Source organism: Amblyomma mixtum, chromosome 7 (assembly GCF_055824585.1).
Source record: "Amblyomma mixtum isolate Tamu chromosome 7, ASM5582458v1, whole genome shotgun sequence".
Lineage (NCBI taxonomy): Eukaryota > Metazoa > Arthropoda > Arachnida > Ixodida > Ixodidae > Amblyomma > Amblyomma mixtum.
Genome location: NC_143018.1, coordinates 85,790,171 through 85,934,349, shown reverse-complemented (window position 1 = coordinate 85,934,349; position 144,179 = coordinate 85,790,171). Strand labels below are relative to the sequence as shown.

The following is a 144,179-nucleotide window of genomic DNA, read 5'->3' as shown; positions in this document are numbered from 1 at the left end:
CTAATCTTATTGCCTTCCTGTGTTTTCAATTTGTCATGTATTCCTGGTTTATTTTTGTTTTCTCTTGTTGTTGCTGTTTAGACTGAAAATTTTATGTATTCCCACTCCCCTCTGTAATGCCTTCGGGCCCTGAGGGTACAATAAATAAATAAATAAAGAAAGAAATCAGAAAGGACAGTTCTCAACGTGCTCTCTAACTTGGGAGCGAAAGATTTGTTGTGCGGTAACGTTGTAAATATGGGTAGTTTAGCTTTGTGCAGCAGCGAATTAAAAATATGCAGATGATGACGATGAAAACTTTTTTAATTGAACCTAAAATTGGTGGTCCGGCACCTTATTCCAAAAGTCCATTGAATCTAGGTGTGACTGTTGCCCTTTCGGCCAGCTCCTGCCGAACTTACGGCTGGCTCTAAGCAGGACGGCATTTCCTCCCACCGCACAATCGGCGTCGCTTCTATCCTTTCTGTTTCCGTGTTGTCTTCGCAGACCTATACCATGCGGTACAAGTCCGGCACTAAGCCACAGCACACGCATTGCGGCTCATAGTCTTCTGGGTAGACTGCGTGATGTCTTTTCGGGCTTGAATACGTATTTTTCTTCAACCTTCTCAGTGTTACTTCTTGTTCCTCTTCTAGTTCTTCGTCCGGTAGCGCGAATAATATGTAGAAATGGTGAAGATTGTGAAGTGCTTGTTATCCGGCCTGGGTGTGACACAAAGGCAAATGCAGCACCAACAGCTGCTTATTGGCTGGAAACCGTAGAAGAGGAAGGTAAGACAGCTATGCGATGAAAGTTCAGTGCCCTCTACGCTTACAGGGAGCAGGCCGGACCGGCCGAGGTGATAACCGGAACGAGATGTCGAGAGAAATACGACTCTCGGACAGGACGGAATGTAGTACATAGAAGCGGCGCTCGGAGCGGCAGTGCTACGATACGCAACAAACAACTGCCTACCACCGTGCGCTACTAGAATCTTCGTAAAACATGTTCGTTTTTGTTGCCTTTTGCGTTTCGCCTCCATCGGACGCGGCCACCGCGATGGAGGCGAAATACAAAAGGCACCCGTGTGCTGTGCGATGTCCGTGCACATTAAAGATACATCCCCAGGCGGTAGAAATTATTCCAGAGACCTCCACTACGGCACCTTTCTTCTTTCAGTCCCTCCTTTATTCCTTCCCTTAGGGCGCATTTCGGGTCAGTTTCTGCGTCATTTCTTTCCCTAGAAAACCAATTTCTTGGCATTATTTAGCTGAAACATCCTGTGCAGGCAAAGCAGGGCGAAGCGGACATGCAGCCATTCAGTAGCTATAATAGTATACTTATAGAGGCGGGTCCGTGTTACAACCCGGCCAGATCAGTTAGTTACTCTGCTCAAGAACTCTCAAGTATGAGTAGGAGAGTAAAAAAAAAAACGAAGTTTATACAGGCGCAGAAATTTAGTTTCGTCAGGTTCGGGCTATGAGTTTCTGAAGACACGAGGGACCTCCTGGAGCTCGCGACATGGCCTAGGGGACGCAATGTTTAATACTGAAGCAGCTTGAGAGGCGCAGCTAAACAGCGAGCTCTTTTTGAGAAACAAAAAGAAACCTGCGGAGCTTTATCTTTGATTTTAGGATCACCAAGGCTTTAGGATATTCGCTGCAGACAAGCTCTAACAGTGATTAAAAAAAATGGCAGGTGCAATAAGAGTTTGATATGGCGTTTTTGCCCCAGCAGTAGGCTTTTAATATTCGTGTTTTCGAATACGCTTTTATTATTCCGCATTTCATTCCTAAATGCTCCGATGGCGACGGCTACGGCACGAGTACTGATTCCTTTCGCACCCGCTGGAGGTGCTAACGCAGCGCGCCTTCTAAAGGTACTTTAGTGCATCCTGTGCATCCTCCCTCTCTGCTCTCCGTCTCGCGATCCTTCGCTCCGCCCACACAGCCCTTCTATCACAATGCCCACGTCCAAATGCCCACGTCCAAAGTTCAGGCAGTGACGAGCCTCTCGCACTCCATCGCTCGCTTTGACGTTGGCGGCTTTGGCCCGAGCGCTAGTTTCTGTCCCTCCCGCTAGAAGCGATATTGTACTGCACATGCCCCTCTTCTTTACTTATCTCCCTCTTGCCTTCCCTCTCCCACTTCTTCGCTCCACCCACACAACCCTCTAGCCGGAAAGTCCACGCAGAATGTTCAGAAAACGCGGCCCAAGTTGCGTCCGTCGTCCTTGTCTCTCTCTCTCTCCGGCCAGCGCGGACGTGTCGACGTGGAAGTATCCCTCCCCTACCAGCGTGCTAAGGAGCACCTGTTACGTGGTTGCCATGGGAACCAACCGGAGGGTAGTTAACCTAGAAGGAGAAGAAGGGTTACCCTAGAAGAAGGAGGGTATGGCGAGATTTGGTTTTGGTTTTATGGGGTTTAACGTCCCGAAGCTACTCAGGCTTAGGAAGAAGTTTTGGCGAGAATGTAGAAAGGCGTACCACGGTAACTATCCGGAACATGACTGCCGTGGAAGGAGAACGAAGGGCGTCAATCTGCGGCCGCTGCTGCGAAACGCGCCGCCCGAGGGCAGGACCATCGGCTGCGCTGTGCTTCTAGACCGGCGGACTGTAGAGCAGATCGAGATGAAAGAAATAAGCGCCCTACACATGTGAGATCACTGTGATATTGCCTACCACAACTTATTGTAAAGTACAAATACCTTTAAAGCTGTCTCTGAATCTGAACGTTACAAAATACGGCTCCATCATTCGATCCGTGAACCTGGGCTCGGTAGCCGAACGCTGTAACCACTGAGGCCCCGCGGCAAGTCACTACAGCAAAGTTGTAGGCTAACAAGATAATAGTATCCAAAATTGGTAAATTGGTTTTCAAGCAAAGGAAATGGCGCAGTATCTCTCACACGTATTTCGACGGACACCTGAACCGCGCCGTAAGTGAAGGAACGAAGGTGGGAGTGAAAGAATAAAGAGAGAAAGAGGTGCCGTAGTGGAGGCCACCGGGATAATTTCGACCACCTGGGGGCCTTTAACGTGTACTGACATCGCACAGCACACGGGCGCATTTTGCGTTTCGCCTCCATCGAAACGCTGCCCCCGCGGTCGGGTTCAAACCCGGGTACTCCGGCTCGGTAGACGAGCGCCTTGGCGGGTATCTCCTCAGCCGATATTTTACTTGATGTCTTAGACTTCGGGTGTAATATGCAAATACTTTGGAGAACTAAAATAAACTCCTTGAGTTATTACAATTCTGGTAAAGAGAGAAGAGTTCCCGAGCTGTTTACTAAATAGTGGGTAAAAACTTCTTTATACAATTCAGTCTTATTGAAATGACGAGGCATATGTTACGAACACTTGTGATTCAAGCTAATTATGTTTACAGAAAAAGAACGTTTTCTATCGAGCTCACTTTTCAATTAAAGCACGCCGTCATATCTGCCAGGTGTCGCAGCATGGGGCGCAGTGTGTGCTCGGGAGAGGCCCCGCGGTCTTGAAACCACGAGCTGAAATCCGATTGCGATGCAAGCACCGAGAAACTCAAGAGAGACCAATACGACTTCGTCTTCGTCGGTGCGAAGCTTTGTTTCAAGGATGGGGAAATATGTATTCTATAGTGATAAGGCAGGCAACCATCTTTGCAATCACTTTTCCTCTTCTCTTGAGTTTGATTTGACATGTTTTAACCAAGAAAATGTAGAACACAGTACACATACGAGCCTGTAAAAGCAAAACAAGCATCTTGGTAGCAGCACAACCCGAAATATACACCAGATCATGATCATTAAACTATGGTTAGGAGTTCCAATTAAAAGAAAAGGGGACACAAACTTGAACGAAAATACAGCACATGAAACAGTCAGTTTAAGAAAATATATCATGCAAGCTATTGAGTCTTATCGGCACATAAAATATTACTCTTAAGGTCTTTTACTACCTCTTGTGCAGTACTTTAATAGGGGGTTTAACTGGCAGTAGGCGGATTTCGAAGATTCAACAGGACACGACACTGAATGTATTACTGACTTCCTCCATCAAGTAAGAAACTCAAACACTTCTAACTGCCGCTCAAAGTTCAACACGCCCATGGCCTACTTGCTGAACTGGCAGCGGATTCTTTGCTACACCTGTTCTCCGAATCCGTCCATCGCGTTCTGCGGAAGGAGTTGCAGAATATTGTGAAGGCGCCATCCTGGGCGAGAAAGCTAAAATTCTACTCTCTTTCTTCCAGAGAAACGACATCGGCGGTCCGTGCCGGAACGGCAACGACTGCCGACCAGAGCTGTGTTGCCTGCTGAGTCGGCACCACAGACGAACCTGCCAGCCACGGGCCGAGATGGGTGAACAGTGCACCGAATTCCAGGTCAAGGGCGGAGCCTATCCGGACCACTGTCCTTGCCTCGAAGGTATACGCAGCACTCTCTATCCACTTTTCATACGCTTTCGATCATTATAGCTGTGATCTAGGAGAGTGTGGTGAGGGGCTAGTTAATACGACATGATGAAAACAAAAAATAAGCGCGCAAAAAGGACGAGACAAGAGAAGAACTGCGCTTGTCCCGTAGGGTTCTTCTTCTCTCTTTTCCCATCCTTCTTGCAGAGTTATTCTTTTTAAGGCTAAGGCCTTTAATGCCTGATCGTTGTTGACAGAAGGTTGTCAGCAGAAGGTTGCCAGCAGAGGTGTCACGCTTTTCTAGTCAGACCAGGAAAAAAATCTTTGTACACGATGGGATTCTAACCACCATCCTTCCGTTCCGCAGCCGATCGTGCTAATGGCTACGCTACTTCCTGCCAACGCACATGTAGTTCTCATTGTCGAGGACGCTGGAGAGTATTTGGAGAAAGGCATCGAATCAGACGGATGCCTCCCAAACGCCCTCCAGCGTGTCTCCAGCATTCACAAACAATTGTGTGCTTAATTAACATCTTAACCCTACATCGGTGACACAAGCAGCAACATCGCGCTAAAGGCTTTCGCCTCACCGCACTTTAGGTCAACGAAGTGCCCCCCCCCCCCCTGAATTTTTTCTTATAGCCGAGGTATGTCTTGCGTGGCACACAAGTTTTTTACCGTAGCGATGACTTATTAGCCTATAGCTCGTCGTCTTTACATTTCATCCGTTGTTTCCGCGCTTCCAGCACTTCCACTTCCGCAATGGCAGTCGTTGAGCCGTTTTGAGTCATGAGATTGAAGTAGGGGTGTGCGAATAGTACTTTTGCAAACAGAATCGAATAAGAACAGTGTATCTAAAAAATGAATTGAATACGAATCGAATATAAGGGAGTAATTACTCTGGCATCCACCCAAGCGCAGCCATACGGCTACAAAGGAAAGCTATACAGCTTTCTCAGAAACCATAAGCTTGCCGTCCCGGTTAGCTCAGTTGGTAGAGCGACTGCTCCGGTGAAGCGGTGGTCCCGGCTTCGAACCCCGGACCAGGACGAATTTTTCTTTAACTGCGAAGTTTCTGAGAAAGCTGTATAGCTTTCCTTTGTAGCCGTATGGCTGCGCTTGGGTGGATGCCAGAGTAATTACTCCCTTATTACAAATTTACTCCACCTTGGGGGATTCCCCTAAACATTTGACCAACGAATCGATAATTGCTGCGGAACCAACACTACGCGAATCGCCGAGCCATTTCGCGGAGCTGACGCAAAGCCATACCGCGCATGCGCAGTAGCGGCGCATAGCTAGCGTGCCGGGGCCGCTGCCGCGCGCTCTCCATCTCCTCTCTCTCTCTCCCCTCGTTGCTTTCGCAGTCCTGCAGGTTTGACCAGATCGAAACCACTGCCAATATTTAGTACGATTCACCGTTACGGGTGCTAATCTTTGTACGGAACGCAATTCATTGCTAGCAACGAATATCTAGAGGCTGCAGCGCTGTCGAAGTTACAGCTGCAGCTAAGGTAAGGCGCAACAGTGATGTCCGGTATGAGGCACGCAGTGCGAAGTCATTATAATAACTGTGTGATCGTCATTTAATGGACCGCGCAAAATTACTTTTGGCTGCTGACGACAACAGTGGCGAACCAAAGCCACATCTCAGTTTATGAGAGGGACGATAGTTGTGCCTTCATTATCAGGCACGGAGGTCGGGTTTGCTAAACCTATCTGAATCCTGACTTGTTGCCCAGTCTTCCGGACCATACAGGGTCTGTTCTGAAAGTAGTAGGACTGGTTTTTCCCTGGGTGAACGGGCGGACGAGAGGCGGTCTGCGCGTGCAGGATCGTTGAAGAGGGATATAGGGATACACTCTTTTCTATTCCCGAGAATAAAATCGACGCTCAAGGGGACACATCACGGATCGGTAGCCGTGATTGAGAGAGCTAAACAGCATTCCGGTCCAGGCGTTCCTGGAGGCGTACGAAGACTGGAAAACTCATTGGCAGCAGCGTGCAGGTGCGGAAGGGTGCTACCTTGAAAAATTGTAATCGTTTGTACTATTCTCATGAAAAAAATTTTTAAAAAATGAGTCCTACTACTTTCAGAACAGACCCTGCATTTTCTAGCGTTATGAACGCTGCCACACGACTGGACCACTTCGGGTCGCTCAACGCCCAGTCTAATAGCTTCAGTATGCTAAGTGACATCCGAGTGAGTTCTGTTTTTCACACAGCGGTGGTAGAAAAGCACGGCGTGCCTAAGTATGATTTTGGGTCAGTTATTCGAAAAGTATTCTAGAACTTCTTATTCCCTTCATTCCAAATTTTTTAAAATATTCACAAATTCACTTTTTTAAGTTAATCGAATAGGAACATATTCGATTCAGTATTCGTAAATTCCGAATATTCGCACACCCATAGAGCTCAACTATGTGTCCAATGGCAACTTTTGTAGTTGCACACAAAGTTGAGAAAGCGGCAGAAAAGGCCGAAGACGTCGCTAAGGCATAGGAAGAGCCGACGACCGCTGTTGAGCGTCAAGCAGCAAAAGCAGCGTTTAGCACTAAGCGGGCAGGCCATCGTAAAAAGGAGAAGCGACTGAACGCGTCGGCACATAAAGCACAAAGAGCGTTGAAGGAATCCGAGTACGCTATTCAGCTAAAAAAAGAAAAGGCGAAGGCAGCCGGAGAAGCCGTGCGCGTTGCCTAGCTCGAATTACAGAAGCGGCCGAAGAATGGGCCAGGTTGAAAATCCAAATACCCTGACGTGTACCGGTGTGCGGCTACCATCGTCTATTAGCCGTTTTATAGATGCGCTACACATTTGGTACAGTTCCTTTCTTGCTGGCGCCTGCTTCTGATAACGAGGTTATCTACAAATCTTTTGGTGATATTTAACTGGATAGCTTGGCTGTTTGTGTCTCCGCTGGCATTTGCAAGTCAAAGGCGTATTCATCTCCCCACAAATATCGAGCTAAACTTTTAATATTTTTCTTCTCCACACGGTTCACAATCGTGACGTTGATGACGGCGTCGAGTGCTTTAGGGGCTTCATGACTGCCGTCTTGGAGTGGCCGGCGGCAGTCGTCTGGCGTAAGAGACCTGTGGCCGTAAACTTCCTTGACGTCAAGGCTGCTAGTTTTTTTTTTTTTTACGGCACGACCCGGAAATACCTGTCATCCATTTTCTGACAATTTCTACCATATATTATATGCTTTTCCATGAAAAGTGTATTGTTTTGCCATTAAAGTGCGGCCGTCGGTACATATTACAGGTTTGTCCTCCTCAGTTTGTCCTGAGAGTCCCATTCAGGCGTCCGTCAGAAAGACGACGATGCGGCCTTCTCATCGTAATATGTTAATATGTGGCAATTAGAACACGTAGCGCGGTACTGTGGCGGTGGTGGACATGGTCTGAGGCCTCCCGAAACGAATGTCTTCTGTTTGCGTCGGCACTGGTTCAAATGCCGCTAAGGGAGACTTTCTTTGTTGAAAAATAGGGAAGGTATTTTTAATCGCCCGAACAGCGCAGAGGCGAAAGCCCAAAGGAAGACCGCACAGTAAAAGCGCTTCCTAACTAAGTGAATCACTACCAACTCAGCCAAATCCGAGCCTCAATGTTTGTTTGTTTGTTTTTTTGCAACTATTTGTAGAGAAAAATTGTAGATACGTCAGAACTTTTCGGCGTCAGGTTGGAGTTTAGCTTTGGCATCAGCTTCGCCGAGGGTTCTAGGGGATATTCGCCTGATTTTGCCGAGGATGGTAGGTAGAAGTATTGCATGCTCAAAAGTTGTGTCACACCTGTACCATGTTCAAACAAGTTCTGCTCACATTCCAGAGTGCTGTTGCATTAAATAGCACTCGGACCTTTTCTGTGTTTGGTCTTCGTGCGCGGTTTGTGGTAATTTTCAAGAAAGTATTCTGGGCTTCCCAAGAAACGACGCTGAGAAGTGACCATTACTCCCTTCTTCAAGGCACGTAATTCTCGTAAAGACTTAGTTTTACTTCATGCAGGGAACCGGGCATCATTGAATTAGGCCTTCCACCTTCTTCTTAAGAAACTTCGCGACACGGAACTGGCGTAGACGTAGTGGCGGTACTTTTCTAAGCGTACACATGAGTGGTGAAAGAAGTCTGGTAGGACACGAACGTGCCGACTGGTCGAGTTTAGTTGGTTTTCTGTCTCAAGTATTACGGCGGAGTGATTGCCGGCAGAATAACGAAGTACAATCCCTCCAGTAGCTAACAAATAGCTTTGCAAAAATTATAGCATTGCACTCAAGTCTGCTAAGAGCGGAAATGCGAAAGCCTTTCTCTTTCCTCTCTTTCTCCTCTTCCTTTTACACTCCCTTAACTTCACGGGACTCGAACCCACGACCTTTTTGCTACAACAATTATCATCATTACTATCTTCACCACTAACACCATCATCATTGCGATCACCAATATCACTATCTCTAACTATCACCATCACTATCGTCCTCATCGCTATCACCAACTATCACTATCGCTAACAGAATTGGTGAACGAAGACCCCAGTGACATCACAGAGGACCAACTTCCGGCATCAACATAGCCATGTAATCATCGTCATCATCATCAGCCTGACTATGCCTACTCCAGGGCAAAGGCCTCTTCCATGTCTCTCCAATTAACCCTGTCCTTCGCCAGTTGCGACCACCGTACTCCCGCAAATTTCTTTATCTCATCCACACGCCTAACTTTCTGCCGCCCTCTGCTACGCTTGCCTTCTCTTGGAATCCACTCCGTTACCCTTAACAGCCAGCGGTTATCTTGCCTTCACATTACATGCCCTGCCCAAGCCCACTTCTTCCTCTTGATTTCAACTAGGACGTCATTAACCCGCGTTTGTTCCCTCACCCACTCCGCCCGCTTCAGATCTCCTAACGTTACACCTATCATTTTTCTGTCCATAGCTCGCTGCGTTGTCCTTAACTTAAGCTGAACCCTTTTCGTTAGCCTCCACGTTTCTGCCCCATAGGTGAGTACCGGTAAGATACAGCTGTGGTATACTTTTCTCTTGGGGGATATTGGTAAACTGCCATTCATGATCTCCGAGAACCTGCCATATGCACCCCACCCCATTCTTATTCTTCTAGTTATTTCCCTCTCATGATCCGTATCAGCGGTCACTACTTGCCCTAAGTAGACATATTCTCTTACTACTTCCAGCACCTAACTCTCATTGACACAAACCGTTCCTCGCAGGCATCTGTTCCCCGACCCTGGATGGGCGCTACAACATAGGTGACAATGCAACATGCGTGCCATCCCAGGAGGAGAACCAGGAGCCGCACCGGCAGCGGGATGGACACCAGTTCTCTAGGCCTGTGCAGCGAAGGCGGCTTCGGTCCTTCTAACGGCGAAGAAAGAGCCCAGTGGAGATGGCTGCCACCACTCCGCATTCCATTACACCTTCCAGCGCCTACTATACGCACCGAGGCATCTCCTTTATTACTATAACCTCATAAAAGCCACAACGACACAAGGGAGGCTCCAGCTGCTGTACTCCAGCCAGGAAACCTGGAGTCGAGAGTTGGACTCAAAGGACGTGCTTCCTGCAGTCCGTCTGGAAGCAAGTAACCATACGACGCCTCCAAATAAAAGTCTAAAAGAAAATGTCTGGTTTCAACCTGACTGCTTTTCAGTTTTTCGTCTACTAATTGACTGAGGAACAGGCACGCCGAGTTACGTGCTTTGTGCGGGAAAAAAAATTAAAGCTAATTTTTCAGCTTCCGGCGAAAAAAGGTAGCAGCGCTGTTTTTTTCGTTAGCATGCCCATGAAAGTACAGGTTTTGTACCTATCAGCGGAACCGGTTGCTTCTTTTCGCGTAAAGAATAAACAGGAGATGGCGACACAATTCACCACAAAACACATCTACAACATACAATATACGATACAGCGAAAATGCTTCACACGTAGGTGATGCTAATATGAAATGAAAAACAAAATGCCTGCACAGACACGCATACGCGATGAATCGATGCTTCGGAAGTTCGTCTTTTTGTGAAAAGCATTCAACACACAAGAGGCAGAACGGAGAACTCTGGTATGTAAGTTGCATTTAAACAATTTTTATAACAAGGCGTCTTCATTAAAACGTGTAGGTTTCTTCTATTTTCGTTCGGCCTTACAAACAAGCCGTCGCCATAGCGAAATATTTTCCGGAGCATTCAGAGCAATTTTGTTTAAGAATAACACGAACACTTAATAACCCAAGACAAGTATCTAGCGTAATGACAAAAAGTATACACCGTTTCAGTCAAGCGTGCTGACACTCATAGCCATCTCCTTCTTCGGTGCAGTAGTTACGCTCCCCCTTATGTATACCATAGACGGAATAAATATTATTACGCATCTCATCTCTTACCTCACACTGGCAGATGAAAAAACCTCTGAGTACGACGTCATAAATATTTCCTAAAATATTTCGGCACATATGCACATATCGCGTTGTCTTTCTCTCACCGGCATTATTTCGAGCTCAACAGATTAATTCACGAAACGAATATTATTGCCATCGCTTTGTGTACTGGCACTGCGCCGACGCGGAAGAGCCACGTATATTGTACAAGATTAATGTCGCCGATCACAACGTAACGATGACTTCCAACCCACACACCATCTTATTAACAGGCCATTTTGCCAATAGTTAGGCCACAACAGATCTTCAATCCGCTGCGCCTTCTATAGACGCGTCTGTCAGCTAAACCACATTGGAGCGAATACGCTGCGGAACCGATCTGACCCGCTTAGGCCCTTCCTATAACGTATACGACGAGTATTGCGCAAATGGTAATTTTCATTTCGGCCGGAAAAGTAACGCCATATTCTCGCAGTGCAAGCCAAAGCACTTTTTCCCGACATATTTCAGGATGCAAAGTCCTACTATCAGCCCCCCTGCCTCGCTAAAGATATATTAGTGTAAAGTGTAAAATTCCGTTCGTTCTTCATATTTCAACGAGCGTATTGGGGCGTAAGAAGATGAAAAATAATTTGAAATTTTCCTCGCGATGTAGTTGATATGCCTAATTAAGTGCGCAAGCTTAACGTCCTTAGACATTCCAAATGTGTTTAAAAATATGCACTGTGAAGAGAAGTTTATTTGGACCTTGGAGCATACAAGGGACAGCCGTCCCTCTATAAAAAAAAAAAAGAAACACATTGAGGCGGCCGATGTCGCCTGATGCAATACGCATTACGAGAAGTTCATTTGGACTCTCGATCAGAAAGGGACATCCGTCCCTCTACAAAAACAAAGATCATCATCATCATCATCAGCCTGACTACACCCATTGCAGGGCAAAGGACTCTCCCATGTCTCTCCAATTAGCCTTGTCCTTCGCTAGTTGCCGCCACTGTATCCCCGCAAACTTCTTAATCTTATCCGCCCACCTAACTTTCTGCCGTCCCCTGCTACGTTTTCTTTCTCTTGGGATCCACTCCGTTACCCTTAAGGACCAGCAGTTATCTTGCCTTCGCATTACATTCCCTGCCCAAGCCCACTTCTTCCTCTTGATTTCAACTAGGATGTCATTAACCCGCGTTTGTTCCCTCACCCACTCTGCCCTCTTCCGATCTCTTAACGTTACACCTATCGTTTTCCTTTCCATAGCTCGCTGCGTTGTTCTTAACTTAAGCTGAACCCTCTTTGTTAGCCTCCACGTTTCTGCCCCAAAGATACATTGCGGCAACTGATGTCGCCCTATGCACACACACTCACAGGGAACGTAAGTGTCCAAAAATAAAAAGTGTCCAAGAAAGGTCTAGTGGGTCCATACGCGGGGGAAGCACGCCGGGTTGAAACCCGCGCACAAAAACCCGCGCACGAACAACGCGCACGAACAACGCGCACGAAAGATCGCGCACGACCAACGCGCGCGAACAACGCGCCACACACGCTCGCCACACTTAATATGGCAGGGGCGGCACCGTAACATGGCCCCTGCCTACGACGATGAAGCGGGTAGACCAGCGCCGAAGGAACTGGTGCTCCTCCAGCGACACGAGGTCCACGGGCGAACATGCGCGCACGCACCCGCCGCAACATGGGGTACATGGCCCTCTGCGGCCGTCCTTGTAGAGCCGCTGCACCTCTCTGGCGCCACAGTACGCACAAAAGGGTCGCGGAACCTTGAATTGGGACCAAGGGTAGCCCCGAACATTCGCGACATAAGGACCCAAAATGTCATAGCTACCGAACACTCAAAGATCGCGTGTAGCAAGGTCTCTACAAGTCCGCACTGTGAAGATCGGGAGGAGGGGGCCACGCCCCAAGCCGCCAGGCGATCTCCCGTAGGCAGGGCCCGCCAGCCCCGCAGCCAGCCGAAGTCTCGCACGTCTGCGGCAAGAGATGAAGACGTCAGGTCCCGCCATCGCACCCCTCTGCTTATCGCCAATTTCTCCCATGGGGCTTCTTTGATGGCCAGGAGTTCGCATATCCGAGAGGCGGGGGTTGAAAATAACTCTACCTCTGGCGGTGCTGCGGTGAGGGACCTGAGCGTCTGGTAGGCTCTCTGGTAAAACCGAGGCTGCTGCAAGGCTGTCGGGCCAACACTCTGCTCAGAGAAAAAAAAAAAGAAGCGCGACGTGCCGAGTAGGTAAGCCAGTAGCCCCCTACCCGGGTAGCCGGCCTGGTTAGCCAGTGGCCCGCAGAGCGAGCACATTGCATATCGTGGGCAAGGCTGAATCCCCCGTGAATGCGCATAACAAAGCCAAGAACCTTTGTACTGTGTTTCAAACACAAAGCCGCGGGCACGCGGCTTTATCATTTGCTTGTGGCGTGGGATCGACCAGACTTAACTCGAATGATCGCAGCCATACTCAACTGCTTCCACTTTGCTCCGGATTGTTGTAGTGGCTTTGGCGTCTTATTTCGATGGTTCCTTGGAGCTTTAAATTGAGCGCGGCAAAAAGGGGCAGGCATTCTGTTGGCAGTTCTTTGTGGGCGTGAGTCAGCCCCCCAAAAAATTCTTTTGGAAGCCTTTACCGCTGTCTGACTGCCAGACTGCCGTTATCACTACGTGACATTATTAAGGTCATCATTGTCGAGAGAAGGCTGTCAGCAGAGGTGTCATGCTTTTGACGGGTGTCCACCGAGATATGTGAGACATTTACTGCGTAATTTCCTCTCCTCAAATACAATTTCATTTTCTCCATTACGGCCCCTCCGCTCTTTCTTCTTACACTCCCACTTCCTCCCTTCCTCTCCAAACGGATGACGGAGGGGGGGGGGGGGGGGGTCCACCCAGACATCTGAGACAGGTACTGCGTAATTTCCTTTCCTCAAATAAAGTTTCCATTTTCGTCATTACGGCCCCTCTTTCTTCTTGCACTCCCACTTCCCTTCCTGTAAGTGCGGTTCGGGTGTCCACCGAGATGTACACCGAGGGTGTCCACCGAGATGAATTACTGCGCCATTTCCTTTCCTCAAAAAAGCATTGCGTTCAAAGGGCAGGGCATCGCGCCAAACGGGTGGTGGTGTTCCGTGGACTCCCTGGTGGTGCTGGTGGTGAAAAGCATTTATTTAGTAACTTACAGAGAGGTGCTCGGGGTGAGGCCCCTAATGGGTCTCACCCCTTACAATACTAGGCGGAGTCCCTCATTCCGGGATGCCGTTGGTCGAGACCGCTACACAAGTCCGCCGAACCAGGGCCTGTTGGGCCGATAGTTCCCGGCAGCTGAGCAGGGCCGCCTCCCAGTCCTCTCGGGTAGGGGAAGGGGTGATTGGGGGGAGAGAAGGATTTTTTCTGCATGGAAAAACCATGTGGCAGGTGTCGGCCACCTCCTCACAGAATGAGCAGCGGCCGTCAAAAGAAGGATTAAAGTGCTTGAGAACCGCCGGGCAGAGCAGGGTGTTTGTAAAGAGCCTGAGGAGAATTCGTTCGCCAGCTTTACCCAGTCCTTTCATAGGAACTGGGTATCGCCGGTGTTCGGCACAATAGTGCTCAGTAATTTCTTTAAAAGAAAGGAGAGGGTTGTGATCTGGGTTAAGCTCCTCCCAAGGGACACCCGGTGCCCGGTGAGTGAGTGCGCGGGCTGCCTCATGGGAGGCTTCGTTACCTGGCATGCCTTGGTGGCCGGGGACCCATATGATTGAGCGATGAGTTGGATCGCCGTCGCGAGTACTGCGGTGTAAAATTTGGTGAGCGAGTGGAGTGATCCAACCGAACTCAAAGTTACGACAGGCTCCGCGAGAGTCTGTGAGGATGAATTTAGAGTCGGGATGGGAGGCTGCGAGGGCGATCGCCACCACCTGCCCGACTTGGCATACCAGTCCCTCCTGGAATACGTCAATGCGATTTGGCGCGGGGACACCCCCCTGCCAATCGAATGGAAAACGGCTTTGGTCACTTTTATTCCTAAAGCTGGCAAACCAATTGACATAGATAACCTCCGCCCCATCTCTCTCACCTCATGTGTGGGCAAACTAATGGAGACGATGGTGCGGGATCGGTTATCTACATATCTTGAATACAAACACGTCTTTGCGAGCACCATGTTCGGATTCCGCCCACACAGATCCGCACAGGATGTCCTCCTGCAACTCAATCGGGAAGTCCTTGACCCCCTCGAATGCCCCCATAATGACCGGGTCGTACTCGCCTTGGATCTTAAAGGGGCATTTGACAATGTAACACATGAGATCATACTCACTAACCTAAGTCACACCGACTGTGGCCTCAACACATTTCGATACATAAGCCAATTTTTAATGGATCGTCAATCCTACATTCGAATTCAAGATAGAGACCATGGTCCTTACCTACTCGGCACGCGGGGAACCCCTCAAGGCGCGGTACTTTCCCCGCTGCTCTTCAATCTGGCCATGATGCACCTGCCGGCCCAGCTGAGTGGTGTCGCCGGCGTGCAGCACGCCCTGTACGCCGATGACATCACTCTGTGGGCCACGCAGGGCAGCACAGGGGATATCGAAACCAGCCTGCAAACAGCGGCGACGATAGTAGACCGCTACGCCCGCCGCTGCGGTCTTCAATGTTCCCCTCAAAAATCGGAATTTGTGCACCTCCGCCCCTCACAGAAGTGCACAACTAAAATATCTCTTTCTCTCGAGAGTGGTCCCATACGCGAAAGTGATGAGATACGGGTACTCGGACTCTACATCCACAAACACAGGCGGCCAGACACTACATTGGCCAAACTCCGTAAGGTGGGGGACCAGGTGGGCCGCATGGTCCGCCGGGTTTCCAACAAACGCGGAGGGTTACGAAGTAAGGATGCCTTGCGGCTGGCAAACGCCTTCGTAACTAGTCGAATTCTCTATTCGACTCCTTATCTCCACCTACGGAAACAAGAGGAGGATGCCCTTGAGGTCATCCTTCGCAAAATTGTTAAACGTGCCCTTGACCTCCCCATCACTACTTCGAACAGCCGGCTTATGGCCCTTGGGGCGGTGAATACTTTCCGGGAGCTCCGGGAGGCGCACCTTACAAACCAGTACACGCGTTTGTCGCTAACGGAGTCGGGTCGCCGCCTTCTTGCTCGACTCCATATACAACACACCCCTCCAATGGAAGACAGGTTTCGCATCCCGGAACTGTGGAGACGTGCCCTCCACGTGCGGCCTCTTCCAGCAAACATGTCACATGAAGACCATAATGGTCGGCGCCTGGCACGAGCGGAAGCGCTAGCCCGATATTATGGCAACAAAACAGGTGTATACTACGTGGACGCCTCCGGCCCTCACCACGGGGGATGGTACACGGCCGCGGTAGTTCACAACAGCAACACAGTTAACGGCCTCACTTTCAGAGCCCGCAGTGCAACACAAGCAGAAGAGGTCGCGATTGCTCTCGCGGCCTCACATTCCAATTCAAAATACATAATTACCGACTCGCGAGGGGCCTGTCGGAACGTCGAACAAGGCAGCACTCCCTTCCTAGCCTATCGAATATACCAAAATTGCATACGGGATACGGACCCCGCACACCGTCACCTCATATGGGCCCCTGCTCATCAGGGGTTGGCAGGAAACGAGGCAGCAGACGCAGCCGCCCGCGCGCTCTCTCACCGGGCTGTTTTCTCCTCCCCACCTGATCAGGAACCCGATTTTAATCCGGTTTATACGTTCAAAAATATCGCAACCTACTTTCAAGATAGCCATCGCCTTTACCCTAGCCCATGTAAAGGCCTCAAGAAGGCGGATGAGCGGCTTCTCCTCCGCCTCTTCACCAATACATTGCTGTGCCCGGCAGCACTAAAACATTTTGACCCCTCCTTTAGCGGCAACTGCCCGCACTGTGGTGCGGTGTCTTCGGACACCTATCACATGGTGTGGGCCTGCCCCTCCAACCCGGCCATTCCCCCTATCCCCAACCCAACCCGGGAGGACTGAGAGGCGACCCTGCTCGGCTGCCACGACTTACAGGCCCAACAAGCCTTAGTCGGGCGCGCCCGGGCGGCGGCTACCGCCACTGGGGTCCCAAACTAGGGACCTCCACCTAGTGTTTGTAAGGATCGGTCCCTTACGGGCCGATCCAAACACCTCCTGTTCTGAATAAATGTTTTCACCACCACCACCACCTCCTCCGCATGCGTTGAGTTGGGCGCTCTGAACGAGAGGCCGTCCACCTGTTTTCCCTCGTGTATGACTGCAGCCGTGTACCATTCCCCCCTGGAGCGGCAGGGGCCGGCAATGTCGACGTAGAAGACGTGTTTCTTTGAGCCATAGTGGCGGTGCACGGCATTCGCCCGCGCCTGGCGCCGGCCATTATGGTCCTCCTTGTTCTTCTTAGTCGGAAGGGGTCGAACGTGGAGGGCGCTTCTCCACAGTTCTGGCACTCGAACCCGTTCCATGGTATGATGATCATGTCTGATATGTAACCGGTCCAAGCAGCGCTACAACACTGTCGCGTTCCACTCCTAAAGACGAAGCTTAAGCGTCATTAATTAGCAGTTAATCTGTATTTAATCATTAATCAGTGATTAGTCATTAATTAGTAATTTGTCATGAGTTAGTAATTAGCACTTAATTATATGTGACATCATCCAGTAGTGACGTCACCAGTGCCATAGAGGTAGTCGAAGTGGTGCAGAAAACGCTTTCGCCTCTACGCAACTCAGACAGTCAAAGTGCCCCTGAGTTTTTTTTATTGCGAAAAAAATACTGCGCTAGGTTTTGAGCCTTCAGCGTCATCCCGGCGGACCCACTACGGGAAACATAGGAGAGATGGAGGAATGCCTGCAAGAAGCGGCGAGCATAGTTGACCTCTATGCCACGTACTGCGGCCTCCAGTGCTCCCCGTCCAAGTCTGAATTTGTGCATATTCGATCTTCCGAAATGCAAAATCTCCGTTCAGCTTTCTCTCGCAAGCGGCCCCATCCGTGAAGCGAAGGAGCTACGAATACTCGGTCTCTTCATTAATCAACATCGTAAGGCAGACACAACTCTTCCCAAACTCCGCAAAGTCGGCGACCAGGTGGGCCGAATGGTTCGCCGCGTTTCCAACAAGCGAGGAGGGTTGCGAAGTAAGGATGCGATGCGGCTCGCGCATGCCTTCGTAACTAGTCGAGTACTGTACTCGACTCCTTACCTCCGTTTACGGAAACATGACGAAGATCACTTGGAGATTTCGCGCTGCACGCACCGCCCTCCCAGACACTCCCATCGCAGACATCGATGCATGGGTGCAATCACTCAAGCATGACGTTCACCACAACACGCGACACATTGAAACTACAACCGAAACACCGACCCTTGACACACGCCTAGCCCACCTCTGGGAGGCTTATCACAGCATCCTGGAACGCTGGAAAGGCAACAAACACAACAGAACGCTTAAAAAGCGGCTGGCCGCGCTGCAGACACAAATCCAACAGCACTCTGAGGAGCTCTGTCGATCCAACTGGGGACAGATATGTGACGGCATCGCCGGAAACCTGTCCAGCAAACGTGCATGGCAACTCCTCCGACACCTCATTGACCCCACACGCCCGAAATCAGCAGCATAGCACCACGTGACACGCCTCACACATGAACACATTGACGATCCCGACACCCTTCTAGACACACTTCAAACCATGTACACATCTCCAGGCGGCCCCATACCTCTACCGCACTACACAGGACAAGCAAATCCAACACTCGACACCGACATCACGGAGACGGAAGTCAGAGCGGCCCTCCTGACTCTCCGCGCCAACTCCGCACCTGGTGCAGACCAAATCACAAACTCCATGCTCCGTAATCTGGATGACCAATCGATCACCCACATTACGAAATACTTCAACCAGTGCTGGAGGGAGGGTAACCTCCCGCAGTCCTGGCGCCACGCGAAGGTAATATTTATACCAAAACCCAACAAACCACTCACCATTCAAAACCTTCGCCCGATTTCGCTAACCTCATGCCTCGGGAAGCTCCTCGAGCATGTTGTGTTAGCGACACTCACAAGTCACATGGCGGACAACAATCTCTACCCGCATAGCATGGTGGGATTCCGCCCTCATCTATCCGCACAGGATGCCATGCTGCAACTCACACACGACCTTTTTGACCCGCTTCTTCCAGGTCACACCAAGGCAGTTTTAGCTTTGGATCTCTCCAAAGCTTTTGACCGCATTGAACATCAGGCGATCATGACTGCTCTATCCCCATTGAATGTGGGTGTGCGCACGTATGCCTACATTCAAGCATTCCTCACTGACCGCACGGCTGAGATACACTTCGGCCCTCTGTCTTCCACCTCCTACACACTTCAGAGTATCGGCACCCCTCAAGGGTCCGTCCTTTCCCCCTTTCTCTTTAACATAACCCTCATACCCCTCGCCCGGAAATTGGCAACTATTCCCCACCTCAAGCACACTCTTTATGCCGACGATATCACCCTGTGGACCACCCACGGCAGTGACGGCGACATAGAGATAACCTTACAGGAAGCAGCCACCCTCACCCAAAATTACGCACGGACCATCGGACTGTCTTGCTCCCCAGAGAAGTCCGAACTGCTCCTCATCCGGCCTAAGAACCACCGCTGTCCCCGCTCCCCCATTGCCATTGAATTGAATGGTTACCCGGTACCTGAGGTTGGCACCCTCCGTGTATTGGGCTTGCACATCCAGAACGATGGCAAAAACACCACTACCCTCAAGAAACTCAAGCAGGTTGCAGGCGCGATATCGCACCTCATCCGCAGGGTTTCGGGACATCATAGAGGCATGAAGGAGCGCGACCTATGTCGCCTCATTCATGCCTTTGTCCTCAGCCGTGTACTGTACACTACCCCATACTTACAACTATCCAAACATGACATAAACGCTTTGGATGCTTTGATTCGCAAGGCATTCAAGGTAGCACTTCATCTTCCCCTCAACACACCCACAGACAGATTACTAGGCCTGGGCCTCCACAACACGATCGGGGAACTGGTGGAGGCCCACCGACAGGCCCAATACATCAGGCTCACAAAAACTTCCACAGGTCGGTATATCCTGGACTCCCTGGGAATAAAAATACCGGCCAACGACCCAACCCTTCTCGCCATCCCACGATCCCTTCACCGAGAGCTTCTCATCAGGCCGCTCCCGAGGAATATGCACCCGTCCCACCATGAGCAGCGCCGCAGAGCCCGTGCGAAGGCACTCCATCGAGCGTACAGCCCCCAGCCGGACGCCGTATGGGTGGACGCTGCCTGCACGGGTGATGAAGCGACAGCAGCTGCGGTGGACTCCTCTTCATCCACCCTCCTCACACTACCTCTCCCTCCAGATACGTCCCCAGAGGCTGCAGAGGAAGCCGCCATTGCACTTGCTATAACCCGCACGGAAGCCCGGTATATTTTAACTGACTCTAAAACTGCGATTCTAAATTTTGCTCGAGGCCGAGTTCATGTCCCTGCTTTTGGCATACTGGACTCGCCCGATGCACCCCCGCCCCGCCAAGTGGAGCTGATATGGGTGCCTGCGCACTCCGGGAATCCCGGAAACGAGGCCGCCAACCTTTTAGCCCGAGGTTCTTTAAACCGGGCTCAGGTGGCCTCGGATCGGGGATTCACGAAGGATCGCATGCACTCATTCAGTGAGCTGACCCAGGCATACAGAGCCTCTCGCCAGCTCTACCCCCGGCCCCACCCCTCCCTAGATAACAGACACGCAACACTCTGGCGCAGATTACAAACACATACTCTCCCCTCGCCCCTTACCCTAACCCACTATCATCCCTCCTTCCCCACTCCTGCTTGCGCCCTATGCCCAGAACCCTTCGCTTCTTCCCTCCACATCCTTTCCCTCTGCCCGGCGGACCCTCCCCCGCGGGACCTAGAGAACCTCAAGACCTGGGAGGACTGGGAGACCCTGCTGCACTCGGAGGACCCGGCCGTGCAGACCATCGCCACCGGCCGTGCTGCCAGTGTTATGGACCTCAGGAACATAAACACTTGAGTGCAGTGGGGTCGTGCGGGGACCCTGGGGCGTGCCCCGAATTCCTTTGTAAATAAAGTTTTCTCTCTCTCTCTCTCTACTCCGCAAAATTTTCAAGAGAGCCCTCGACCTCCCGATATCCACTTCCAACGCGCGACTCCTCGCGTTGGGGGTGGTGAACACCTATCGAGAACTCCGCGAGGCACATCTCGTTAACCAATACACGCGTCTCGCCCAGACCATGTGCGGTCGCCGCCTCTTGGACCGGTTACATATCAAACATGATCACCATACCATGGAACGGGTTCGAGCACCAGAACTGTGGAGAAGCGCCCTCTACGTTCGACCCCTTCCGACTAAGAAGAACAAGGAGGACCATAATGGCCGGCGCCAGGCGCGGGCGAATGCCCTGCACCGCCACTATGGCTCAAAGAAACACGTCTTCTACGTCGACATTGCCGGCCCCTACCGCTCCAGGGGGGAATGGTACACGGCTGCAGTCATACACGAGGGAAAACAGGTGGACGGCCTCTCGTTCAGAGCGCCCAACTCAACGCATGCGGAGGAGGTGGCGATCGCCCTCGCAGCCTCCCATACCGACTCTAAATTCATCCTCACAGACTCTCGCGGAGCCTGTCGTAACTTTGAGTTCGGTTGGATCACTCCACTCGCTCACCAAATTTTACACCGCAGTACTCGCGACGGCGATCCAACTCATCGCTCAATCATATGGGTCCCCGGCCACCAAGGCATGCCAGGTAACGAAGCCTCCCATGAGGCAGCCCGCGCACTCACTCACCGGGCACCAGACGTCCCTTGGGAGGAGCTTAACCCAGATCACAACCCTCTCCTTTCTTTTAAAGAAATTACTGAGCACTATCGTGCCGAACACCGGCGATACCCAGTTCCTATGAAAGGACTGGGTAAAGCTGGCGAACCAATTCTCCTCAGGCTCTGGACTGAGGGCAACCGACCACTGATTAGAGGCGGACGACTTCGACAGAGAAGGCTCCTGGGGGTAGAACCAAGACGTCTCTGAAGATGCCCCCAAACCGCAGGAAAAACCATTAGTGTAAATAAAGTTTTCCCTTCCTTCCTTCCTCAGGCACTTTACAAACACCCTGCTCTGCCCGGCGGTTCTCAAGCACTTTAATCCTTCTTTTGACGGCCACTGCTCATTCTGTGGGGAGGTGGCCGACACCTTCCACATGGTTTGGGCATGCAGAAAAAATCCTTCTCTCCCCCCAATCACCCCTTCCCCTACCTGAGAGGACTGGGAGGCGGCCCTGCTCAGCTGCCAAGAACTAACGGCCCAACAGGCCCTTGTTCGGCGGACTTGTGTAGCGGTCTCGACCAACGGCATCCCGGAATGAGGGACTCCGCCAAGTATTGTAAGGGGTGAGACCCATAAGGGGCCTCTCCCCGAGCACCTCTCTGTAAATTACTAAATAAATGATTTTCACCACCACCACGGGCGGATCCATGTTTGACCTTTAGCTTGACCTCTGTTGTGGCGTTCATTGATGCGCTCTGACATAGACAGCGTTGTAGACCGCGTTGATTTCGAGGAAAGGAAAGGCGCCTTATCAAGTCTGTGGTTTAGTGGACACCTCAATAAGACTTTAAGCTGATTCCGGATGATGATGATGATGAAAACTTTATTTGTAACAAGGGATGGATGGATGGAAAACTTTATTAAGCAAGTGAGTTTGGACCGTACAAGATCTCAGGGAGTCGTTCGGTGCAGCGCTAAGGTGCAGCGCTAAGGTGCGGTGCAGCGCTTTCACTACTGTAGTTGCTAAACTTGCTCGTAATTTGCTTTCGCAACCTTCCGGGCTTACCCAAGCTAAGCCTCTGCCAATTTTTTGTGTTTAGAAAAAATTTTATTTACATACGTACACATACCAAGGTTACTAGATACATTCACATTTACAAGAACACGACACATGTAAGGCGAGCCAATTAAAGAGGTACCATAAACATTGCTAAGTAACTAACACGAATGGGCGATGTAAAATAGGATACTTTAGCGCCAGTTTGGCCTAAAAACCAAGACAATACGACCGTTATTTACAGCAATAAATGGGCATGACCACTGTCGGAGAAACTCTTCCTCACCCAAGAAAAAGAGTTCCTCGGACAAAAAACTGATCAGCTCCCGTCGGAGACGGCCGAGAATTGGCCACACAGCGCGGCGTCGAAAGCCACTAGCGACCGCGGCGCATCGACTGCGCCATAAACTAAGAAGACCTGCAACTATTAACAGGCGAGCAAAACGGCCGCTGGGGAAGCGGCCGCGGGAGACGAAGCACGAAATGCCCTGCCCACGAAATCCCGCATGAACCGCGCGCCAGAAGACACGCGCTACAACACAGGTGACTGTAGCGTGGCGATTAGATTCCGGGAGCGGGCAATTCGGACAGGTACTGGAGCGTAACACACCCCACCGTTCTAACCGATCACAAGTAGGGAGCACTGCCCAGCCAAGTTTCCAGACAAAGTCACGTAGATGATCTGGGAGAGGTGTCGACGCTAAACGCGCCCACTGAACCCGGCGCATAGGTGAGCGGCGAGACGCCGGCACAACAGGTAACAATAGCGTGCCCATAATGTCCACCACACGGTCTGCAACGATGTTGACAGCAGGTGCTACTGCTCTAACATGCCTGTAAAAGGCCATTGATGAAGCGTAGAAAGCTGTAGGTTGCTCTGACTGGGGTCCATGATTAACGGGGGCCGCCGGATCCAAAAAGCGTAAAGAAGGGCCCAAAAAGTACCGAGCCAGGATTCGCGCAGGAGACGCGTTTCCTAGCAGGATACGCAAAATACTCTTCAACGACTGTGTACCACATACCATGTTCGGCTTCAGAGCGAAGCTCTCGACGCAGGACGTTCTCCTCCAAATACAAGAAGATGTCCTGCGAAACGTACCTCGGACGGGAGAAAATGTCATAATGGCCCTGGACATCAAGGGGGCATTCGATAACGTCAGCCACGAAGCGATCCTTACGGGCCTAGACAACCTGGATTGCGGACGCAGAATCCACGGCTTCGTCAAAGCCTTCCTGTCCGATAGAACTGCCACCATCGGCATAGGAGACCTTCGATCGGAAAAAATTCGCACTCCAAACAAAGGAACACCCCAAGGGTCAGTTATCTCACCCCTACTCTTCAACATAGCTATGATAGGCCTAGCTCGAAGACTACAGAACATCGAAGGCATCAGGCATGCAATGTATGCTGACGATATAACAGTCTGGACAAACACGGCCTGTCTCGGAGAGAAGGAAGAAAGGCTACAGCAAGCGGCCTCTTGTGTAGAGCAATACCTCGCAGAAAGAGGACTCGCATGTTCGACCGAGAAATCGGAACTGCTGAGAGTCTGGAGAGGCAAGAAAAACCGGACCGTCCCAACCAACGAGGACCTAAAACTCAACGTCTACCTAGATGGGACGCCCATACCCGAAAAGACAACAATAAGAATTTTGGGCATGTGGGTTCAATCCAACCAGCGCAGTACTCACACTTTTACCCTACTGAAAGCAACAACGCTACAAGTCGCACGCATGATCACCCGCATCACCAACAGGCGACATGGCATGCGTGAAGAAGACACACTAAAACTAGTCAGAAGCCTAGTAGTTAGTCGAATCACGTACAGCCTACCCTACCAGTGCCTCAACAAAAATGAAATACAACAAACGGATGCCCTGCTACGCAAAGCGTATAAGACAGCGCTCCGACTACCACGCAACACGTCTACAGAAAAACTCATGGCCCTGGGATTACACAACACCTTTGAGGAGCTACGAGAGGCGCAGCTTGAGTCGCAAAAACTCAGGCTGTTGCAAACAACGACAGGAAGAGCGCTCCTGCAGAGGCTCGGATACCGCGAGCAGATGCGAGAAATGTCGAGGACGGCAACGATCCCCGACGAGCTTCGCAAGACCCTCAAGGTAGCGCCAATACCAAAAAACATGGATCCCAACCTCCATCGAGGCAGAAGAGAAGCAAGGGCCGAATTCATCGAGAAAACATACGCTCCTCAAGCCACGACCGTGTATACAGACGCGTCTTGGAGAGGAGGAGATACCAAAATCGCTGTAGCGGCGGTGGTCGATTCGTCTTTACGCGAAATGACCAGCGCGTCTCTCCGAGGCTGCACAGCTGCAGAGTCCGAGGAAGTAGCCGTTGCTCTAGCGGTGGCAGAGGGCTATAGAACCGGGCGGTCACTAACAATACTTACGGACTCTCAAACAGCCTGCCGAAATTACATGAATGGCAGGATAGGTCGTCATGCGCTCCGTATACTCCTCGCAGCGAGTGACAGAATTAAAAACCGCGAAGAACAAAACGACAAGATCCTACACAAAATTGTGTGGGTACCGGGGCACACGGGGGTGGCAGGGAACCGAGAGGCCGACAGGATAGCTCGAGGATACATTACTTTCCGAGCTTCCGACGAGACCGCGGAACTCGCGCCAGCACCCAGGGAATACTCGGCCATACTACAAAACTATAGAGGCAGAAGAATGCGATATCCCCCACCGCACAAATCTCTCAGCAGAGAGGAAGCTGTCACTTGGAGACAATTACAAACAGGCTCTTTCCCAAACCTACATATACTAAACAAAATGCACCCTACGATATACACGAACAAATGTCCCTGGTGCGACGAAAAACCTACACTATACCACATCACATGGGCCTGCCAAAACATAGACGTGGTCCCCAAAATACAAAACCCGAGTGCGGAGCAGTGGGAGACTCTGCTGTCCAGCGACCGCTGCGAAGACCAACAAGGTCTGGTACAGCGAGCTCAACGGGCGGCAGTGGCCAGCGGAGCCCTGGACTGAGGGCAACCGACCACTGATTAGAGGCGGACGACTTCGACAGAGAAGGCTCCTGGGGGTAGAACCAAGACGTCTCTGAAGAAGCCCCCAAACCGCAGGAAAAACCATTACTGTAAATAAAGTTTTCCCTTCCCTTCCTTCCTTCAACGCTAACAGCGAGGACGTGACGGACAAATTTGGAAAGGCAAACCCTCCTCTCTCCCGTGGTTGTCCAAGAACAGCACGGGCCACAAGCTCGGTTCCGCCCGACCAAAAGAACGAAAAAACTGTAGTCTGCACTCGCCTTATGACACGGAGGGGTGGTTTAACAGTGTAGCAGAGGTACCAGAAGGCACCGAGCATGACGGACTGAACCAGGTAGCGCCTCCCGTCACTTATTTCCTGCCACCAGGTTTGCTCCATCCCAGGCCGTGAAATACACAGTTTATCTTCTGTAACGCGAGACATTCTAGCGTATACTTTACGACGGCGCGCACAGGGTCTTCTTGTTTCCCTTGATCAGGAAAAGGCGTTTGACTTCTTAGAGCACGAGTACATTTACGGGATGCTGGATGCTTTCGGCTTCCCACCTTCTTTCGTGCTTCTCATTAAAGAGATGTACAGAGATATTTCAAGCACTCTGTTCCTCGATGGCCGGGAAAGTACCGCATTTGATGTTCGCCGCGGCGTCCGTCAAGGTTGTCCGCTCTCCCCCCTTTTGTTTGTCTTAGCATTAGAGCCTTTCCTCTTGGCAGTCAATCGCCACTCCTTTATTAGAGGTCTGGCTTTGCCAGGCAGCGAAGCGGTACGCGTCGCTGCTTATGCAGACGCATATGTTGACTCTCAGAGCTTAGCGATTATTATGCGACGCAAGTGCCCCTAACGCCCGGTGCAGTTATAGGACGTTAAGTGCCTGAAAATAACATCGTGTTTTCAAGATAGTATGAATAGAAAAACAAATAGTTTGAAGCAGGTGTTCCTCATGATCACAACATTTTGAGTGTTTTTCCAAGGTTTGCACAGAACTTTAGTGCCATGTCAGTAATAGGACGTGACAATCAGCTGACATTGCTAAAGAAACAGCGGTCGGGAGTCGAGACGATGGCAAAATAAGAATTTTCTTTTCTCTGGATTGATGCAAAGTAGGTTATTAAGCATGAAATTCTTTTAGCTCCCGTAGTCGGCAGTGTGATGACGTCACGTCGAGACCAACAGCCAATATCCCGGCACTGAATTCTACTCATCCGGGCACTGAAACGAGAGCATCCGGGCACCGTACGAGATTTAACGAGACTCTCTAAGCCCTCCTACAGGACCGGCATACAAGCGCCGGTAGCTTCGCGCTGAACGGGTGGTGGCGTTCCTCCCCTCCTGTACGGTGCGGTTCGGGTGTCCACCGAGATGACAGAAAATTACTGCGCCATTTCCTTTCCTCAAAAAGCGTTGTATTCAAAGGGCAAGGCGTCGCGCCGAACGGGTGGTGGCGTTCCGTGGACTGCCTGGCAGCGCTACAACACGCTGTCGCGTTCCACTCCTAAAGGCGAAGCTTAAGCGTCATTTATTAGCAGTTAATTAGGATTCAGTCATTAATCAGTAACTAGTCAATAATTAGTAATTTGTCATTACTACATCATCAGTTATGTGTGACGTAATCCAGTGGTGACGTCACCAGTGTCACATAGGCAAAGTGGTACAAATAACCGAGGAATGAAAACAACGATTACAAAGATGAAAGGCGACCCGCCGCGGTGGCTCAGTGGTTACGGCGCAGGGCTGTTGACCCGAAAGACGCGGGTTCGATCCCGGCTGCGGCGGCTGAATTTCGGTGATGGCGAAATGCTAGAGGCCCGTGTACTGTGCGATGTGAGTGCACGTTTAAGAACCCCAGGTGGTCGAAATATCCGGAGCCCTTCACTACGGCGTCAGTCATAGTCTGAGTCGATTTGGGACATTAAACCACAATAAACCAAACCAAAGATGAAAGGCAAACAGAAACCGGATACAGCTGACGAGGCAGGGTGGAAGAGATTCCCCAGACACTCACAGGAAACGATTGCGTCCACATGGACCAGTGCACAGTATGTGTGGTGTGGTGTGGTGTGGTGTGGTGTGGTGTGGTGTGGTGTGGTGTGTTGAACACTATACCATTTTAAGATTTTCACCAGTACCATCTACAACCAATGTGTTATGCCCGTAAACATTTCGTGCTTACTCTACTCTCGCTTACGGGAGAGGCAGAGATTTTTAGAACATCGGGTATAAACTTTGCTTCAGTCAATGTTAGGCATATCTAGCTGAAGCGCGAGAAAAGTTTTGTTAGAAGCAAAAATCCTGCAGGCAAAAGCGAAGAGGCACGGGACAAGACAAGGAGCACACAATCGAATATGAATGTTTCCTTCCAGAAAAACACATAAGTGACCTTAGTTCGAATAAAAGAAATTCAGGGGGCACTTTGGCTCTCTAAAGTGCTGCAAGGCGAAAGCCTTTCCTAGCGCACTGTTTGGCATTGACGGCGAGACTGCTTGTGCTGTACTAGTGCTTTATTTGACTACACACTTTGACTACGCATTGCAACGACACACTTTGACTGCCGACGTTGACTGCTTCTTTAGCACGACTCTCTCTCTACTTCGGTGAGTTCTGTTGTATCCATTGCTCTGTTCGCTGTAATGAGGTATGAATTGTGGTCACCCACGGACGCCTTGCGCCCCCTGTCGGAGCGGACGACAACTATTTTGATAGTTGTCCTCTGCTTCAAAAGGGCGCGTCAGGCATCAGTGGGTGACCTTATTATTGCGAATCCGCGCTCTCTGACGTCATAACCATTTCGACCAACCGAAAAGCGTGACACCTCTGCTGACAACCTTCTGTCGACAACGATGAGGCATTAAAGGCTTTCGCCTTAAAAGCCAGTTTCGAGTCAGCGTTCGCATTGTCTTATCCTGCCTCTCTGCTCTGTTTCAGCTAAGAATAAGTACCAACTCGACCAAATCGCACCCGTATTGTGTTAGTTTCTCCAGCTGCCGGCAGAAATTGACTCTCGCGGCCTCCATTGTACACCCGAGCTCGGATATATCGAAGTGAGATATTTCGAAATACTGGATATATCGACCACACAGATTATCCCTATGAACATCTTAGATAAAAGCATCGACAACCAGAGCAATGGAAACGTAGGGAACCAGAGCAGGTTTAGTTGAACGGTCTCAGGGAATCGGTCGTCAGTATCGGGAAGCGCATCAATATCTCAATGCGCGGAACAGACACAAGACAGTAAATTGTCGCTTTTATTTATTTATTATTTGTACTGCAATATAATAGAAAAGCCATAAAACCATCAGCCACAACAGCCGTAAGTCATAACACAGCACAATAAATCAAACATCAAAACAAACAAGACTAGGAGCCATACAATAAATCCTCCAACTTCTTCACAGAATGCTTGGATATGCATAAATCCGAAGGAAGACGATTCCACTCAGCGGCAGTATTTGTCGTGGCCCCATCATAGCCTGAGTTACCGAGCCTGAGTCCCTCATAGCCTGAGTTACTTTGGAACGTTAAACCCCCATAAACCAGCAAACCAGAAAAACTTAGCTCTAAGCGCGGATGAAAACCGGGGGCACCGCATGATCTCTCTGCGCACTCAGGATCACATATATCAGAAGCCCCTACCGCGCAATATGAGCGCTAGTTTCCATCAGGGTAGGCGGCAGGCACGAGCGAGCTATTACACGAAAACGTACAGCAACCGCTCCGATATCCTTTATGTCGACGGGGCACAAAATTCGAAACCAGGATATTTCACGGCAGTCGCAGCCTATGAAGACGGCACAGTGGGGTCCGCCGCCACTATCCGGACTAATTCGCCTGCAGAAGCGGAAGGAGCCGCCATCGCACTTGCTCTGGCCCACTCCACCATTGACAAAAACGTAACCGAAATTTGCACAGATTCCCAGGCCGCGTACCGCCACTACCTAAAGGGCGTGGCGACGCCGGCAACACATCGTATTCTTGCCACAGTCACCTCTCTCGACCGAACGGTTACTCTGTCGTGGGTCCCTGGGCATGCCTCGATCCCCGGTAATGAGCGCGTTCATGCGCTGGCCCGAGAACTCTCCTCCCGGACCCCGGATGATCAGGCACCCAACCCTGCGAACGAGGCTACATCGGTCCTGTATACATATCATCAAATTACAACATTCTACAAACTCAGCCGCATGACACTGCCACCACCCCACAGTACCTTGTCGCCCTCATCCAGCGCCACATGGCGGCAATTACAGACAGGCTGTTTTATTTCCCCCCACCGTCTATCATGCTTTCACCCCACCTTTCCTCCTGATTGTACCACCTGTGGCGTGCCCAGATCTACACTTTTCCACTACCTTTGGGAATGTCCTTCCCCAAAGGCAGTACTCCCCATCCCCAATCCCACTCATTCTTCCTGGGAGGCTGCTTTACGGACCGTTCAGCCCGCCGGCCAGAAATGGCTAGTTGATCGGGCTTTACGTGAAGCGCAAGCCCGTGGACTCCTGGACCAGTAGGGGACCACCCTAGAAGATTTTTTTTTTTGGTGTAATAAAGTTGTTTCCATCCATCTCCGGAGCAGTCGTCTACCATCTGAGCTAACCGTACGGCTGGCAGAAGGTAGAACGACGCAGAATAGATCAACAACTCGAAGTGGGAACGGTGTTAGTTCAAAGTTTACGGGAACAACCAAAGTGGAACAAATTTTCCAAGATTTGCAAGCGACTGCCCGGAAAGGCGGTGGCCGCGGGCTCTATCCCCACACCAGGACCGTTTTTTTCTTCAAATGCGAAGATTTTGCAAAAGACTTTTAGCCGTATGGCTCTGCCTGACTGAATGCCAGTGAGCAGTTAATCTGTTACGACAAACAGCTCAGTGTCCTCGAGCATTCCTTCGTCTGAGTGTCATGAAAAACAGGAAAAGAGAAACGAAATTTCGCCATAATTGGGAGCAAATGCCGCGGCGAATTTCTAGGTGCTGCAAGATAGAAGGCGCTGAGAAAAATGAATTGGTGAGAACACGCTTCCGGCGCCCTCTATGTGCATGTTTCTACCCAGAATGGTCCTGGCATGCGCCATGTTAAGTTTTCATGAAGATCTCATTCAACCACGCACGGCATGTATTTCATGCTAAATGTCGTGAACACATTCACATTGAAATTTTGGTCGAATTCCCGGTGAAATAGCTCGTACTGACATTAATGCAATGTACAAGAGCGCTTACAACTTAGGCCTGCTTCATTCAAAAGTTGTTGCTGTTGTTGCCGTTGTAACATAGCACATAGTGCCATCTTTTCAAATGCTAACAACAACATGGCACATACCCATGATGGGGGATAGGCTAGGGTTCAGTGAGGAGAGCCAAAAGTAGAGGTTAAACTGGTGAGAAGCTAATGGTTGTGCTTTGGCCAATAACTCAGAATAATTGAAGAGTAAATTAAAAAAAACAATAGTACAAAACGGGAGAGAATAGAGAACTGAATACATGATAATTACTGAAAGATCTTCTAAATGCGGAAATTTTATTAAAACGTTTTTTCGCAACCGCTGATCTCGTAGTCGTCTCCCAGCTCCTTCGGTCGCCGCCAACCCCAACGCCCTTCGGCAGCGACGTATAACGAGTGAATCATAAAGGATCATTGCTCCTTGATGGAGGGGCCATACGTGAAGCTCAGCACTCAAAGGATAATGTACGGAAAACACAGTCGTCTATTGTTCAATACTAGTGTGTGCAACCCGAAATCCTCCGTCAGTTTCAACGGGGCCCGCCAAAGGCACTCTTCCTGATCCAGGCGTCAGCTTGCCACGTTAAGAAGAAGAAGAAGAAGACGACCACAACAGATGGCCGAACCTGATGCCTCCCCGTCCCCGACTTCGTTGCAAAGGGCAAAAGCTTCCTGGGTCAACAGACACATTTATACTACAGCCAGCCGGTATCACCTGCGCCTTCCCGCTTGCGTCGTGGTTGCCTTTGCGGTCGTCGCCCTGGCCGTCCTAGCACTACGTGTCTACGCGGGCCAGCACTGGATCAGAGGTGGGGAATTCGTTGGACGGGAACATACTTTCTGCTGCTCCGACGAAGCGATGGCAATGTACCACGTCGTCAACGCCAGTGTCAACCCTTGTCACGACTTCTTCGCGTACGTCTGCTCCGACGTCATCAAGACCGGGCTCTGGGCTCGAAACCCATGGAAGACCAAGCTCGAGGAGATCATGATTACCGGAGTGGTACCGAACCAGGTACGAGGCCGGCAGGCAGCAGACTTTATCATCAAGTACCACAGAACATGCGTTGAAACCATGGCGCACCCCGACGTGTTCATGTCTTCCCTCGCTGAAGCCCTTTTAACGGAGAATCACAAGCTTCTGACAGACTTGAGCAGCAAAAACGCTTTAATCTACATGATGACGGCGTCCATCAAGTACATGCTGCCATCCGCCATAACCATGGAGTACGACTCTCGTACGTGGACACTACACCTCAGGAGTAGCGACCTTTGCCCAGTCACAGCCTTCCACCTAGATATCCTCACCTTTGTGGTTCGCAGTCTCAGCACCGCCTTAAACATTACTGAATCAAAAGAAACGACTGCCAAATTCGCGAAAGACTTGTGCGCCCGCTTGCAGGCGGAAAGCGGACAGATGATGATCTACAGCGAAACCAACTTAAGCCATGCTTACGATAGAGAGGTGTGGAACCTGGATCACATTAGAGCTGCACTGGCAGCGAACGACTATTCACTTAATAACAGGACGGTCCTGATTGTGGCCGGCGCCCAAAGAGTCCGGACGATCCACAAAACCTTCGCCATCTATGAAAACAATGACGACCAAGCTGTCAAGACCACCTACCTGCTTTGGTGCAGTGTCTCGGAGGGTGTCCGACAGTTTTCTCTAAAAACAAAAGGGAATCCGTCGGCCATACTTAAAGCCTGCTACAAGAGCGTTGGTTTTATACAACGCATGTGGGAGACATTCGCGGCGGAAATTTTAACGACGTCAGAGAAGGATGCGCAAGCAACCTCCATATTCGTTGCCGTGAAAGAGGCCGTCCATTCGGACTGCAAAACAAGTTTGCTTTTTGAAGGCACAGACACTGGACGACTGGATAAATTTTTTCGGACACTGAGCCTCGTCACACCTTTGTCATCGAACTACAGCAACGTGTCTGTTCCAAAACCCGCGCCCCGATTCGCCGACAACCTGCTACGAAGCCGCGCGTATAACTTCGAGGTAGGCAGACAATTGCTGCTCGGCCTACAAGATGGGGACATCCTTAGGTACCAGAAAATCACCTTCATAGCCTTAAAGAAGCTACGCCTTCCGGCCGAAAGCTACTACTACATCCTTAACAGCACGAAAAGCTCATGGCTGCCGAAAATGGCCACACTTGGCCGTCTTTTGGCCGAGGCCATGTGGCACGTAGTGCTAAACGACATCAAGTGGTCGCCAGCAGCCACGACTAACATCAAACGCCTCCGAACTTGTTTTCTTAACGCTTACAATTTGAGTGCTTCAAGGGGGCTGAAACCTGGCAAGCTTATTTCTACTGCGTTGGGTTTGTCTTCTGTTGTGAATGCCATGGGTGGCCGTTCAGACTGGTTGACTCTACGACCGGCGTGGAGCCTGTGGAAACTATCGCACGCGCAGCTCTTCTATATTTTTGGCACTTACGTGCGTTGCCCGAAGAAGGCTACTTCGGATCGGCGGTACAGCATCAACGCGCCACTCATGCACGTTGAGGACTTTGCCAACGCCTTCTTATGTCCCCCCCGTGAACCGATGGCGAAACATCGGCGATGTATTCGTTCTGTGTCCCGACCATGAGGACTTCTGTGTGCTTTTACTCTGCGTCCATTTGTACAGCCTTGGACCGCAGTGTTTACAGAGCATGTTTCGAAAGAGTGTAGCATAGTATCTTGAACTGGATAAGCGCGCTCCACTATTTGTTGCGATCAGCCTGCCCGCTACATTTTCGAGTTGAATGATCGATCGGTTGAATTTCTCTTGCAATGACTTAAACGATCTTTTAATGTTTTTATTGCATTTCTATACTGGATACTGGATTGAGTTGTGGTACAGCGCCACGGATTTATACGCAAAACTAGTTTTTGTTTTCGTTGCACAAGTGGATAGCGAGTAAATGCGAGTATTTTTAGAGACCATGCTTTGGAGAAGTTGGCATGCAATGTTCTCGTGGGATTTTTTTTCCTGCATTGGGCATGCTAGTTATCACATTACAATCTAAAGAAATAAATACGCTGGGCTTATTGCTCACGTTGTATTCCCAAGTTCGCGGTTCGCCGTGCTTCGCGCGATGTCTTCGCCTCACTGCTCTCGAAAAGATCTTATGAAATGTCCTGTCGGTCACCAAGAGACTTTTTGTGTTGTGAAATGAAGAGGCCTTTGCGTTCTGTCAAGAGGAGGAGTGTCCCGGTGAGGATTCAGCCGAAAAGAGTGGAATAAGGCACGGAATGCATTTCTTGCAGCAGCTACCGAGGACAGGCAGCTGTCCAACTTATCACTAAGACAGGCCATGCGAAACTGCGCTCCTATGAGGCGAATAGACGGAGTACGTTCGCGCACTGTGAACACTGCTGTGGTCCTAATTGTTGTAGGACGATCGTAGCATCTACACACGTCAAATCACTGCCAAATGCACGCTGAACATAGCGTTTCTTCATCGAAAATACGAAACATTTTCTTGCTGTATTTCACTTTGTGCAGTCAACACAAAGCACAATCATTCAGTCCCACTGCAAGTGCCAGAAAATCGGCTGAATTGATCACGGAACAAGGGCTTTCAAACAAACTACCCGGCGATCATACGAAAGTCACATCTTACACCTCCCACACGTTTCTGGCTAGTAGTTTAGGCACTCAGCATCAACGATAACCACTCCGTCTTTCTGAGGACAGCAGCGTCAATGTTGTACGACTGGACTTGCGGCAGGTAAGGTAAAAAACGCGCGCACCTGTAGCCGACGAGAACGTTGCACGAAGATAAAAAGTAACCAAGCACTTGATATTAACGCCGATAAAGGTGAGCAGCCACACGCAACGAAGTCACGAGATGACGAGATAGGCCAGCCAAGGCCGGCAGCTAGCGGCATTAAGCCGCAAAATAATTATCATCATCACCAGCCCGACTACGCCCACTGCAGGGCAAAGACCTCTCCCATGTCTCTCCAATTTACACTATCCTTTGCCAGCTGCAGCCGCCGTATTACCGTAAACTTCTAACTCATCCGCCCACCTAACTTTCTGCCGCCCCCTGCTACGCTTGCCTTCTCTTCGAATCCACTCCGTTACCCTTAAGGACCAGCGGTTATCTTGCCTTAGCATTATATGCCCTGCCACAGCCCATTTCTTCCTCTTTATTTCGACCAGGATGTCATTAAGCCACGTTTATTCCCTCACCCATTCCACCCGTTTGCAGTGTCTTAACGTTACACCGATCATTTCTCTTTCCATAGCTTGCTGCGCTGTACATAGTCACGGGGGATGGCATTAGAGCCGCTAGAGCCGCTGCCCTCTGCTGTGAGGAAACGCGAAAATAAACATTTTCTTTTCTAAAAAAGCTTTGTACTTTCGAACTAAATGTACACAACTGAAACATTTTCAGAATCAGTTACTGGAATTGTATTTTAAAACGTTGTACCTCAAGAATATGTTACTAATTACTTTTCTCTTGTGTTTGTTCACACGCTTCGTATTGGGGCTCCAGTTCAGCTGCCTTGATATCGATGCCGCTTGGTTCCTAGACCGCATTAGAGCTCCGCCTTCGGCACATATGTAACGTGACGTTGGTAGCAATGCGTTAAGCTTTTCACAGACAAGACAAAACGAAGACATATTGCAAAATGCGCGCGGTATGATTTGCAGTATTCTGGTCCTTTGTGCCAAATTTGAATGGACGGACGGACGGTTGCTTTAGCAGTCGCAGCCGCTGTTGAAGCACAAGCAAGAACAGAGCTCCTGGCGTAGATTACTCAGGACTGGAAGTACGCAAAGGTTACCCCAATACCCAAAACAAAAACCCGGTCGCTTATCACTTCGTACAGACCAATTTCACTGCTGCCCACATGCGCCAAAACACTTGAACATATTATATTCAAACATATTTCGGTCTTTCTGAATGACAACAACATAATTGATTCCAGGCAGCATGGGTTTCGAAAGGGATTATCTACAACAACGCAGCTTCTCGAAACCATTCACGAATTCTCACCAATTTTAGACAAGCAGGGTCAAATTGATATGATATTCATAGATTTTGAAAAGGCATTTGACCGTGTGTCTCATCCTAAACTACTTCTAAAACTACAGCCAATACTGAAAAATGATTTGCTGCTTGCATGGATTTCTGCATATTTGTCATCACGGCGACGGAGTGTGTTTATTGATTGTGTGCGCTCTGACTCAGCACCAGTACAATCGGGCATTCCACAGGCATCCGTCCTTGGGCCCCTTTTCTTTCTAATCTTCGTCAATGACATAATACAAGTAGTGAACGTGAATATAAGGTCATTTGCAGATGACTGCATACTATATAAAGAAATCAATAACTGCAATGACCAGGTTTGTTTAAATTCATCATTAGCCAACGTAGAAGCATGGTGGGCCACATGGCAAATGACTATGAATGCAAAGAAAACGGTCGCTATGTTAATCACGCGAAAACGAAACCCTCTAAAATTTTCTTACAGCATCGGTGGTAATATTCTGGCTACGGTCAGCAGCTACAAATACTTGTGTCTCGTAATTACATCTGACCTCAGATGGAACGAGCATATATCATATATTTCAAAAAAGCAATGCGCAAGCTTGGTTACTTGAGGAGGTCAATTCGACAGTCAACACAAGAAATCCGTACAAAACGTACATTAGACCAATTCTTGAGTACGCCTCAATAGTATGGGACCCGATTACCCAGAAAAACATAACACAGTTAGAAAGCATTCAAAGAAAATCGGTTAGATTTATATCCAACTGTTATAGCTGGCAAGTATCTCCGACGGTTCTCCTAAACAACGCAACCTTAGAGCCATTAATATTGAGACGGTACAGGGACAGACTGAAATATATGTACCTACTATATCATGATATTGTAGCGTGCAACGCCAAAAAGAACACCCGCGCAGAGACGAAAAACCTGCGGCGGTCTCCTAGTGGTTCGAGCGCGCGCGAGAGAGCCAACTAACTTCTTCCTCTTCTAGCGCATGCGCTACTTCTGTCTCTTCTTCGAATGCATGTATCACTGCCCCCCTCTTCTGCAGCATCGACACGATGCGGCTGGGAGTGAAAAGTCAGCGAAAGGGTAGAACACAGCTGCAGTGGACCGCAGTTCAGTCAGGTAGCCGGTCGTGGTAAGGCTTCATGCGAACAACGTGTACGACTTCAGTTCGGTGCGACCGGCGCGATGAACAAGCTGTCGGGGCGGGAGCAACTGCATAAGTCACATCACTGATGCGGCGCACTACTTCGTAAGGGCCGAAGTATCGGCGCAGCAGCTTTTCAGAGAGCCCGCGGCGACGAACAGGTATCCAAATCCACACAAGGTCGCCGGGAGCATAACTGACGAAACGGCGTCCACAGTTGTAGTTAGTGGCGTCAGCCTCCTGTTGACGGTGGATGCGCAGGCGGGCCAGTTGACGCGCTTCCTCAGCACGCTGAACGAAGGTATCTACGTCGATGTCAGCGTCAGAGTCGCAGTAAGGGTCGACGGGCAACATAGCATCCAACGGAGTGGTCACCTGGCGACCGAAGACAAGCTGAAAGGGGGTCAGTCGGGTTGTTTCCTGCAGGGCGGTGTTGTACGCAAACGTTACGTACGGCAGAATGGCGTCCCAAGTTCGATGCTCGACGTCAACGTACATTGATAGCATGTCGGCTAGTGTGCGGTTGAGTCGCTCTACCAACCCGTTTGTCTGCGGGTGATACGCCGTAGCACGTCGGTGGCTCGTGTGCGTCAGAGTCATCACGGACTGGGTTAAGCGGGCCGTGAAAGCAGTTCCCCGGTCAGTAACAACAACGGCGGGTGCTCCATGACGCAAGACAATGTTGTGGACGAAGAACTGCGCCACTTCAGCAGCAGTGCCTTTGGCAAGAGACGTGGTCTCAGCGTACCGTGTGAGGTAGTCAGTCGCAACGACTATCCAACGCTTTCCAGACGAAGACTTCGGAAATGGGCCAAGGAGGTCCATGCCCACTTGATGGAAAGGGGTCTTCGGTGGATCGACGGAGTGAAGAAATCCGGCCGGTTTCAATGGAGGAGTCTTCCGACGTTGGCATTCACGGCATGTTTTGACGTAGGCCCGCACCGATGGGAGTAACCTGGGCCAATAATACTTTTGTCTAATCCGCGCGAGTGTACGGCTGACTCCAAGGTGGCCGGCGGATGGTGCATCATGACAGGCACTCAAGATCTCAGACCGCAGCTGTGATGGTACGACAAGTAGGAACACTTCTTCGCTGTTGGCAAAGTTGCGCTTGTAGAGAACACCAGACCGTAAAGTGAAGGTGTGAAGCCCTCGAAGAAAAACACGCGGAATGGGAGCTTCACTGCCTTCGAGGTAATCGATGAGCGGCGCCAACTCCGTGTCCGCCCTCTGAAGCTGCGCCATTTGGGTGGTACTAACAGAGCCCAGGAAAGGAAAATCATCGGTGGTTTCTTCGGTATTGATTGGGATAGGCGCGCGCGACAGACAATCCGCATCCTGATGCTTGCGGCCAGACTTGTAAACTACTGTTAAGTCGTATTCTTGCAAGCGTAAGCTCCATCTAGCCAAGCGTCCTGAGGGGTCTTTGAGGCTCGCCAGCCAGCATAAGGAGTGGTGGTCGCTTACCACACGGAAGGGTCGTCCGTAGAGGTACGGTCGGAACTTGCAGATGGCCCATATCACTGCAAGACATTCTTTCTCCGTCGTAGAATAATTGGTCTCGGAGCGCGTAAGTGTCCGACTAGCATAACTGATGACCCGTTCTGCACCGTCTTGCCACTGGATCAGTACTGCACCAAGGCCAACATTGCTGGCGTCAGTGTGGATGTCCGTGGCAGCATGCTCGTCGAAATGGCCGAGTATCGGAGTGCTTTGCAGACGGCTGCGAAGCTCGACAAATGCAGCCTCTTCGTCGGTCCCCCACAGGAAGGGCGTGTCGTCACGGGTCAGTGCGTTCAGCGGTTCCGCGATTTTCGAGAAATCTTGGATAAAGCGCCTATAATAGGAGCACAGGTCTAAAAACCGGCGAACGGCCTTCTTGTCAGTTGGGCGTGGAAAACCTGAGACGGCAGCAGTCTTGTCAGGGTCCGGGCGAACACCTTGTGCGCTGACAACGTGACCAAGAAAGCGAAGTTCCTCAAAGCCAAAATGGCATTTCTCGGCTTTGATGGTGAGTTGCGCGGATTTGAGCGCTTGTAGCACAATGCGCAACCGCTCCAAGTGTTGGCCAAAGGTGGGCGAAAATATAACGACATCGTCCAGGTACACCAGGCAGGACTGCCATTTCAAGCCGGAGAGGACAGTGTCCATCATGCGTTGTAAAGTGGCCGGTGCTGAGCACAGACCAAATGGGAGCACTTTAAACTCATAGAGGCCGTCAGGCGTCACGAAAGCCGTCTTCTCCCGGTCTCTCTCGTCCACTTCGATTTGCCAGTACCCGCTTTTAAGATCCTATGACGAGAAGTATCTGGCGTTCCGCAATCGGTCGAGCGCGTCATCTATCCTGGGCAGCGGGTAAACGTCCTTTTTGGTCACGCTGTTAAGTTTCCTGTAGTCCACGCAGAAACGCAGAGTATTGTCCTTCTTTTTGACAAGAACCACAGGCGATGCCCACGGACTGGTGGACGGCTGAATGACATCGTCTGCAAGCATCTCGGCAACCTGATTCTGAATGGCTTCTCTCTCCACCGGGGAAACACGATATGGGCGCTGGCAGACGGGTCGCGTAGTCTCGTCAGTGATGATACGATGCTTGGCGAGTGGAGTTCGGCCGACCTTCGAGCACGTAGCGAAACAGTCCGCAAATTCTGCCAAGAGGGCCGACAGAAGATCCCTCTGAACCGACGGCAAGGCAGGATTTATTCTGACTGACTGAAAGAACGTGATGTGGGCCAGCATACGCCGGAGAGGGTCCTCCCACGGTGCACAAACCTGGAACCTCAGCAACGTCGTGGAGGAAGGCAATAGCCATGCCTTTGGCCAGGTGCTGATATTCGTTGGCAAAGTTAGTCAGGAGGACGTGGGTGCGGCCGTCACGTAGTTGGACGAGACCTCTTGCAACGGCAAGTCCCCGCTTAAGCAGCAGTGGACTATGGCTGTCCGCTAGGCCCTCGTAGTCATGAAAGAGGTCGTTCCGCACGAGCACCAGAACACTGCAACGCGGCGGCACCGTGACGTCGTTCTCGACAATGCGCAGAGCGTTGCTGCAGGGATCGCGGGAGTCAAAGCGCGCCACGGCCTGTTTGGTCGAGAACGTGACACGTGCCTCCTGAAAGTCAATCACAGCGCCGTTCGACTGCAGGAAGTCGATCCCCAGAATCAAGTCTCTGGAACACTCGGGGAGTACGACAAATTCACCAACGTACGTAAAACCACTAATCCCAACTCTATCCGTGCACTTGCCCACAGGGGAAATTAGGTGGCCACCAGCGGTGCGAATGGGGGTCCCCGTCCACGGTGTCAGAACCTTCTTAAGTTCTCCAGCGAAGGCACGGCTCATAACAGAGTAATCAGCACCGGTATCGAGCAGCGCGGTAATGTCAGTGCCATCAATTGTCACACGCAAATCGGATGCAGCGTATCTGATACTGTCGCTGCCTCTCTCTGTCCGGGTATCGTCGGCTCGAGGGTTCCGCGATGGAGGATCTTGACACGTCCCGACGTCAGCGGCCTTGCCTCCAGAGGTCGCTGGTGTTAGTTTTCCCGACGCGGACTCGGCGAGCGACGGCCAGCAGAGCTACTCTGGCGGCCAGGGCTGGAAGAGCGATAACGGAGAGGCGAAGGGGAACGGGACTCGCGCCTTCCAGAGTAGGCAGGGTTCTGGCGTGCCCAGAGATGCTGTGCAATTCGTTCGCCGTTCTGAGGGCAGGGTGCGTCGGGATGGAAACCGCGAAGGCCCACTTGGCGGTACGGACAGGCGCGGTAGAGGTGACCAGGCTCCCCACAGTGGTAGCAGAGAGGCCTGCGGTCCGGTGTACGCCACAAATCCGACTTGCGAGGGCGTGGCCCAGCTGTAGCAGATGCGGTTGCAGAATACGTGGCGATGTTACTCACGGAGGTCGACGGGGTCACACCGTAGCCAGGCACGCTTGCGTGACATGTGCCGATGTTGCTCACGCCAGGCGTTGGGGTAATGGGACCGTAGCCTGTCGTGCGACGTACAACAGATGCGTACGTGGGTCGGTCATCGAACCGGGATGGCGCTTCGGGGACAGGAGGTGCCTGCGCAGCCTGTCGCACCTCGTCCCTGACAACTTCGGACAGCGCTGCCAGCGGCGCAGGTGCAACCTGAGGCAGATGGATCCGTTGCAGTTCCTCCCGGACAACGGAGCGAATTAGTTCACGCAAGGTGTCTACACTGCCGCCGAGACACGACGAAAAGCCTTCGGGCACCATGCAGTTGATGTCCCGGTTGTACTGGCGGGCCCGTTGTTGCAGCGTCGTCTCCATCGTGGTCGCCTCGGTTAGAAATTCCGCCACCGTGCGGGGTGGGCTGCGCACGAGGCCCGCGAACAGCTCCTGCTTAACCCCACGCATGAGATGGCGCAGCTTCTTCTCCTCTGTCATGTTGGGGTCGGCGCGCTTGAAAAGACGGGCCATGTCTTCGGTGTACATGCGCACGCTTTCGTTCGTGCGCTGATTTCGGGAGTGCAGCGCAGCTTCGGCCTTCTCCCGGCGGTCAGCGTTGGGGAACGTAGCCAGGAGACTCCGGCAAAACGTCTCCCAGGTGGGAAGTGTAGCCTCGTGGTTTTCAAACCACGTCCGAGCAGACTCTTCCAGGGCAAAGTAGACGTTATTCAGCTTGCGCTCGTCGCACCAGCCGTTGTAGCGTGCGACCCGCTCGAACGTCTCCAGCCAGTCCTCAGCGTCTTCGAACACGTCACCGTGAAAAGATGGCGGTGTTCGCGGTGGGTGGCAAAGGATCGGCGCCAGGGGCCTGGTGTCAGCGGCCATGGCAGTTGGACTCGACGGTAGAGGCTGGATCGGCGGCTGGGTCCTGGTGTCAGTGGCCATGTCAGTTGGACTCGGCGGTCGAGGCTGCGTCGTCCTTGTTGGCGGGGGAAGGGGCCCAAATTCAGGCGACTCTCCGCGGAGACGGCGGCTGGGTCGCTGGTGAACCGGTGTGAGGTCCGTAGTGACGCTGTACGGAGTTTGCAGGTCGGGAAGCGTACCCAGCACTGCTCCACCAAACTGTAGCGTGCAACGCCAAAAAAAACACCCGCGCAGAGACGAAAAACCTGCGGCGGTCTCCTAGTGGTTCGAGCGCGCGCGAGAGAGCCAACTAACTTCTTCCTCTTCTAGCGCATGCGCTACTTCTGTCTCTTATTCGAATGCATGTATCAATATGCTGGGAATAGATAAGGATGTGTACATTAATTTAGTTTCTAAGCGCCCAACACGATCTAATCATTCGAAAAAATTAAAAGAATTTTCTTGCAGGACTAACGTGTTTAAAAACTCGTTTTTTCCACGGACAGTAAGTGAGTGGAATGCGCTCACCTCGAGTACAGTGGAATGCCCGACGGTCCAGTCATTCTGCGGCATGCTTAACAATATTGAGGCAAAATAGAATTACCATCGTGTCGTTATGCGCAATGCCTTGAGTGCTTCATATGCATGATTGTTTTCATTGTTTGTATATTTCGTTTCTTGCTCAAGTGATTGAGCATGCGTGGTTGTGTCGTGCTGCTGTGTACGCGCCTTGTTGTTTTTGTCGCGCTTTACTTTTCGTTACTATTATTACTGCTGGATTTACCCTGTACACGACTAAAAGGCCGTGAGACTCTCGATGGCCATTGGTGGAGGCTGGGTATACTCTCATGGGGCGTCCAGGTAAATTCTCCACTTAAGACAAATTGGCATTATGTGCAAAAGTTCTGGACGCAGCAAGTGTCACAAGCTTAATTTAGGAGACCGCGCAATGAGCAGGGCACCGATAGTCAATTTAGTGCCAAAAATTTGGCGCGCATGTTGTTACCTCTGAAGCCATGCTCGCTCCTAACGCTCATCGTCGTCTTCCGATCGATTACTGGCAACAAAGATGAGCTGCAGCGGTTTTTTATTCCCCACCATTGGATCTTATTCTTCAATATTAGACATGCTGCCCCGTTTCTACATGTTCATGGCCGAAGATTATTTCGTTTTAACAGGAGTAAGGGTGCACAAAAATGGCAGATACTCCACGAAGAAGAAAAGGCCGAGGAAACGAGCGTAGCTCGTCCCAAACACTGGGCCCTGGTCGTTAAAATTTTCCCCATGCTGGGGTCGGCCCACGACCCCAGCTCAAAATTTCGGGCCTTGAGCAACCTGTGATCACCATGCTTCTGCCACCAGCCGGGTGACCAAGCTGTCTCATCTGAGCCCAACAGCAGAGCGGCGACAACTATGGCCGACAACGAAGGCAACAAACCAGAGGGTATGGATCAAAATGAGGCCGATGGCGTCGACAGCGGCAAAGAAGCGTCCGCAGACGATGGCGCGTCGAAGAGCGCCAGGGAGGCGCTCGGCAAGTCGAAATCCATGCCCGAGCTGGAACACTCGAGCGGTCCCAACAACACCAGGATCAGTCAGTCCGAGTCCAGCTTCATCGCGTCTCTCAAGCAACGCAGCATCGAGCCCGAGGAACGCGAGGTGAGGCGGTTCGGTGAAGTGAAACTGGTGCGGACACTGTCGCAACTCGTCGGCTCCGAGCACAGCTTCGTCGAGGACGACGGTGCTGAAGATGCCGGCGAACCACCAGAAGAGGCGGTTATAGGTGACACCATGTCTTACATGGACTTCCCAAGCACAATTGGCACAGACACCAAGCTCGACGCCGATCTCAAGCTGCTCGTCCGCAGTACCGAGACTGCTGGCGAAGGCAAGACGGATGAGAGGCTCCCTGTGACGAGACTGCAGGGTGAGGCAACGGTTGCTCCAACGACCTTGGATTCGAGTGTTGGCGAGCCTCAGATTGCAAAGGTACCATCCGATCTACAAACCGATAAGAAACCCATTACCGCCGGCACCGAGGAGGTCACGGCGTACACGTCTTTCTCGGATTCATTGACAGCCAGAGCGGTCGTGGAGAGCACAGCGGTGCCTTTCCAGGGCGTGGGTGCCGAAGAGGAGGCCGCTAAGCCTGTTCCTGGCACATCCCGGCCGGAAGTAGCACAATCTGCTGAGGAAGAAATGCAAAGACCGGTGCCCTTCAAGACACCAGAGGAAACGACGGCAGGGTCGGAAGTCGAAGACACGCTCGTCGAAAGAGCCGGGCTTGGCAAGCACATCGAGGAACCGGCGTCGAAGACCATGACTCGAGTAGACACCATAGAACCTCGAGGTGACTGGGAAGGCCCCGCAGGAGAAAAGCCAGCAGAAGAAACGACACTGGCCAAGCAGCCTCCCAAGCGACGGGTCAGCACCCAGGTGTCCGAGAGCCAGGCCTCCGAATGGCGGGTCATCGAGCGTCTCCCGCCTTACGATGCAACTAAAGAGGCCGAAGGATATGAGAGAAAACCGGAAGAACTGGGTGGAGAACAACTAGTCTACGAAGAACAGCCACCAGGCATCATAGTAGAGAGGGAGGAACATGATCTGCTCCCCGCCGACACGGCTGAGGTCACCGGTACTGTGCTTCAACTAGCCATGGAAGTCGATATTGAAGTAACAGGAACAGAAACCACAGAGAAGACGGAAAGGACTGCAGTCGAAACCCCACTTCGAGAATATCCCGCCGCCGCGAAGGAAGAACACGCCGCCGGAGAATACAGAGGTATACCAGAAGCAATCGAAGTCCTTACAGCAGGGCAGCAGACTTACGTCGAGACAAGCCCTGTCATTGAGTTTTACCCTCAAGAAGCGCCACCCGTGCCCTCATACGTTGAAACTACTCCTTATATTGAAGCGGGTACACCGGAATCTGGGGCAAAAGCAGCCCGCTCACTCACTTTGATGGTACTACCTGAGAAGGAGAAGGAGTTTGAAGAATTGCCGAAAGCTGAGCCGGCGGTTCCTCCCGCCGATACCATGAAGAAGAGACGGCGGTCTTCAATAATGCCACCCACTTCTGCCCTTGTGCCGGGATACCGAGGAAAGTCTGAAGAAGCTGCTGCTGCTGTGGAGGCTGCGGAAGCAGAAGCTGTCCAAGAGCCCTCCTACATAGAAACGACGCCTGCAATGGAGTCGTACCCGCAAGAAGCACCGCCAGTACCCTCGTACGTGGAAACGACTCCTTATATTGAAGCGGGTACACCGGAATCTGGAGCAAAAGCCGCCCGCTCGCTCACTTTGATGGTTTTACCTGAGAAGGAGAAGGAGCTTGAAGAGTTGCCGAAAGCTGAGCCGGCGGCTCCTCCCGCCGATGCCTTGAAGAAGAGACGGCGGTCTTCAATAATGCCACCCACCTCTGCCCTTGTGCCGGGATACCGAGGAAAGTCTGAAGAAGCTGCTGCTGCTGTGGAGGCTGCGGAAGCAGAAGCTGTCCAAGAGCCCTCCTACATAGAAACGACACCTGCAATGGAGTCGTACCAGCAAGAAGCACCACCAGTACCCTCGTACGTCGAAACGACTCCTTATATTGAAGCGGGTACACCGGAATCTGGGGCAAAAGCAGCCCGCTCGCTCACTTTGATGCTATCGCCTGAAAAGGAGAAGGAGCTTGAAGAGTTGCCGAAAGCTGAGCCGGCGGCTCCTCCCGCCGATGCCTTGAAGAAGAGACGGCGGTCGTCAATAATGCCACCCACTTCTGCCCTTGTGCCGGGATACCGAGGAAAGTCTGAAGAAGCTGCTGCTGCTGTGGAGGCTGCGGAAGCAGAAGCTGTCCAAGAGCCCTCCTACATAGAAACGACGCCTGCAATGGAGTCGTACCCGCAAGAAGCACCGCCAGTACCCTCGTACGTGGAAACGACTCCTTATATTGAAGCGGGTACACCGGAATCTGGGGCAAAAGCAGCCCGCTCGCTCACTTTGATGCTATCGCCTGAAAAGGAGAAGGAGCTTGAAGAGTTGCCGAAAGCTGAGCCGGCGGCTCCTCCCGCCGATGCCTTGAAGAAGAGACGCCGGTCGTCAATAATGCCACCCACTTCTGCCCTTGTGCCGGGATACCGAGGAAAGTCTGAAGAAGCTGCTGCTGCTGTGGAGGCTGCGGAAGCAGAAGCTGTCCAAGAGCCCTCCTACATAGAAACGACGCCTGCAATGGAGTCGTACCCGCAAGAAGCACCGCCAGTACCCTCGTACGTGGAAACGACTCCTTATATTGAAGCGGGTACACCGGAATCTGGGGCAAAAGCCGCGCGCTCGCTCACTTTGATGCTTTTACCTGAGAAGGAGAAGGAGCTTGAAGAGTTGCCGAAAGCCGAGCCGGCGGCTCCTCCCGCCGATGCCTTGAAGAAGAGACGGCGGTCTTCAATAATGCCACCCACTTCTGCCCTTGTTCCGGGATACCGAGGAAAGTCTGAAGAAGCTGCTGCTGCTGTGGAGGCTGCGGAAGCAGAAGCTGTCCAAGAGCCCTCCTACATAGAAACGACACCTGCAATGGAGTCGTACCCGCAAGAAGCACCGCCAGTACCCTCGTACGTGGAAACGACTCCTTATATTGAAGCGGGTACACCGGAATCTGGGGCTAAAGCAGCCCGCTCGCTCACTTTGATGGTTTTACCTGAGAAGGAGCTTGAAGAGTTGCCGAAAGCCGAGCCGGCGGCTCTTCCCGCCGATGCCTTGAAGAAGAGACGGCGGTCTTCAATAATGCCACCCACTTCTGCCCTTGTGCCGGGATACCGAGGAAAGTCTGAAGAAGCTGCTGCTGCTGCTGTGGAGGCTGCGGAAGCAGAAGCTGTCCAAGAGCCCTCCTACATAGAAACGACACCTGCAATGGAGTCGTACCCGCAAGAAGCACCGCCAGTACCCTCGTACGTGGAAACGACTCCTTATATTGAAGCGGGTACACCGGAATCTGTGGCAAAAGCAGCCCGCTCACTCACTTTGATGGTATTACCTGAAAAGGAGAAGGAGCTTGAAGAGTTACCAAAAGCTGAAACGGCGGTTCCTCCCGCCGATGCCTTGAAGAAGAGACGGCGGTCTTCAATAATGCCACCCACTTCTGCCCTTGTGCCTTGGTACCAGGGAAAGTCTGAAGAAGCTGCTGCTGCAGTGGAGACTGCGGAAGCAGAAGCTGTCAAAGAGCCCTCCTACATAGAAACGACGCCTGCAATGGAATCGTACCCTCAAGAAGCACCGCCAGTGCCTTCGTACGTCGAAACGACTCCTTATATTGAAGCGGGTACAGCGGAATCTGGGGCAAAAGCAGCCCGCTCACTCACTTTGATGCTATCGCCTGAAAAGGAGAAGGAGCTTGAAGAGTTGCCGAAAGCTGAGCCGGCGGCTCCTCCCCCCGATGCCTTGAAGAAGAGACGGCGGTCTTCAATAATGCCACCCACTTCTGCCCTTGTGCCGGGATACCGAGGAAAGTCTGAAGAAGCTGCTGCTGCTGTGGAGGCTACGGAAGCAGAAGCTGTCAAAGAGCCCTCTTACATCGAATCGACGCCTGCAATGGAGTCGTACCCGCAAGAAACACCGCCAGTACCGTCGTACGTGGAAACGACTCCTTATATTGAAGCGGGTACACCGGAATCTGGGGCAAAAGCAGCCCGCTCACTCACCATGATGGTACTTCCCGAGAAGGCAAAGGAGCTTGAAGAGTTACCAAAAGCTGAGACGGCGGTTCCTCCCGCCGATGCCTTGAAGAAGAGACGGCGGTCTTCAATAATGCCACCCACTTCTGCCCTTGTGCCTTGGTACCAGGGAAAGTCTGAAGAAGCTGCTGCTGCAGTGGAGGCTGCGGAAGCAGAAGCTGTCAAAGAGCCCTCCTACATAGAAACGACGCCTTCAATGGAGTCGTACCCGCAAGAAGCACCACCAGTGCCCTCGTACGTGGAAACTACTCCTTATATTGAAGCGGGTACACCGGAATCTGGGGCAAAAGCAGCCCGCTCACTCACTTTGATGCTATCGCCTGAAAAGGAGAAGGAGCTTGAAGAGTTGCCGAAAGCTGAGCCAGCGGCTGCTCCCCCTGATGCCTTGAAGAAGAGACGGCGGTCTTCAATAATGCCACCCACTTCTGCCCTTGTGCCGGGATACCGAGGAAAGTCTGAAGAAGCTGCTGCTGCAGTGGAGGCTGCGGAAGCAGAAGCTGTCAAAGAGCCCTCCTACATAGAAACGACGCCTGCAATGGAGTCGTACCCGCAAGAAGCACCGCCAGTACCGTCGTACGTGGAAACGACTCCTTATATTGAAGCGGGTACACCGGAATCTGGGGCAAAAGCAGCCCGCTCACTCACCATGATGGTACTTCCTGAGAAGGAGAAGGAGCTTGAAGAATTACCAAAAGCTGAGAAGGCGGTTCCTCCCGCCGATGCCTTGAAGAAGAGACGGCGGTCTTCAATAATGCCACCCACTTCTGCCCTTGTGCCTTGGTACCAGGGAAAGTCTGAAGAAGCTGCTGCTGCAGTGGAGGCTGCGGAAGCAGAAGCTGTCAAAGAGCCCTCCTACATAGAAACGACGCCTGCAATGGAGTCGTACCCGCAAGAAGCACCACCAGTGCCCTCGTACGTGGAAACTACTCCTTATATTGAAGCGGGTTCACCGGAATCTGGGGCAAAAGCAGCCCGCTCACTCACTTTGATGGTATTGCCTGAAAAGGAGAAGGAGCTTGAAGAGTTGCCGAAAGCTGAGCCAGCGGCTCCTCCCCCTGATGCCTTGAAGAAGAGACGGCGGTCTTCAATAATGCCACCCACTTCTGCCCTTGTGCCGGGATACCGAGGAAAGTCTGAAGAAGCTGCTGCTGCAGTGGAGGCTGCGGAAGCAGAAGCTGTCAAAGAGCCCTCCTACATAGAAACGATGCCTGCAATGGAGTCGTACCCGCAAGAAGCACCGCCAGTACCGTCGTACGTGGAAACGACTCCTTATATTGAAGCGGGTACACCGGAATCTGGGGCGAAAGCAGCCCGCTCACTCACCATGATGGTACTTCCTGAGAGGGAGAAGGAGCTTGAAGAATTACCAAAAGCTGAGCCGGCGGTTCCTCCCATCGATGCCTTGAAGAAGAGACGGCGGTCTTCAATAATGCCACCCACTTCAGCCCTTGTGCCTTGGTACCACGGAAAATCTGAAGAAGCTCCTGTTGCAGTGGAGGCCGCAGAAACAGCAGCTGTCCAAGAGCCATCCTACATAGAGACGACGCCTGCAATGGAGATCTACCCGCAGGAAGCTCCGCCCGTGCCCTCGTATGTCGAAACTACTCCTTATATCGAAGCGTCTACAACGGAATCAGGGATAAAAGCCGCCCGCTCACTCACCATGATGGTACTTCCTGAGAAGGAGAAGGAGCTTGAAGAGTTCCCGAAAGCTGAGCTTGTGGCTCCGCCCGCCGATGCATTGAAGAAGAGACGGCGGTCTTCAATAATGCCACCCACTTCAGCCCTTGTGCCGTGGTACGTCGACAAAGCAGAAACTGTGGAGCGCTTGGAACATCCCCCGGCGCAATATAAGCCGCCAGAAGATTTAGCACCCGCACAAATGGCAGCTGCCAAAGAGCCGTCCTATGAGGAAACAACACCTGCACTCTATTCATATCCACAAGAGGCGCCACCGTTGCCTTCGTACGCAGAGAGAGTGGCATATACTGAAGCACGTTTTTCAGAATCATCACTGACAGGACCACCTGGCCTTCAACCTTCTGCTGAAGGTAAGGAGTTGCCTGTATCTGATGCAAGGATGGAAAGAGCTGTAGTCGAGGTCATGTCTTTTTCCATTGAAGAGTTGTCTCCAGGCGAGATAAAGCCTGCGGCAGGTGTTGACCACGTGGAAAAGGAAGGCCGCGTGGTGCCGGCCTTCACATCGGAGGAGTCCCGCGAGATTACAGTGCACGGAGGGTCAGTGATTGCGGATGCGGCTGCCAAGGATAAAGTCGACGATGGCGGCATCTTCGCCCATACCTCATATCAGGGTACACCGAAGCGTTCACGTCAGTATAGCGACTTGACAGGCGTGCGTATGCCGCAGGTGCCGCCGCCGCAAGAAGGGCAGGCGATTACTGTAACAGTGCCTGATTTCGATGCAGAGGCTGCCAAAGAAGAGCAAGGCTCAAGCGCCGGGTCACAGTCTTCACAAGAAGACGAAGAGGTTTCGAAAATGGCTAAAAAAGATAAGGTTTCACTGGCGCTGTATGATGACAAGGCAGCCGCAGCTGCTCTGGAGGCAAAGCAGCGCGAACAGGAACGCCGGGCCAAAGAACAGGCGCTTATAACCTCAGCGACGATTAGCCCTGAAGTAAAGGAGTCACAGCCGTTTGTACCCAGTACCGTAGAGACCGCGTCCCTGATCGAAGCGGCACAAACAGCTCCTCGTGTACCGGAAGCAACAGTTCCTGAAGCAGGGCTCAAAGCGGAAGTGACTCCAGGTGGAGAGCTTCTGTCACCTGTGGAAGCAAGTGTTTCTGGTGAGACAGCAGTAGAAGAGTGGAAACCGTCACCCGTTGATACCTTCAAAGATATTCAGCGGCCAATTGAAGAAGAAAAGCCGTGCGCTCCAGGAGAACCCATTCAAGCGGAAACGTTAGAGCAAGGAAGGGAGAAACCAGAGGGTGTCCCAGGACCTTCGGGGCTAGGAGTTCCCGTGACCGTACTTAGGCCCACTCACGACATACCACTACGAGTGTTCGCTGGCAAGCCAGTACTTACCCAGCCCTTAACAACTGTTCCACCGGGTGCCACTGAACGAATGATTCGCGTCTCAGCACCTTGGGCTACCGGCCTAAGCCCCACGAAAGCTGCGGAGGCCGCAAGAGGCCGTTTGGAATGGGAAAAAGAACTGGGAAGGGCAACTGGCACGGATCGAAGGATCGAACGCCTCCACGAAAAGAAAACGGCGAAGTACTCCGTCGTGCTCAAGGATGGCCAGCCGGTAGCAAGCTTCTCGAGTTCTTCAGAAGTGACAGAACCTGTGAAGGATGAATATGCTGAAGGTCTTGCCTACCAGTACGTAGCCAGCGAGGAACAGGTGCTCGAAAGAATTGTCACACTGGACGACCCGTCAACTACAGCACCAGGCCCGCAAGCAGACGACACAGACGGACGGCCCTCTGGAGCGGGCAGTAATGGACTTGCTTCTGACGACCATTCCGCAACGCCTGATGTTGACAGACCTAGTTCCAAGCAAACGGAGGAACCCTACTCAGAAGCAACTGCAACGGAGTCCCAAACCTCACCAAAAGAAGCAACGCTCTTTGTACAACCTCGAACAGAACACGATGCTCCGCTGAGTGAACAAGTGGCTCCGAAAACAAAGCAGGGACCGGCATTTGAAATTGGGATCCCAATCGACGAGCAGACCGAATCTTTTGTGATGAAAGATGACTTGACGAAGGAAGAGCAACAGACAGAAGAAGCGGGTACAGACGCTGGTTTTGAGGAATTCGCTGCAGGTCACGAGCAAAAAATTTCAGATTTAGAGACCAGTACTGCGGAACCTCCAGCAACCTTGCAGAGCGGCAAACAGCTGGAATCTACTGAAAAGGTTCCTTCCACGAGCGAAGTCCCTCCTTTCTTGACTGAAGTGGTTTCAGTGGCTCCCACAAAGTTCACCCGCGTTAAAGGCGACACGTCGCAACACGCACCTGAAAAGAAACCCTCAGAATCGAAGGAATCGACAGAAACCTTGAAGGAAAAAGCCGAAATTCTGGCCACTGAACGAATTGGTCAAGAGTCTTCTGAATATACAGAACCCTCGAAAGTTGCAGTCGAGGAAATAAGAAGAGAGAAACCGGACTCTGGCACGGAGCCACCTCAGACGTGTTCCGGTTCCGAAACCAGCACAGGGCAATTGCCTTTCGAAAGTGCACCCGCTGGAGCTTCCCCTGTCGCCGAAACCAAGACAGATGCTCTTGACCACAAAGAAGAGAGACTGCAGATTGAATATCACGCTCCCGTTCTGGCCTCCGGAGGTACACGTGAATATTCGACAGGGGTTGTCCCTGAGATCGGGTCACAAGCGGGACAAGCCTCCGCAGTGGCAGTTATGGGCCCGAAAACATTGGAAGCAGCGTCCGTCGAAATGGAAGAGCAAGCCGAGAAGCACATGCTATTACTCGAGCCAAAGGTGTTGGAGTCGAAGATTGAAGAAGCGCCAGCGGTACACACTGTAGCACCGGTCCCAGCACCAGCGATACCCACGTCTCCTGTACCCCGTCCGGAAACACTGCCCGAAAAGGCGACTGGTAAACAAGTCAGCACCGATATAATAGCAAAGCCCATCGATGAACCTGCGCCCAAGGTCGAGCAAGAGATCCTCCAACTGTTACCGACGCATCCAGTTCCCGAAGCTCCGTATTCTACAGATGCCAAACATATAAGCGCTCTTTCTGAGGCCGTCGCTGTCCCACCTGTGGCGGAAACACTGAAGCCACTGAAACCTGTTTCTGTTCTGGAGCAACCCCCTGCACAAAGGACGCGGGAAGATGAGGACCGATCGCTCGTTGAGTTACAAGGGCCCGGCATGGTCGTGCCACAAACCACCGTCCCCTGTGCTCAGGAGCTTGAAACCGATATGCTTGGTGTAAAGCCTGAACCTGCAGCAATGGCGTCTAAAATTGACCAAAATGTTATTCTAGGATCAAATTTCGAGGAACGCGAACAGCCTGTGACCGAGAAGAGGCCCGCGCAAGAGGTTTCGCCAGTGATTGCCACATTAACCGAACAGAAGGACATAGAACAGCTCCCGGTGGCCAAACCGAGCGAAATGATCGCGCCCGCGCAAGCAGAAGCATTGCTACCCACCGACAGAGCCTCTGCACAAACTTGGCAAGTTTTAGAGACGCCCACTACAGAGGTGAGGTCGGCGGGAGATTTCAGCTCGGATGGTGGTGCTGTCCTTGTTGAGGTTGAGGACGTGGACGAGGCGCACGAGTACCACGAGGAGGTAAGAGAAAAACGGTCCGCATCGGTCGCCTCTTTGTTGAAGGAGTCACCCGCTGAAATAGTGGCCCAGTTGAATGTTGCCTCCACGAAGCCAGCATCGCCTGCCGAAAGAGTGGTTGACTCGGCACTAGAACCCAGGTTTCCAACTCCACCATCGGAACAAGAGCTTGACAGAAATATTCTAGCAGGGGCAATCAGTGACCTCTCCACGCTTCCCGAAGAAGCGACGAGGTCTCTGACAGATGCAACGGAAGCTCCCACAGCTATTCTCCCAGCAGTCGAGCATTCGGGTGCCCCCGATCTCCAACTCAGTTTCCTCGAAGCAAACCCCTTTTTGGAGGCCTATCCTGTCGAACGTGCTGCATACGAAGCCGCTGCAGAACCGGCAGCAGCAATGGAAGCTGCATTAAAAACAGTCGCCGAAGCTGCAGTGTCCGAAACCAAGCCAGCAGATACGCCCATAGAAATATTACAAGGCAAACAGAAAGTGGCAGATATATCTGGACCATCAGCTGTTGCTGAAAAGGCACCTGCGCAGCCCCCTGCGCTTGAAATGGCATCCGATGTTCTGCCAATCATAGAACGTTCGCCGACACTTGAGATCAAGCCGTCCAGTTTTGATATAGCGCCACAACCGGTAGTGCACGCCGCAGAGTCGGCTCTCTCCGACGCTGTAACGAAAGCCCCGATGGTATCAACACTCCCAGTCGGAATTCCAGAGAGTTTTAAGGCTGAGGTATCCACGGCCGTAGTGCCAGCACATACAAGTCTTGAAACACCAGTGACAACGGTAGAGGCAGTGACAGAAGGACCCGTCGGAAAACTTACTACTGCCCAAATTGTGCCAGAAGTATTCACTCCCACTCAGCACGTCGTAGAGCGGCAGCTGTCACCACAAATTACGCCACATTCAGTGTCTGGTGAACAAAGCACGACAGCCGGAGCTACCGAAGAAATTCTCGAAACAAAAATTGTTATGGAAGGTACCGAGCAGGCACGTTCACCTGTTGAGCAAGCCGTGGCAGGGGCTTCAGGAGTATCCTATGTGGACAGCACGCCACTTGCCATTGATGATCATAGAGAAGAACTGGTGCCGGCAGCACCAATACAAGTCGAGCTGCTGCCTGGAAAGGCCCTTGAAATTGCAGACCTAGAGGTGTTAGACCTACCGGAGACGCTGCCAGCTACGATTCCAGAGTTACCTGCAGTGCCTGAAACAACAGCTACTTTGCTTGAATTGACAAAGCAGGAAAAATCACAGGTTGTTCAGCCCCCAGTGCCTCATGAACCACCTTGTGAAGCCCCTGAAGAACTTCAACCCACACACATTGTCACAGAAATTACTCGTGAAGTGGCGCATCCAGAACCCACGCAACTACCGAAGACACCACCAGAGACAACTGCAGAAGTACTACCAGTGCCTGGACCAACGGTTGACCTGCCTTTGGCTAAGGAACACGAACAGCTTCAAGTTTCTCAGCCTTCTGTGCCTCCTGAAGCACCTTGTGAAGCCCCTGAAGAGCTTCAACCTCCACATGTTGCTACAGAAATTACCCGTGAAGAGACGTATCCAGAAGCCACAGTGATACCGAAGGCACTACCAGAGACAACTGCAGAAGTACTACCAGTGCCTGGAGCAACAGCTGACCTGCCTCTGGCTAAAGAACACGAAGAGCCTCAAGTTTCTCAGCCTTCTGTGCCTCCTGAAGCGCCTTGTGGAGCCCCTAAAGAGCTTCAACTTCCACACATTGCCACAGAAATTACTCGTGAAGTGACGCATCCAGAAACCACAGAAATACCGAAGGCACTACCAGAGACAACTGCAGGAGTACTATCAGTGCCCGGAGCAACACCTGACCTTCGTCTGGCTAAAGAACACGACGAGCCTCAAGTTTCTCAGCCTTCTGTGCCTCCTGAAGCACCTTGTGAAGCCCCTGAAGAGATCCAACCTGCGCACTTTGCCAGAGAAATTACTCGTGAAGTCGCGCATCTAGAAGCCACAGAACTACCGAAGGCACTACCAGCGACAACGGCGCAAATACTACCAGAGGCCGAAGCAATAGCTGATCTGCCTTTAGCTAAAGAACTCGAAGGGCCTCAGGTTTCTCACCCTTCTATGCCTTCTACGCCGCTTATACCCACGCAGCCTGCAGAAAGCAAGCCCAGGGAAGTAAAGGCAGAAGCAGCAGCCCCAGTAACACCGGAAGCAATTTCGGAGCAACCTAAATTCTTCGAAGCGGTCGTTGCAAACTCCGAGAAAGGGGTCGCCGAACCGAAAGGTCTGTTGACACCTCCGGTTTCTGATGAAACCCGTATGGGAATAGCTGCTGAGGCACCTGGTGTCACTCAGTCCGAACTCGCAATTGCCGAGGCATTGAGGGAATCGAGAGAGGAAGCTCTCAAGAGGGAAGGCCAGGAGGCACTTCTTCTAGAAGGAATAGTAGCTGAAGTTCTTCGGCCAGAACTTGAGCAGCACGAAGCGGAAGCGGCCTCCCTCGAAACCCTGGCTCAGCCCCTGATCTCCGAGAGGGAACTTGACCAGGCTCACATCTCGGGTACTTCCCTTCCGCCTATTGAACCTGTAACGTACGCTGATTTCCAGGACTTTCTCAAAGCACCTGCTGGTTCTTCAGCGCCAAAAACAACCGACCTGGTGTTGGTGCGCCTGACACCCGATTATAAGACTTCGCTGCCGGCTGCGGAAGCGAAGCAACTGCACTTGGAGGGTGGCGAAAAAATTGGTACCACCATAGCCCCAGCATCGGACCGTGGAGCAGTAGTGAAAGAAGAGGAAGAAATCAGCCAGCTGGCAGCGGCCGCCATCGCTGTGGCAGAAGCAGCCGTCATCATGGAGGCACAGGAGCGCCAAAGGTGTGTGCCAGCTGAGCCTTCGATGACGGGCTCCATGGTCACTGCTGTGTCCGAGTTTCCCGTTGTACTGGCCGTCGCCGAAGCCAGCATCTCGCAAGAGATCCGGGAAAAGATAGCCGATGACATCGAAATGCGGCCAAGTGTGTCGCGCACCGCTCTTGTTGCCGTGATCGCTGACGAGCGGCTTCAGGAACCCGATGCGCCATGTGCCATTGCGGGAGCACCCAGCGTTACTACAACCAGCGACAGCGCCGACGACCGCAGCAGACCTCAGCAGGAGCAGGCGGAACCATCGGAAGGGTTGCATGTACCTGAGCCTCTGGTCCCAGTGCTAGACGATGAAATTCACGCGCCGATGCCCACTTCCTTTAATGTGCCCGTCATCAACATACAGTACAACTTCCATTTTCCAGCCCCCGGAGCTCCTGGCCCATCTGGACAACAGCCCCCGCCAGGCCCAGAGCAAGCCATGGCTGCCCAGGTGCTTCAGGGAGCACTGGCCCAACAGGGCATGGCTGGACACATCCCGGGCCACCATGTGTTGACGCCGGAGCAGCAGGCCGTGAGGGACATGACAGAACGGCTTAACGACGTCGGTTCTCGAGGAACCGAGCCATACACCGGTCGCCAGAGTCCCGCGAGGGGGACGTTCTTCCATCAGCTTCCGAGAAAGACTGTACCCCCCGTTCCACCACTTCAGCCTCCGCCCAGAGCCTCCCAGTCTCAAGAAAGCAGGAGACGATGTGGAGTGCGTGCCGTCGTCTTCCTACTCGCGTTCCTCATGCTCATCTTCATTATGCTGTACGCCCTCGGTCTGTTCGGCAAAAAGCGGTACTTCATGTATTACGGCTGAACCGCGGTGCCTTAAGATTCTCGGCAAGGAGCGAATTCTTCAAATAGGCGGCGATGCGCCATGATACGGAGCCTCCCGCTTGAACAAGAAGCTGCTGCTGAAGATGTGGTACGTACCACTGGCAACCAGCGCTGGAAAGCCCAGAAGCCAAGCCACTCAAACGCTGCGCGGCGACCATCTACCTATGCAGAACAACTCGCCTCAAATGGAAATTTGGCAGGAGCGGAGTTCTTATCAGCAACGAGCCACGAAAAATCCCAGGTTTGCAAGGTTGAAACCGCGGCTGAACTAACATCCAAGTTGCAACAGACGCTGCCCGACAGGGCCGCCATAAGCACCGGGGCCCACGGTCGCAGGCCATCGCCGATAACGCAATAACGTAATAAAACGCACTGACAGTGCAGTGTAAACCCAAAAATACTTGTTCCTAATTTCTGGATGCATGTGTTTTATTCATGCAACATTTTCGACAAGGAGTTACAGGTGAGCATCCCCAGAGCTATTACAAATTGTAGTGTGGTTTCTGAACCCGTAAGCGATTTTCATAAAATGATTTGCCTCTTTTCCTTCGGCGGGTTTGTAGTGCTTGTGCTCGAAGCCGTAACCATTGGAAGCCAATCCCACATTTCCTCCGTCTAAAAAAGTAAAAGTCATAGCAACCACGTCCAAGGATATTAAGCCTGGGGAGATCATCATCATCATCATCATCAACCCTCTTTAGCCCAGGATTTCAATCAAGGAACAAGGCACTTGCTGGAAGCGGCGATCGGCAGCCAGTCATGTTCATGTCATCTATAAGGTTGTAGAGAAAATGAAGGAATATTACATTGAACACATGCCCAACAATTCTGGACAAAAGAATTTTTGAGCGGAAAACAGTTTATAAACGCAATTTTTTCATATAATTTACGATTTCATTATACCGATAAATATATCCGCGGGTCACCCGATGGCAGTCTTAATTTTTAGAGCGCAGCTCTTTGGCGTCCGTTCCTGGGTTTCGCGTCGGCGTCGGCGTCGGCGTCGGCCTCGTAACCAGCTCCACCCCCAAAGACACGCTTTTCAATTGGTCGAAATGCTCGTGACGTCACAGTGCGCGAATTTCAAATGGGGCCAATTGTACTTTGGCTAGTAATCGTCTGCCGACCACAAGGTTGGAATCTGAGGGACTTTGCGCCCGGACTACTACTCTTCTGCGCCTGCGAGGTGGCCAGGCTGCCGTATGATACGGTGAAGAATGAAGACATTATCAGAGTCAATACGGCCAACAACACCTTCACGCTATGCACGCCCGATCGTCAACGGGCGACTGCATACGCCAAGATTGAAAAACTGAACCTCCAAGGTCAAACCTACAACGTTACGTCGTACGTGGCGGCGCCCGAAGACTCGGTAAAAGGGGTCATTTACAACGCCTACGCGGGAGACTCGCCCGAAGCGGTTCGCCAAGGCTTCGGAAACAGAAACGAAGGAATAGAAGTTGTGGATGCACGAAGGATCGGACAGTCCAGAACAATACAAATCACCTTTTTTGGAAAGAAGCTACCCAGCCAAGTAATCTATCAGTGCGGCGTCTTTCGGGTCCACCCCTTCAGGGAGCAACATGAAGTATGCTACAACTGCAGGAGGGTAGGACACCGGGCCGACGTCTGCTACAAACCTACAACGAACCTTTGCCGCCGCTGCGGAGAAAATCACTCGCCTCCACCTGAGGGAGAACAGCCAACCTGCCAACCCGTCTGCATCGTCTGCAACGGGGGCCACAACACAGGCAGCCGGAACTGCAAATTCCGGCTGATCAACAGGAACAAACAAGGAACGCCCCATGGCAACCAGGCACCCAAGCAAGGGGACAACGACTCATCACTACACGGACACCAATCTAGGCCCAGGAAGAAGGAACAGGGTGCTACCGGAAAAGGAGGCAGCCACAGCCGGAACAACTCCAGCTCCTTCCCGCCCCTGGGGAACCCTGCAGGGAACGACAAGCGAAGCTCGAGCCGCGGACGCAGCGATAGCCGCTCCAACAAAAAGGTGAGCTGGCCAGCAGAGGCCTCCCAATCTATTGACGCTCGAGAGAAGGAGTTTCAGATACAACTACAATCCCGAGACAGAGAAATTGCCAGCCTTAAAAAAGAGTTGGCTGACATTAAACGCCTGTTACAAGCGCATCAGGTACAGAATGCCACTGCGGCTAGAACGCCACCCACCGCGTCCCAGGCTTCGACCAATAGTGCGATGGAAACAGACGCCATTTGCCACACTCCCTCCACCGCGTCCCAGTCTTCGGCCCATAACGCGACGGACACAGACGCCAGAATAGCAACTAAAAGACCGCTTCCTACAAAAGAAGGCGAGGAATCCAAACGAAAGGCCGAGGCTTCGGAAGCCGACACCCCGCAGCCGTCGAAAGCGCCTACCAAACTCAGGGCAGACATCAATACTCTGTCAGAGAGAACTAGCGCTATATCAACAGAACAAGCAACCTTCCAAGGCCTCGTTACTACCAAATTTGCAGAGATAGATATTCGCTTTGCAACACTAGAGGGACAGGTATCCCAAATAGCCACGTGCATGCAGCAAATAATGGATAGGCTTACAACTATCGAGGCCCGCCTACCCCCCATCTTGGATCTGTCCACGACGCCACAACCATCTATAACCCAACATGGCACAACGCCAAAAATTTGAAATTTGGCAATGGAACTGCAGAGGCTTCCGCCGCAAGCGGGCCCACTTGCAGCTCCACATCCAACAAGCACCGTCTGTTACAACCCCAGACGTGATTGCATTGCAAGAAGCTAGCGGCAGGGCTACACTGCCAGGCTATAAAGCATATCTGCCACCTCATTATGATACTAGTAGCGCAGCCGGCTCCTTCACAGCCACTCTGGTGCATAGAAATATCACCGCAATTCAACATTTTATAAATGATTCGGAAGAAGATTACACCCTACTTGAAATAATACCAAGGCAAAAAGGAGACTCAAATCTCTTCATCCTTAATGTATACAACCCGCCCAGAAACAAAGGCAATGGACTCCCACACTTGTTGATAAACACAGTAAAGCTGGCTGCTAGGGCTCAACTAATAATTGTGGGAGACTTCAACGCTCAACACCCAGCATGGGGATATACCAAAGCAACTCCGAAAGGGAACCTGCTCTGGCAAATCATACAGTCACTAGGGCTCACAACGCTAAACAACCCGAGCGACCACACACGCATGGGTAACAGTGTATGTGTCGACACATCTCCAGACCTATCCCTCTCTAAAAACGTCAAGGACGCAAAGTGGGTCAACACCGGGCAAAACCTTGGTAGTGATCATTTCATCCTTAGCATCACCTTCCCCACGACAAAACTTAAAAACAAAGCAAAAGAAATACGAACCACGGATTGGGACAAGTTCAGGCAACTTCGCGACAAAACAGCTCCAAAGGAGATCTCTAACCTTAGCGACTGGGTTATCTCCCTGAATGAGGATGTCAGCTCCACTAGCGTTGCGGTGCCAGTTGAGAAGGAGGAGCAGATTGAGAAGGAGGTGCAGCAGCTGCTACACCTGTGGCAGGCACAAAAAGGCCTCCAAAAACGCTGGAAGAAGCAAAAACACAACAAGCGACTACGCAAAAAGATCGCTGAAATCGAGAGGCGAATCGAGGAACATACACTTACTCTCCAAAAACAACAATGGAACCAAATATGTGAAAGCGTCAATGGGCAGCTCGGAAATAAGAAGACATGGCATCTTCTAAGACACCTGCTCGACCCAGAACAAACACGTCCCGTGCAACAAAGTCAACTGTACAGACTCATACATAAATATGAGGGTACACCTGAAGACCTAATCAAAGAGCTAGCAGAACGTTATCTAAACACGGATGATGGTACCACTCAACCAGACTACCGGGGGACTCCTAATCCAAATTTAGACGCAGACATCACAGACGCAGAGGTCTGGTACGCAATTGGAAAACTGCGGACAACATCTGCGGCAGGACCAGACAAAGTAACAAATAAGACTCTCAGGAACTTAGACGCAACGTCGATCGCGGCGGTTACAGACCTTATGAACAAATACTGGCATGCAGGCAACATACCACCAGAGTGGAAACACGCGAAAATCACTTTTATTCCTAAAGCGGGTAAGAAACTCAGCACTGAGAATCTACGCCCAATTTCATTAACATCATGCCTAGGCAAACTCATGGAGCATGTCATCCTCAATAGGCTCCAAAACTATGCGGAGGACATGAACCTCCTACCTGAAACAATGTTAGGATTCAGGGCCCAACTATCTACCCAGGACATACTCTTGCAGCTTAACAAGGACATAATTGAAGCTGACGAGGGAACAGGAACGAAAGCAATATTGGGTTTAGACCTTGTTAAAGCTTTCGACAACGTCACCCACAAAGCCATTTTGACAAACTTGTCAGAAATCAACCCCGGAGAAAGGACGTACAACTACATCCGATCCTTCCTCACTAACAGAACAGCAGTGATAACGGTCGGAACAATAGAGTCTGCCCCAATCACACTAGGAAGTAAAGGAACGCCACAGGGCTCCGTCCTGTCCCCTTTCCTTTTTAACCTCTCCCTCATCAAAATTCCCCCCAAACTGGCACAAATACCAGACCTACATCACACGTTCTATGCAGATGACATCACACTTTGGGTAACCAAAGGATGCGAAGGCTACATAGAAGACACACTCCAAGCAGCAGTGGACATCATTGAGGCATGCGCATGGGAATCCGGCCTCACTTGTTCTGAGCAAAAATCTGAACTCTTCGTGATCCGTCGTAAACAAAGAGGTAGGCGTACCACGACATCCCCCCCCGCAAATAAACGTCTATGTTAATGGACGATCTGTCAAAGAGGTACAGACCATGAGGATACTAGGGTTGTATTTACAAACAAATGGAAAGAATACTGACACACTCACTAAGCTAAAACGCACGGTAGAAGCGACGGCGCGATTAATCCGCCGCATAGCTAACCGCAGACAAGGGGTGAGGGAAAGAGATTTATGCCGACTAGTGCAGGCCTTTGCGCTAAGCAGGATACTCTATGCCACCCCTTATCTCAAATTTTCGAAAGCAGAAAAGGACAAATTGGATAGTATGATACGGCAGGCCTATAAGGCTGCGTTAGGACTCCCACTAAATGCCTCAACTGAAAGGCTTATGAGGTTAGGAATACATAACACCTACAATGAACTGAAAGAAGCCCATTTAATGGCTCAAACAGCGCGATTAGCCAATTCCAGAACTGGCAGGAGTATTCTTACCAGGCTCGGAATTAACTTTCAACCTACGAATAACGATGCTAAAGTAGATTTACCCCGCGACTATAGGACGGCCCTACTAATCAAACCACTCCCCAAAAACATGCACCCCTTACACCATGAGGGTAGAAGACAAGCAAGAGCCAAAGCCTTACATAACAAATACAGACAGTGCGCTGGAACACTTTATGTAGATGCGGCAGAATACAAAAATACCAATGCCTTTGCAATTGTGGTTGTGAACGAGAATGGTGACCACATCGTCTCGGCGACAATCAAAACGAAATCCTCTGAAACGGCAGAAGAGGCGGCTATAGCCCTCGCCCTAGCGCATACCCAAGGGAGCATCATCTTCAGCGATTCCAAAATGGGTATCAATAATTTCGCTAAAGGGCGAATTACAAACACCTCCCTTAGAATCCTTAACGCAACCAAATTCTCACCAAATTATTCCGAATTGATATGGGTCCCAGCCCATTCGGGGAATCCGGGGAACGAGGCAGCCCACAATAAAGCCCGAGGTTTCGTCGACCGGGCAGTGGATGAGTCTGGCTCCCTGAATTTCACGAAGGACTCCATGATCACATATCATGATCTCACCAATCATTTTAAACTAGAGAGGAGAATTTTCCCCCCTCCAGACAAAAGACTTACTAAAGAACAAGAGGTTACGTGGCGTCGTCTACAGACGAGATCGATACGCACCCCATCACTCCTCGCGCACATTTATCCAGATCTTTACAACCCAAACTGCAAACACTGTGGCCACCGTGCTACCTACGATCACATCCTGTGGGACTGCAAAATAGAGCCACCTCCGGGTGATCTCGTTACAGCTCCTTCTCTCGAGCGGTGGGAGACCGTGCTGGCTAGCTCTGACCCCAGAACGCAAGTTTTGGCGGTGGAGTGGGCTGACAAAGTCGTCGAGGGCTATGTACTCTCGACCACTTAACGCGACCTCTTGCCAAGCTCTTCCCGGCGAATAAAATGTTTTACAATCAATCTAGTAACCATGCAACCAGTCAAAGGGATCGTATAGTGATGCTGCAACTAAGTTGGACTGAGTTTAGTTAATTGCTTAATTAATCAATTAGCCTAATTAATATAGAGGAGAATGAAGAGGTCAGAAGAAAAGAAAAGAAAGACGCGCGCCGCAGCGACAACAGCGTCCGCGGAAGGAGACGCTGCTGAAAAAAACAGATAAGTACGAAGCCGCGTTCCCTCCACCACCACCACGCACTTCCCCACTCAGTAAGACGTTGCTCGTTTCATATACATTGTGTCGAACATCCTAGACAATTCCAACAATTGACAGGTTAATGACAGAACACGATGGATAGAAATATAATAATATAAATATGAAATAGCCTAATTAACCTTTCTAGTTAGACGGCATAAATAAATAAAACCGAGAACGAAATTGGTCGAGTTGGGGAATCGAACCAGGGTCTCCGGAGTGCGATACGAGCACGCTAGCCACTCCGTAATGCCAGCTGAATGGTTTGGAATGAACAAAGGCGCGTCTAGCTAATACGGCGTCTTCGTTCACTCCCATCTTCCGCCTTTCCCTTACGGCGAGGTGCAGGTGTCCACCCAGATATGCGAGAGAGATACATTTCCTTTCCTCAAAAAATAAATTTACCGTCCAGCAAGGCGTACAGCCGAATTGGCGATGGCGTTCTGTGGACTCCCTGGCAGCGTTGCAAGACGCTGTCGCGTTCCACTCTTACAGGCGAAGCTTAACATGTTAACCACACATCAGTAACACACGCAGACAGCCAATGAACGCGTCATTCGCTGGCAGCACTTGATTCATCATTCACAACCACATTCTTAACGTACGCTCCCTTGCCGCACATGCCAAGGACGTACACCACGATCACATTCTGCGCCATTCCTCTGTACTTTGCTTTGCTGAAACCTGGATGGATCCCGAAGAGCCTCTCGAAATCATAGATTTCCTATACTGCTGTGGTGCTCGCAGAGACCACAACAGAGCGGCGGGAGTCGCTATCTACTTGCGCACAGGTCTCTCTGCAATACCAGTCGAAATGTTTGGCACGTCACATGAAGTTGGCGAACTGTGCGCCGCAAAGTTGCCCAACGGCTTGCTGGTAGTAGCTGCCTACTTCGCCCCTACCGCACTCACGAAAGACGTCGTGCACTTCCTGCAACTCGCATTAACCGTCCATCGATCCACACCGATGTTAGTAGTGGGGGACTTTAATGTTGACATAAAGACAAACAGCAATTTCCTAACACTTATGCGGGAGAACATCCCGTTCCTCTCGCTCGTAACGCGTCCCACGGCTGTGACAACCTCGCGAGGCACTTGTATAGATCTCGTCTTTGAGAATCAAGCATTGGTGTACCAATTCGAACATATATCACTCTATTTCTCCGACCACAAAGCTTCCTTCATGACTGTCAAGAACTGTTAGTGGAGTCTGTTAAAGGAATACGTGTGAAAAATAAAAAAAAAATTCTGTGATAGCGCATACATCTCTTGCTGGAATTCTTTGCCTCAATCTATCGAAAAGGTGAAACAGCTTATTTGCTGCGCTCAAATTTCGCATTAGGAAGTAACGTAATCGTCGGTAATTTTTTTTTCTAATGATGTTATTGCTGTCATCAAAAGCGTTCCCATTGGTTTTCTACGGCAGTCTGAACAGTTCGATGCGATCGATGGAAACACCTTAAGGAAAGGTTTTGATATGCATATCAGAAAAAAAATGGATTATTACCTTCAATATTTGCATAACAGTATCATACAATTTTTCAATTTCCGATTTTGTTTTAGAATGTTGGACATGATATTGGCCTTGCAAGGTTCGAAAGACACGTTTAATTTAATTAATAATGGTGTAGGAATTGCGTATCGGAGGTCTTTAGGAGAAAATTATGCTCGAAAATACTTTGAAGGGCTCCCCAGCAACAGAGTCTTTTACCCAAAGTCAAAAAGGGTGTCACGAAGGGAGAGAAATTCTGACTTGCTACAGTTTTCTAGTAGTATTCAGAGTGTGAGCACAGGAACAAGAAGGCATATGAAAGTCTACATATAATACATCAGCATTTTCAAATGTTTTGAAGGTATCATTCTGTAAACAAACCCAACAGACGCACTATAAAAATTATTCAGCATTTGAACAGGCAATATGCCATGGAACGTACCAAAACTAATATGAAGGCAACTAAAAAAATGTTCAGGATCTGACCAAGAATTGACAGTTCTGTGACAGACAGAGGTAGTGGAAGCAGAGGTGGAGTGCTGCTAAACAGGCCAAGCAGGTTACCAAGCGACAGTAGCGCACATGAAATGAAGAGGCTGCGGAATCTGAAAGAATACATCCGTTTCTCTAGGAAGATACGGGGCAATTGGTTTTGGTTTATGAGAAAAGGAAATGGCGGGCGGAGTAATTGTCTCACATCTCGGTGAACACCGAACCACGCCGTAAGGGAAGGGAGGAAAGTGGGAATGAAAGAAAGAGGAGAGAAAGAAATGCCGTAGTCGAGGAGGATTACGGGTCAAGCTGGAGATTTCTGTTTTGCGATGGAGTTGAGAAGCTATGTTCAGCAAAGGAGTAGAGAAGCTATGCATAGCAACGGAGTTGAGAATATTTATAATGATGACTATGACCACTATCACAATAACTAAATCGATATCAGTTCAGAATGACGATTTTAAGTGGTGGGGTCCTGGAAGTGATTTTAACACCCTGGTCTCAGTTGGTAAAAAATTCAGGGGGCACTTTGTTAACCTAAAGTGTGGTGATTGCTGCTTCTGTCACTGATGTGTGGTTAAGATGTTAATTAAGTACACAATTGTTTGTGAACATAAAATGCTGGAGACACTGGAGGGCGTTTGGGAGGCATCCGTCTGATTCGACGCCTTTCTGCAAACACTCTCCAGCGTCCTAGACAAGGAGAACTGCATATGCGTTGGCAGAAAGTAGCGTAAAAAATTTTAACCTGCCGTGTCAGTGCAAGTGTTGCGGACATGTTTTCCTTCTTTGTACCCGTTGTGAAAATGCAATGAAGAAAAAAAAAAGGAGCGTAGTCATCAGCACGCTCGGCTGCGGAACGGAAGGATGGTGGTTCGAATCCCGTCGTGCACAATTTTTTTTTTTCTGGTCTGACTGGAAATGCGTGACACGTCTTCTGACAACCTTCTGTCGACAACAATGAGGCGTTAAAGGCTTTCGTCTTAATATTCAGGAATAGTCATATGGTTGAGAACTATTTTCAGAGTAAACCCACGCTATCACGGCCATTTAATTTACCTCTATGATGCTTGGCGTTAAATCCACTCGTCTTTTTTTGTTTTCACTTTCTCTTATTTGCCTTCTCATTACTTCATTGTGTTGTCAGGAGCAAAAGTGATGTATTTGACTAGCGGTACGGTTAGATTTGATTGCCGCGCTACCTTCCAGAAGCTGTCCAGTCAGACAAGGAGACGGTCATTTTCATCCAGGGGCATGTCATTTTGCTCGTTTCGATCCTTGGCGCTCCAGCTTGGAGTGAACACCTAAAGGTGCCACAATTAATAGCAGCAGGCCATCCAACCGCGAACACATTCTGCGCCACAGCTTTGTTAATCGAGAAGTATGCCGCACAGTTTGACGCCAAAGAGGAGGAGAAGGAAGAACTGTAGACCAGCTTTTCTCAGACAGTTGCCAGCACTTAGAGAACCGACTTTCAGGTTGGTTCCCCTCTATGGGTGTAATAAATTTTTGATCATCATCATCGCCATCACTTGCGTCGTGCACACACGTGGCTTCGTCCCTCTCATATCATGAGGACAGCCACATCGCAACTATGAGTAACACCATCGGAGAAGCAGCGAAACCCAATCCAGGACCAGATATTGGTGTCCACGGTGCTCGTGCATTCACACTGCTTGTTCATTCCGTTGTTCATTAAGCCTTATCCTCAAAGCGGCAGCAGCAGCAAGCATCTACTTATCCGGATGAAACCGATGGTGAGCCATGCTCGAAAAAGAATTCTGCACAACGCCGACGATCCACGAGTACGAGTTCTCCCACCACCGCCACCGCCAAGGCGCGTCCAACGAGGACGCAAGCTCCTCTGCTGAACCAAGGCGCGGCCCACAGACGGTGGACCTGCCGGCAATAGGCGGCGGGACCACGGGACTTCTGCGACCGGGACATGAGACCCAAGACCGGCGGGGCCGCTCCCACCAGGCCACGCCCCCGGCCCGAGAGGAGGCACCGCGTCGCCACCGTCGAGATGCGGAGGGCGTTCCGGGCTTCGCCTTCGTCGCTACAGGACCCGCGGGCCGCATCAGCCCTCCGGGAATGGTCGTCGATCCGTACTACATTGGCGACTCGGTCACGCAGATCTCGCCCACGTCTTTCTCCTTCTCTCGGCGGAGGCAGGTGATGTCGTCGACGCCCGTCAGCGAAGCGGATCTGACTGGCTTGACGCGGAAGTCCTCTTCGACGACCACGTTCAGCGAAGACGACTTCCAGATCAGTTACCACAAGGTATAGCGAATGCTTTCTGCCGCGTTTCGGGGCTGGAAACGAAGAATCAGTGCGCCTTGTGTAGCAGTTATTGCTGTTGGCCAACTACTTCCTTTACAAGATACCCAGTGGAACATTTTTAACCGATACCTTCGCGAAGAGATGCGAGAAGCACCGTCATATGTACCCTGCTTAAGAGTAAGGCCCTAAATCTTATCCGGCGCAAATTATGACGGTATAACAGCGCATCTTTTAACGCGATAAAGTTAAAGGCTCTGTTGCCCAGAAAATCCGGCGTCGGCGTTGTGAGCAAAAAAACACTAGCATGACTCTGGAAGGTGGTGCTCAGAGAGCAACCTGGGAAGCAGGCGTTGCGGCGCCATCACAACCTGCCCACCGGATAGTGAGCACACTACCCACCGTGGCAGGTTGCAGTTAAATTAATGATTGGTCGCTCGGGAAGAGCAACCTGGCCCACAAAAGGCCCAACGCTGGGAGCACCTGCCATCGCAGGGCGGTGGCTTCATTGCTTATCCGCTGCACCACTGCGCCAGGAGGGGTATCAGGACTCCCAGGGAACTATGAATGTAAAGTTGAAAATGAGATTCTGCAAATATGGCAGTTAACCCATTACGCTATCGCGTCATACAGTTCAGGTGGAGATTAAGTGTCTCCTCCAGTTTTTAATTGGCCTGCTTTGCTCGACCACAGAGAAATAGATTTTTTTTTTCATGAACCTGTTACCCCGCGAACTTTTTCCATGACTTTACACCTTTTGTTAAAAAAAAAAGCCATATTAAGGGGTTTGGTCCTAAACCGCGCTCTAGGGCTCTTGCAGCATCTGCCTAAGTCCTAACTTTCGGAGGTGGTAAGGACGACAGCTGCTCTCACTATAAGGGCATTTCTGTGGAATGTTGGCGACGTGTATGAACCCACACAGTATGGCCCAAAAACAAACCCCTTAATCTCTACACTTTTTTCAAAGGTTGTACGTCGCCATCGGTGCTTTACGGATAGTGGCTGAAAACTTGACCGTTTTTATGGTGGCAAAAAGCTGTACATGTTATCCCGGTGCGACAAGCCATAAGAGACAATTGGTCTAATATGTGGGCGCTGTCTACAGTGTTCGAACTGTGGCCATGTAATTCTAACACTTATTGTGAGAAATCTAAAGCAATCACCCTCACCTTTTCACCCCGACGAGAGGCCAAAAGTGAAATTTCGTTTTCCGTTCGCATTTACCCATCTACAAGTATAATCGCTGCCATCCAAACATTACGACCCCCTGACACACTGTCTTTCAATGAAGGTCCCGGAAAGCTCGGCAGCGTCTTGGCTTGAAGATGGCGAAGAGGAAGACCACGAAAACGACTTCAACGACGGAGGCGCCGGCCGCAGGTACAAGCGCCGCGACGCCGACCGCGTCCCGTCGGTCGAGCTGCCGTCGGTGCGAGTGACCCACAAGACCAAGTCGGAGCAGCTCACCTCGCGCGGCACTTCGGCGCTCGAAGACGTGTCCATAGCGCGGCCACGAAGCGAGGACCTCTCGGTGCACATGAGGGAGCCCGCGCCCGCTACTCTGGGCAGTCTTGAGGCGGTTATGGTCAGGAGCGCCGTGCTGAGGCGCATCTACCGGCCGTCCAGGACAGGCTCGGACATCGCGGCTGGCAAGCTACGCGGCGGGATGGCGTCGCGCGTCGGGTTCGGCTCGTCGCCGGGCTTCCCGCTCAAGTCCGCGCTGAAGACGTTAAGCGACGAGCACACCAAAAAGACGCCTCGCAGCTCACCGCCACCGCCGAATCTCGGACCGCCGCCGACACCGCCACCGCCCACGCCCCCGCCGCGCGTTCCCGCTGAGAAGCTGCAGACGGGAGGAGGCAGCCAGCAGGCAGTAGCGTTGACGAGTCAGAAGAGGGGCTCGCCGGCCGAGAATAAAGAGGCAGGATGCCCTATTGAAAAGCCGAAGCAGGCCAGCCCACCGAGGCCAGTGCTCCAGAGCAAGGAGTCGAGGACCAGCCGGACGCCCTCGCACCCTCCGTCGCCCACGGCACCGCGGACGTCTTCGTTTTTGCAGGTGAGAGTCAAGTGGAGTACAGGGAAACGTGCGGCATACCAGGAGATGTGCGCGGTACGCCACTGACAGTGGAGACGCATGCGAGAGACTTGTAGGTTGCTTCTAAGTCGCAAACAAGGGGCATTGTTGCAGATGAGTGAGTCGTACCAAAGGACCTACTACGGGTAGGCAAAGGGGTTTTTTTAGTAAAGAGGACAGGAGGACGAACTTCCCGGCAACCCCCCTCATATTCTTGTCGCCGTAATGTGTAGTAAGCGTAAATCCTCCGTTCATATGTTGTTGGCAAATGAGGCTGTCATCCAAATGACCCGGACAATGGTAGCTCCGGAAAAAGTACCCTTGAAGGAGACGTGATTGAGATGAGCCCGGCCATTTAAGGCCTTCGAGTTAGCGGTCCCATGAGGCGCGGACGTTTTTAGTGCGCTAGTTCTAGGGCCCCAATAAAACTTCGGTTGGGCCTAGTTGGTACATGTTGCTGTGAAGGTGAAGGTTGCGCAAACACGGGACGAACCACAAAGAAGAGACACAGACACACACAGGCCCAACTCGCCGATTTCACCGTTGTCGGTTTTGTATGGTCCATTCAAGCTGAACAGCTGCCCACAGTGGCAGGTGCCATTTAAATTAGCGATTGGTCAAGAGAGGTTCCTCGAAAAGATTAAGCCTCACAGGTGGCAGCACCTGCCATCGCAGGGCAGTGGCGCGTCGCTTAACCGCTTGCACCACTGCGCCAGGAGGGGTATGGGGACTCCCAGCGATCTATGAATGTAAAGTATCAATTCCGCATATATGGGAATTAGCTCATTAACGCTACGGCGTCATACCCTTAAGGCGCAGCTTAACTCCGATTTTGTCGATCTTTGCTTGATCTTGAAAACAGAGCCCCTAACCGAAACCGAAGTACTAGGGCACTTAATTCGCATTTGGCCTCACTACGCTAAATCATCCGCCATTTTTTTTTTAGGCTGCTCTCTTTCAGGGGCCACGGCCCATGACTAAAAGCGTCAAATTTAGCAATCTACGTATGTTTTTCTGGAGCCAGGATAGCGTCAAGGATAGCGTCTGTAAGTGTTAATCTACGAGTATCGAATACATCGAGAAGGAGCACAAGCTTTAATTCCTTTGGAGTGAGTAGCTGTCTCATAGTGCCACCAGGCCCTAAGCAGACACACTGGGTGCGTTAACATAACGTAATTAGCATAGCTTCCACTAGCTCCTTTGGCGTCATGGGGCACCCAGTCACTCTGCAACTCAGAAGGACCGGTAGACGCAGCCACTCGTGCAGACATCAGAGCCAGCTTGATGAGTTCATGTGCAGATTCCTTTCTTCTGAAATTTTGCTTTGGCTTGTGTATGTCGTTTTATTACAGTGTGTGCAGAATTTGCTTGGCCCATTTCATAGGCGTGTCGGGCTCCAGAACACCAAGCCGCACACTCCCACTCCATTTATATCGCGGGAACAGGTGCCCAGGAAAATTTTCGGAAAACGGAAATGACAAAAACAGCAACCTATAATTGCACTGCGATTTAAGCGCTTATCCAACAATGGATGTGTTTTGCACGTAACCTGCTCAACCTGCCCAACTCAACGAAGCAAGGAAATTCACCTTTTTCTTGGTTCTAGTGTTCTGAAACTTTTGTGGGCACGTGCACATTCATTTATTGCATTCAATCTTCACAGACGTTTTGAATGCGCCGTCCTGTGTGTCCCTTCTACTCTGTCCTGTTCGTTTGTGCTATTGAATTATCATATTTTAAATACTTCGTTGCGTACCCTAATTTGCAAAGCAACCGCGTGTACACATACACGCCCCGCGTAAGCTGACTGACTCCCAGTGGGAGGTCGCTGTGCTGCTTCCCTACGGGCTAAAAATCCTCATTTAGGTATCTTCCGAATACAACAAAAGAAACACTCGAACAAGAATAAGAAAATTGTAGAGCTAAGCTCGCCACCTAAGCGCATTAATCACCAAGAACTGTTTGTTATAGCTTTCGTTTAGGCATTTAGGTTTATCTCATCTGCTCTCTGTCTTGCCTCTCCCCGAAAATTGAAGAAGAGAATTTCCATCTTATTGGATTTAATTAAATTGCCTTAATTAGCTCAATTAACTTAATTCATGAAGTAATTAAGGCCTTATGGGTGACGGTGCAGATTCCGCGGTCGAATGCAGGGCTTCTGGCTAAACCAAAGCTATAACGGCTTCCGCTGTAGAAAAGTTGCTATACGAACAGCTTGACGAGGTTCACGCCCCACTTTACTCGGCAATGTGGAGGTTCTAAGAGGCATATATACTCGGTGACGGCTTTCGTTTTTGGCAGTGAATGGGAGGCTACAGCTAGGGTGGATGGTGTGTAACTGTATCAATCCGCCAAACAGTTCTGCCACACGACGGTGACCCTGGCCGCCTTGCGCGTTTTTCTCGGCAGTCTATGGAAGCTTTTTGTCACAATGCGTGCTTAGTAATCCGCCTTCTTCACATGGCAGCTCTGCGCATGCGCGCCTCTTCTCGCTCAACTGGTTGGAAACCGCCAGCACCTACTGCGCATGCTCAGTTCGTCAGTCACAGGCGCATGCGACAGATGGCAGCAGCTGTCAAGCATGCACTTGCCACTTAGCAGGCGCAGCTGGCTTCTCGCAGAACCAGATCGCGCCTGCTTCTCCCACGTGTGTTTGTTTTCGAGCCGTAGTAAAATTTTTGCCACTCCCAAGAGGGCGCCACTCTTGTGAAAAGGCGAATTTCGCTCTGATCAGGGTGATATTTATGGTGAAAGCGACTCAGGCAACGAGGGACGCCGTGGTGGAGGGCTCCGGAAATTTCGACCACCTGGGGTTCTTTAACGTGCATCGACATCGCACAGCACACGGGCCTTCAACATTTCGCCTCCGGCCGTCGCGGTGGCTCAGTGGTGATGGCGCTCGGCTGCTGATCAGAAAGACGCGAGTTTGATCTCGGCCGCGGCGGCCGAATTTCGATGGAGGCGAAATTCTTGAGGCCCGTGTACTGTGCGATGTCAGTGCACGTTAAAGAACCCCAGGTGGTCCAAATTTCCGGAGCCCTCCACTACGGCGCCACTCATAGCCTGAGTCACTTTAGGACGTTAAACCCAGATAAAGCAATAAACCAGAACTCCTGCAGAGTACAGCTGCATGCTGGCTGCACGAGGAACGACAAACTAGTGAATTCTTTCCGGTTTGCCCACGTCGAACAGTCCCGCAGCGCCTCTCCTAAACAGACCCCTGTTAGAGTAGGCCTGTAGCCGTTACACGCCGAACGGATGCCAGCAATGCATTCACGCAGGCGAGGACCGTTCAGAACGAACAGCGACGAGGCACCTGCCGGAAGTCGCCTTTGACGCCGCGGTCGGTCGCCGCCAGCAAGGTCAGCGAGGACGACGACGACGTGATCGCGGCCGCGGAGTACGCGCTCTCCATCGTCGGCGTCACGACGCCCGCCGTGCAGCAGGGCCGGGAGACGGTGCGCCAGCACGACAAGGCGGTCCAGGTGCACATACGCACGATGGACAAGCGCCTCGTTGCGTGCACCATCCTCGCTGGCGCCCTGACCATAGCCCTGGTTGCCGTGGTGCTGTTCGCCCTGCTCGACAAATGACTCTCGATTCGGACTGTAACCGACCGCGCTTCTCTTTTCGTTTTGACTAAATAATAATAAATAATTGGATGCGATGAAAGGAAAGGCACAGTAACAATCTCACCTTTCGGTAGGTACCGGAACCGTGAAGGAAGGAATGAAGATGGACCGAAACTATGAAGGCGCACAATAGTGGAGGGCTCCGGATTAGTTACAGCAACCACTTGGGGTTCATTAAAATGCCTCAACATTGAAGGAATGAAAATGGACCGAAACCATGAAGGGGCACATTAGTGGAGGGCTCCGGATTAGTTACAGCAACCACTTGGGGTTCATTAAAATGCCCCCACATTGAAGGAAGGAATGAAAATGGACCGAAACCATGAAGGGGCACTATAGTGGAGGGCTCCGGATTAGTTACAGCAACCACTTGGGGTTCATTAAAATGCCCCGACATTGAAGGAATGAAAATGGACCGAAACCATGAGGGGCACAATAGTGGAGGGCTCCGGATTATTTACAGCAGCCACTTGGCGTTCATCAAAATGCCCCAACATTGAAGGAAGGAATGAAAATGGACCGAAACCATGAAGGGGCACAATAGTGGAGGGCTCCGGATTAGTTAACAGCAACAGCTTGGGGTTCATTAAAATGCCCCGACATTGAAGGAATGAAAATTGACTGAAACCATGAAGGGGCACAATAGTCAAGGGCTCCGGATTAGTTACAGCAACCACTTGGGGTTCATTACAATGCCCCATTGCACAGCGACTCTATGCATTCCACCTCTGCTGAAGAGTGGCATACATACCAATGATATTCAGAAAAGTTTTCAGCCCACTATATATGGAATAATACACGATTATAACAGTGAGCCACTTGTGCCAGTACATGCAAATTTAACATGTCACAAATCACAAAGTGGAGCCCACTGTCGCTGCCGTCCAGCAAACAACTGCACCACCCAAAAGAGGTACACTATCTATCTATACATGGTCCCAAGTCTACAGCAAAAAACACTGCTGTGCTGGGCAGTGGCTCAGTTATGGTGCTCAGCTGCTGACCCGAAAGAAGTGGGTTCGATACCGGCCATGACAACTACATTTTAATGGAGGCGAAATGCTAGAGGCAGTTGAAATTATCTGGAGCCCTCCACTACAGTATCCCTCATAGCCAGTCACTTCAGGACGTTAAACCGCATAAACCAACCAATCAAACAGTGCTACAAGAACCACAGTATACGAGCTTTTGTCTTCGATTTATTTGCTTCCAAAACATTTTTTCCAGAAAACAACAACAGGATACTGCAAGAAAAGTTTGTATACATGCAAGCTGCAGCAAAGCATAAATATGTACTTTGACTAGGCTATATTCCTATAGGAAGGGCTCTAAAAAACATTATGTCACAAGAAATTGCTTCAGTTAGTACTCAAGCGTTCAGGAGACAAAATGTATACAACCTAGAGTAGTCATACATGGCACTACAGTTAGCCTGGTTTGCCACACATGGTATTCAAACAATTCTGACTGACCGCTCGGAAATCTCACTTTTTTGCTGAAACGGAACCATAAAAAAGAGCACTGTTGTCTATTTCTGCGTGCGTACCTTTCTTACTTCAAAACAGCATTATGCCTCTCCGCAGCAACATACACAAAGAACCTCGAACACGCACTTAGTCCTGTAACAAACACATACAAATTTTTCATGCATAAAGCATCCAAATAGCATGACTCCTAAGTTATTAATTAAAGTTAAGTAAACAAAACCTAAGTACAGAACAAAAATAGACCCTGAAAATACCTGTCTTAAGAAAGCGATGCAAACATGCTTAACATTTTCAAGCGCACATTTAACAGTTAGCAGAGGTGAAATAAATATCCTGAAGGCACTTTCACTACAGATAAGTAAACCAATAGTATTTGCATGAAAGTAAGATGGTTACCGCTTTAAGGCCATTCCAGAGAATTTTAAGGAAATAAAAGTAACAGGAGGCAAGAGAGGAAGGAAGAAACAAAGTGCGAGAACGTCCGCTCTAACTTTTGCCACAAAAATATGCACAAACTTTTGCCTTCTGATAATATTGAAGAAGCTCCTTTAAAGTTCTTCTAGTGCTACATGCCTGAAGACTCGCTACCTCTATGACCAACCTCCGATTAGAACTATTCCAATGTGGTGGCCGCAAGTGGCAAAGTACGGGGTTAATTGGAGAGACATGGGAGAGGCCTTTGCCCTGCAGTGGGCGTAGTCAGGCTGATGATGATGATGAGGCTTCGGATGCCATTTAAGTGTCATAACCCTCATTTCCATTGCTGCATTTTGTGGCAGCAGTTAAGGAATGGGCCAACGAAGAGGCTTCGGATGCCATTTAAGTGTCATAACCCTCATTTCCATTGCTGCATTTCGTGGCAGCAGTTAGAGAATCGGGCAACGGAGAATGCACTGGTAGTTAAGTAGTCATACCCACGGACAGTAAAATGACATAAGGGGAATACTGTCTCATATGAATACATAGTATAATGTAAAGTGCTAAAGAGGAATTTCATCTCAATTTGGCTGCCTTGTGGGGTAACCACAACAGTTGCATCACAAAGAAAGTGACGGCCGGCTAGACAGAAACCCACTGTCATAATCTGAATGCGATCACGACACTATGATTTCACAGAGGACCCTCTTGCTGTTGCCAAATGATCTCCAAATCCCAGAAAACTGGCAGAATGTAAAATGAAGCTTCCCGCAGAGCAACCTTGAAAAAAAAGACACCCTGTGACATGGAAGCTATCGAATACTATTTCTCTGAGGTCACCGCGCAGCTTGAAGTCACTGGATCCAGTGTCATAGCTTTATAACAACGTTCTGATTTAAACCTAATTTTGTACCAGGTACACCTGTGACCAGAAAGAACAAACCTAAATTCAGTCTCCAAGAAGACAGCAGCAATGTAATACTTGCATGACTGAATCAATGACAGCATACAGCATGCTCAATGACAAGGAGTGTCGGACTTCCAAATGATACAAGACGGCAGCATGACCATTTATGCACTCGGTTTGTGAGTGCTTGACACTACGCAAAAGTAGAAGCTATTTCATCCCATTTCGGAAGGTAATCTTAAAGCGATCTTGCATGCTATGCACACCTCACATTGACTTGCGAACGTGCATGACAAGCCATGCTTGCCTTATCAGGCAAGGCACAATCAAATCAACTTCAGGAGTCCCTTCAGGAGTCCTTGCAGCCGAAGACCACTGAAGCTAATTCCAGCTGTCAACTACGATCAGTAACCTGCCTCTACTCACAATATCCATAACAGAATTCAATTAAAAAAAACTCACAATATGCAGAACAGAATTCAATCATTTACATTCTGTGCCAAGACTCTGCATTACCAGAGCCATAACACAAGAAAGGCTTCAGAAAAAAAGCAACAAATTACAGATCTAGTGGTCATTTAAAGGGACACTGAGGAGAAATTGAAGTTGACTTGCATCGACACAATACCAGCTCCTGATTACAAAAACGCCATTCATACTGACAACAAAGCTCTTGTAATGTAGAAAAGAGCAAGAACCAAAATACAGGTATCACCGCCACAGGCCAAACTCGCAAGTACAAGCTTCATGACGTCATAGGACAAAATAGTGTTGCTAGAACCAATAGTTCTAGCAACACTAGGACACGAGAAGCCACGAATCACTGAGGCGCAGCAAATGCATGCGCAAATCTTCTTGACGTCGCCAGATGGCGCCACGTACCTGACAGCTACGCGCGCTCCTGCAGCGCCGGGACCAATCAGCACCTAACGGTAAACAAGGTACACGGTATGCTAAAGGTGTCTATTTGCGAGAGTTTCGTTGACGACTTCGAGAACGGGTCCATTGTAACGCTGGCAAAACGCCGGTGCAAATGTAAACGAAGCGACGGTAGGGACGGCCGCAATAGCCGATAGATGCCTTCAACGTGCGGCCGGCGGTAGCTTTCTTTTCAGCTGCTGCTGGGCCGCACTGCTGGCCACCAGAAATCACGGAGTCTGCGTTACGTCATGTGCACGTCATGTTTCACGTCACTTAGTCCTGTGTCGTCATAGGAGAATCCCAAGTTTGAATCAGAGCGACGGGAAAAACTTTTTCAACTTCGAATCCAAATTTCTTAGAAATAAATGCATTTTTCGCTGCCGGCCAAGTGGCAACAATGCCATGACATGCCGAAGTATCGGATTTTGCTATAAAAAATATATTAATAGAGCTCTCCTCAGTGTCCCTTTAAGTCATTCTCGCCCTTTTCATGCAGCTAAGACTATGTGGCTGCAACTTTTCTCCACTTGAGGCAGCTAGGATAATCCAAACACCCAAGTAAATTTCATCACCAAAAGCAGTACAGTGGCAGCAGCAGCAACAAATGTGGCATCACGTGACAATGAATCATTGGAAACATGCTGTGTAGTGATTCCTCTGTACACATTGAAACGTAACAGCTTCACGGTAAATGGGCGCAACAATCACACTCCGATGAACCTTTGCGGAAGTTATTTCGGTAAAGATGGAAGGACTGAACTGCAACAATATCAGTGACCCCAACTAGACTAGAGAAATGACAAGCCACCTGACGGATCACACAGCAGAATGTTTCACTGTACCTTATTAAGGAGACATAGAGCTGCCCTGGCCTGACCAACAGAATATGGCACAACTGTATACTAGCTCTTCTGCATAGAGAGAAGCCAGCACAAAGAAGCAGGCTTCTGTTAGAGGAGGAGGGACAGCGAAATTTTTATAGTGCCACGTGGAATTTGCCTGCTCCCAATAAATAACACTATAATCGAAATTTCTGGTTCACAGAGTTTCGGTTTCAGCAGCTGTAATGCAGCAACAGTAGTAGCTGTAATATCACAGCTATGACATCGCGTGAGGCACAGAAGAACCAGCAAAATAAGAGCTGCTCATTCCCACAAGATCATTTCAGATTCATAGCAGGCTAGTGTACAAGATGGAGCGAATAAAAATGATGAAGACGGAGTTATGATGCAATTTCTGTATGTTTCATGTGACTTCAATCGTATCTGTGGCACTGTAGCTACAGTTTAAATGTCTAAACTGAAACCAAAACTACAGAAGAAAAAAAATTCAGTCATAAATTATTTACTGTACAACCTTGTTCATTTGGCTCCATTTGTTAGGAAAACTGGATAATTCAGACAACCCATCTACTCCCTTCAAACCTGCGAACTATTCTATGGCGTGACTCTCCTGATTAATTCAGCTGAATTTGTGAATTTGGCGACGCTTTGATTAATCCGGACAGATGATCGAGCTCGCATGTGGAGAGCATCAGAAGTGGCATTACGATGATGACGAGTGAGCGACTCAGAAGTTTGGCACTTTATCACAAGTGGTGCTGGTGTCGAATCAAAACATAAAAGCACCGTACTTATCGCTATGATTATTAGCTGAAAAGATAGAATGAGACGCCTCTGTGTTTTGCGCTTCCCTTTGCCATTTTCTTCTCTTCTGGTAGCCTGTGCATCGCGTAATCAGTCACCGTTTACAATTAAGTAATGTGCCTGTATGCAGGGCATGCTTTGTTGTTGATGCCCTGAATGTCCTGGGGTACATACGTAGTTGGTTCATCCAACAGTGTGTGCGCACAGCGCCATTTGGCGGAACTCCAACCAATAAAGAGTTATTGTCAACCAAATTTGGGGCACTTGGTTACGATTCCTTTCTGTCTTGCCTCTAATTTGACATTCGGTGAATGCAAATATTTCCTACAGTCCTGTGAAATCCGAATTAACCGGGTTTTACTGTACCAGGAGCAGGCAAATTTCATCCGGTGATCCATGTCTACTAACACCTTGTGCACTAGAGTTACTGCATTGGCTCCCTCTGGGGGCCAGATTCAGCATCTGCTTTCCATGCACTGCTTGCAACCATGTGGCTCAAAGCATCCAAGCATTGCCAAAATAGCGGACACCTTGAAAACCTTTGGCAGTCGACTGTTGAAGCTTATTGGTTTACCTCTTGTTCTAAAAGTTTGTAGACTTTCTTTTCTGGCTCGCGTGCCTATTTCCATTAAAAGAGTTGTTTTTACATCTAGAGCTCGCAACTGTACGACAAGTTTCCTCTAATCTTCGGAAAGACGGTGTTAGTGACTTCTTGTCTTTTACAATAGATGGCACCACACATCCACAACGCGAGTGTAGGAATGATTACTCACTGAGATAGTTCTGGATTATGTCAGAGTACAAGCAAGAAGGTGTCTCGCTCAATACAACATTTTTTCTTACAGCGAATTCGATAGCACAGCCAAAAACTAGCTGGTTGAGTGAGCAGCCAGTCTGACCGCTCCACCTAAAATAGCTCCTGCATGTAATAGTGGCGGTTTTCCTTCACAACCTCAACACTTCGGAGATCAAGATGGTAGACAGTCATGCTGTTCTGACTTTGTAGGGAGCCAATGCAGTAATTCACCACTCTGAACAAAAAAAAAATGCGCAATGAAAATTTTGGTTCGCTACTCCTTCAACAGGTTCAGTCAGACAGTTTCAAGCCTAGAAATACTCTACCCTCAATGCACAGACACCTATGTGGAAGACTTCAGACCTAAAGAAACGGTACAAAATAGAAATGTGCGCTCCAAATTCAGACCCTCCAATGAAGCAGCGTTGCCTCTCTTGGCACGCTGCGGTGTAGTGGTCAGCCTCTTCCGTGCCAAAGGGTCTCGACGATGCAGGAGGAAATGTGCAGGCGCTTCTCTTCCTCTGACTGCACCACCTTCGTCAGTGTCATGCAGTCACCTACAAGAACAATTTTGTCACACACAGAGCCACGATTCGGAACAGCCACAGGGATCAAGCAGTCAGAGAAAAAAAGAACCATGGTCCATTTCAGGGAAGCTTTCCTCGGAACAGAAAGCCGGGCACAATGCCACACTTCAGTACGACACACGTGAGGAAATTCAGCACTCAACATCTTTGTCACATACATTACAATCTGACTTGAGTCAAACGCCACTTCATGTACAGCATGCTGGTGACGCAGTTCAATGTTTGTGACACTGCCACCAAACCTACTTGCAAATACTTGTGCTCACGAGTTCAAACTAGTTCAGACTCGCTTGGGTCTGCCCAAGCCACAAGGTAAATCATTTTGGCCACAGCAAGCCAGAAAGGCTCCTCACAATGGATAGTATACAAAACTTGCCCATATCGGTTTTTATAACGATGTAACAGATGACACTGCAAGTCACAATGAGACAGAAGAAAATATAAAACTCTCAAAAAAGTGCATTTGAATTTGTATTAAATGCAGTGAGCACTTCTCTAAAGATGCCAAGCTTCAAATATTTTCAGAAAGCGAATGAACCAGGTATGCAATCATGTTCAGGGTCCATTTAAACCACAGCTGCCTAGCTCATAGTCACCAAACAGCAGCACACTGGCACTCTGCCAGCATCTGGTGTCCTTTACGTGCATGCAGTCAGTTCTATCCACTTGTAACTAGTGTTTTGTTAATCAATCAGATAGCTAGCAGAAATTGGTCGGCTTTTACTTTCACATATTCAGCCAGATCCCAAGTAGGCATCAATCTGTGCCTCCAGCAATGAGATACACGACTGCTGCTTTTGCAGCAGATACATAATGAGTCCGTGAACTCCCAATCAATGTGGTAGTAGTGCGATGCACAGCAAACAACCTGCAGAGTGGCAAAGCTTGCAGCCAACAAGGCACTAGTATCTTTTTTTCTGCTTTGCTGACATTCATTGCACTGCCATCAGGCTGGTGTACAGAGTTGATCACACTTGTCTAGAGTGCTCGCGCAGTGTGCTGGGGGAGCAAATGAAGTTAAACCTCATCACAGCTGCTTTGCTGGGGGTAAGGCGCTGGTGCCTGTGTGGTGCACAGGTCTATTAGGCTTCTCCCCAGCACAAATATTGCTACGGGTCGACTCAGAGAAGATGAGGCAGACGAAGTGAGAGGGCGCTTGGCGCGTGCTCGGGCGCTGAATCCTGCGCGGTGGCTTGTGTCTTGGCGTCCGGTGCGCCCTGTGCTTGTGTTGTGTTCAGTGTGACTGCACCAGTGTTCTGCGGGGTGTGAACGTCTCCTGCCACGTAACAATATTATCAGTGAAAGCCAATGCCTACTATAGAATTTCGCATTATTTCCACCGGACGGCACCGTCCGAGCGCTCTAGACAAGTGGGATCGACTCTGTACATCTTACACATCTCTGTGCAGTAAGCACACAGAAGTGTTCAGACCAAAGTGGTGGCCTTGTGGTAGAGCACCTGCCTCGCATTTGAGAGGTGCTGGGTTCGATCCCCAGTGCCGCTGGGTACCCACTGGTTTTCTAATGAATACAAGATTTCCCCAACCTTGCGCTCGGCTCTTCTAGGGTAAAATGTTTGGGAAAAAGCCTTTGGTTACCTCACTCTCCTTCGATGGAAAACCTATCTGCAAGGGACCAAAACCCGCCTTGAGCTGCAAAGCCCATTGTGGCCCTTTTTCGGAGTGCCTGTTCAAGCCCACAGTGATGGGATTTGAAGGCAAAGGCTCTTTTCCCAGGCCATGCAACCCTAGGAAGCCGGGCACCAGGCCGGGACATGGCTTGTACCCATTAGAGAAAACCGGTGGTCACATCATTAACTTGCAGCCATAGTGTGCTTTTTTAACACATTTTAGAAAACATTTCATATTTCCCTGGTGGTCGAAAAAACACTTTCTGCAGGTCCGTTTCCTCATAGTGGCATTACAAGATGTACGGTGTGACTCAATGCAAAAGTTAAGTGGGAGAGACGTTCGATATGCCCACACCATGGCTTCCCTACAGGCAAGTATCGCGCATAAATTTGGCTCACGTCAAAAACGTGGTAAGCACATAAGCATGGCATTGCTCATGTCTAATGCACATCTAAGGCAAATGCAAAAACATAGAGAGGCAACTTTTATGCAGTAAAGAAATCTTTATTTAAAGAAGCGGACAGTCTTGTAGATAAGATCCCAGTTAGATGAACTTCACAAGGACTCTGCACCAGCCCTGAAGAGAGTTTGTATTTCCAGGAACGAATTCAGGCATGGGCAAACTATGCAGTAAAAATGAAACACACTCTCGATGCCCAGTTAATGGTCACCGCTATGGACATTAAGGGAAAAAATCCTTGGCATCATCAGAGAGGACTGAGAACGAGCGAGGCTTGCAGTGCTGTTGGCATGTCAGTGGAAAGAGAACGCAAAGTCCTCCACGAATAACTGTGCACAGAAAACCTGTGTGCACAATAAATGCAGTGATTGCTGGCTTTCAACCAAATGCGCATGCAAAAGCACATTTCCATGCCGTGTATAGCCAGGCTTAATCACAATCTGCAGGACTTCCTGCATCTATTCAGGACCGTGTATAAAACATGAATTCATCACTATGAATGAAGGTCGAAGCGGCAGAAAATGTGTGATGAAGGTGCACCAAAGGAACAAATGCCACTCTATCAGCTGGAATGGTGATGACCAGGTTTTTTTGGATAGCAAAGAAATCAACCTTATGAGCTTGCAAAGGTGCAAAGTACTAACAGGAACGTACTCTACAATGTAACCACAATGCTTGAAAGGAGATCTGAAACATACATAAAAAGTCTATGAATCGGCATGCAAGCTACTGCTCATTCAGAAAAACAGTACGCTTGTCGTGAGTTATAGCAAGAGCCTGGGCAGGCTGATGAAATAAGAATAAATGGTGAGCCTGCCAGAATCCCTTTCCCTTCATTTTCGTCACGCGTCTCAGTGGAGGGACTGAATTTGGTGAAAGCGTCGGAGACGACACTTCATTCGGGGCTGACTAAGAAAGAAACGATCAACCTGTACGAAGAGGAAGTCAAACGCCACAATGAGGAAGTAAAATGACAGAGGGACGAAAGGATGCCAGGACATGAAGAAGCGTTTTGAACTTCATGAATGTCAGAAGAGAAAACGTCCGTGCTGTGTTGCTTAGTCTAGCTGGTTGTGTTTCTAGCTTGTTGACAAGAGTGCTGAATGCGCACATCATCATCATCATCACCAGCCTGACTTCGCCCACTGCAGGGCAAAGGCCTCTCCCATGTCTCTCCAATTAACCCCGTCCTTTGCCACCTGCGGCCACCGTATTCCCGCAAAACTTCTTTATCTCATCCGCCCACCTAACTTTCTGCCGCCATGGATATTTACACAGAACTGTTGTGATGTACACTAGATTCAGTTCCTGTGGCTTATTATGGGGAATCGTGGGTTCATTCAAATAGCATTAGTACTATGCTGTATAGTGATGTGAAGCTTCTGCCTTGGGCAGTTATGAAAGCTCATTATATGAGTAGAGCGCAACAAATAGTGATAAGGGCAGATTCAATAGCATGTTGTGTGTCTTTTATTGTGCCACTGCGGAAAAAGAAAATTGCGTTTCTGTAGCGTTATGTGCAAGACTACACACAGGATGACTAGTGCAGTGTGACAAGTGATGTTCTCAGAGTGAGTTGCTCAGTGACAGAGAATTTGCCAAAGCAGCTGCGTGATATGATAGAGCAAAAAATTCTTATCAGACTGGTGACCACGAGCGAAGAGCAGTTTTTCATCGCTGGAAAATTTTTGAGAGGGGGCCATAGTCGCAACACAAGATGAGAAGGGAGAAAAGGTGGGTGATGAAGAAAAGAAGAGTTGAGGAAGGTAGAAGAAGATGGAGAAGTGCTGCAGAAACAGAAGAAGGCTGCACAAGAACAGTGCAGAAGCTGGCGGCACCCACACCCAGCTGTGTGGCACTCTTTCCTCCGCTGGCCTCATCAACGCACTCTCTTACATGCGCTGGGTATTTGCCTTCTTTTGCTGCATTCTACACTACTTTATCATCTTCTAGCTTCATCCTTTCTCCCTTCACGTCTTGAATTATGACAATGCTGCCCAATAACCGATTCCCGTAATAAAAATTATTGCAAAAATAAGGCCTTGATTTACTTTTTCAACCGACTATTGTTTGGCAGTTGGACTCCCTGTGTAATTCCTTCTTGTCTACAAACTTGAACATCTAAGGAGGAAAAAACTGTGAAATAATGGAGATTGCATCGCTACTATCACTGTGTATTTTGTTACTTTGGGCAATACTAATTTTCTGCCAAGTGAGCACAAATTGGAAACTCACTGGGTTCAGATATAAGCCGGCAAGTAGGACTAATATCCAGAAAAAGTTTTGATCTGCACTTCTGCCAAGCTTATCAAACCACCCTCGCAGCACTCTCAGAAGCTGAACTCTCCACAGCCCTTCCTGCATACCCACTGACATGCCACGATACTGCACATTGCCCCCGATGTCTCCACATCTGAAACCTCGCGAAAGAGCCTCACAGAAGCCCTTCAAATTAATAAATAAAATAATAACGCGCACATTCCTCCCAGGAGGGATCTCAAACGCACTGCCCGCAAGACCACTGGGCCAAAGAAATCACAGCGTTTGTTTTGGAAGCACTTGCTAGGCACGTCGCACAGTGCCCTGCTCAATGGCGTCTCACACAGAGATGGCAGAGGTCCCCAGCTACAACATATTAGCTTTTTTTTGCATTCATATCCCGCCTCTGTAGACCTCTGTAGAGATGTTAACAGTTTTTTAAAAAACGACTGCTCGCCACGCATTATACTTGCAAGTCAACGCCTAGGCATACCTTGTCTGAAAACTGAGTGGGGCATATCCCTGAATGTGAGTCATTGTTTAATATTCAACACACAGGAGGCAAAAGAAATGAATCAATACAAAAAGGCATGAGCGTGTTCTGCACTTCCTCGTAGGTGAAGGTGCACGTAATCCGTAAATTTGTTCATTACTCCCCGCCCCCTCACCCTTCGGCCGCTCCAATAAGAATGCCATTTTGTTCATTCGATGCAAACACATGCCAAAAACGTGACGGGCAGCTAGCAACTGACCTGAAGCCACTGCAGGCACACCTTGCATTGCCCACAAAGCACGCCTGTGTGAGTACGTTGGCAGTGGGGGGATAACTTTTATTCGTCTTTTCAAAGGAGAATGGTGCCTGCAGCCCTTCCCTACCTCTCACATCTTCACCAAATGGGGAACGAGGGATTCTCACCTACCCCCCTCTGAAGCCATGGACTGAACCTGCACAACTGACAGCAACACTAGGAAAGCTTTGTCCCCCTCAATTCACAACCTACCCGCACTTACCTGCAAGTATATTTTCTCTTGTTAAGCACATAGTTCGTCACCTTAGTCAGTGAAAATGTCAGTCAATACACAAGGAAACCCAAGGTGGGAAGAACTAAAACAGAAAGCATGCTCAGCCAGTAGCGATTATGGTCTACCAATTGTTGCAAATGGAGATCAGGAATTCCACAAGAGAGTTAATGCATGCGGAATGCACATGCAATTAAGCTGACCCCCACATTTGCCTATTTCCTTCAGCACATTAAGAGTACCAGTAATCACAGAGCCACGCAAACGTTTTTACAACTAGGAATGATTTGGCCTCACGAGTGGTTCTCTTAGCCAGAGCTACTGAATGATTCTTTTTTTTGGGGGGGGAAGGAGCCTCCATTTACTTTTGCCTAGTTTTCCTTCTCGAGACTTCCGAGACTCTCTTGGGAGAAAATATATGGGCCCCTCACCATGCTAACACCACGCTCTTCCAGTGACAGTGTGCTCCAATATGTGTTTCAACACAGCCACGTCTGTTTAAAAGTTCTACAACAGCTCTTGCGGCTGTGAAAACATAAGTTTTCTTGCTGTGGAAACTGAGCACGTTACTATGTTGCTTTCAGAGAGCTCAAGGAAACGGAAAGTTGAAGATGAGAAGTGGTGCTCTCAACTTTGGTGGAAACAGTCCTGTTTCTTTACACAACCAGGGGAGAAGGCGACTGGCTTAAGGGACACTGAGGACGCCAACATCCAACTATTGATCTCAGTAAAAAACTGACTCTCCTACCTTTTCCTAGCTATGTCGACATTTGTCTGGCTGCAAGAGAAACATTTTTCACAGAGAAAATAGGATTTAAGAATCTTCCTGCCACTCGACTCAAACTCCTCATGTCCTTACTGAAAAGAACAGGTTGTCACCATTTCGAAGCAAACGGTGATGTAGCACAGCCTCTGGGATTCACATCTAAAAATCAGTGTCGATCTATGCGTTTTACTTGTGAAATCAGTTGGTGATAGCGATGATTGTATATTGTTTTCAGGGGTTTTCTAGCTTATTAATTATTAATTTTCTAGCTTAAGGTAATTTCTTGGTAAAACTTGCATCTCTTGAACACCGCACTGCAATAGTAAACACTAGATGCACTGACACATGGTCCCTACCACATTTTAGAACAGACTACAAATTACAATCCTTGGCTCATAATCTTCCCGTTCTTCGCAGCAAATATAAAGACACTGTTGGTTTTAGTCCTAAGCAATTGAGAACCTACTTCGTGCAAATATAATCTATCCATACATGTGTTCTTACTTTAAATATTATACTCGCATTCACAAACTTTCTGCCTTGTTGAGCTTTCTCCATTGATTTTATTACTGATCAACTTTTTTTTGTTTTCATCTCGTGTTACAGTGACGTATACATTGTATAACACTTTTAATGAATTTTTGAAATTCACTGTTTGCTCCTGCCATGTTGTGTACTGGTTTCCCGGGCCTTTGTCAAGCTGTTTGTACAGCTTTTAGCCCAGGCGACCATCCACTTGTTGGAAAATAAATTTGATTTGATTTGATAAGAGCTTTCTTTCAATGAGAGTAGTCTCTTTGCAATTACCGTGCGCTAGCCTACCAATACAGGCCCACTTCAATTTGTCCACAGTGTCCCTTAATCTGCCACAAGACTGCCTGTGGCAAAGGAGTACAATGTAAAGTGTCACTTCCTGTCCTGTCACCATGAGAAATACAGTGCACTGAATCCTGACTCTACTGGCAGCTAACTCAATTGGCAGCTGCTCCTGGTTGAGTATGGACATGCGTCCGAGAGCTACAGCCACAAGTGTCTGTGACGGAACCAGGGCGCACCACTATCTCATTGCACTCTGAAACTGACGTAAGCGTCCCCACAATTTTTCTCTCACCAAGGCTAACAACGAGAATTCAGCTTAAGTTAAGGACAGCGCAGCGAGCTATGGAAAGAAAAATGACAGGTGTAGCGTTGAGAGATCGGAAGTGGGCGGAGTGGGTGAGGGAACAAACGCGGGTTAATGACATCCTAGTCGAAATGGAGAGGAAGAAGTGGGCTTGGGCAGGGCATGTAACGCGAAGGCAGGATAACCGCTGGTCCTTAAGGGTGAGGGAGTGGATTCCAAGTGAAGGGAAGCGTAGCTGGAGCGACAGAAAGTAAGTTAGGTGGGCGGATGAGATTAAGAAGTTTGCGGGGACACGGTGGGCGCGGCTGGCGAAGGACAGGGTGTAAGTGGAGAGACATGGGAGAGGCCTTTGCCCTGCAGTGGGTGTAGTCAGGCTGATGATGATGATGAAGATGAAACGCAGTTAGTATCAGAATTAAAAGCTCAACCCATGTTTACACTTCCACGGACCTGTGGTTGCGACCAGTGCCAATTATGTTTTCACGTGCACATGAAACAGCAAAAGAATGCTCGTAAGTGCAGCCTGTGAGTAGGCCAGTCTTTGTCTGCAGAAACAAGAGGCTGAATGCGACCCATGTCCGTGGGTTTCAGTGAGCCCCAGCCCAGTGGATTCTGTGGGTCTGCGAGTCTGAATGTGCCACATTGACTCTGACTGTCACTGGACCTGGGTCAAAATGGGTGCGACTGATTCGGTGCGATGGGTTTCACTGTTAAGTCCAAAGCCGAGAACATTTCTCGCTGGTAAGTATGAGTGAGTTTTGATGAGCTCGTCAAAGTAAGAAAAAGTGTTGGAGCCAGCCAGGAATAGAGAGACAAAATGGTGTGTTCAAAAAAAAAAGGTGAAACAGAAGGCCGCAGACCACTTACCAAACAGCATCACAACCTCATCATCTGGTACACTTCTGGGGAAACCTGCACAATAAAATAACCAGTAATTAAATCAACAACTTCATGAAACAGCATAGAGGGAGGATGTGTTAAATATTAGGAGAATTTTTTAACGCAATTACGTCAAAAATGTAGGACATTCTTGCAAAGTACATTATTCACTTAGTTACACAAAGCTTATTGCAATAAAAATGAAAGACCTTAATTTTAGTAAATGATGATAAGCAGAATATTCATTCAGAAATTCAGTTTACTCCATGGCATTGCTGAAAGGAGCAAAATATAAAAATTTCGGAGCTTTACTTCCATACTTGTAAAGCTCGGGAATAACGGAGGAAACGCGGAATCTGCAAGCTGCGGTATATCTGCTTAAGTGCAAGTTATTACAGGCAGCACTGTCGTTTTCTTCCATAAGTTTTTTTCTGCATGCCAGCATTCTCTCCATGATCCACAAGCCCTAACAACTTCAGCCACAAAGAAGGACAGCGCATATTAATAAAACAGCATACAGCAATAATAAAAGCTGCATGTTTTCTCCATCCACGAAAGACCACCTGGCATTTCACTACAGCAGAAATCACTGCTGCTCCTACAAACTTGCACAATATTTATATTTTACGCCGCAACTGAATGGCCTCATGCTGCAGTAAAGCCGGCGTTGGCATCGCCGTAACCGCAAGAATCCATATTGGTCGAAAAAGGGGGCTACACCACACATGAGCGGCGGATTCGAAAAGTGATTAAAATAATCGAAAACTGGCGGTTAGAGAACTGGCAGCATGACTCAAACATCATTAGGACACGTAAATATATGAAGCAGATGAATAGCGCCGAAAAGAAAATTGGTGTAGTCGGGAATCGAACCCCTGACCCTTGAGTTGCGAGTCAGACGTGCCACAGGCATGTTTGTATGGCTTGGTTAAAGCGGGCCTTTATAAGCATGTTGTGTGGTCTTCCACAGAATGAACGTAATTGTGAAAGACACAGTGTTCGTGTGTGTGTGGGCAAGAGGAACAACTGTTGCATCATACCCTTAATCCTCTGACACTTTTAAAAGTGAGTTTTTAAAAAAGCTCTTTAAGAGTGGCCTCCCTATTTTTGGACAGTGACAATGGGAAGGTGTCGTCGACATTAGCACACGGGGCTGCTAAAATTTCCATGCAGGGAACATGATTGACTGCTTTCACTGCAAACGAAATACCTAGTTTTCCTGCTCCTGGTATACAGATATAGCTTTTGTTGTTCTTACTGCTAAGATTTAGCAGCAAAAAATTTCTGCTAGAGACAAAAGAAAAAATAACAGGCCACATAATCAGAATAACAGCGATATCAGAACAGGGCTAATACAGCACTACACCAGAGGCAAGACATGTAAATAGTATATGTAATATGTATATGTATATGTAATAATATGCATATGCAATAGTGTATGCAATATTACATGTAAAAGTAATGTGAAAAGTATCCAACCCACAGGCTTCGCTGTCGAGCCGCATTCAGGAGTACAACGAGAGTCCACCACACAACTCAATGGCGAAGCCTGTGGTCTAGACACTTCTGACAAAAGCTGCATATATATGCATACAATGCTTCTTACATGGCAACAGTGCAAAAAAAAAAGGCATGAATTCATACGTTTCAAAAGAGGAAGGGTAATAAAAACAACCACACAAAGCTGAACCACCACAGCAGCTCCACAAGCATGTTCAAAGCTGGGAACATGAATTCTGTGTGTTCGGCATCATGCACACCAAGAAATAAGTTAAGTGTGCCAAGCAATTAGAGTTGAACATTTTGCTGTGATGACTTATTTGGTGGACCAAAAGTAGCAAAAAAATGAACAAACTCACCTTTGAAAGATGGGTCATTGTAAACCACGGTGCAAAGCCCGTATGAAAAACCTGGCGATAGCAGCGACTTGACAGTGTCTGCATACCTGCACAAATACGCAAGAAAAAGAAAAAAACAAATGGGGCATCACTATAAGAGCATCAGCTAATTGTTTCTTGACAACAGTGTGTATGTTGCAAGGTTAGTTGGTGTAGATTCATGACATCGGACACATGAAGAGGCAATGATGAGCCAGTGCTCATTTGCTTTCTTTGAGTTTTCTCTCTCCTCTTGGGATTCTCAACATGCCGGAAGCTTGACAGTCATGCCCCGTGCCCCCCCCCCCCCCCCCCCCCCTCAAACACGCACGCACAAAGTAACAGAGCAGCAGGAAATGTAATTTACAGTTCACCTTGCACATTTTCACCAAAACCCAAAACCCGTGAGTTGCACACGTATCATCCTGCCCTCTTTGGCAAGGATGTTGGTCGTCAAGGATGTCGGTCGTCACCAAACAGGTTCACAAGCTGCTAGTGAAACGAAATTAAAACTCCGCCTTTTGAAACTCATGACATTAGATTGGAGTTTCACTCATATCTTTCAGGCACCATTTATAATTTCAATTCAAAACAAATATAGAAAGATCTCTTCAATTTCAGCCTTATGAATTCCAATTTCTGCACAATTCGAACCTTTACATTGGAAGCTGTATAAAATATAGCCCATTAATTCGAACGTGAACGGGTTATGCCACTGCTAATTCGAACCCACACACACCACCGTGCATGGGCAGCCTGGGTATGCAGTAAAGCAAGCAACACTCCCGTGAGGCTGTGCCGCCTCTTTGGAGGAAATGTGGAGAGGGTGAAATTGGAGTGCAAGGCTCGATAAATGGCGAGGGGAGACTCTCTCCGCATTAGCCGTGGCATGGTGATGGCAACTAGCTGCATGACCTTCAAGATTTGTACCCAGCTGATGCTTGTAATTGCTTCTCTCAAAGGCCTCAGTAACTTGCTTTGTCGGCCTTTGTTGTTCAGCGATGGATGAGGTGACCAGCAATGAGCTACAGCGAATCAAATGGGTCACAGCATCTCTAGCATTCCGAAATCAAAACCACGCAGCCATGCATGAAGCTGCGACGTGCGTGAAACAAACGAATTCCAGTTTTCACTGATGTTTCCTGCATGTCTTTGTCCCAGTTTTCCGGTGCCCTTTGCGACACGTTCCATGCGATTATTTGCAGCCATTGCGGTCAACCTACGCAATGTCACATGGTGTAGTGATTTAGAAATGTAGTAGTCCGTTTGCAGTAATTACCAAGAGAAAATGATTCAAGAGAAGAATGAAACGGTGCATAAAGTCGATGCCGGTGCATTATTGAAACAGGATGCTGCCAAAAGGCACGCCCATTAGTTTTGCAGTTTGCCACTCGGGGGTTGGAAGGCTGGAAAATCGGACAAGGCACTTGCGGCCGTCCTGGCAACTTTCATTTTTCAACCTAAACGATCACACAACCTCCACGGCTCGCAAGTGTGAATTTGCGAGCTCAAGTGGCTACGCTACCGTTTTGGCCAAAAAGTGGCAGTCACGCGACGGTCACAGGCTGCTCGATTTTCCAGACTTGCGACCATGCTCATAGGTGGTCACACACCCTTTGCGACTTCGATGCGGCCATCTGGTAGACAAGCTGGTGCATGTTAAACGCTGTCCATCTATTCTTCAGTTTTGAAGGTGAGGCCCAATAAGTTTGTGCTTTATAGCAGAAGATGCAAGCAAAAAAAAGTCATCATCGAATATTTTAGCACAAAATAGGGTAATAATCTCATTACCCAACTGCTTCCCAATTGCAGCGTACTGCATATTCTGTTCACATTTGTTAGTCTGAATCGCAGTTAACTCGGAATGCATCGGCGTCCCTGTGGAATTCAAATTAACTCTCGACCATTTTCCAACCTATATAGCATATCCAGGCCTCAAGAAAGCCAACTGGTTAGCTTTCCAGCGGAAAACACCGATGGTTAATTCTTACATCCACAGCTGTTAGTCAACACTGTGGTCATCTAATTCTTTCTTCTTCCACGTTGATGTCTTGTAGTAACACCAGCGATTACAAAGAAGCAACTTACTCAATTACCTACCTACCCTTGCAGCTAGCACTTATTTTTCGCAAGACATCACATGGAGGTATGCACATATTCGTCATGCATCTTCTTTTAGGCAGAGTCACACCAACAATAGCTGGCTATTATGTCGTGGCAGTGTCTCCCTTTTTTTTCTGCGGCCCTGTGTTTATCATCATCATCATCAACCTGACTACGCCCACGGCAGGGCAAAAGGCCTCTCCCATGTCTCTCCAATTAACCCTGTCCTTTGCCAGTTGCGGCCACTGTATCCCCACAAATTTCTTAATTTCATCCACCCACCTAACTTTCTGCTGCCCGCTGCTACGCTTGCCTTCTCTTAGAATCCACTCTGTTACCCTTAAGGACCAGCAGTTATCATGCCTTCGCATTACATGCCCTGCCCAAGCCCACTTCTTCCTCTTGATTTCAACACAGATGTCAATAACCCGCATTTGTTCCCTCACCCACTCCGCCCTCTTCCGATCTCTTAACGTTACACCTATCATTTTTCTTTTCATAGCTCGCTGCGTTGTCCTTAACTTAAGCTGAACCCTCTTTGTTAGCCTCCACATTTCTGCCCTGTAGGTGAGTACCGGTAAGATACAGCTGTTGTATACTTTTCCCTTAAGGGATATTGGTAAACTGCCATTCATGATCCACAAGTATTTTGCCCAAACCTGCCCAGCTTCGGACCTTCACCGTGTCACAGCACTTGCCTTGGCCGCTCGTCATCGTTGACGGCCACCAGGGCACCCCTGTCCCACACAATGTCCATGGTTCCAGCACACTCCCTGCAAAGCAGTATAGTACCACGACGTCAAGAGCAAGCGCAAAACGTGAAATGCTTTCCAGTCAATGACTTTGTGCCACCAGACACAACATGAAAAAGACTTCGCAGCGGGCAGCTTATAAAGCTGTCTTGCACTACACAGAAACAATTAGCAGCGTCATATGAAATGTAAAAAGTTACACCAGTTGATACAATCAAAATCATGGGCAGTAAAAGTGTTCCACAGCATTGCACTATTCTTCTCCGGGTTAATACATTCCCAGGTAACAGGACTTGCCAGCTACTACACTTAAAGTTTCGAGATATTCTGGGCATACAATTCGTTTAGCGAATTGTCTTGTGTTCTTCTTATATCGTGTCTTGCGTCTTCTGGCTGGTTTTAAGATGATTCAGTACCAACTCGCCCAGTCATCAGCCTTGTCGTTTAGCGACCAACAACACATGCGCAAACGCAGAAGTGGGATGCAATGACAGTCACCCGCTATGGTGGCTTCTCTGCAGTGCCTACGTGCAAAAAAAAAAAAAATGCGGTGCTCTAACATGCAAGTGAGCCAAACCTACACGGACGCAACATGAAGTGAAGAAATGAAGTGGCTTCTTTATAGTGCCTAGGGGCAAGGGGACAAAGTATCTAAAAAAATTACCGACGATTACGTTACTTCCTAATGCGAAATTTGAGCGCAGCAAATAAGCTGTTTCACCTTTTCGATAGATTGAGGCAAAGAAATCGAGCAACACATGTATGCGCTATCACAGAATTTTTTTTTTATTTTTCACACGTATTCGCAATTTCGGCTCGGGCGGTGCACATATACAGATCCGCCGCCACCGATCAGGCTCTCTGATTGCCACCGCACAGGGCGAACGGCAGCGGCAATTTCGGCTCGGGCGGTGCTCATATACAGATCCGCCGCCACCGATCTGGCTCTCTGATTGCCACCGCACAGGGGTTGCATTGGAGGAGGAGCGAAGAAAGGAATTAAGTTCGAGCCGGCGCTTTGACAACCGGAGACTCGCAGGAAGAGGGGGGCGGCGTGTACACCCAGCGGCAAACGATGGGGGCAGAAGCGCGCGCAGCAAGCGGACAACACGATAAAGGGAGGAGGGAAGAGATAGCAGCGACTGACTGATGCCGCTGACGCCGATAGCGCTGGGGGGATGAAAGGGGGGCGGAGCTGGTTACGAGGCCGACGCCGACGACGACGCGAAACCCAGGAACGGACGCCAAAGAGCTGCGCTCTAAAACTACAATCATGCGCCTACATATGGGCGGACCAGGTCTGGGAAAAGCAGCACAAAAGCAAGGGTGCTACGAAAGTCAGCCGCCGCGGCGGCTTCCCCGCAGTGCATGAAGGCAATGGGGTGAAGCATCTGAAAAGTGACCAGGAAGAGATTTCTGCTACTTTCGCCATTCCCGTCGACGGACTGATTGGACGTGTTGCGAAGTTCCTTCCGTGCTTAAAACAACACAAATGCAGTTCGATTTCTGCACCCACTAGAAAAGAAGCTGTTCAGACCTTCTACCAAGAAATGCTGACCAACTAATCAAGTGAAATTGTCATAAAAGCCTTTCAGCCTCATCTAACAGTTAAAGTTTTAAAAAAATTGAGTGGTTAGGATTATTCATTTTCCCAAATAATAAGGTGTTCCACATTATTATTTTTTTTAAATCGTATCATAGAGGTTTCACTGTATTCCATATTTTTTCTTGAACTTGGGAAAGTAGATTCACACTGCATTAGAGAAAAACAAAATTGAGTGAAAGAAAAGGAACCAAAAATTACAGCCGATTTAGCTTACCTGTCCAAATGTGGAGTATGTGTGCTAGCATGTCGCATCTCATTTTCGCTTTCGCTTGGAGGATAGTTTTCTAAAGTGAGGCTTCAAAGCAAAGATCAGCGAAATCGGTGATTGCAGACCTTAGTGGTAGCACAATATAAAATTTTGGGACCACCTGACCCACTTTAAGAGGGCACTATGATAGCGGTGTGTTCTGGATCCATTGCACATGAATGGAATCTGATGAAGATGACATGCAATGCACACCGCCTTTCATTTCCGTATTCCAAGCACACTACAAACGCTCTCCCCAGTTTGAAATCTTCAGACCCTTTGAGCTCCGGTTATCCGAAATCAAATGCAGTATTGTCTTAGTGCACACAATGCCTCAGCCTTCCCTCTGACATGAGTGTTAGAGCTCCAATAATACTCACTTGCTGAAGTCAAATATGCTGCAGACGAATACTTGCAAACGGCGTTCAAGAGTCTGAAACAATTGAAACGACATCCTTCTTTGACATTCACAGCCACAAGAAAGAAATGGCAGAGTATGCAGCGGTTACCATCACTTAGGCTGGACGTGGACTGTGAGAGACATCATAGCAAAGGGCACCGGGTTGATTTAGACGACCCAGATTTCTTTAATGTGCACTGCCATTTTACAGCACTTATGCATCCGAGCACTTTGAGAAAAAGCTGAGTCACTTCAAAGTCACTAGTGATGCTCAGATAACCACCACGCATGCCAAAACAATTTTTTGTAATGATCGGAACACTGACAATAAAGTTCTGTAAGTATTCAAAAGCTCAGCTGATATGAAGAAACTTTGAACTCATCATCATCACCGACCTGACTACGCCCACTGCAGGGCAAAGGCCTCTCCCATGTCTCTCCAATTAACCCTGTCCTTTGCCAGCCGCAGCCAGTAGAGAAGCAGTCCACTGTCAATGAAGTCTACTCTTTGAGGCAACATTCTTGACTGTGTAACTACTATACTCGCATAATAGACGCACTAGCGTAAGAAATGCACCTGCTACTTTGGCTCTCCAAGACTATAATTTTTATGAATAGTTTGCCCCACACAATAGCTGCACCCCAAAATTTTCATCTTTTTTTTTAGGAAAAACATTGTGCTCATTACGCAAGTAATTATGGTGATTTCGGTTAAAAAAAGATATTCTGAAACTTCTGCTACTTTTGAGAGAACATCTGTAATATGGCTGTTGTCAGCACGTGCTTGATTCTTCTTTGCCTTCATTTTGCGCAAGGTGATTTTAGCCCCACTGCTCTATCAGCACTGGGAGATTGTTGCAATATATAAATACAGTAGTAGCTGAAACTAATAGTTTCTTTACATTAGCTTCATAGTAGTTAGCCTTAAGCTGCAGCTTCATGCCCCACACAGAGCAAATAACAAACCTGTCATGTCAAGGAACTTGTATCAAAAAAACTTGCAGTACAAAAAAGCCCACATTAAATGCTTTTGACACATTTTCAACTGTGCTTCTAGAATAAGTTTAGATTAATAATCATGCTCAAATGGTTATGTCAGCTCCTGCTGTTTCTAGCTTCTGTCATTTCCAGCTTTTCACAATACAGAAAACTCGATGGATTTCTAATTAAATGCACTGATATTCTATCGTCAAAGAAACAGGATGGGCTTGGTTGTGCTTTTGTGCGCCTTTTTTTGCACGGATGCCTGCTAGATGGCAAAGGCTTTGAACTTCTCCACAACATCAATGTCTGTCTTGCTGAAGCAGTCTGGGTATTTCCTTCCAAAGCAGAATCACCCTGCATCAATTTCTGAGACTATCAGGTTATCATGTCTCAACCAGTAAATCTTGCTCACATCTAAGTGACACCAAGTCTATTCTTCAAAAGGCATAGTGCATATCACAGTTGATACCCACAGTCTCCACCGTGCCTATGAAACACTCAGAATAAAGGCACAGTTTCTGGACTTCACTGCCTACAGCTTTGTCCCCGAAAATTGCAGCACATCACCTGAGAGGACGCATTCTGACCTGGAAGCAGTACTCTGGTGCTTTCCGAAACATTCACTAAACTGAAAGATGCAGTGTGCTGGGATTGTTTCAACTCAAACTCATCTGCATCAGATACAACGGCGTTTCAGTGGGGTATTTCGCAAGAGTTTGCATTACGAGATATGCACATACACACAGCCGATGGTGATGAAACTTGCGTACATTGCAGGCTCCTTACAATTCACACAGCAAGGTCTATTAAAATGTGCACTAGAAGAAACACTGCACCGCAATGCAAAAGGACATTTTGTCAAGGTACAGCCTTAGTCAAATGTCTTCACACCACATGGCTTCTTTTTTGAGCCGTGTTGTTGGGCAATTATGCAACAACCCAGAGCTCCGATTCTTCACAATAAGAAGAAAATTTTTTTCCGACCCCCTCCGAACTTTCAAAGCTTCATGGGCATCATAAGTACCTGAACATAAGGCTCAAAAGTGAACCCTATATGGCACTGAAGGCATCTGACCAAGGGTGTGCTTGCAAGAAGAAGAGCCAGCCCTTCAGGCTTGCTTCATTGTGTAAGCAGCAGTAACCAAACATTTTCAGGCGCTACACAAAGTGGCATTACTTTACCACAAAAAACTTTACAAGATTTCTCACTCAAATGCATCACAGGCATAAAGCAAACGCACTTTCCATTTACAAGTAGAGCTTCCCACCTGACCTGACCCCTCCGCTGCTTTGCTGCAAAGAGCACACTTACACGAAACACTTTGCAGTGCAGCACAGGGCAAGTGACCACCTCAAAGCGCAGGCCACTGTCCTTGAAGAACTCACTCGCCGACCTCTCGACGTACTCCACACCAACAACGTTGTGGCCAAGACTGCAGAACCTGCAAGGAGCGAGGCACATGACAGACATCATCATCATCAGCCTGACTACGCTCACTGCAGAGCAAAGGCCTCTCCCATGTCTCTCCAATTAACCGTGTCCTTTGTCAGTTGCCGCCACCGTATTCTCGCAAATTTCTTAATCTCATCCGCCCACCTAACCTTCTGCCGCCCCCTGCTACGCTTGCCTTCTCTTGGAATCTACTCCGTTACCGTTAAAGGGACAGTGAGGAGAGCTCTATTAATATCTTTTTTATAGCAAAATCCGATAGTTCGGCATTTCATGGCTTTGTTGCCACTTGGCCGGCAGCGAAAGATGCATTCATTTTCAAGAAATTTGGATTCGAAGTTGAAAAAGTTTTTCCCGCTGCTCTGATTCAAGCTTGGGATTCTCTTATGACGACACAGGACTAAGTGACTTGAAACATGACGTGCGCATGACATAAAGCAGACTCCGTGATTTCTGACGGCCAGCAGTGCGGCCTAGCAGCAGCCGAAAAGAAAGCTACCACTGGCCGCACGTTGAAGACATCTATCGGCTATTCCGGCCATCGCTACCGTCGCTTCGTTTACGTTTGCACCGGTGTTTTGCCAGCATTACGATGGATCCCGCTCTCGAAGTCGTCAACGAAGTTCTCACAAATAGACACCTCTAGCAAACCTTGCACCTTGTTACCGTTAGAGGAATACCGGGAGCCTGCCTACTGCCGGTGAGCAGGTGGTGACTGGTCTCGATGCTGCAGGCGCGCGCGTAGCTGCCGAGTACGTGCCGCCATCTGGCGATGTCAAGGAGATATGCGCATGCATTGACTGCGCCTCAGTGAATTGTGGCTTCTCGTGTCCTAGTGTTGCTAGAACCAATGCTGTTTTGTCCTATGACGTCATGACGCTTTTGCTTGCGAGTTTGGCCTGTGGCGGCGATACCTGTATTTTGGTTCTTGCTCTTTTCTACGTTACAAGAGCTTTGTTGTCAGTATGAGTGGCGTTTTTGTAATCAGGAGCTGATATTCTGTTGATACAAGCCAACTTCAATTTCTCCTCAGTGTCCCTTTAAGGACAAGCGGTTATCTTGCCTTCGCATTACATGCCCTGCCCAAGCCCATTTCTTCCTCTTGATTTCCACTAGGATGTCATTAACCCGCGTTTGTTCCCTCACCCACTCTGCCTTCTTCCAATCTCTTAACGTTGCACCTATCAGTTTTCTTTCCACAGCTTGCTGCATTGTCCTTAACTTAAGCTGAACCCTCTTTGTTAGCCTCCACGTTTCTGCCCCATAGGTGAGTACCGGTAAGATACAGCTGTTGTACACTTTCCTCTTGAGGGATATTGGTAAACTGGCATTCATGATGACAGACACCAGTGGAGCAAAAGCAATACTTTGTGACCTATTCTTGTGTGCTGTTGGGGTGAAATTTTTCCACCCAGAGCAGAATGCCCTAGCCTCATCTTAACTTTCTTGGCTGCAGTGAAAAAGACAATCCTAACAACAGTATCCGCAGTATCTTGAATTACACCCGCAGTGTAGTATGCATAAATTGCAATGAATGATAGCCTGTACAAGCTCATCTATCTATGTAGTCGCCCTTTAATATGCACTATTTAACCACACAGTGTCACTGGCGGCTGATGGCAAAAGAAAAACACTGCAATGTATAGCATACACAGACTATTCATAACATAGACTTAAAATGCCATCACATCAGTCCTAATCATTAAAAGGATCCTGTACAGACAGCACAAAATTTGAAATTATTGCAGGGAACTAATTAGCAGCTGCATACGGTCTGTCAAGACCCGCGAGTGATGGTGTATGGTGATGAATGAGAGAGGGTATAGCAATTGCCATCCTTCCAGCTCTGTGTCACGGTCACTTAGCATGTTCTTAAAGTTACTTATTTTGTTCCTGTAGTAAACACAGGGGTCATAACAAAGGAAGAGATGAACAACCACCTGAAGAGGCAGAAACGGCCACTAGCTACAGAGAAAAAGAAAGATAACCACTTCACACAAAGCAAAAATGAAAATGTATACACCAAGTAAAAAAATGACAAGAAACTGTAACAGCTGTGGCAAAAGCATTAGAAAAGGAAAAAGGAAAAAAAATTTCTGGGATCGCTAGAAGGATACAATCGTCCCTCAGTGAGTAATCACTTCCCTCTAAACCACTCTCTAAAACACAACAAACTTCTCTTATCCTCTTTTCGTTATTCTGATCTGATAAAGAGACCAACTGACTCCCTACGGTTTGTTGTCGACTTATTGGGTGGTGGGGTTGAGAGGCTAGTACACCACACAGAGGATTAAGGAAGCTGGTTGGTTGGTTTATGGGTTTAACGTCCTAAAGCAACTCAGGCTATGAGAGACACTGTAGTGAAGGGCTTCGGATATTTCGACCACCTGGGGTTCTTTAACATGCACTGACATCGCACAGCACACGGGGCTCTAGAATTTCGCCTCCATCAAAACTCGATCGTCGCGGCCGGGATCGAACCCGCGTCTTTCAGGTCAGTAGTCGAGCGCCATAACCACTGAGCCACCGCGGCGGTGGATTAAGGAAGCTTTGAAACATGATGAAGAAAAGAGCGTGCTGCACATTTCAACAGTTAAGAAATGTTTACAAAATGTGACAAATATTTACCAGGAAGCTGGCAAGTGCAGTACGAGACGATAAAGAACAAACACTGTTAAGCACATGCAGATAGATCCCAAGGTGACCAAAGTGTCATCACCTGTGGCATTCTTACTTGCTGCCACTCACCTAACACTGTGCAAAAATCTTGCTTGTTATACCACTTGTTTTATTTTGTCTTTCAGTGATTGATTTAATGTGCTGTGATGACAAAAAAAAATGATGATGCAAAACTCGGAAAGATAACCGCTGAGTGCATAGTAATGGACAAATGTTTGCAGTATACAGATTCATAAAAAATTCTTTCTGTGTTGCGTCGCTGGTCAGTCAGTTAGCATTTTTCCAGAAGAGAACACTAGTCCCATTGTGCTTCAATTCTTTTTGTTTGTTTTCTTCCACGAACCCACATTCCGCAAACTTTTGCCCATAACTGCACATTGCACCTGCGGGAGATAAGCTGTGATTTAGGTAGTGTGCAAGTCAAGATAGCCCTGGTACCCTCAAATGACAGGTCAGAGGCTGATAAGCAGATAAGACTCAGGTGCCTTTGTTGCAACCAAGACGGCCACCTCTAAGCGGCGACGCTAACGCCAGCATGTCTGTTCTGCAACTGAACTGTTTTCTTTCTCGTTGGACTCCTTCCTGGGAGAACACAAGCCCAGACGACAGACGCATAATTAACAAAGATAACTTGAGGATTGCGCTGCCAACACTCCGTCTCTGCTTACCACAACAGTTCGTAAGCCTTTCCACAGAGGGGAATGAACACCCGAGCATTCTCCTTTCCAGCCAAGATCAGCTCTTGGTTTTGGTGCAGCAACCTGTAAGCAAAGTGCTGGGTAGCATAACATGTTACACACTAGCACAGAGCAGCGATCGCTCTCTCAACCTGCTCTGAAGACAACAAGAAAGCAAATTCATCTTTACTACGCTAAGTCGCTGTTCACATAGATTATATGGAGCTATCTGCTAAATGAAAATCGAAAACGAATAGCATTAACGCTGAGCTCGCGCTAGTGAAACCCTGAACTGTAGCTTTGCTTGAAGCCCCTTAATACGCATTCTGCAGTTCCAGTTTCCACTCACCGATGGATGCCATGCGTCTGCCACGGGGTGTCTCCCGTATTCCATCGTTTCGACCAGAATTCCTTCTGATCCCGGACAGCCGGAGTAGGCAGCGATGCTCTCTTGTGCCTATGTTCACTGAACAACACCGTAGAGTGCACATAAGTTTGTGACACAACAACAGCTCCTCAACGCGGTACCGCAACCCCTAAATACAACAAACAGTTGTTATAAATGCAACAAACTGTACCGTTAAAGCGGTTAAAGCACTGCAGGAGAACACCATCGTACATAAAAAGTGGCGAGCTGTCAAAAGCCCGCCTGACGCACCGACATAAAGTTGGCGCTTACTTCGAACTCCAGCGTTGTCCCATTGTGAAGGCGGACTCAGCGAATCCCGAAAAGAAAGTAAATGCTGTCTGTCGGACGAATGACCTCGTTTGCAGTTACCTCATGTTATAAAAAACACGCGAAACACGCGCGAGAGTTGATACCGCGGCCAGGTCAGATAGCGACGCAGCGCCATTTTTTAGGACATTGCCAGTGTCGATGATGATAGTAAACGCGAGGATTCAGTTTCGTTTTTGGACCAGTCACTAAAGTATCGGTAAAGATTTTTTTCACAGCGATTTTTGTGTGGCGTTTTCTCTAGAGTAAGTGACGCCGTGATCGGAGTATGTCAATACCGGAACGGCAACTCTTCGGAAAGGCGGGGTCACTGAAGAACGAATGATATGTTCCAGGGTATTTACATCCTCCAGATTTGTAGCGTATGCAGCTTTCCGCGGGTGTTTCCTCAACTTGATTCAAGCATCACAATGCGGTGATGCTTGGTGACGCAGTTTTCTGTGTCATTGATTATGCTGAAGGCTTCAAAAATTTCTCGGCTCTTTTGAGCCTTAAACTTGCGCATCACACTTGTCCTGTCTAAAAACGTCGTGTGTGAGAAACGGCGGAGGTCACCTAGCTGACCACATTCGCCGTTGCTCACACAAACCAGCATGCAAGGCGTTTTTAGACAGGACAAGTGTGATGCGCATGTTTAAGACTCAAAAGAGCCGAGAAATTTCAGCATAATCAATGACAAAGAAAACTACGTCAGCAGCCCTTCTGTGGCGCTACGTACAAAGAAATAGAATACCTCAAGGCAAACGTGTTGATTTAGCCAGGTAGGTGATAAATAGAAGGTGCGCCGATGTGGCAAACATGAGTGACATGACACTGGTGCCTTCAGCATTTGTTTGATAATGGGTTTTTATCTTGTCACGGATTACTTCTCTTTGCGTGCCCTTTGTATATAATACCTGTTTGTGGAATAAACCTCAGGTGACCGGCGTTCGTACTGTCTCGTCTACCTTCGCCGGTGTCTTTTTAGCCCCTGGAATGTCTCACAATAGTAATAGCAACCAACTAGCCCAGCTTTCTGCACTTAATGGGGTTTTTGATGTAATGCTTTTTTTTTTAACCTATCGCAAATCATAACAGAACCCACCAGCGTACAAGGAACCAGCTCTAGCATTCTAGGCTTAGTTTTCCTGAGTAGCCATTTCCCTTATCAAGAAAGAAATGTTGAAATTCTAAACGGCCTGTCTGACCACAAACTAGTAATGTGTACTGTCCCGCATCATTATAATGCGTCTTACGATCAACGATACCCAGTTGGAAAGTTTCTCCTGGGAATAGCGGCGAACCAATAAAACTGCAACGAAGCGGTAACCTTGAAGCTTGGCCACGGGTCGATAAAACCCAGCATGGAACTCAAAGAAAGAGAACTCTAAGCGCTTTTGCAGGTGCAGTGAATTGACACAATTCTGCTTCAGAAAAAAAGCTCCTTAAACAAAGTGGCTTCTTGGGCTAGTTGATTATGCATTTATAAAAACCAGCGCTTGAAGGCTGAATAAAAAGGAATAGATAATGAATAAAATTAAAATAAATTGGTAAGTAATGAATAAAAATCAGTTATCAATTCAGCGCAGTGTGTCTGAGCCCCCCTTTTTCGCCATGTCCTTGGAGCGGTGGTTTCTATAAAAAGCCCCTGTAAGTACCTCAGTACCCACTAATCTGTATATGAAGCGACATTGTGGAGCAGAAGTAGACCATATTTAATGCAAGAATGCATTTAACGTCTACAGTCGCTGTTGAGGTCGGCGTAAATAAATGGCCGCGTAGGAAGAACGGCCGGTTATCTTCCAGGGTGGGCTTGTTGAACAGAAAGACAGCCTCACTATAATGCAAGGCCTCTATCTTCTTCCACATTCCTTTTCTTTCACTTCATTCCAATGCCGAGCAACCTGAATACTTTTAGTGCGGTAGGGCCCAATCATGCCTCCCCCCCTCCGCCCCCCCCTCCCGGCTTTTTTTTTTCATTTCCTCACCCTGAAAGTCTTTTTTTTGTCTTCTTCCAACTAGTCTATTCAAATTATGTGGCACCCGTATCGGTAGCACACCGGTCTGGTGATGACCCTCGTCACAGTCTGGTTGCTGCTGGAAGTAGAAGAGGCGAAAGATGCGTCTCGTGCCGTGGCCCCTGAGGTTCTCGTGAGCAGAACAGAGCAGCGGGCGTTGAACCTGGCTGGGAACATACCGGCAACACCTGTCAGGCTACCCCACCGGCATTCTGGAGCCTCTCGACGAAACGCATCTGCTTCACGAACTCTCTCGTCCTTGGGTGAGTGGGCCCCATCGTACCACTTGAGAACCAAGCCTTCACTGAGCACATTCGTCTTGTGAACGGATATGACAGTCTACTGGAACGCCTTCAAGAAGTTTATGCTGTGGTAGCAAAACTCCTGGACCTTGACCAGCAGGGCTACCTCTGCACGCAAGTTGGCCGTGAATTCTTCCAGCAGCACCATGTACTGGCGCTCGGGTGCTTCAGAGCTTGGCCCATCAGCAGCTATGCTCTGTACTAGCCCAGCCCAGACATCTGAATCGCTCACACCACCGCCAAGTCAGTCTCCAAGAGTCAGTACACTTGGGCAGGGCTACCTCTGCACGCAAGTTGGCCGTGAATTCTTCCAGCAGCACCATGTACTGGCGCTCGGGTGCTTCAGAGCTTGGCCCATCAGCAGCTATGCTCTGTTCTAGCCCAGCCCAGACATCTGAATCGATCACACCATCGCCAAGTCAATCTCCAAGAGTCAGCTATACCTGGGCATCTACTCGTCTGCAATCTGGATGATTTTCTGACGGACACTTCGTTCTTCAGCACGTTTCTTGCGTGCTGCTGAACGTCCTTCTTGACGCTCGACACTTCCTGTGCTCTTTAGTAGTTCAGCAGCTGGGCGCCACCATGTGCTTTAAACGTGGCCGCGAATTTCTGCGGACTCTTCTTGCCCATACGAAAGAACTTCGTGAGGTGCGAGTCACAGTCCTCCTTGCGCAGCATGGGTCACAGGGTGGACGTTTGCCGCTTATCCAGCAGGGACTGCAAGGGAAGCCCAGCAGCAGCCCGGTGCTTGGTCACCCACTGTGAAGAATGCCAGCACCTGGGACAACATTTGGCAGTTCTCGGTGCTGAAGCTTTTGAAAAAAAGAATTAGCGTATCCTTACCACAGTCGAGCTCACACTGCCATATTTGATACCTTACCATATTTGACACCGGTGACCGAGCAGCCCTTTTATCTATGTTCCACCCCCTTATGATTGCTATATATTCTCTGTATTTCGAAATAAAAATTCAGTTGATAGTCAGCGCCTGTGTACGTCCTTCCATGTGTCTTGTGTCCCGTCCTTTGCGCTGCTCCACCACGATACCTTATCACAAGAACTATCATCATTCGAAAAACTCTCAGATCACGTAAATACTGACATACAAACATTATGGCAGAGATTCAGAAATGTTGCGTCATTTTACGTTTCTAATTATGTGCCATACGAAGACTAAGAAAATACGTAATCATAATCCATGGTTAACTCGAACCGTAATACATGCGAAGCGAAAGGTTCGACGACTGAAAATAAAAACGCAGGAACGCCATCCATCACAGAGAAGAATCGCAAAATTAACCTTGGCTATCAATGATTTAAAATCGAAAATAAAAACAGCTAAAATAATTTTACTTTACAATTACGCTTACTCGTTTCTTAAAAGATGCTCCCGGAAAGTTATGCCGTCACCTGAACGCTAAATCACCAAATGAAAACCAAGCGAGTCCAGAGGAAAACCGAAATATTTATTACAGCCACACTGAATAACTATTTTAGAGCGCAGCTCTTTGGCGTCCGTTCCTGGGTTTCGCGTCGGCGTCGGCCTCGTAACCAGCTCCGCCCCCAATGTCACGCTTTTCAATTGGTCGAAATGCTCGTGACGTCACAGTGCGCGAATTTCAAATGGGGCCAATTGTACTTTGGCTAGTAACCATGCAACCAATCAAAGGGATCGTATAGTGATGCTGCAACTAAGTTGGACTGAGTTTAGTTAATTGCTTAATTAATCAATTAGCCTAATTAATATAGAGGAGAATGAAGAGGTCAGAAGAAAAGAAAAGAAAGACGCGCGCCGCAGCGATAACAGCGTCCGCGGAAGGAGACGCTGCTGAAAAAACATAAGTACGAAGGCGCGTTCCCTCCACCACCACGCACTTCCCCACTCAGTAAGACGTTGCTCGTTTCATATACGTTGTGTCGAACATCCTAGACAGTTCCAACAATTGATAGGTTAATGACAGAACACGATGGATAGAAATACAATAATATAAATATGAAATAGCCTAATTAACCTTTCTAGTTAGACCGCATAAATCAATAAAACCGAGAACGAAATTGGTCGAGTTGGGGAATCGAACCAGGGTCTCCGGAGTGCGATACGAGCACGCTAGCCACTCCGTAATGCCAGCTGAATGGTTTTGAATGAACAAAGGCGCGTCTAGCTAATACGGCGTCTTCGTTCACTCCCATCTTCCCCCTTTCCCTTACGGCGAGGTGCAGGTGTCCACCCAGATATGCGAGAGAGATACATTTCCTTTCCTCAAAAAATAAATTTACCGTCCAGCAAGGCGTACAGCCGAACAGGCGATGGCGTTCTGTGGACTCCCTGGCAGCGTTGCAAGACGCTGTCGCGTTCCACTCTTACAGGCGAAGCTTAACATGTTAACCACACATCAGTAACACACGCAGACAGCCAATGGACGCGTCATTCGCTGGCAGCACTTGATTCATCATTCACAACCACATTCGTGACAGAATGCTGTACTAAGGCTTTCGCCTTGCACCACTTTAGTCGCCAAAGTGACTCCTAATTTTAGAGCGCAGCTCTTTGGCGTCCGTTCCTGGGTTTCGCGTCGTCGTCGGCGTCGGCCTCGTAACCAGCTCCGCCCCCCTTTCATCCCCCCAGCGCTAGCAGCGACCGACTGATAACGACCGACTGATACCGCTGGATGCCGCTGACGCCGCTAGAGAGTCAAGATAACGTGACTGCATAGAACACCGTCGCCGCCATGCAGAAAGAGGAGGAAAGGGTCCCCCCCCCCCCCCCCCCCCTGTTCTTGTGTGGCGGATAGGGTGCTCTTCAGTTGCCGACGCGCCGGTTATTTCACGTAGGCCCCGGCACGTCGACGAATACGTGACCACCTTCCCACGGCTAGACCTGGTTCTTAGCGCTGCGGAAGCGAGAGTATCATATTGTTTGTGTCGGCATCGGCGGCGTTGTCCCTGAAACCAACTCCGCAGCTGGGGTTGACTCACTATCGAAAAGGTGAAACAGCTTATTTGCTGCGCTCAAATTTCGCATTAGGAAGTAACGTAATCGTCGGTAATTTTTTGTTCCATTTTCACCACAGACAACAGAAATACGCCTCGTACTAGCTCTTGCACAGGGAATTATCTAGGACCCCTTACTGTAACTGAATCAGGAGTCTTCAACCTTTTACTAAACGTTGACACAAAGGAAGGATAAGGGCCAGACAACATCTCCAACATATATTCCAGCGTAAGTATGCCGAATGGGTAGCAAAATTCTTAGTAATACTCTTTAACAAGTCCTTGTCATCCCACACCCTACCTAAAGAATGGAAAAGAGCTAAAATATAACACCAATACACAAAACAGGAAGCAAATCAGATCCATTTGACCAATTTAACTGACGAATTTGAATTGAAGAAAATAGCGCCAGAGCATGCAGACCACGAAAAGACAAGGACGAGACACAAAGCGCTAACTCACAACTAATTTTATTGAAACCAGGCAGCGCCTTTATATGGCGAAGTTTCACTGAAAAAGAGGGAGGAGGGCAGGAAAGGTAAAGATAACAAAGCGACCATCACAGCGAGCACACATGAGGAAGCGGTAACTAAAACAAAAACAAAAAAGTTAACAAAGATTATTTAACTTATTTGTTATTTGTTAACTTATTTATTTAACTTATTTATTTGTTAACTTTTTTGTTTTTGTTTTAGTTACCGCTTCCTCATGTGTGCTCGCTGTGATGGTCGCTTTGTTATCTTTACCTTTCCTGCCCTCCTCCCTCTTTTTCAGTGAAACTTCGCCATATAAAGGCGCTGCCTGGTTTCAATAAAATTAGTTGTGAGTTAGCGCTTTGTGTCTCGTCCTTGTCTTTTCGTGGTCTGCATGCTCTGGCGCTATTTTCTTCAATTCAAGTATGCACCAACTCGCCCAAGAAGAAGTGTTAATGCAGTATTTAACTGACGAGCACAGTATGCAAGCTACTCGAGCACATTATCTTAAAACACATAACAGCCTATTTACAAGACAACCAAAAAATAACACCTTTTCAGCACGGCTTTCGTAAAGGTCTCTCTACAGTCACGCAACTAATTGATTAATTGAACTAACACATCACATATCCTTCGCTATTGATCAGCAGAAACAAATTGACCTCGTTTTCTTAGATTTTTCGAAAGCTTTCGACTACATATCACACACTAAACTTAAGGCGAAAACCTTTAATGCCTTATCGCTGTCGATAGAAGGCTGTCAGCGGAAGCTTGTCAGCAGAGGTGTCACGCTTTCGACGGGCGTCCACCGAGATATGTGAGACAGTTACTGCGTAATTTCCTTTCCTCAAATGTAATTTTCATTTTCTCCATTACGGGCCCTCTATCTTCTTTCACTCCCACTTCCTCCCTTCCTGTACGGTGCGGTTCAGGTGTCCACCAAGATGACAGAGAATTACTACGCCATTTCCTTTCCTCAAAAATCGTTGCGTTCAAAGGGCAAGGCATCGCGCCGAACGGGTGGTGGTGTTCCGTGGACTTCCTGGCAGCGCTCCAACACGCTGTCGCGTTCCACTCCTAAAGGCGAAGTTCAAGCGTCATTAATTGACAGTTAATTAGTATTTAGTCATGAATCAGTAATTAGCAATTAATTAGTATTTTGTAATTACTTCGTAATTAGTCATTAATTATGTGCGACGTCATCCAGTGGTTACGTCACCAGTGCCACAGAGGCAGTCAAAGTGGTGTGGAAAACGCTTTCGCCTCTACGCACTTTAGACAAAGTCCCCATGAATTTTTTATGAAACTTCAAGCAATCTTAGGAACCGGCCCCAATGTACGATAGACTGGATTGTTGATTATCTCACTGACCGTAGTCAGTTCGTCAAAATTAACGAGAAATCCGCAACAGCCAGTGTAACATCCGGTGTGCCACAAGGAAGTGTTTTAGCGCCAATGTTATCTTTAATTTTTATAAACGACTGAGCTGTGAGTAATTCTCACATTATTCATCTTTTTGCAGATGTCTGTGTACTTCGCCAGGAAATTAACATTGTCAATTATCATATAGCTTTAAAAAACGCATTAACCGCAGTGACCAAGTGGTGCGAAGTATGACAGATGACTATTGATGTTAAAAAAATCAGTTGCTTCATCTGTAACCAGGAAGAAACATCGATCAATTTTTCAGTAGACATTAAACAACATGCTTCTTGCATCGGTCTGCGAATACAAATATTTAAGCATAACACTGACCTCTGACTTCAAATGGAATTCTCATGTTAACAATGCCACATAAACCCGCCTTGAAACAGTTATTTTTTTTATTAACAAACGCCTCAAACTAGCACCATCTGAAACAAAGCTATCTGCGTATAAAACATTTGTCAGGCCAGTTCTCGAATATGCTAACACTGTTTGGTTTCCTTTCACTAACAAGCTGATTAAACAATTACAAGGAGTGCAGAAGAAGGTGGTCAGGAGTATATTTAACAAACACAGGTTCAAAGACTCGCCAACAGAACTACTCAAGCACACTGGACTAGTAACCCTTCAAAACCGAGCAAAACTAGCGCGCCTTAAAAGCATGTACCAACTTATACACAATCAATTAAATGTTGAAACTTCAAAATACGTATTGCAATCACAAACGCGACAAACACGTAATAACCACTTACACACACTGAACAAGTTTTCATTCCGCGCTGACTCTTTAAAATATTCGTATTTTCCTCGTGCTATACGCGATTGAAACACCTTGAACACATCCGTTGTTATAGTGAAACATTAAATGCTTTTGTCACTCTTGTTGAAAATGACCTACTTACGCCTCAGTAATTATTATGCTCTTTTATATCATTGGGAATTTGTTCCTCTCTTTTGTGTTTCTCTTCTGGTATAATTATTTGTCCGTCAAATTCTTGTCACACGCTACTCATTCTAGTTTAACTCCTATTCGTATTTCCTGATGTACAATGTTGTGTAATATCCTGATATGCGCTTTGATTAATTATCATTGTTATATTTTGTGTCTCTGAATTTTGTAATGCCCTCCCTGTTACAATCTCTGACGGGATTGACAGCATCAAATAAATAAATTAAAAAATGCCCTTTTCAAAACAGCCTGGATTGGTCCACGAATTAACCATTGAGCACAGTTCTCGCGTCGTTCAGCTATAACAGTCATAGATATCTTAGGATACAAAAGACATCTTCAATACGCTCTTTAATATATGTTTAGAAAACATCTTACCCAAGCCTTCTGGAAGCTGTATTTAAAAGGATTGTCTTCAGCTACGCAAGGCGCTTACAAGTCGGCTTAAGCAAGTTTAAGACATCGTGCTTCAGAAGCAGCCCGAGGGCTTTCTCAAAAGACGTTTCAAGGCTTGGGCTACATGGCCGCATATGCAGTTACAGCGCAATCTACGCAGGAAATTAGAGCTTCGCGTTGCCATTAAAAGATATCAGAAAAACGCTCAATTCACTTATGTCACCAAGATGTACACGCATTCATGACAACTTAGGGAAGGAATATTTTGTTGTCTTCGACATATGCTATCCCCTTTTTTGTGCTACACATTGTATGACAACCTGAAGTCCCAGTAACATCGTCTTGGGCTCTCCCCGAAACTGCTGCTAGGCCGTCCGTTCAGCACAGTACGTCTCCCGGACACAAATATCTAAAATGATCTTAAATAAATCTACAGAAAGACGTGCACAAGAGATATTATTTTAGACCCCGATAAGACAGTCTGACAGCACGTCTACATAACGTTTCTATACAGACTTTTGGAACGCTAAACGAGCACTATGCGAAAGATGCTTATAATGGGGGTTCGCCATGCTGTAAGCGACGTGGATTTTTAATTAATTCTGGCGGAATCAGGAGAGTACATCATCCAGACTCCAGCATCCAGACGGCTGCAGTGGTACTGAAAAAGATAAACTGTCAAATGCTATCTCTGCGTCAAATTCCAGCGCGATGAAGCGGGCGATATAACAGAGAGAAGCATTTTACGGTGTGCGTTTAGCGTTGCAGCATTCTATCCACCTATATATCTATAGGTCTATAGATATGTACTATATGGCCATATATATGGCCGTGAGCACTGGTTTGCATTGATTTGTCTTTTTGTTATTTTTTGTTTGTATGTTTATTTTTTCTTTAATTTTTTAACGTTCCGCTTTTTATGTTTCTTCACTTCTCTTATTTTTATTTCTTTTCATTTTTCAATTTTTTTTTTCGTTTTTTTTTCAAATTTTTCCGTCAGGGAAGGGAGGAAGATGGGAGTGAACGAAGACACCGTATTCACTAGACGCGCCTTTGTTCATTCCCAACCATCTAGCTGGCACGGCGGAGTGGTTAGCGTGCTCGTCTCGCACTCCGGAGACCAGGGTTCGATTCCCGAACTCGACCAATTTCCTGCTAGCATCACTATAACATCCCTTTAATTCGTTGCATGGTTGCTAGCCAAAGTACAATTGGCCCCGTTTGATATTCGCGCACTGTGAAGTCACGACCACTTCGACCAATTGAAAAGCGTGACATTTCTATCGACAACACTTTGCTCACAACGATGTCATTAAAAGAGCTCTTCTAAATAAAAAAAAAACTTTCTTTAAAAATTGTGTGAAGTCCTAGATGAAACACCTTGTATAGTTCGCGCATAGTGTGACTTCGTAGCATCGTAGCGTGTCTGTGATAAGGAAAAATTACTCGATTGTTAACAATGTTAAGTGTCAGGACGGTGGTGGGGAAGGGTCGATTAACCCCTGAATTTTTCTGATGTGTCATGGCGCCGGAGAAAAACGAGCTGCTCATGGCGGAGCTGCGATGGGATGACTGTGGCATAGGAGCGATGACATTCCTGAAGGTGGATTAAAAAAAGAATAAAAAACACTTAGACACGAAGGTGAGCCGCGGGTTGTGACTGTTAGAAGGCCGAGGGCTCGTTTTTGTGAAGTGGCACCCGTATTCCTCGAGTATTTGGATGCGATAAAAGGGGTCGCTTGGTACTGAATTGCTTCGTGATCTGAGGTCATATATGCTTGCGAAGGATGCCGGAGAGATGAAGCGTATTCAAGCTTTGGACGGACGAACGTTTTGTATGTCAACTGTTTAACTTCAGATGATGCGCATTTTAGACGGCGTCGGAGGAAACCAAGTGTGTGTGACGGCTTGGCGAAGATGGTTTGGATGTGTGTTGACAACCATGATAGAGACAGGTGAGGTTGAAAGGTTTCTTGCAAACACAAAGTGAACAAGAGAATGGGGAAGCCTCAAGGAGCTCTTGCGAAACATTGGCAAGCTCCCTGACGCTTCCCCCTCTCTTGTTCACTTTGTATTTCCATGATAGCGACGGCGTAATGTGCACTACTTGATATTCATAACGTGACGTTGTGCTAACGGCAACTGATTTAATGTGGTAAATGATGATAGCTAATCTCCTCGTGTAATCTTCGGGTCAAAAGACGATCTAAAATTTGTCTTCTTGGCGTCGCCGAAAATCTCTGTCCAGAAACGGGTTACAGAAGGCCTTTATGCCCATATGGGCACTTGCAACATGCGGGTGATGGTGAGTTGCGACACCACGGTTTCCCGAACACCTGGGGGCTCGGCCCACCAACGTCTAGCCGTGCGTGACGTTGGCTGCGTCAGCGGAAAGGGGATCCTGGTGGTTGAGCTGACGCCGAGTGTTTGGACCTTTAAGGCCCCCCGGCTTAGGCAACATGCCATTTTGACCCCCGCTCCCTGTAGACGGCACCTCCGGATGGTTAGGGTTAGGGCTCATGGGTGGTTAGAATTAACCTTGTGTGGAGTGACTTCCACACTGATTTGCCCCATAGTTCGATTAGCCGTGGTATACAGCTGGCGTGGGCAGGAACCGTGCTCTAGTTGGGCTCCATGGCGAGTGGTAGCACCATGGCCGAACAAAACATACATTATATAGATCCTTGCTTGCTTTTGAATGATCACCCTCTGAAAAGAGGACGGACTAAAGTGACCTCTCAGTTCTTCCAGAAAAAGAAATTGCCCGTAAGAACCACTTAGGGCAGATAGTTACCGCTGATCCAGATCATGAGAGGGAAATAACTAGAAGAATAAGAATGAGGTGGAACGCATATGGCAGGTTCTCTCAGATCATGAATGGCAGTTTACCAATATCTCTCGAGAGAAAAGTATACAACAGCTGTATCTTAGCGGTACACACCTATGGTTCATCTTGATTGAAGGACAGCTCAGAAAAAAACGAGACACTTGACGGAACACACGACAAGCGCTTATTAACAACAGATGCGTTTATTCAAATCGCTCGGAATAAATACGGGGTAAGAAAAAACAAGACAAAGAAACTAAGGAACAAAAACATATCAAAGATTAGCTGTGACATTTTAGAAAAAAAATTCCTTTCTCCGTCAGCTCAAGGGGTGGCTCACTGATACAATGATCTGTCCTGGCAATGTGGTATGCTTCAGCAATCTCCCGAGTCTCTTTATCCCGCTTAGTAAAGATTACTGATGTTTGGTCCAGGAGGGCTTCAACAGTTTTATCAGTTTCCCGGTGTTTTCGCACATGACATGCGAGATGAATGCCTGTGCCATTCTTTATATCTCTACGATGTTCAATGAGGCGCGTATTGATGCAAGTCCGGTTTGGCCGATGTACACCACACCGCATGATACATCAGTAATCAGTAATGCGAAGCGATAGAAGGTGTCATCGAGACCTAACACGAATCAGGCGGCAGGGAGAGACCACTCCAGACGCCAGCTGACTAAGGCGTGAAGCCTAACAACAAGCTAACAAAAAACTGCGCTGAGACGCTCAGGAAGCGCAGTTCCCCGAAACTCGACATTCTTTTATTTAGCGACAGCGGAAACAGCGGTCATGACATCGCGACGATTACCACACATCTTATCTTGCCTTTTTACAGCACTGCTATCATGCTACCATTCGCCCCTTGATGAAGCTTTGGAGCAGTATCAAATACTTGCTGATCTGGCCGGACGCTCTACATCAAGCCCGACAGCCTCCGTCGCCGCGCAGGTATTTTCGCCAGCTTTATAAATGACTCCAGAGCTGAGTGAAACGAACCTCCGAGCTCGGTAGACATTTTCTTTTCTAACAGCGACAGGACATCACCTTCTGTACGTACAGGTTAGTTCATGTCTTCCGTGTTTTTCGCAGTCATTGTTATTGAGCTGCTCTAACCGCGTGGTGCCACTATTTGCCTCCAAGTTTGAGTTTGCACGGACCTATACTGAATAAAGACGGTGTAGGAACTAGAGAAAGGTGGAAACAACAGGGCTCTTATGTTCTAGAGTGTTTTATTTTGTTTATCATTCATCTTGGTTCTACCACCAGTAGCAAGGCCAAGCATATTGTACCCCTAGACCAATAATTTGCTCTCTCCCTGAATTTAATTCTTACTTACAGGTAGCTTCTATATTGCATGCCTTACCAAATATGCATTTTAAAATTATAAAGGTCTGATGTAAATTGAAAAAAAAAAAACTTGAAAGAAGACTGCCGTGATGCGTAGTCTGCGTGGATGCGACTTTCGCTATTACGCGTACTCAAGAGAACAAAGCAACAGAGCAGAAAAAAAAATAATGTGCTTGCTAACTTTTCTGGAGTTGGAAGAAGAAAACAAGGCATTAAGCCTTGAACATACTGCCATGTCATTCGAACGTTCGACCTTGAATAAACCTAAATCAACTGTGTTTGTATTCGATAAAATGAACGCTCTGTTTACATGCGTAAAGAATATATGGAACGCTAATGCCAGCACAAGGCAGAACTTATAATTACTTGCAAGAGAGCGAGATACAAATCACAGCGCAGTATTCAGGATGCGCGCAAATAAATTTTAAATTTGAGGAATGCGGCAGACGTTATAAAATCATTGTAATCTATTGATAATTGGTATTTTTAGCATTATGCTGGTTTTAATGTGGCGTAACTAACGCCCACGCACAGGCGGCGAAGAAGTATCTGCATCCGCCCTATCCTTTTCCTTAGATTTATTTGTATTATTTTGGTAGAACACAGGTGTACATCATGAACAAGAACGATTACGTAATCAAGGCTTCGACAGAATCCTGTCTGGCGAGGGAGAGGCATAGTGGTAAAAAAAGTCCGCGTCGACCTCGAGAGGAATGGCTATCCTCGACAACTGCTGCACAACGAACAACGCCGCTCTCTGCAACCTGCCGAACCCCGACTCATCGGACAACAGAAGCGCGCGAGCATTCCTTACGCCCGGGGGACAAGTGAGGCTCTGGCACGGATATTAGCAAAATACGACGTGCGCATAGTGTACGTGCCATCCAGCAAGCTGAAACAACAGCTCTGTCACGTCAAAGACCGTCTGGAGCGCCCACGTTTCCCCGGAGTGGTGTACAAAATCCCCTGCAAAAACTGCGATGCATCATACATTGGCGAATCAGGCGATTTCAGAAGAAGATTAAGAGAACACAAGAACGACGTCAACAAATGTCGCACCTGGCAGAGCCCGCTGGCAGAGCATGCTCAAGAAAAGAACCACACCATTGACTGGGAGAACGCCACAATATTAGATATCATGAAACCCACATCGTCACGACTGCTTTTAGAATCTTTTTATATACAGACCACGTATCATGTCATTAACAGGACGAAGGGTAATCTCCCGGATAACTACGCCCACTCACTGCGTTGTCAAGTGCGCATATAAGAAGCGGCCCATTCCGTCCATCTTTCATTGTGAACAAGGGACCCGTACGGGTCCCGAAACATCAAGTTTTTTATAAACCATTTTTTGGCGAGTGTATGTTTTTACCAAGAACGATTACAAGAGGAACATTCTACCATGGCAGACGAGGCAAAGAGCGCTTCAAATACGCTTGACGGGATTTCGCCTCCTGGCGATTGTCACTGCACTCTCAATGTCTTACAAAAGCCGTTGAAGAAATGAGTACATAGTTTACATTGTACCTTTCATAGCGAGCAGAAAACAAATATGGGAAATAATGTGGCCAGGGAATTATATAAACTCAAATCATAAGTACCACAGAATACAACAGAACTTCTCTCTCAAGATTACACCACTTGATCACTTAAGTTATTATGATATCAAAAGGCAATAAGGAGCAACAGTAGCACAGATATATAACCATAACATAAAAGAAACATGGTAGCATGAACTAGCTAACAATAAAGAGACAGACCAGTTTGGTTCATCCGGAATACTTTTTACCCGTGCTCTATAAGTACATGGCGACTCTGTATCCATTTCAATATTAACAAGTTCTGGAAATAGATTAAAAATCACAGGCACCTCGTAGTCTAAGGATTGGTTCCCTTAAGAAACCTTGCCTCTTTAAAAATTGTAGGCTCATTCTGATCGTCGGTATATCACAAGGAACAAATGGCTCTCCTCAATCCACTGTTTTTTATCTTGCATTTCACCCTCCGCCTCTTTCTCTGACGACTAGGTCAAGACGGCATGCACGATCGACAGAGGAACTGCGTCTTTCTTGTTTCAGACTTTTCTTCTATCTCCGTGGCTCTCTAACACCGTCATCCGCTGCTGAGTCGCCCCAAAGTCCGAGCGACAAGCCCACTGCACACTCCTGCAGTAGTGGCATGCTGACCGTGGCGCAATAAAATGTCGTGCGGTCGCGGTGTTGACACCTCCCGGTAAATGACCTTCGCTCATGGCTTGTTTTCGCGGAAAACGTTGCAGGAGGAAGTGGACCCTCTGTCCCTCTCACCGGATATACGAGGCACCAAGCCGCGAGGAAGACAGCTCAGAGAATTCTCAGGGACCTAGCAGCGTAAGTAGAAATCTTTCTTAATCTCAAGCTGCCCTCCCGGTGAACGTCGAGACTGATCGAGTCAGTCTGCACAGTTTTCTTGTAGGTTAAGTTGCCTACCTTCCTACTTGCTTCCTTTTGGCCTAGTAGAACCGCTGCCGCCCCAGCGACGTCTTGCTCCCTTGAGAGTGTACAGCGCAAAGATGACGAGAACCAAGAAACAGATTCACACATTCGTATTATTCTTGTTGTTTGGTTTAGTTTGGTTTATGGGGGCTTAACGTCCCAAAGCGACTCAGGCTATGAGGGACGCCGTAGTGAAGGGCTCCGGAAATTTCCATCACCTGGGGTTCTTTAACGTGCCCTGACATCGCACAGTACACGGGCATCTAGAATTTCGCCTCCATCGAAGTTGTTGTTTTCTTATTACATTTTTAAATTTGTATTTCATTTACTTCATTTTTCAACGTTTTGAGCACCTGTCAGTCGCTGCCTGTGTCTTGGCCAATCCCCCGCAGTGGGTACGCGCCATTATCTTCTTCAGGACAACAACAACAGCATGCAGAGTAGTCTCCGCCTGGTTATGGCCAATCCCCCTTGTGGGTATGCGCCATTTCATGAGGCAAACAACAACAATATGCAGCACCTTGCACGTGTCCATCCTTTTTCTTTGTACTCGTTATCTTAACTTTGTTCAGTCTCAAGAATGTCAACCTACTACCAAGTACCTCGGCTTGCTACTCTTACCCCAGTAACCGGTGTAAATTGCCGTCAATATCAAGGTCTTTATGCAGAGTTTAGCCTTACCTGCGTCCGACTGCCAGGCGCTATCATCAGCAGCGTTTACGGGGGGTTTATAAATGGTTTTATACGCTTGTTGCGCGGGAAGTCTCAACAGTTGTTCAGCTGAACGACATATCTGCTTTGTGACCGACGTACAGCTGAAATGAGCTGAAGTTGTTTTATGACCGTCGTGTAACAGCAAGTCGACTGCAGTCACGCAGCGCTATTCGCGGAATTCGGTTATCTCTTTTGATTGTGTGATATAAAAACGTCCTGCCAATTATTGAGTACAAATACGATGGGATTTTGTCAGTTTTAATTTTAAACATTTTTGGCATTATTTACTGAACTGCAGTTTGTGTTCAAGCTGTGCTTTGCGTATGCGTCAGTTGAGCACTTTATTGCTTAAATGCATAGATCAAGGCCATTCAGTAGACGCAATCTGGGCTTCAGCATGTGCTGCTTTCCTTTACTGCTTCGCATGTTTGTTAGTTTATATGCCTTGGATCACTGCATCCTTTTCAAACAAAACATTAAATTTCTGGTAATATTAATACGTGTTTAAGGTGAATCCTGAGAAATTGATCACACACTCGTGATCTGTTCTATTTCCTGCATCAAGCGGCCATCAAATTCTTGATAGGTTTGTGCATTGACTTCTGCGTGCGTTGAAAGAAAGCTTAGCTTTTCTGCACATGTCATGGAGAAGACAGATCAGCGCTTCTCACTGCCTAAAATCAATAATAGCTACCGTTTAATGCACTTTCTCTGAGCAGGCTTCATGGTTATGGAGTATTACTCCATAAACTTGATCAGGCCCAGAAACGGCGTTACGCTTCATTTTCGCTCGCTACTGGCAGTTGGCTTCAATGGCAGCCCTTTACACCAAAGCAGAATTGCCTCTGCTTTATCAGAGACAAAAAAAAAATGGGAACTCATTATAGGACGCCTTGAATTGTTTCATCATCATCATTCTTATCATCAGCCTGACTGCGCCCACTGCAGGGCAAAGACCTCTCACATGTCTCTCCAATTAACCCTGTCCTTTGCCAGCTGCGGCCACCGTATTCCCGCAAACTTCTTAATCTCACCCGCCCACCTGACTTTCCGCCGTCCCCTGCTACGCTTGCCTTCTCTTGGAATCCACTCGGTTACACTTAAGGCCCAGCGGTTATATTGCCTTCGCATTACACGCCTTGCCCAAGCCCATTTCTTCCTCCTGATTTCGACTAGAACGTCATTGACCCGCGTTTGTTACCTCACCCACTCTGCCCGTTTGCTGTCTCTTAACGCTACCCTTAACGTTGAAGAGTTAAGTTGTGGTCAAAAAAGAATAGTATGCATTTAAGGGCAACTGAAGCGGTTTTAGAATTCCATGAGTTTAAGTTTGCCGAATGTGCGAAATGTGCTGGTAAAGCCTGCGAAACTGTTTTGCTCTAGCATTTGAAATGATGGCGTAATAGCCGAATAAAGTCGTCATCGGCGTTCAGGCTTCTCTGAAGTGCACAGCGACGGGCAGAGGCCCCGATGATGACGTCACGTATGACGGCACTACGTTTCTAGCGAAGAAAGGGTTATTTCATGGAAGAAAACCGACGCCATGGAAGGTGAAGCTCACAATGCGTTGTTTGGCGCCATGTGACGACGCACAGCAGCATGCAGGTGTAAGCAGCGGACATCTGAAGTTTCGGCGATAATGACGTCACTGCCGAGTTTCCTCGCACTCTTTCAGCGTAGTAAGGAGAAGCCTGAACATCGTCGCGGTTTTAATTGACGATTATGTCACCATTTTAAATCCTAGTGCTAAAAAATACTTTGCATGGTTTATCTAGAAGCTTGATAGATTCGACTTCTTGAATAACCTCGAAATCTCAAAAAACCGTTTCAGCTTCCCTTTAATGAAGCGATGACGGTCACAAACCGCAGAAAACTTAAAAAATACGTTGAAGTTGAAAGATTCTCAAACGTTTGTCGTATTCACCGTTCCTTCTCTCTTCTCTCTTTAATCCCCTCATTCCATTCCCCTGTGCAGGGTAGCCAACCCGATACCTTTCTGGTTAACATTCCTGCCTTTCCCCTCTCCCTGTATCTATTTATCTATCCTTTTTCCCCCTTTTGCAGCATCCGACTATCATATCCTTCCAGCTCAGGCAGCAGTTTTCTGCATATTTTTTTTTTGCGTATTTAAAACAGCAGTATACGTTAATAGCCTAATGTGTAAGATTTTGCTTTTGATCAGCGCTCATGAGAATTTTCTACGCGCTTTCTTTTTCACTCCTGTCTTGGTCTTTGTGGCGTTGATAGTAAGTATAGAGAATAAATTTAAGAACGCTTATAGGCAGAGGGAAACCTCGCCAGTTACGTCGGATGCTGTCTTGTCAGTAGACGCGTTGTACTTGAACCACCAATATCAGTTGAACTGTATTGCTGTTGAGAGCTCAGAGACTCAAAGAGTTCGCTCTGCCGTAATACAGCAATTGCTGCTCAATGAAACTGCCGTTGAACTAAACAGCCTCTAAGGCGACACCGAGGACAACACACTCCATTATTTTTCATCAGTAAAGATTGTGCAGGCTTTTGTGGGTATATTGATGTTTTTTGGGAAGCAAGAAAGTTAGCATTGGTTTAGCTCTGGTTAAACCTGGAGTATTTCGAAAGTTACGAGAAGAGACAGAGAGGCGATGGAGAGCTAGCGGCAGCGGCGGCGGCCCCGGCACCTCTCAGTCACCCGCGCAGCGACGGCGGCGGCGCGCCAGCTGTGCGCCGTGTGACGTCACCGCTCCTCGCGCATGCGCAGTATGGCCTTTCCTCAGCTCCGCGAAGTGGCTCGGCGACTCGCGTAGTGTGGCTTTCGCAACAATACGTGTTTACTGCTTACAGAATGGGACTTAACAATAGGAAGATGTTCTCTCCGCCCCTCGATTCTGTCTTGTAAAGTCAAGATCGAAGAGGAATGTGATCATCGTACTGAGGTGAACGGTGGTGCAGCCCAGCCTCAGACGTGCGGATGCAAAAAAAAAAAATGAGGGAGAATGTTTACAACATTCGTACACAGTGCGAAGTCACGGCGTATCCATATATGCAGAATTGGCGATTCTCTATGCTTGACGACGGTTAACTGCTGAGCTAGTTGGTTTTCAGACATAATAAGGGATTTATAGCGCAACGACACAACACAAGAAAGACCGAGGACCGAAAGAAAGAAAGAGGACCGAGGACGCTGCCTCCTGGACGGAATGGATTGTCTTGCTAAGAATGTTACACGAACGGAACCGAACTGCTCTAGAGACCCTTTGCGTGGTGTTGTCAAGTTCGTCAGGGATAATCAGCTTTGTCTCTTGCAGGCTGATAAGGTTGGTGGCTTTGTAGTTTTGCTAAAAGCCATGTACAAAGATAAGGCAGCACAGGTCATAAACTAAAACTTTGTAGCTGTAAAAAAAGGACAAACAAGGATCAAAAGTAAAGCAATAGAACTGTGTAAACGTCTGGATCTGCAAAGACTTGCTAAACATATTTCTAATAGCGGAAGCGGGGCCTTAAATGTATTTTTCAGCGTTAAGACACATAAGCCCGAAGCCTCTTTGCGTACAATTGTGAGCGAAGGTGGGACCTGGCAACATTGCGTCAGTAGGTTCCTTCAGCGAAGTTTGAATGGCCTTGTCATTACTGATCCCTTCCTGACAAAAAGTTCAGGGGATGCAGCCCAGTTTTTGAGCATAGCAATGACTTAAATTTTGCCTTCTCTGTTGATGTGGAAGACCTGTTTTATTCAGTGCCGCATCCTGAACTCTTTGCTTCTGTTAAAGCATGTATTGATGAAAGCGGCGCTGTCTCTTTCCAAAATGCTGCTGGTATCACGGTAGATAATTTTTTAGCCCTTTTAAAATTTTATCTTAGTAGCACTTTTATCTCTTTTGACGAGCAACCTTAGTTGCAAAAGAAAGGCATCTGCATTGGCTCTTGCATTGCCCCTATACTTTGCAACCTCTTTTTATCATTTATCGATCGCTCTTTACAGGATCGACCAAATATTTAGGGGAATCCCCCAAGGTGGAGAAGATTTGTAATAAGGGAGTAATAACTCATTGACGTCCACCCGAGCGCAGCCATACGGCCACAAAGGAAAGCTATACAGCTTTCGCAGAAACTTCGTAGTTAAAGAAAAATTCGTCCTGGTCCGGGGTTCGAACCCGGGACCACCGCTACACCGGAGCAGTCGCTCTACCAATTGCGCTAACCGGGACTGCAAGCTTATGGTAGGGCGAGAGCGAATTGATCAATAACTCGAAGTGGGAACAGTGTTGACCAAATATTTAGGGGAATCCCCCAAGGTGGAGAAGATTTGTAATAAGGGAGTAATAACTCATTGACGTCCACCCGAGCGCAGCCATACGGCCACAAAGGAAAGCTATACAGCTTTCGCAGAAACTTCGTAGTTAAAGAAAAATTCGTCCTGGTCCGGGGTTCGAACCCGGGACCACCGCTACACCGGAGCAGTCGCTCTACCAATTGCGCTAACCGGGACTGCAAGCTTATGGTAGGGCGAGAGCGAATTGATCAATAACTCGAAGTGGGAACAGTGTTGACCAAATATTTAGGGGAATCCCCCAAGGTGGAGAAGATTTGTAATAAGGGAGTAATAACTCATTGACGTCCACCCGAGCGCAGCCATACGGCCACAAAGGAAAGCTATACAGCTTTCGCAGAAACTTCGTAGTTAAAGAAAAATTCGTCCTGGTCCGGGGTTCGAACCCGGGACCACCGCTACACCGGAGCAGTCGCTCTACCAATTGCGCTAACCGGGACTGCAAGCTTATGGTAGGGCGAGAGCGAATTGATCAATAACTCGAAGTGGGAACAGTGTTGACCAAATATTTAGGGGAATCCCCCAAGGTGGAGAAGATTTGTAATAAGGGAGTAATTACTCATTGACGTCCACCCGAGCGCAGCCATACGGCCACAAAGGAAAGCTATACAGATTTCACAGAAACTCCACCTTGGGGGATTCCCCTAAATATTTGGTCAACACTGTTCCCACTTCGAGTTATTGATCAATTCGCTCTCGCCCTGCCATAAGCTTGCCGTCCCGGTTAGCTCAATTGGTAGAGCGACTGCTCCGGTGTAGCGGTGGTCCCGGGTTCGAACCCCGGACCAGGACGAATTTTTCTTTAAATACGAAGTTTTTGTGAAAGCTGTATAGCTTTCCTTTGTGGCCGTATGGCAGAGCTCGGGTGGACGTCAATGAGTAATTACTCCCTTTACAGGATAGTTTTAACCATACTAACAATGACAAGGTCCTTAAAGTGTTCCGTTATGTGGACGACTTTTTAATTGTTTTAAACAAGCAACAGACTCAGTCGACTGAGACTACGGTGAATAGTATTTTAGATGATTTTAGAAAACTCGGTAAAGGGCTAACTTTTACTTTTGAACTACCTAATAATGGCATGCTTCAGTTTTTAGATTTACAGCTAAAGTTTTTATATGGACACGTTTGCTGGGCTTTTTCCCCTCGTGCTCGAAAGGGTCTCCTGACTTATAATTCTGCCCACTCAAAGGTTGTGAAGAGGGGCATCGCAACCCTCTGCTTCAAGTTCTCGCTCCGGAAATCGTGCGTGCATGAGGTGCAAGCTAGTTTTAATAATCAATTGGACAGGCTTGTTGAAGCCGGCTTCCCTGAGTCGGTCCTGCTCCCTGTGGCGGAAACGCTCCTGAAGAAGATGAAGGCTGGCGCTTGCAGAAATGAACCGGCGGGAAATGAGAGGCCTGTAGTGGTACCTTACATCCACAAAGTCACTCACGGCTTGAAGAAAGTGGCAAACCGGTTTAAAGTACCGGTTGCATTCTCTGCCCCCCGCAGGCTTGCGCACCTCAGCCATCGCATAACTTGCGAAAGCCAAAAGATCGGCTGCCAGAAGAGGCATGGCCAGCGTTTCGTGAAGTGTGCCACCAACGTGGTCTACGAAATTCCGTTATCCTGCGGAAAATCCTATATTGGACAGACGGGACGATGCGTGAATGACCGACTTAGGGAACGCGCAAAAGATATTGAAAATAATGAAGGCCAGCGACTTGTTGAGCACTATAGGGCTTGCAACAATTGCAAACCACGGTTCTGCGAGGTGAGGATTTTGGGCAGAGGCAAGCATCAGACGGCTCGTAAAATTCTGGAAGCCTTTCATATAAAAAATGCGGGTCTGAGCTGTGTTAGTGAGACTTCTGTTTTTCTGTATCAAGCTGAGGAAAAATTTTTGTCGCGCCTACTGTGATAAGATTGATGCATGGTGTATCTGGGTGCCTTGTACGCGTGCGCATGCACTGGGAGGGCTATATATTTCGTATGCTGACGCTTGATTAAACAGTTGGAGTAAGCGCCCGTGTTGTCGTTGCGCTAAAAATCCTTTATTATCTCTACTTCACATTCATAAATCCCTGGGAGTCCTCATGCCACTCATGGCGCACTGGTGCAGCGGTTAAGCGGTGCGCCACTGTCCTGAGATGGCAGGTTGAATTTGCGCGATTCAGGTTGATTTCGGACAGACAAAAGCTAGCCGATTTTGCTAGGCTCTGAACGTCCGGATTAGTGCTTGCGCACTAATAAAAAAAAATAATGTTGAAAGCATCGAAGTTTACGTGTAAAAAGAGCTCGGCTAGAATGCGTCTGACTCTAGTTGAATGCGACTTGAATGCGTGCAGACTCCTCCTGCTCCTGAATGAGTCACTTGAATGCGTCCGAATTGCAAGAAATTTCACACAATTTTCTGCCGTTTAGTATCTACGCACACGCACACATATGAATGGATGGGTGGATGGATGGATGGACGCACGGACGGACGGACGGACGGACGGACGGGCGGACGGACGGACGGACGGACGGACGGGCGGACGGACGGACGGACGGACGGATGGACGGACGGACGGACGGACGGACGGACGGACGGACGGACGGACGGTCGCGCGGACGAACGGACGGGCAAACAGGCGGGCGGACGGTCGGGAAAGAATGTCATTGAGAAAGTATCATTTGCGCCATTTAACTGCCTGTCGGCGTGTAGAGAGCAGAGGCAAGCTTTTGGGAAAGGTGAGGTGGGGTAGCTGTCTTAATCACAGTGTATACTTGAGCCTCAATGGCAGTGAAGGGATTGAGGGAGAGGAGATGGAGAAGAGGGAAAAAGAAGTGCAGGTGTCAGCAGAGCCAGTGCTGCGCTTCACTACCATCTAAGCACATCCTTGTTCTCTTGTAGTATTTTTGCCGGTCGAACGCTGTATTTCATAAGCAAGCCAGCATTCGACAGTCTTTATCCATGGTGACCTCCCTCACAAAGCACGGAGGCTTCAGCGAGCACCGTCATTGAGAGCAGTGACAGTGCAATGCAGATGCTCTCTATTTTACAACGACGCCTATTAAAAGGACGCCGACAAAAATTTGGCGTGTTTCAATAGAATAGCGCATTTCAATGACAAAAAACATGCTTATTTAACAGAAAACGGAAGTTTTATTGGACAGGAAAGGACCGTCAGCACATCAACATGTACTGCGATTGGTACTTCCTCAGATTATGTCAAGAAGTGACTATCTTTGCAGAGACTACGATTTCATGCTTTAGCTGTATCTGTTATTTATCTTGCGTCTTCTGCGTGCTTGGACTTTAAAACACAATAATTTCGAAGTCAGTGCCTGGATGTTTCAGTTATTTTCTTCTGTTTTCCCTATTTTGCGCTGTTTATCTGGATTTTAATGGCGCACAACCAACTATATCCTACCCAAATTTTGATGCGCTGACAACGTTTCCCAGCGTCTTCTGCTTATAAAAGCGTGCTTGGACTTTAAAACAAAATAACTTGGTAGTCAGCGCCTGGATGTTTCATTTATTTTCTTCTGTTTTACGTATTTTGCGCTGTTTATCTAGGTTTTAAGGGCACACAGCCAACTGTATCCAACCCAAATTTTGATGCACTGACAGAGTTTCCCTAATTTCAGCATGAACTAGTGACCAGTCACGAGGACAGAGCAGAAGATGGCGGTCACTTTGGCAGACATGCAGCGCCTCGGTGAGGCCAAGATGGCAGCCAGCACGAGGACCTACATTTCCATCGGGGCTGGCGAGGGGCACACTTTCAGGGAGAACACCGAGGCTTTCAGAAGGTGCGTCCTTGCTTTCTCGACACAGGACTGCTCGGTTCGGTGGCTGTGGCGTTTTAAGGCGAAAGCCTGTAATGGCTCATACTCGTGACCATGAATCTTTCCGTCCGTCCGTTATACGTGAAGTGAAAGTCCAGAAAAAAATCCTAAAATCTTGTGCACGGCGAGAATCATAACACCGTACTTCCGTTCCATAGCCGAGCGTGCTAACCACTATGCTAACCACTGTGTTCTAAGGCTTTCGCCTCATCGCACTTTAGATCACCAAAGTGTCGCCTCGAAATTTTTTTTCTTTTTGAAATGAGTTCCCGGGTCTATCCTAGTTTAGATTAAGGAAAAATAAAAAAACGCCCGCTTACTGAGAACTCGGTGCGTAAATCAATCAATCAATCAATCAATCAATCAATCAATCAATCAATCAATCAATCAATAAATCAATCAATCAATCAATCAATCAATCAATCAATCAATCAATCAATCAATCAATCAATCAATCAAAGAATTGAGGCTTATTTACAGGGATGTGCTTGACAGTGAAGGCCCTGCCTACAACTTCGCAGGCAATAATAAATGCGGTCAGAGCATCGCATTATATTTGTAGGGTCCAAAATACCGAAGAACGTTAGAGTGAAATATCGAATTTGAATTTTTATACACTGGATGCTCAGGTACTTTTTTGAGACGACGTATACAAGTGCTCTAAGATTTCACCCCCATCGAGAAAGTAACCTTCGCGAAGGTGCTGAAGTGATGATTAGCATTCAAGATGCGGTCGGAAGACGGCTAAGGAAGACAGCTTTCGGAAGTTGGACAGTTGCTCCATTGGCGACGTAAGTATACCAATACCATAAATAAATGTGATGCGGCTCGCGAAGTGTCGATCAGGACACAGCTTTAAGAGTGACCACACAGAACTGCCCCGCTTGAGAGCCCTTAAAGGTGCACTGAAGAGGAATCTGAACTCGTCTTTTTGCCACGGGAACTCAATCTAAACGTTCCGAGCATTCTTAGAAACTTAGATTTATTGCCCTTTGTGTCCGATTTCCTTAATTAAATCGAATTAACGTCCGGCTCCCACCTTTCTTTCTTTAATTCTCCCTCGTACGGTGGGCGGAGTCGACCAACGCGGGGGGCCCGCCCCTGCAGGTCACCCATCCGTAACTCCGGTTCATGCAGGCTTTGCTTCAGACCACGGATCCTCGTAGACGTGGAGAAGGTCAAGACTTTCACCACGGTTCTGGGCAGCGCCATATCTTTCCCAGTCGGGATATCGCCAACGTGCTGCCAAAAGCTGACACACCCCGCTGGAGAGATTGCTACTGCGCAAGGTAAACCTCGGATATCTTGTTATCTATAGTGATAGTATTCAAATTAGTCCAATTTATATCACCCGGTCAACAGCGCGTTGAAAGCATGAGAAGAAAAGCTCACTGGAGTCAGCTGCATGAACGTGTCAGTTGCAGCTATTAGGGCCTTCGGCAAATAAACGGCACCGTGTGTCACTTTGCTTTATCGGTTAATTATTTCGCTAGCCACATCTTCCTCCTTTATTTCTTCCTAATTACTGGGTTTCTTCTGATATCTCTGCCGCCGCTAGACAACGCAATTATGCATTCCGAGATTTCCAGATTTCACCCAGTGGCCTCTTTGGACCATTTTATAAGTATTTCCTGCGCGACGCTATATTGCTCTCCAGGACTATTGTGCGTTCAAGGCGCGTGAAAGGGTGACCCATCATCGTCTCGGTAGAACTTCTTACCTTATACATCTTCACAGTCTGCGAGAGAATGCAGCGCGTGGAGAGCGTAGGAGGTCACTTGATGGCGGACAGTAAAAAATGGCTGAGGCTTAACTTGGTTAAGCCTGGAGAATGCGAAGCATCATCGTGTCGCGTAATTTGGAGGCGCACAACCACAGCGACGGCGCGAGGTGGGCCCCCGTTTCTCCACTGCCGTGACGTCATCGTGTCATGTGGCGTGACGTCATGTATCACGTGATTTGGAGGCGCACAACCACAGCGACGGCGCGAGGTGGGCCCCCGTTTCTCCACTGCCGTGACGTCATCGTGTCACGTGGTGTGACGTCATGTATCACGTGATTTGGAGGCGCACAACCACAGCGACGGCGCGAGGTGGGCCCCCGTTTCTCCACTGCCGTGACGTCATCGTGTCACGTGGTGTGGCATGGCATCATCGTGTCACGTGGTGTGACGTCATGTATCACGTGATTTGGAGGCGCATAACCACGGTGAAGGGCTGAAGTGGTAGCTAAAGTAGTATGCTTCGCATAAAACAGCTATTCTGATGCACGTGGACCGGCCGCACGTCCCACTAAGAGCTAGCGTAATAAAAGACAGCAAGACGCCGCTAGGGGGCTACGGTCCGTTTCACTGACCCATAGTATGAACTTTACCGGAAGCCACCCGTCAAAAGCCTCCCATTACACCTTAACAGCGTGGTACAACATGCATTGATGAATGTTAGAGCGCCCCCTTTGAAACGGGGTGGTGGAAGGTGCCCCCATGCTGGGTATTTCTGTTTCTTTACATGCCTCTGAAATAAATCGTCAAATTTACCGGTGTTGTCTATAAATTCGCCGTTTATCTTTAAATGCAAACCATATTGGCTTTAACGTTTAACCAATGTTAATTCCTGAACTCCTATCCTGACATCCCCGCCCTGCTTTTAAGCCACCTATCTTCCACAAGCTTTTTGCTAACGCCCACCGCAGATTCAGTAGCATTACCTTAGTTATCTCTAAACCCTAGGGCCTTAGAGGCAGTGACTGTACCTCACATCTTGATGGAAACTGCCGAATTCTAGCAAAATATGCTCCATTGTTTCTACTGATCTACCGCGTACCGCATACCGCATAAGAACCATGTCTGACCAACTCGCCCACCACTTCATGTTGTACTTTGCCACCTGATCTTGAGAACTTTTTGTGACGTTTTTCTGTGTACCACAGCGACGCAGGAAGCCGGCACAGTGATGATCTTGAGCTCACTGAGCACCGTGCCCCTGGAAGACGTAAGGGTCAGCGCTCCGGACTGCGTCCTCTGGCAGCAGGTCTACATCTTCCGCGACCGGTTCCTCACCGAGACCCTGGTCAAGAGGGCTGCTGCCCAGGGTTACGCCGCGATTGTAATCACAGTGGACTCGCCCGTTCAAGGAGACATTGTTGGTCGTGTCGACAGGGTCATCTTCCACAACCGTCTTCCAGAGGGGCTCAGGTTAATTCTCTCTGCTGCAGCCTGAGCTCAAAACATGTTTAAAGCAGGGACAGCATCAACGTTGCCAAAAGATTCGCCCTTCTCATTGGCCGACTATATTTGCCTGGCTTCCACGCTGGCTTCTGAGGATGCTCCGTCCTCGTCACTTTGCCTCTTAGAAGTCACACTCAGGGAGTCTTTAGCTGAATGCTATCAGTTGTATTTTAAATGAAGGCTTACACAACCAGCTGAGCAGATAAGGGTGGGGAATTGTTAAGATGTGTATATGAAGGAAGGATTGAAAGCGTAGAGTAATGCTACTTTTTTTAGTGGTATTGATAGGCGGGAAATTAGTATGGTACCATTTTTTGCTTGAATAGCAATTGGTTAGAAAGTGGAGAACTCACAACCTCCATCATGTCGTGTAAGGGGCTCTACTATCGCTTGCTGTTTGCTATGGGTATTCATAATTTTTCTCTCCTGGTTTGTAACTTTATTTAGTGATGAGGTTCGATGATGAAAGGCTTCGCTATTGTTCTCTCTCCTTTTCGCTTATTTCACAGCGAGCACTGCGGGTTTCCGGTGTGTGCGCAGTTACGCCAACCTGCAGGCTTCGTTTCGTGATCATCCGTCCATTGAAGGATTCAACTATGGCGTGAATTGGCCTGGCATGGACGTTTCGCCGGCAGCCACTCTAAAAGACATCGCATGGCTACGAAGCCTCTCAAATCTGCCCATCGTAGTAAAGGGCGTCCTCACCGGTAAGCTCTGGCTGCTGAACCTGAGAGTGACAGATGTGCACTCAGCTAGCGTATCAGACTCGAAGTTCTGCGATATTGTCCTGTGAACGAAGTATGGCGCTGGAAGCTAGTGAGCGCTTCTTCAATCGTGCCTGGCAGTGCTTCTCCTGCTCGTCTTAGATCAGAAAGATAAATTTTCTTTGTGTTGGGCGAAAATATAGCTTACCCATCCGCCATCAGTGACCACAGTCAGTGGCTTATTCCCGGAATGAAGGCGGAGCGTGTAAGTTGGTTCGTTGAAATCTGGCCATAGAACTATAGACTTTAAGAGGACACGAAGGAGAACCGCGCGGAAATACTTCTTCTAGTAAAAATTTAATGTCTTCCTCTTCCTGAGTATATTAAAGCGACAGAGAGAGAGAGAAAGAAATCTTTTATTTAGTATTAATAGAGTAATTTGCAGGAGCGGGCGGTCGCCGCCGGCCAGTGGTTGAAATGTGTCATGAGATTATGGCGGAAATTGAAAGATCGTGCCTCATACAGTAAAAATTAGGCAGTGCAAAAGAGAAGCAATGATTTATAATCTCAATTTGCCACTGAAAATCGCATGACAACCATCTTGCTGTGAAACCCGCTATTTTAAGCGTGACCCACCACGTGGCAACACCTCGGTAAAATACCACTGATTTGTTTTAAGCGCACAGTGTTCATTTTCTTTCAGGGTTGTTCGTCATGTTCTATTACATTTTATATTCTCCAGTACGCCATTTGATGAAAAGCAACCCTTCCTTCGCATCGTCGACCGTATGCTTTCAGCTATTGTGGCTAGGTGGCACTAAAGAGTTTTACATTACTTCGATGAGACGGCAACCATGGTCGACTAAAATATCCGCTGTACTGAAACAGCTTTTTGTGTGGAAACTAAAATGGACGGTAATCTATGCTAAAAATGTCTGAATATTGTCTGGCGGGTGAGATTTAAGCCTGTATTATTTTTTGGTACAGCATTTTTGCTGACGTGAAATCACCATCGCGCTTGGTGATCACGACTTACGGGCCCAGCAAGCCTTAGTCTGGCGCTCCCGGGCGGCGGCCACCGCCACTGGGGTCCCAAACTAGTTACGTCCACCTAGTGCTTGTAAGGATCGGTCCCTTACGGGCTGATCCAAACATACCTCCTGCCCCTTCTGAATAAATGTCTTCACCACCACCACCACCGCCGCTGCTAAGCTCAAAACTTGTCTGATGCGGGCATCTTTGCCATGGGTTCGGCAATTACATTAACAGGGGCTCTCCCGTGCGCAGCTGAGTCGGCACTGGCGGCGCATCGGCACGGAGCGGCCGCGGTCATCGTGTCGAACCACGGTGGACGCCAGCTGGACGGAACTCCGGCCACGGTGCGTGCTCTTCCCCTCCCCTGCAGTGCAGACATACACGCAAGGACAGGAACCACATTAGTGATTTTTGAGGAAAGGATATGGCGGAGTAACTGTCTCACTTCTAGGTTAACACTTCAATCACGCTGTGAGAGAAGGGACGAAGGTCGGAGATAAAGAAGAAAAGGAGAAAGGAATGCCGCAGTGGAGGGAGAGGAATGAAATTGAAAATTGGTTTTTGAGGAAAGGAAATGACGCAGTAACTGTTTGACATATCTCAGTGGACACCCGAACCGCGCCGTAAGAGAAGGAATAAAAAGGAGGGAGTGAAAGAAGAATGAGAGAGAGAGGTGGCGTAGTCGAAGCCTCCGGAATAATTTCGACCATCTAAGGATTTTTAACCTGCACTGATAATGCACAGCACACGAGCACCTCTTGAATGTCGTCTCCTAGGAAACGCTGCCATCGTGACCCGGATTTGTTCCCGCGTCCTCGGTGTCGGCAGCCGAATGCGCGAACCACTCAGCCAAGTAGAGGTAGATAAACTTCCATCATGAAGCTGCCATACTAGAATGCACGAAGTAAATTACGTTGCGAGAAACAACTTCGGCTGGTGACGTGGGCAGAGGACGTCGCGACTAGGCACGGCCTGGACGCCACAACTGGCAGCCTGAAGGCCACCCACAGTGCTGCTGCATAATTTTGTCTTTTTTAGGCCTTCAAATAAAAGTTTTTCACCACCACTACAAAAACAGTCATCGCCTTTGTGCAAGTGTGAGACTGCGCAGACGAGTCACAGGACTAGGCAGAAAAAATTAGCTGAGGTTTAGCTCTGGTTAAACCGGGCAAGTTGCGTAAGCAAGCAGCAACTGTTTTGCCCGTTTCGCTCCCCGTTTCCCTCCCGCTTCCTCTCTCCTCTCCCCACATTCCGACACATGCGCCGAGAGCGCGCGACTAGGCGCGCGGCAGCGGCGGCGGCGCAACGACGGTCCTGCCGCCTGGTGGAGCGCGGCTGAAACGGTTGCTATGGGAACGGCGCTCACTCTGACCTCGGCTACCGCCGGGAGGTACGCGACGGCTCGAAACCTGGCGCAGTACTGTTACGCAATAAAAAATGACACAATTCCTTTCTATATTTTAACCGCTGCGTAATAGTACGCAGCGTACCTGTTATGACACAAGGCGCGTTCTACACCGCCACAGATCGAGGCACTGCCCGAGGTGGTGGCTGCCGTGGGCGACCGCATGGAGGTGTACCTGGACGGCGGAGTGCGCTCCGGGGCCGACGTGGCCAAGGCGCTCTCGCTCGGCGCAAGGGCCGTGTTCGTGGGAAGGCCCGTGCTCTGGGGACTCGCCTACAATGTGCGCTCATTTCTTCTTTCACCTTCATTTACACACATATAGCGTCTATTGAGTTGTCCGGGCACCGCAGAGTGGCCGAGAGAGCATAGAAGATATCTGCTCTGCGAACACTGCGAGCTCTGGAAATAAAACCTCTGACATGTGAAACAATACTACACCTCTATTTTCTGTTCGGTGCCTAGGGGCTCTCACTCTCGCATGACCGCAAGCAGATTTCTTGAAACACTGAAGGATTCTGGTAATGCGTAGCTGCGGCTGACGTGTACTGCTGCTAATGGGAACTTTTTGTAAGTGCGACTTGCTTGTAGAAAAGGAGGACATTTCTGACCTTTACTTCCATGTTGTAATTCTTTCTTAGTTGCAATGAATTAATAAAAATAAATTAGTGAATTAAGTAGTCGGTATTTGTAAGTGGCGCAGGACGGCGTCAATGGAGACCATTAGAAGGTGCCTTCGTGCAGTAGCGTACGTAGATGCGCTGGTGATGATGATTAAAATTTTAAGAAAAAAACTTGGTGAAGTCTCCTCACACCTTGAAAACAAATGGTCCTGAAGTGAGTAGGACTTCTTGAGCAACCGATATTTTTCTTTTAAAAAAAAAAGTAAGGTTTGTTTGTGGTTAATTGGGGTTTAACATCCGAAAGCGACTCAGGCTATGAGGGACGCCGTAGTGAAGGGCTCCAGAAATTTCTATCCCCTGGGGTTCTTCTTTAACGTGCACTGACGTCGCACAGTGCGCGGGCTTCTAGAATTTCACCTCCATCGAAATTCGACCGCCGCAGCTGGGATCGAATCCGCGCCTTACGGGCCAGCAGCCGAGCTCCATAACTACTGAGCCACCGCGGTGGCTGAAAAAGAAAAAGAAAAGCAAGATACGTGAGTGCGGTTGCAATGCTTCAAAGGGAATGACACACAGGAAAAGCATTGAAATCCTGCTCTAGAGCACCCTCTATTCTGTGTGAGCACTAATTATCGTCACTTAATGATTAGGTTCGTTGCGCGCTGTGGTTTTTTGCTTCCTAGGGTAAACGAGGAGTCCTCCAGGTATTAGACATCCTGAAAGAAGAACTGGAGCGCACAGTCCAGCTGCTGGGTGAGTGAGTTTTTATATTTTTATTTGCACTCCTGGCCGAAGCGTGTGCTCTAATTCGTGTTCTGTCAGATGGTACCTAAACGTTTTAGCCACTAGACAAAACACGCCAATGAACAGTTACCTTAAATATCTACTTGCCAAGCGTCATTGGTAGTTACCTAAATTTGAATCGACATTTTACCGCACTGGCTTTCGTATTACTGCGCATCAGAAGCCTCGATGCTTCAGACGCTACGCCGACACCCCGCGTACCTGTGAAGCGTTACACATCATTTGGGTAAAATACGCCGTGAAAAAAAATATGGTTGAATGACATGAGAAGCTTTCTATTGATGACGGTATTCACATTGACATTTTGCCATTTCATGCAACGTTTTGGTACTGATCACGTGATTTATGCAGTTCTCCTTTGGCGATGAATTACCGAAAAAAATTGATTCATCTTGGTCACAAATGTATCGTTCATGAGCTTATCGTAATGGGCCTATTTTTCCCTGCGGAACGTAACGAACTCGTTTGCTTGTAAATATGCCTGATGAAGCCAGATGCGCTTCCCATCCTATTGTGTTTCTAACGCGATAGCGTCAAATGCCCCGTTCTCCAGAAAATTCGGTGTCCCTGTTGTGAGCGAAAAATCCCGAGCATGGTTCTGGCAAGTGGGCCCCAGAGAAGCAATCTAGAAGGCAGGTGGGCCACCCAGGTCACGTGACCTTGTGACGTCATCGCAACCTGCCCCACCGGGTAGTGTGAAAACTGCCCCACCATGGCAGGTGGCAGTTAAATTAATTACTGGTCGCTCAGGGGAGAGCAACGTGGGTCGCACAAGGCCCACCGCTGGCACCACCTGCCCATCGCAGGGCAGTGGCGCATCGCTTAACCCATAGAGTTTCTTACTATTACCTAGAGGGAAAGCTGGCAAGCCGTCTATGGGAGTTTGCATGGAGACCCCACGTGACCACCTCAGCCACCATGGGCGCTCAAAGCATCATGGGGCGGTGAGCTACTTGTTGCGGAACTGCAACTTTTGGCCAAAAAATAATAAAAAAATAAAGCTGTTTGATGGCTACAAACGTCCTAACATTCAATATCTTGTCTAATGATTGCAACAAACGAGCAGAAAAGCATTTAAGTTAAAAGTTTGCCCAAAATAAGAGACGACTAGCTTTCCTATTGGCCAAGTGATGAACACTAAAAAAACTAATATTTCGTAGTTAACAGGCGCACTTTTAAAAGTAAATATGTTTTCAAAAAAGATGTTGTTGTTTAGATACTATAAGCGGTTTTTTAATAGCATTTTGGAAAAGTGAAACCTTTTATTGGCGTCGTGTGTCGTCGCGTTTTCACTACTATGGCTTTGGCACACTGCGTTCGCGCGAAAGCCGTCTGCGCACACACGAACTACGTTTTCGGCATGAAACGCCTTAGTACTGCCACTATGTGTTCCCGAAAAACTACGACTGTGCCGCAACAAGTAGCTCACCGCCCCGTGGTGCTTTGAGCGTCTATGGTGGCTGAAGTGCAGCGCCGCCAGCTTTCCCTCTAGGTAGTAGTAAGAAACTCTATGGCTTAACCGCTGCACCCCTGCGCCAGGAGAGGTATGGGGACTCCCATGAATCTATCAATGTAAAGTAGAGATTGACATACTGTATACATGGGAATTAACCCACTACGCTATCGCGTCATACCCTTAAGGAGGAGCTTAAGTGTACCCTCCACTTTTATTGCTCAGTGGTAGCTTCAGCTTTGTATATTGTTTAGTCGCACTTAACTGAGTATAAAGATAAATAGTTGCTCCGATCTTCGGGTAGCATCAACCCTGCAAAAGATTGGCGGCACCCTCCGACCATAGCTTTTCTAACTTAAGCAACGAGAAAACAAAGCAAGTAGACGCCCCTCAGTAGTCAGATCCGTCTTTGCCTAACAGCCACCTACCGTGGGGCCAAACGGAGCTGATATAAGTCGCACTATTGTTTATATGTGACCACAATTTTTGGTTTCTTTATAGGTTGCCCTGATGTTACCGACCTCTGCGAAGATTTTGTCATGCATGAGGAGCAGTGTTTTCGGCCGATGCGGGCCGCTTGGTCGAAGCAACGAATTTGGAGAAATGGATGCTAGCTACACCAGACAAGTGCGGGGCACCTGAAATACAAAAAAAAAAAGAAAAATACAGAAAAGAGCTCGTCAAGACGAACCCATTCAACCACTGCAGAAGCTCAGTGGTTATGGTGCTCGGCTGCTGACCTGAAAGACACGGGTTAGATCTCGGCTGCGGCTGTTGCATTTCTATGGAAGCGAAATGCTAGAGGCACACGTGCAGTGCGATGTACCGACTTTGTCAAAAGTAACGAGGCTTCATGGTTTGCTTCTAGCTTTTATAGTGGATCCCTTGTGACTTTCCTATAGGCCAAAAGGTGTTGGAAGGCAAGAAGACCCCCAGTCCTTACCTTTAACGACCATTTCAGCCTCAGGGAAGCTGTAAGGGCTCCACTGTACGAGCTAGAAGCCAATCATGCAGCCTGGCTACTTTTGACAAAGACTGTACGTGCCAGTTAAGTAACCCCGAGTGTTCAAATTATCCGGAAGCCTCCACGGCTGCGTCCCGATAGCCTGAATCGCTTTGCGACGTTAAAACCCATAAAACCAAACCTTTTCGTCTTATTGGCAGCAGGAGTTCTGTTGTAGAATAATGTGAATATCTGACAAAGGGTTAAGTCTCCATGAGGAAGAAAAAAAGAATGGCGGAGAAGTTAACCGGCCTCAGTATGGCTCAGTGTGGCCAACCTTTTATTAGACCAAGGAAGCCACACTTTTCCCACAACGCGAAAATATTTAATAAAGTGCGTGGTGAGCGCGCTCGGCTACCGAGCCGGAGTACCCGGGTTCGAACCCGACCGCGGCCGCCGCGTTTCGATGGAGGCGAAACGCAAGAGGCGCCCGTGTGCTGTGCGATGTCAGTGCACGTTAAAGATCCCCAGGTGGTCGAAATTATTGCAGAGACCTCCACTACGCCACCTCTTTCTTTCTTCTTTCACTCCCACCTTCCTCCCTTCCCTTACGGCGCGGTTCAAGTGTCCGTCGAGATACGTGAGGCAGTTATTGCACCGTTCACTTTCCTCAAAATCAATTTCCATTTTCATTTCAAACGAAATCCCAAGAATCCGAAAAAACATCCTGTAGTACCAGCCGCGGTGGCTCAGGGGTAATGTGGTGCTGGAAAACATTTATGTCCACATACACTTCCGGAGGTTATGTATGAGCTGACCCAGAGGAGGCCAGCCCTTACAGGCTCAGTGGTAAGGCGCCCGTCTACCGAGCCGGAGTACCCAGGTTCGATCCCGACCGCAGCAGCCTCGTCTCGATGGAGGCGAAACGCAAAAGGCGCCCGTGTGCTGTGCGATGTCAGTGCACGTAAAAGATCCCCAGGTGGTCGAAATTATTCCGGAGACCTCCACTACGGCACCTCTTTCTCTCTTTCTTCTTTCATTCCCACCTTCCTCCTTTCCCTTACGGCGCGGTTCAGGTGTCCGCCGAGTTATGCGAGACAGATACTGCGCCATTTCCTTTACTCAAAAACCAATTTACCAGTTTACAAATCATGTAGCAAAAGATCAAAAACTGACAGACGAGATGAAAGGTAATGGGGACACCCGCAAGATGCTTTCAAAAGAGAAGCAAGAAACGAAGGCAAACAAAAAATTTGGCTGTGGTTTGACCAATGGCCATCCCGAGTAGAACTGCGGAAGCAACGACGCGGCAATCGCAGCGGAGGCGGCAACCCTGAGTCACCCGCGTAGCGGACGCCGCAGCTGTGCGCCGTGGGACGTCACTCCTCTTGGAGAATGCACTGCTGGCGCAGGGCCGACCGCACCTCTGAGTCACCCGCACAGCGGAGGAGTCGACGGCGGTTACACGCTGTTCTGACGTCAATCGCTCCTTGCGCATGCGCAGTAGAGGCTCTCTGAGGCTCCGCGAAATCGCTCACACATAGCGTAGTGTTGCTTTCGCAAAAAAAATAGCGCCTAGGTGAGAACGCTTTACTGGAAACTGGAACAATGCATTATGATGCAGCGAAAGCAAAGCTAACCTCTCCTAGAAAGAGCAGAATCAAAGCGTGAATGTAAAGCAAGGAAAAAAAAAAGAAACACGCCTTAGAACGGTAAGAACACACCTACAACAAAAACCACCAGAACAAGGCCAGCAGCAACAGATTCATATTCAGAATAAGCTACCTTCCTACCCTCTCCGACACGGCACGCAGGCCTCCGGGAGAGGCGATGGGGCAACCGGTTACAACACCGGACACAAAGTTGGAAGAAATAAGTACGCTAAAGAAGCTGGAATAATACCCTGAAGATGCAGCGCTGGCAGACGAGGGACGAAGGAGAGACGAGACACACAGGGCGCTGTGTGTCTCGTCTCTCCTTCGTCCCTCGTCTGCCAGCGCTGCATATTCAGGATGCCAAACCTACTTGCCCTCCAACACACCCTGGAATAATACATGGAAGCAACCACAAAGGTCAGAAGACAAGACTCGCAAGGACTGCGGCAGGCATCATCATCTTCATCAGCCTGAGTACGCCCACTGCAGGGCAAAGGCCTCTCCCATGCCTCTCCAATTAACCCTGTGCTTCGCCAGATGCGGCCATCGTATCCCCGCAAATTTCTTAACCTCATCCGCCCACCTAACTTTCTGCCGCCCCTGCTACGCTTGCCTTCTATTGGTATCCACTCCGTTACCCTTAAGGACCAGCGATTATCTTGCCTTCGCATTACTTGCCCTGCCCAAGCCCACTTCTTCCTATTGATTTCAACTAGGGTGTCATAACCCGCGTTTGTTCCCTCACCCACTCCGCCCGCTTCCGATCTATCCCTTTCTCCGATCTACACCTATCTCTTTTCTTTCCATAGCTCGCTGCGTTGTCCTTAAGTTAAGCTGAACCCTCTTTGCTAGCCTCCACGTTAGAGGTTCGTTCCAACGAGCCTCTGAAAAAATGGGTGCAATCCCTGTGAAGATAATGGACAAAATCAGCGTGTCCATCATTCCGAAAAACATGAACCCTGAGAGGGACGCTGAAAGAAGAAAACTCAGAGGAAGAAAGAGGAGTCTAGTCCAGACCGCACCAAGACACGGCGAGTCCTCATACCACTATCAGCGAAGTGGCGCAGCGGTTAAGCGATGTGCAACTGTACTGATATGTGGCTATTTCTGTCACAGCCACCGGTAGGGATCGTGCGACCCATGTTGTTGTTCCCGAGCAACCCCTCGCCCAACTAGCGCGACGCTCCTCCGAACTTACCGGAGTTACTACCCGAGCTTACCCAATTAACTCGGATAAGCTCGGGTTGCAACTCGCGTCGCTAGGCAACGGCGCAAGATGGAAAGAACGTACGTACGTAAAATACCTCTTCTTATTCTTTTTTCATCATCTTTTGCTTGCGTTTAAAATACGCACCAACAACGCCTACGGAAGAAAATAACCTTAAGGGGCTACACCGGAGAAAAGGATGCCCGGAAGAAGGTTGAGAGCAGTGCAGGCAAATATTCGAAAAAATATGGTTTCCGAATCTATCTACTTTGAAGCCGCCAGCTCCCCTCAATTTCTCTAGCGGCAAGCACATCGCAACGTGCCCCGAGAGCGAGCAAGAATCTGGTATCGATTTTCTGAGGATGCAAATGCGCCTCTGCTTATAGCGCAAAGGCTTTAGGGCTCTAAGGAGGCACCCGAATTTATGTTTTGCATTCCTCTCACGCGACAGCCCTCAACGCATCCATAATGCGCTCTGCACCCTGGCCAATCCCCGCCGTGGGTATGGGCCATTAAGCTTGAGGACATCATCATCATGTTCCATAATGTGGCAGCATATGTTGTTGCCCTGACATCACCACAATGGAGTGTAGACAGCGCCTATTTGTTGTCAGATCAGCCTGCGGTACTATACGAGCAGGGTGCATTGAGAAGCCGCGCGATGATTCGCTGATAGTGGCACAGTGAGGTGCGATGCAATTTGTGCCAATGGCGTAGCGTTAATTACCAGGCCGTCCATTTCAATGCGTATTTCATCGGCTTTATACGCTCCACGAAAGACCCTGTCTAGCAGCGCCTGACGGATATCCTATACGCTGCTGGGTGACGAGCTTTAAATAAAACGGGACATTGCATTACATAAACAATGGCCTATTTCCTTCTACTAGCCCTGTCCACAGCGCGCCGCACGGCTGGCATTCCGGTCGGACCGCACCTGTCGTAACCGTGTGATCCGTCACGGTGACAGAGCGCGACGGAATAGCATAGCCAAGCCTGTGAGAGTTTGCAAGACTGTTCGAGGATTGCAGCGTCCTTGGCTGTTGGACAGAGCCATGGCGTATATCAGCTGGCCTGCAAATTTCGCCCCGCACCCTTTAAATGCGGGCGTTTCCAAGCCGTAAACTCCTTATTTCGAACCTACGACCACTTCAAGCTATCCGCAATATCTAAGCTTTTTCCAAGGCGCGGCGCAGTACAATTCACCTTCAGCGAATCTACCTTTATTACAGAGCCCCAACTAGAGTGAAAAATCGATGGGTGGCACTACGAGTGGCAGTACGCCTCCAGGGCTACTGCCGTCGGAGTAAATGTTGACTCTATATGCCCCAGGCTGGCACCTAGATTCACAGATGAAAGGCGTCACCAGATCTCCTGCGCTCTGACATCAAAGCCAGCCGGGTGGTGCTGCTAGAGCCCCTAAGGCGTCTCATCACTACCAGTCAACGCGGGTGCGTTGTTCTGCCGAAGCAAGGGCTCCAGCAACTCGTCAGGTCGAGCACCAACGACGGAGGGTGTCAAGGACCATGAACCGCTAGGCTGCACCGTAGTAACCGCTTCTTCTGGTATTGGAAGTCCTCCTCACGGCGCTCCGGAAGCTAGAACGACGTCCCCGCGATATTGCAGCCGCCGACGTTCCAGCAAAGGATGTGTCCTGAGGAGATGTCCTCGCCGATGCAGCAGGTCACTGCGGCGACGTCGTCCTCAGGGAAGCCCTCCGCGTCCAGCACGCAGGCGTAGTTCTTTCTCACGTACTGAGCGTAGCAGCCGGCGCAGACAGTGTGGCAGTAAGGGAGCAGTCCCATCACCGACATCCGCCGCTTCACGCCTTCGTCCCGGTGCTGGATTCGAGGAAGGGACCCTGGCAAGGCCGTCCGTCGCCGCCAGTCCACGTCACTGCCAGAGCAAGACACCGCGTAGGTGCACCCTTGCCGATCCTCTGCCGGGCGGGCCATCCCGTCCTGGGTCCTCGCCGCCGATAACGCCCTCAACGCTACTGGAGAGAGCAGGGCTAATCCCGCCCGTTGTTCCGACACCGAGGTTCCGTCTTCACACAATAAGCGAAGGAGTAACCGCAGCAGGATAGGCTCTGGACCGACGTATTGCCAAAGAGCTCTGAGACCGGAGTCCGAGGCCAACAGGCGCGTGCACTAGAACGTAGGCGCGTGAGGATCACGGAGCAAGAGGGAAAAGCTGCTTCACAAAACTGCTTCTTCTTCTACTTTAGTCGTTCGATCTGGCTATATCATTTTCTTTTGTAATCGTTTAGCTTGTACTAGCCACGGTAAAGTTTTTTTAAGGCGGAAAACCTTTAATGCCTCATCGTTGTAGGCGTAGTTGTCGACAGAAATGTCACGCTTTCAATTGGTCGAAATTATCATGACGTCACAGTGGGCGAATTTCAAACGGCTCCAATTGTACTTCGGCTAGTAACCATGCAACCAATTAAAGGGATGGTATAGTGATTCTCCAAGTAATATAAACAAATAAATAAAACCAAGCAGGAAACTGGTCGAGTTGGGGAATCGAACCAGGTTCTCCGGAGTGCGACGTGAGCACGTCAACCACTCCGCCATGCCGTTTTTTTTTACTCATGGTATTTATTTACATTGCTTTGTACAGGAAGGACATATATTGTCACGTAGCAGTTGGTACAGGTAGCGCCGCGTCCAGACGGCAGAGGAACGCCAACACCGAGATGATGCCAGCGCACACCGAGACGGCCAGGCTGGAACGTCCAGCTTCGTCTTCTTCAGCAGCGAACCGCGTGGCGCACGAGCTGCGTGCCGAACAGCCGCCGAGCGGCTATTGTTGTAGACGCGGCATTACCCTCCCTCTCGGAAGGAGCATCGGCCCGATGCTTTAACAAGAAAATAGGGAGAAATAAAAAAAAAAAACAGAGTAACGCACAGCACTTAGTCACTGAATGTCTCGCGAAAAATAGGGCTTCATCCGCACTACATGAACAATCTCTGGTCTCTGCTGACGGCGAGTAGTCCGGGAAGCCCCATCAGGGAGGACTTCATAGGTGACGTCGCTTAGCTGACGGAGAACTCGGTAGGGGCCGAAATACTGCTTGAGCAGTTTTTCGGAAAGGCCACGGCGTCGAATGGGGGTCCATACCCACACTTTGTCGTCCGGGGCGAACGTCATCAGTCTGTGGCGGCGGTTGTAACGTCGGGCGTCACGGTCTTGTTGGTTCAGGATGCGCACTCTTGCAAGTTGTCGAGCTTCTTCTGCGCGAAGCGTGAACTCCTCGGCGCCAACGTCGGGGTCGCGGCCATCATGGGGCAGCATTGCTTCCAACATTGTCGACACTTCGCGGCCGTACAACAGACAGAAGGGCGTCCTCCGCGTGGTTTCCTGTTGAGCCGTGTTATACGCGAAAGTAATATATGGCAGGATATTGTCCCAAGATCGATGCTCAACGTCAACATACATGGACAGCATGTCGACGAGAGTTTTGTTGAGGCGCTCGGTCAGGCCATTCGTCTGGGGATGGTAGGCGGTTGTTTTCCTGTGAGTAGTGCCACTCAGCCGCATGAGGGATTCCAAGAGTTTGGCAGTGAAAGCGGTGCCTCTATCCGTGATAATTAGTGCTGGAGCGCCATGCCGGAGGACGATGCGTTCCACGAAAAATTTCGCAGCCTCGGCTGCTGTGCCGCGCTGGAGGGCCTTGGTTTCAGCGTAGCGCGTAAGGTAATCAGTAGCGACGATAATCCACCGGTTTCCCGAAGATGAAGTTGGAAAAGGGCCGAGAAGGTCCATGCCAACTTGCTCAAACGGGAGTCTGGGCACTTGAACGGGATGTAAAAGTCCAGCTGGCTTGACAGGGGGTGTTTTTCGTCGTTGACAATTACGGCACGTGCGCACATAGTGTCGTACAGTCGCCGCAAGCTTAGGCCAGTAATAGCTCTTTTTGATCCGAGCCAGAGTGCGGGCGTAGCCGAGGTGACCTGCGGTGGGCTCGTCGTGACACGCCTGCAAGATTTCTTCACGGAGATTCGCTGGAACGACGAGGAGGTAGTCGCTTCCGGTTGGAGAAAAGTTGGCTTTGTACAGCACGTTGTTGCGCAGACAAAAGGAGGACTGGGTTCTTGCGAAGGGCTGGGGAACCTCCTCGGTACGTGCTTCCAGGAAGTCGATGAGAGGTTTCAGCGCCGGGTCCTCACGTTGCTGACTGGAAATAGTCGCTGCGTCTACGGCTGCGATGAGAGGAAAGTCCGGTTCGTCGTCGTCGCGCGCAGCCTCGACCGGATATCTGGACAAGCAGTCGGCATCGTTGTGCTGGCGCCCTGATTTATAGACGATGGACATGTCAAACTCCTGAAGGCGTAAGCTCCAACGAGCAAGGCGGCCAGAGGGATCCCGTAAGTTCGTCAACCAGCAGAGAGAGTGGTGGTCGGTTACAACTTGAAAATGTCGGCCGTACAGGTAAGGTCGAAATTTTGTCACAGCCCATACCACGGCAAGGCATTCCTTTTCGGTCGTGGAATAATTAGATTCGGCACGAGACAGAGTGCGGCTGGCGTATGCTATTACGCGCTCAGCGCCGTCCTGCCACTGGACGAGAACAGCACCGAGACCCACGTTGCTGGCATCTGTGTGGACGAGAGTCTCCGCACGAGAATCGAAATGACCAAGGACAGGCGTGGTTTGCAAGCGTCGCCGTAATTCATCAAATGCCTGCTGCTGCTGTTCTGTCCACGTGAATGGGACGTCCTCTCTTGTAAGATGCGTCAACGGTGCAGCAAGTCGGGAAAAGTTGGCAATGAACCGCCGGTAATACGCGCAAAGGCCCAAAAAACGCCGGACCGTTTTCTTGTCCGAAGGAGTGGGAAAGTTGGCGACGGCAGCTGTTTTAGCAGGATCCGGCCGGACTCCACGATGGCTGACGACATGGCCCAGGAAAAGGAGCTCCTCATAACCAAAGTGGCATTTCTCGGGCTTCAACGTCAGGCCGGCAGATCGTATAGCCTGTAGCACGGTCAAGAGGCGCTGGAGGTGTTCTTCGAACGTTGGCGAAAATACAACAACGTCGTCCAGGTATACCAAGCACGTCTGCCATTTCAGGCCCGACAAAACAGCGTCCATCATTCTCTGAAATGTTGCTGGAGCTGAACACAAACCGAAAGGAAGGACCTTGAACTCATAAAGGCCATCCGGCGTCACGAACGCTGTCTTCTCGCGATCCCGCTCGTCAACTTCGATCTGCCAGTAACCACTTTTTAAGTCCAGCGAAGAAAAGTAGCGCGCGTGCCGCAACCGGTCAAGAGAGTCGTCAATGCGTGGTAACGGGCAGACGTCTTTCTTGGTAACCTGGTTAAGCTTCCGGTAGTCAACGCAAAATCGCAGACTACCATCCTTCTTCTTAACCAAAACCACAGGCGAAGCCCACGGGCTCCTCGACGGCTGAATAACACCATCCTGCAGCATCTCTTTGACTTGTTCAGCTATGGCTTCACGCTCCCGCAGTGAGACACGGTATGGGTTTTGCCGAATTGGTCGGGTACTGCAGTCCGTAATGATGCGGTGCTTAGCGAGAGGCGTCTGTTTGACTGCCGACGTAGACGAGAAACAGGTTTGGAACTGATGCAGTAGGCCGACTAGGCTCTCCCTATCGGCTGGGGGTAAGCCTGGGTTCACGTCGAGGATCAGCTGAGGGGTGCAAGAATTG

At 48.9% G+C, this 144,179-nt stretch overlaps 4 protein-coding genes across 4 annotated transcripts in view; 3 read left to right on the top strand and 1 right to left on the bottom strand.

The window, feature by feature from the left end:
- Positions 1–10,015, top strand: part of LOC149336705 (uncharacterized) — a 12,694-nt gene extending 2,679 nt beyond the window's left edge. Inside the window, exons 2-3 of the mRNA XM_089554757.1 lie at positions 4,212–4,386; positions 9,592–10,015. Of these exons, the coding sequence (XP_089410883.1) occupies positions 4,212–4,386; positions 9,592–9,743 (327 nt within the window). The 3' untranslated portion in view covers positions 9,744–10,015. The remainder of the gene's footprint in view (positions 1–4,211; positions 4,387–9,591) is intronic.
- A 33,213-nt stretch (positions 10,016–43,228) lies between these two features.
- Positions 43,229–56,518, top strand: LOC149336704 (uncharacterized). Its single transcript, XM_089554214.1, has 3 exons — positions 43,229–46,972; positions 48,218–48,235; positions 48,302–56,518. Exons 1-3 carry the CDS (start codon positions 43,229–43,231, stop codon positions 56,516–56,518), a joined length of 11,979 nt encoding a protein of 3,992 aa, XP_089410340.1.
- Positions 56,519–66,793: 10,275 nt separating this feature from the next.
- LOC149336703 (uncharacterized) lies at positions 66,794–72,976 on the top strand. The gene is made up of 3 exons (XM_089554756.1): positions 66,794–67,312; positions 68,601–69,365; positions 72,665–72,976. The coding sequence occupies exons 1-3, from the start codon at positions 66,794–66,796 to the stop codon at positions 72,974–72,976; spliced, it is 1,596 nt and encodes a 531-aa protein (XP_089410882.1).
- Positions 72,977–76,884: 3,908 nt separating this feature from the next.
- Positions 76,885–101,532, bottom strand: LOC149336702 (thiopurine S-methyltransferase-like). Its single transcript, XM_089553057.1, has 9 exons — positions 101,369–101,532; positions 101,039–101,155; positions 100,681–100,773; positions 97,196–97,325; positions 94,880–94,932; positions 92,593–92,667; positions 89,774–89,859; positions 87,903–87,947; positions 76,885–79,746 (listed from the first exon to the last, which is right to left on the bottom strand). Exons 1-9 carry the CDS (start codon positions 101,389–101,391, stop codon positions 79,646–79,648), a joined length of 723 nt encoding a protein of 240 aa, XP_089409183.1. The 5' UTR covers positions 101,392–101,532; the 3' UTR covers positions 76,885–79,645.
- Positions 101,533–144,179: the final 42,647 nt, after the last annotated feature.

Excerpts from the sequence above, each read along its gene's own strand:
- LOC149336704 (XM_089554214.1), top strand. The coding sequence starts at position 43,229 with ATGGCCGACAACGAAGGCAACAAACCAGAGGGTATGGATCAAAATGAG.
- LOC149336703 (XM_089554756.1), top strand. The coding sequence starts at position 66,794 with ATGCTCGAAAAAGAATTCTGCACAACGCCGACGATCCACGAGTACGAG. Across the intron at positions 67,313-68,600 it reads TCCAGATCAGTTACCACAAG|GTCCCGGAAAGCTCGGCAGC; the intron begins GTATAGCGAATG and ends CTTTCAATGAAG. Across the intron at positions 69,366-72,664 it reads GGACGTCTTCGTTTTTGCAG|GCGAGGACCGTTCAGAACGA; the intron begins GTGAGAGTCAAG and ends GCATTCACGCAG.
- LOC149336702 (XM_089553057.1), bottom strand. The coding sequence starts at position 101,391 with ATGGGACAACGCTGGAGTTCGAA. Across the intron at positions 101,156-101,368 it reads GGACAACGCTGGAGTTCGAA|TGAACATAGGCACAAGAGAG; the intron begins GTAAGCGCCAAC and ends GGTGTTGTTCAG. Across the intron at positions 94,933-97,195 it reads TGCACTGCAAAGTGTTTCGT|ACTCTTGAACGCCGTTTGCA; the intron begins GTAAGTGTGCTC and ends CAATTGTTTCAG.